The following is a 103,450-nucleotide window of genomic DNA, read 5'->3' as shown; positions in this document are numbered from 1 at the left end:
TGCCTTGCAGACATTAACTAGTTTAAATGTTTCCCATCTATCTATATCCTTTTCTCTATCCAAAAGCCCAATTTACTCAAGCAGTTGATGAATTTTGGAGACAAACAAAATGCTGGAGGGGGAGGAGAATGTGGACATGGAACCAAGGTATGTTCTGAAGGCACACACTGAGCAACCCCTATGCTGAAGCTAAGCATGCCTGGGTCTGGTCAGTGCTTGGGTGGGTGGCCACCTAGAAATCACATGATGGGTTCCATTATGGAAGAAAAGCAACATATAAAGGTAAGAAAATAGTGCTCTCCCTGTGTATTTGGATGGAAAGTGGACAGCTAATTCACTGAGCCTGGGATTGAGGCAGCCCAGAGAGAGGATAAAAAGTTGATATGGATATGAAATAAAGAGAAACTTGCATGTGATCATGAGAGGAGAGGAGAAAGCTGCAAGTGGATTGAGAGATGGAAGAGGAGATGCACAGAGAAAACTAGAAGGAGGTAGAACAGAGGAAGCTATGCCCATGCCGTCGTCAACAGAAAAAAGGATTTAAACATAGCTTAAAGCAACACAAAGTAGTCCTACTTTTCAGTACTGAGAAATCCCTACTGGAAACAAGTACAGTACCTTTGAGATGTCTGTTGAGGCCAGCTTCCACACTTCCAGCTGACGTACATACTGGGGAGAAGAGAAGCTGTATGACTGTAACCCTACTTGGGAAGGGACTATAGCTCAGTGGCAGAACACAAGTTTTGTGTGGGGAAAGTCCCTGGTTCAATTCCTGGTGTCTTGCATTGAGAAGGTCAGGTAGGAAGTGATGTGGAAGAATCTGCCCTGCAGAGCCATTGCCAGAGTAGGCAATGCTAGGCTAGATGGACAAATTGTCTGACATGACAAAAAGCAACTTCCTATGTTCCCAGCATGCTTAAAAGGAAAACATCATGGAACTTTCAGTCCTACATGTGGAGTATTTGGTGTTTTCTGCCAGGTTTATATGTACATGGGTCTGGATCAGAAGCTACACTAAGGAAGAAGAAGCTACTTACTGTTCTTGATTAGCCTAAACAGAGTGTTCACTATTTATTTTATTTTATTTTTAGTCCTTTTTGTTGTTTTTACATAAGATAAATGGAACACTGAGGCTTTGTCTAAGCAGAATGCTTCCTGACATACCATTTGCATCGGGATAGGGCACATAATGTAAATTTTAGGACAGCTTAAAATGTTAGGGGAAACATCCATTGTGTCAGTTACGGTAAGTAACAGAAGAGAATAAACTTGAGATAAATATTGCATAAGAAGAAGCTTGGTCTTGAATAATAATTTTGGATTCTTATCAAGCACTACAAGTTTATCCAGTTGATCTGTCAATGCAAGGCATGCCCCACCCGTGTTACAAGAACCAGATAGAACTTCAGTACCCAATTCACACAATACTTTATTAAGAGATTTGCTGGGGTGATATAAACATAAAAACCATGATTCTTAAAAATACTTACCAGCTAAAGAATTAGCAGGGTTTGGCTAAGTATTTACAGAGACTTGCCTGTGAAATTGGCCCTGTGGCCTTAAGCATAAAAGTCAAACCTGATTGTCCCTAAGGAAAGAAGTGGGGATGGCAGGAACATCAAGGCCTTCAAATGCTTTTAAGGCATTTTCTATAATGTAATCCTATAGCTTCTGTGTGCCACCCATGCAAATCCTCTTTTGTGCAATATACATGCTATAGGAAAAGCAGTAGACCTGCTATGGGGAAGGAGAAATTAACTCATCAATATGTGTTTCTGCATTCGAGCAGGCCAGAGTGAGGCAGGTACCTCAAGCAGCTGATTTTGAGTGTCACAAAAGGACAATAAATTATTTAATTTATTGTTATTTGATATTATTCCTGAGGAGAAGTGCTTTGTGAGATTTTCTGCCTCAGGTGTCAAAATAACTCGGCCAGCCTTGGGTACTGGGGGAGGGAGGGACACCATCTCCGCTTTGCCTTGGGTGAGTTCTGCATTTAAGCACTAAAGAAAAGTACGGAAACCACTGAACTGTCAAGGAAGATGCCAGAGCTCAGACATGGATGAGATTTAAAAAAACGAAAACAACAAAATACTTCTGTCCCATCCACCCTATACTGTTCGTTTAAACAAATTCCCCTCACCCCTTCCCAATTATACAAGCTGGTGGTGTGTGGCATATGTTAATCAGCCTCCATTTCCCGTGGTTACCCCTCTCTCAACCCTCCCTTTAGGTTACTGGTACGTTAAATTCTGTGACTATGTATTCTTAAAAAAACTGAAGAAAGGATGCGGTTGGGGGGGGGGATAGAAGGAACAACACAAAACAAAGTGTTGGTGGGAAATCACTTTTAACATTACACACATTATCCACTATAGGTGATTTAACATTTCTGCAGCCACCTTCTAAATGTCAGTGCCAACAGCAATGATATCTGTGGGAGGAACCAACGTACTGAGGCCTAATCAACAAAGAGTCTTGTGGCATTTTGAACTAACAACCACCTATTGAACTAACAACCACCTATTGAGGCAGAAAGGCAGGACATGAATGCTGTTAACAGACAGACAGCTAAAGTCTTGAAGAAAGTCCTTCTCCAGTCTTGAGAGACACAGAATATCTTTCCATGTTAAGGGCTACCTGTCTACCAGTGTTGCCTGAGTGGTCTGTTTTGTGATGTGAGTGGTAATGAAAGGAGCATAGCACCTTAGCTGGGCCTGGGAACTTAAAGGAAAAAAACCCTGCTATTTTTGCTTCCAAGAAAAATGCCAGCTACTGCTGATATCGCACAGAAAGCCCCCGAAAGGGACAAGGAGTGGGTTCTGGTTATTAGAAATCAACTCTGCTGAAGTTCAGAAACCTTTTCCTCCAGCAAATAGCCTAAGAGAATACAACTTTTAAACGATTTGAAATTGTGAACTGCCTGAATGTTATTTCTTAATTACCCGTTTCCCCCTATAACTGCACATTTTAAATCTGACTGTCTATTAAAAGACCTGCTTTAATGAGGGAAGATTCAAGCCATTACTTCAAGATCACCGTTCCAGCAGTTCTAGAATGGCTCCTGATGCTCCTGTCAGAATGACTCATCAAAACAAACAAACCCACTCCAGTGACATTAACAGTTATAAGATATGTAGGCTTTAATACAAGACCTATCAAATAAGCCACAGAGGAACTCAATATTTGAACAAACTAAGCACAGGGAACTACCGGTAGGTTGCAAGCATTTTCAGAATTTGCTGTTAATTGTTTTGCGCCAAAGTAAGTTGTTGAGGTTGGTTGTTGTTTTTTTAATGCAAATTGCATATCATGTACTGTCATGAATCGATGTCCTTAATGCCTTTCTTCGTCTAGGTCCCTAGGTACAACCCTATATATTATATATTATAGACTCAAAAGAATGTCCTAATAATGTGGTGTGGCACCTCAAGTGTTGGACCAGGTAGAACATGGGAGACCAGTGTTTGAATTCTCATTCAGTCATGAAGCTTACTGGCTGACCTTGGGCCAGTCACAGTCTTTCAGCCTAACCTACTTAACAGGATTGCTGTGAGGATAAAATGGAGTGTGTGTACCACCTTGAGCTCCTTGGAGAAAATGTGGGATATAAATATAAATAAATATGTTCAATTGTGTTTTCTCTGGATTGCAACTTTAGAGTATTGTATTTTGAGTTTTTCTTTGACTTACTAAACAACGTTTGTGCACTCCAGCATTGGTGAGGAACATACAGTCTAGAGGGAATATTATTATGATTATAATTTATTAGGAAATGTCAGGACAATATTGCAAGGGAGGAAATAGTCTTGATGGGGTTTAACAAGGCTGCAGTTGGCACTCCTGCTGTTATGCTACAGAAGGAAAGCTCATTACAGTACAGTAAAGACCTTTAACTCCTGAAAAGGTTTTTTTAAAGAAACATGTTGTTTTTTTTTAAAAAAAAAACTTTAAAAGTAACACCAGGGGGTGGGGAAGAGGTGCTTGTCACCAGTGACATCACTGACATTAACCAAAAAGTGCTTCTGACATGCCAGAACCACATTCCACACCAAGCACGTTGCTGCAATTGACATGCTGTCTGGAAGAAGAAACACTTTCCTTTCTTTTTTCTTTACCAGCAATAACAAGAAAAGCTATTTATTGCTGGGAAAATGTTATTTCCCCGCAAAACAAGTGATAATTTGGCCGACGTTTCAGAATGATTCCCAAATCCTAGGCACACTAACTGAAAAAGAGCAGCACATTCCTAGCACTGAAAGTAATAAAACCTAACAGAATGTTAAAAAGGCCCTACAACGTTCTTTGACCAGGCGAGTGGCAGAAGATGGTTTCAAAATTGATACTATAGCCCAGCCTTTACCATCCTAGTGCCCTCCAGATGCTTTGAACCACGTTGTCCATCAGATGCAAGCTAAATGATACCGTATATTCTGTCCTCACTGTTCTTTCCCCTTTCTCTAGAACCTTTAGCAATTTCACTGCAACTCAACCCTCATATTAGCGGTGATTGAGGAAAGGATGAAGAGCATTTATGCTGATGACATGATTTGCATGTTAACTAATCCACTGGACACCTCACCAATGCTAAAATCAGAATTACCGGTAGGTCAGTTTGAAAAAATGGCAAGCCTTAAAACCAATCTCAATAAATCATGGATCATGTACTACAATATAGGCCCAATGGAGCAAATTAAACTTCAGCAAACACCTATTCCACATTGTAGGACTAGTTTTTATGGGTAAAAATCCCATATAAATTAAATAAATTATACATTTTAAATTATACTCTTACAAAAAGTTAGGAGAGACTTGGGTTGATGGGATAAACTACATCTCTCAACTTTGTGTGTCTCAACTGTGTGTATTCAAATGATGATACTGTAATACCTAAAATTTTATATCCTTCCCAATTGCTTCTAATTTCACTTCCACCCAATTGACTCAAGAAATGGTAAAACTTACTTTAAAAATTTGTGTTTGTGTAAAAAGAAAACATGGTCCAGGCTGACTATGATTATTCTTTTTTACAGGAAATCAAGGGAGTGAATAAGGGCTACCACACTTAGCCTTATCTCACGATGCATTCCAACAATGTCAATGTAATTTTATCATCAGTAAAACAAGTAAGAAATGGATTGACATCAAAGACTAAATGATATAGGTTCCGGTTTCCGCCTGCAGGAATGGCGGACCTGTTTTCCATCCCTCTGACCTTCGTAAGGAATTTGGCGGTTGCTAGGGGAGTAAATGGCAACCCCCTGCCCTCTCCGGGGGTTACGGAGAGGGGCCGCTGGTCCGCGATGCCCCCAGACCCACTCCGACTGTTTATGGAGTGGGGGGAGCTTGGGCTCAAGCCCTTACGACGGCCAGGACTCCCGGACGCTAATCTGCATGGCGGGGATTTCCATGATTAAAGAAGATAATTAGGCTTAAATCTATGGACATACTTCAGAAGGAGGGGCAGAAGCGCTGTTTACTGCCGAGAAATCTATGCTGCTGAAGGTGAGGAGTTAAAGGCTGTATTTCATCTGGAAGAAGGATTGATGGGGACAGAGCGATAAGGGAAGCGAGTCTTTTTTTTATTTTTTTTTCATATGAGTTACTTCGTACCTTCCCAGACGCGATGTCCTGGCTTGTTTGGAGTGAAAGAGAAGCAAAAGACTGTGTGAGTTGAACTTTATAAACTGTTGTTATTGAGCATATTCTTTGAAGATGAGGAGTTGCTGATGAGAAAAGCCCCCCTCTAGTTGGACGGAAGGAGTGCCTGGACGCGTTCGGAGGATTTATGAGTTGTGACGCACTTTGAATTGGAGCAGCTATAGGGCAAGGAGAACCATTAATTTACCAAGAGTCAATGTATGGTGTGAGATCTGGTTCTTCGGCCTGGAAAAGCTGTAAATTTTATAATGATCGTTTAATCTACATGGTTATGAGAGAAAACGAAAGTGATTTGAGTTTTTTTAAGATGGCGCTGCTTCGTGTTGAGAGCCGACGCAATAGGGACGCTCCGGACCAAGAAGATTTATGGGGGGGCTGGACTGATTAACTCACACAGGAGAAAGAACATTTGTGAAACTTTGTTTGACATTTATCTCAGCAGCTGGGAAATAATCGGTTGAAAGAGGAAAACATCTATGTGACTGTAAAGGGAAAGATCTGGATTATTATGGATTTGGAGAGACGATTTGAACTTTAGAAAAAAGACGACAGTGGACGGTTGCGAGGAATCCCCAATTTCTTGAAGCATGGGAACCCTAAAAAAATTTTTTAGATGATTTGGCATAACATTCGGTTTGATTGATATATATGTGTATAATTTGAAATAATGAATGTGATATAATTGGTTTTAATTGGAAAAATTAATAAAATATATTTATTAAAAAAAAACAAAGACTAAATGATATAAAATAAAATATGGGTACTCCTAAATTTCCAAAACAATTTTAGATAAAATACCGCAACCCATGTACACAGAACACAATATGGAAAAGGTGGCAGCGATGTCTATCTCCTCTGTGTTCACCTTTAATATTACTTGGCTTTCACACCCAAGTCCAAGATCCAGCTCCGTGAAATCTCATCCTATTATGGAAGAAAAAACATTTATTTAGACTTTGCGGTTTTTATGCTAATGATAAACTGATATCCAAAGAACAACTAACAATAAATACAGGTGACTTGGGACTCTCCTGGTTACAATAAATACAGTTCTCCCACTTTTTTAGCAGATAATGCTTTAATTGTACAAGCCACCAGACCATTAACTAAATTTGAATTTATACTCTTAAACCAAGAGCATGTAGGAAGAGGCTTGATCGCTAACTTGTATAGTATAATGAATTATTACACAACTACAGGCCAATTAGATGACCTGAAAACTGCAGAGGAGAGAGACCTTAATTTCAACATTGAAGACTATGTGGAATGGTATTTGCTCAAGTAAACCCTTAAGTCAATATCTGCTTATATCCAAGAATACTCTTTGAAAGTACATTATCACATAGATGGCATCAAACTCCTGTTCAGATCTCACACATAAACTCTCAGTGTTCCCAGTTCTGTTGGAGGAGAGTGAAAGGGAAGTTTTTTCCCCTTTATGGTGGGAATGTCCATGAAACAGATATTTGCAGAAATGTCAAACATATTTAAGTTTCAGATTCAAGCAACCCCACACATTTATTTATTTATTTATTTATTAAATATGTGGGATAATAATATAAAGCAGTTTCCTTCAGAAGAGCTATTTCTTGGATGCTGCCAGCTGCCAGAATTTCTGCAGCACAAAAATGGAAGACATTAAAGTTGACTCTTGCATTATGGTACAAAGATTTGCAGACTGGTGATCGCTGAAAAAATAACCCACAAACTTTGTGTAATTAAAGGCAGGCAAAGATTCTGCAGAGCATTTCTACACAATATGCTGGGACTTTACCAATAATCTACAAGATTCTTTACCTGCACATAAAAAGAAACCTGGACTTCATGATTAGAATATATTGTAAAATGAATGTATTGGATTATACTTACCCATCTTACATATGTATGCATCTCTCCTGTGACTTTCCAGGTTTCCATGCTGAAGTCGGTTCTGTTGTTACCTGGAAAAGAAAAGGTATAATAAGAATAATAAAAAAAAACTTCCATCAAATGGGGTGGAAGTTGTCATCTAACACCTCTGGAAGCCACCAAGTTGGCAAAGGCTGCTATAGTTGTACCTCAACCAATCTCCTCTGAAACTATTCTAGAAAAATATTAGAATTTCTATTCTGGCAAGGAGAACAATTGATCCCCACAAGCAGAACATTTTCCCTGTGCTACAGTATTTTAAGGAACAAATATGCTTTTGATGCTGTGTAGGCCAAGTGGCACCTGTCATGGTTTTAACTCTTCACTCCTTCCCTGTACCTTAAGTAGATTCCATTCTCCTACCCCACTTTTTGAAATAAAATATGTTTACTGTTTTCAAAAGCTAAGTAGGAGGAGGTGTTACATTTGCAATTGGTATTGTTCACCCTAATCTCCGAACGGCAAGAGACTTACCCAATGCTTACCCAGGTTTCCGGTTTCAGGAAAGAAGCTCAATGGAGATTGTGATGTCTTTATTTACACACATATATACAACCTGAGCATAGGATGGGCATAGAAGGGCTCACAGCATAAACACACCAACAGATCTTGCCTCCTCATTAGGTTCCCAGGTGGATCCCCAAGCCACAGCTTTTGAGTCCAGCACAGACCAAGCCTCTGTGTCTCCATCTTCCAGCGTTAGCCAAAACTATCTCTCTCACAGCCCCTCTAGGCCTATTGTTTTCAAGCCTAGGGTGATGTGGCATCCAGTCAGGTGAGGTGGGAAAAGACCCACCCATTTGTCTCTATGACAACAGGACTCACTTTTTAAGATGCTGATGATGAACATTTAGCTGGGCTAACAAAGGAACTGGTTTAACTGGTTCAACAGGTTTCATCTTACATACCGTATTGTAACCCAGGGGTAGGCAACCTAGGGCCCGGATGCGGCCCAATCGCCTTCTCAATCCAGCCTACGGATGGTCCGGGATTCAGCGTGTTTTTACATGAGTAGAATGTGTCCTTTTATTTAAAATGCATCTCTGGGTTATTTGTGGGGCAAAGGAATTTGTTCATTTTCCCCAAAAAATATAGTCCGGCCCACCACATGGTCTGAAGGATGGTGAACTGGCCCACAGCTGAAAAAGATCTCAGGCCTGGAAGGGACCCATGGATATCATCCAGACTGCCCGCCCTTCATACAGTTTACTCAGATATACAATGTAAGTACAGAAAAAGAAAAATTGTGCAGGAACATTTTCTTTATATTAACTTAGAACATCTGTCCAGTGCTTGCTGTATGTATCTGAAGCCTATGTCCAACTATTTCATTTCCAGAAGTAAGAAAACAGTAAAGTAATTTGACCCATGTGTTTTCCCTTTAGCAACTTTTACTTGGTTGGTTAGGTTTTTATTTTATTTTTTGCCAAGGGAGTGTTGCACACTTTGCTCTACCCATGGTCCAATCATGTTATTTCTCCGTGTTAATTCTTGGGTTATACTTGCATGGCTGCCATTATCACAAACAACAGAATTCTTTGTACAGTATAGCAAGTTTTTGTTTTGACCATCCAATAATGAGATCAGCTCCAGCTTTAGTGTACAATATATCTGTTGACCTTTTATAGTAAAACTTTAAACCAAAAACTATTAACCGTTCCACAGGTCCACCTCATGTGGAAGAAGTATCCCAATTAGGGCCGTTTTCACCAGCATTGTGGACTGGTTGTACGGCTTAGTTTTGGCAGTGGAAGGCAGTGGGTGATTTTAAATGTGTCTGCTCCAATTGCTAAGATAGATTTAAATAACATAGCTACACTTGAGGCTTATTTGAGATGTGACTTTTATTTCTTCAGAAGGTCAAGCTAGCTGATTGCAAGCAATTTGCTTCATTTTATTTATAGTCCATCTTATCTCATGGGGTCAGGGCAGGAAACAATCATTTTATCAAAAAATGACAGGCATATCCCCATCCTTGAAGGCATAGGAAATTGATACAAATGGCTTAGGGCTGTTGGGGGATGGTGGCGGAGAATAATACTAATAATAATTATTTGAACACTAGTATGCTTCAAGGTGTTGATAAAAGCTAATCCCATCTCACCCGCTCACACCCACCCATAGCAGGGAGTCAGCAGCAGAGATAGATAGATAGATAGATAGATGATAGATAGATAGATAGATAGATAGATAGATAGATAGATAGATAGATAGATAGATAGAGATATAGCACAAATTATAATATAATATAATATAATATAATATAATATAATATAATATAATATAATATAATATAATATATGCCTTAAGCCTATAACTACATGCACTGCTGTTGCCTTGGTCCCTGACATGTCCCTGACAGCCTGCAACAGAGAAGATCATCCAAGATTTAGCACAGACCACACATTCTGCAGGCAACCTTCTTCTTTAAATAGCTCTTGCATTCACTTTTGGGTTTCACTGTAATCAGGCTCAGGCTGCAGTCTTTACCATCTGTATATGTGTTATTTATCAAGAGGGTTTCTTCCCAGCTTCTCCATTTCTAGACCCCACAAGGCAGCTTATGGCAAACTGATTTAAAAATACATAGCAACAACAAACCAACGTTGATATTAAAATGGAGCAAAAATGGCAGCAGAGCCCCACAAAAAGCCTATAGTTCAAAAAGAACCTAAAAGTGTGGTGCTGATAAAAGCGAACATAAAAGACTCCCATAGTTCTAGTTACAGGTAGGTAGCCATGTTGGTCTAAGTCGAAGCAAAATAAAAATATTCCTTCAGTAGCACCTTAAAGACCAAAATAAAAACTTAGTTGGTCTTTAAGGTGCTACTGAAGGAATATTTTTATAAAAGACTCCGTTACACTACATTCCTAAATCCAGACAAAGGTCATCTGAGGTGTGGTATAAGTGCTGCTCTGCTACCAGAGAAGTACTTGTGAGACAGTATTCATGCCACCCAGGGTCCCCAGGTATGTCCATGGAAAGCTTATATAAAGAGAACTGTTGAATCAGACAAAAGGCCCCTTTTGTCCCACACTGAGTTCTCACAGTGGTCAGCCAGATGCTTATAAAAAGCCTGCAAGTAGGACTTGAGTGCCAAAAACACCTGTCCCCAGCAACTGGTATTCAGCTGCATACTGCCTCCGACAGTGAAGGTAGAACATAGGATGGTTAGTATCCATTGACAGCCTTATCCCCTGTGCATTTGTCTAATCCTCTTTTAAAGCCATTTAAGTTGGTGGCCACCCCTAAACCTTGTGGGAGCAAATGCCATAGTTTCACTATGCAGTGTGGGAAGAGGTACTTCCGTTCATCTGTCCTGAATTTCCCAACATTCATTGGATGCCCCCTTCCCTTTTGATTTCGATTGTTATGCTTTCTCATTTACAAAGTAATGTACCTACATTTTTAATAAACACTGCACATATTAAAAACAAGACAGTCCCTGCTTGCAGGCTTTCAATCTAAAAGGCAGGACCCAAAAAGGGGTGGGGGGAAGGGGTGGGGTGGAAAGAGCAAAACAAACAAACTCTGGCACCAGTTCTTGTTCTTATATTACCCAGTTGCAGCACATAAAGTGAGGGGGTGGTGTTGGCACTGCTGCTTGCTGGGGCCAGGATGGGTGGGGTAGCACAGGGGTGGTGATAAGTACAAAGGCACACACACACACTTGTGCTGACTGCCACCAACCTGGTGTTTCCCCTACCCCAGTGTTTCCCAACCAGGGGCCATATGGCCGCCCTGGGGCCCCCAGGATATTCCAAGGGGGCCACAGGTGAAAATCGTGTAAATGGGGGCCCCACAGCACGAGGCTTTCTAAGAAAACATTGGCTGGCCATCTGTCATGGATGCTTTAGCAGAGTTTCCTACCGTACATTGCAGGGGGTTGCACTAGAAAGATGATTATATGTTTTTCTGCTTCAGCAATATTTAATTATGTTCCTATCATTTTATGTAATTGTATTTTGTATAAATTATAAATGAAACATGTTCTATTTACAAACAAAACATTTAAATAGCTACCTTTCTACCAGTAGGATGGGAGGGGACATGGGTGTAGCCAGGGTTTTTGTTAGGGGAGACAGAACCTCAGATTTGTATTGATCTGTATTGATTTTTACTTATGGGGGGCAGCTGCCCCCTCGCTCCCCTTGGGGGTGGGGCACAGGAAGGAAACAAGGTCGGAAGGGGACCACGGTCGGAAAAAGGTTGGGAAACCCCACCTGATGCCCTATCCCAGCCCTGGTGAGCAGCAGGACTGCCATAAGGGTGTGCAGTGGCAGAGCCCCACCTCATGTGCTGCAGCTGCGATGACCAGCCAGGCCTGGATAGCTCCGTGGGTTAGAGCATGGTGCTGACAACGCCAAGATTGCAGATTTGTTTCCCTTATGGGACAGCTGCATATTCCTGCATTGCAGGGGGTTGGTCTCCCTTCCAACTCTATGATTCTATGAATGGAAATAGCTCAGAGAGGGGAAGATCCCCCAAAACTGTGGGAATTACTTCCAAGTAAACACACATCAGGTTGCATGGTAAATTGGCCTCATGGGCAAGAGTATGAGGACTAAATTAAGCTACCCAATGGATTGTGACTGAACAGCCCCCTTTCAATGAACGCAGCAAAAAGAAGTAGGAAAAGGGATACCTCGGCCCCTTTGGACATTTTTTCAGCTAAGCATAGAGCAAAGCATGCTTTATGCTGGTGCAGGGAAAACAAATCTCCTCCTCCCTAAAAACCCAGTTTGTCAAGGATCTTGGGTCCACACTAGTAGATTTAGCACGACACGCTGGCTGGGTCTAAAGCTGATGCTGGTTCTCTAAAGTGTTGTCCTGCTGAGACTGCCTTGAGCAGGGCAGTTTTAGCAATAGGTTTACTTGACACTCTAATGCTTATTAAGATCGCTGCACAGCAAGTGTAAGTAAGGGAGGAGTGGCTACACTTTAACGAAACGGAGCTGTCATACAGGATAATCCTAACGGATTTAAGCAAATGTGCTCAGGGGTAAGACCCTATGTAGCTAAGAGTAAATAATGCTTGGCCTATATATAGCTGGCCCAGGGCAGGAGGTGGGGGGAAGGGCCAGGTGCAGAGGCATCCCCCAGGCCCATTCTCTGGCCAGCAGTGGAAACCACTAATGAGCGTGCAGTTCCTCTCTGGAGCAAAGAATTATTATATAAGCCCAGAGAGATTGGGTTGGCAATTTATCAAGCGATCCCAGTTTAGATCCTGTGCCAACAGCAAGCGCCCCATTTGGCTCACTCCATTGGAATAGTTAATTAGAGGCAAGAGAGAGCAGCTGAGGGCAAGTGCAGCCAGCAGAGAAACGGAGCAAAGGGGCTTACGGTGTACAGCAGCGGCAGCAGGCAGGGAAGGGGACGGGATGTGAGAACTGGATGCAAGCTTGAGACCTGCCTGATGCCAGGGGAGCGGGGAAGGCGCAGGGAACACATTCTCTCCTGAGGCCTCCAAAGGGTAGGGTGCTTGGGTACGTGGGGTGGTGGTTCTGCTGAGCCATCTCAGTCCCTCCGCTGAGGTCCGGAGAAGAACATAAGAGTTGGAGGTAAGAACTGGGCTGTCTGCCCACAAACAGATTAGCAAGGTATACCCTCGGCAGCTATGTGGGAGTTAATCCATGATCCACTTGGCGTGGGGAGGGGGTTCGTGGGACATGTGAGCAACGCCAGTGGTGATTTCCAGAAAAGATCCAGGCTTCTCCTTGCAGCTCCTTGCAGCCGGCAAGGAAGAACTGTGGTTCAGCGGCAGAGCTGAAGGTCCCTCATCTAGCCCCCAGAATCTCCAGATATTGCTGAGGAAGGTCAATATTGGAGAACTGCTGCCAATTTAAGTGTAGACCAGCCTCGGTGCGCTCCAAATGCTTTGGACTGCAACTCCCATTAGCCCAAGCTAAAGCAGCCAAGCTGGGCAGGACTCATGGGAGCTGTAGTCCAAAACATCTGGAGGGTGTGGGGTGATGGTGGTGGAATTCTGCTCTAGATGATAGCAAGCTAGATGGACCAATGATCTGACTTGGTCTAAAGCAGCCTTTTATGTTTTGAACGAGGAAGTGTTAATCAAAGTAACTGAGTCTTCCAAATGTGCATATGAAAAGCAGTGTGCCATATCTGCTTACATTTGTGTTGAGTCCCCAGCAAAAAGCAGAGTGGCCACAGGCACCAGCCTAGCCTAAGGAGAGAGGGGAGTTGTATGTGCGCTTGAATAGCTGGGGAAAGGGGGCGTGCTTATTACATTGGGTGGTGCCTTGCCTCTATTCAATGGAATCAGAAAAAGGAAGACTTTCCAGTGTGGCTTAACTGCTCTCCAACAAGACCACTGTACCCTATAACCCAGAATCTCCCAGGCCCCTAGCACATGCTCCTGGGCAGCAGTGCCCTCAGGCCAGGATCTGGGGGCAGAAGTCAAGGGTCCCATGCAGCAAAATGATGAAGGACTTCCAATGCATGACTTTATAAGTGAGCAAAGTCATACAAATTATTACTATCTAAGGATGACGGGGCGGGGGATAGAAGACAGTTAAATCCAGAGTGACTGCTACTGAGCACCTGGAAGTAGGGACTGAGGGAGCTTGATGAGGCAAGAGCAGAACTTGGCAGAACACCACTGGCCGTTCTGTCCAGAAAAAAGCAGCCGCGATTCAGCTACTGGGGTCAGGGATCAGCACTGCCAAGCCGGTGTTGAGACACCAGCACTGCACTGGCATGGACTACAGACCAGTTCCTGCTGTGGCACAACATCCTTGAGAAGTTTGGGTGGGCAAGGACTGCTCTGTACCTCCCCTAGCAATGGATGTAAGGAGCAACTGCCAGGGCTTCCAGCCACTCACCTGCCCTGGGCAGCTCTGCCTGAGGGTGATGCGGCAGTAAGGACTGCCCAGCTTGAGAGTGCAAGCAAACGTCATGCCCAATACTGTGCCACCACGAGGGAGGATGCAGGTGGCCCACGTTTTGCATGAGCTCACCTGCACCCTCCCTGCTGCTGCCCAGAGAGAGAGAGAGAGAGCGCAACCCGGCAGATGCAGGACCTTACTCTGGCTCTCCTTGGGCCCAATCCTCTCCACCATGTTGTCCAGAGAGCGAAAGTGCCCGCAGCCTCAAATCCCCCCACTCGCAGCGAGGACTAGGAGGCTACAGCCGGGGGCCCGAAGGCAGAGAAGTGCCCCATAATCGTCGCCAGGGATATAGGCGCGCCAGCTGCCCGAGGGCCCCGGGGGCCTTCGCGCCGGTCCCAGGGGCGGCGCCTGCGTAGGCTGCTCCGCTCGGCGGCCGGGGTGGGGTGCGGTGAGGTCCCACCCGTGGCTCTTTCTCTTGTCTCTCGGGCCGAGCCCCGCCCTGGGGATCAGGTGACAGCAGAGGCTGGAATTTGACACCAGACTCTGCCAGCCACGGAGATGGAGCCGGTGCTTTTCTCCCTGCCAGAGGCCGCCTGTCCCGGAGCCCGCCCGGCCGCAGGTCCGCTTCCCGAGGGCCGAGAGCCCCGCCGGCTCCCTGCCTCGCCGTGTGCGGTGAGTCCGGCCCGGCGTGGAGGGGGATCCCGGGATCGGGGCTGCCCTGCCGACTCCGGCCCGGACGCCAGCCGCTCTAACCCGATCTTTCCCCGCAGGGGGGCGCTGAGCCCACCGGGCACCTGCCGGCCATGCAGGCGACGTGAACGTCGGGCGCCCGAGGGAGCGATCCCGGCGGGGCCGGACTATGGCCCCCGGGGCCGGGTGAGCGCAGGAGCTGCCGAGGAGCCGCTGCCGCCGCCGGGAGGTAAGGAGCGGGGTTGGAGAGCTCGTGGTCCCTCGCGGGGAAAGGGCTGTGGGTGTGTGCAGTTCTGTCCCAGAGCGGGGAGAGGCGAAATCTCTGGTCGTCGGGAAGAGGGAAGGGGCGCGGGGGCCCCTCCTCCCTCCCTCCCCGGCCGATCCCGGTGTAGGTATTCCCCGTGGCTCTGACCAGGCCGCCGGTGACCGTGTATCTCCCGTGCAGGGAGCGGATTCGATGCCCTGGAAGGGCCGGTACCCGAGGGCAGAGGGAGGCGCTTCCCGGCCCGGATCCTCGGAGTATGGTCCCCGGAGAGCCGCGCGCAGCAGGAGGCGCCCCATCTGCCGAGACGGAGCGCGCGGTGAGTGCGGCGGGCGGGAAAGCGCGAGCGCAGCGCCCCCTAGACTGGGGCGGGGAGGAGAGAGCGGGGCAAATGCGCGGCGGGGGTGGCGGGTGGAGAAGCGATACTCTTGAGCGGAGCAAGTAGATAGGCTGTTCGGAAGGGGAGCTGGCGCTTGTCGCGGCAGGGCTGCTTCTCCCCCGCCGACCCGGGTAACTCTGGGCGGACTTCGAGTGCCTTCGTTCTCCAGAGGGCCGCTTGCTCGGAGTCGGACCGCACGCTCGCTCGCTCTCGGTTCCCCGCGCCCCACAGCTCAGGTCTGCCTCGTGGCTCCAGTCTTAAGTTTTCCAGGCAGCTCCTCTGGAGAGAATCGATGGTTGGGTGTGTGTGTTGTATGTGTTTGAGAAAGAGACAGATAAAGACAAGAGAGCCTCTTTGCCTTTTCCGAGGTGGTCCACGGTCCTCTTCTAGAATTTCTCTGGTATTTCTCTGCGTTTCCTCTAGTCCAAGAGTGGCTAACCTTTGGCCCTCCAGATATTGCTGGACTACAACTACCATCATTCCTGAACATTGTTAATGTTGGATGGGAATGAGGAGTCATAGAATTACAGAATCTTAGGGTTGCAAGGGACCTCAAGGGTAATCTAGTCCAACCCCTTGCAATGCAGGAATCCCGATTATGGTACCTGGGTGGGCTTGACCCACCAAAACAACCAGATGCACTGACCCTACAGAGCCTAACAACTTCTAGCGAGCTCTTTGGGGCTGTTAGCCCAGGCCTATCAGGAAGGATCTCTCTGGCTTCCTCAGGCACTTCCAGAACATATTTCCACCAGCATTCAAAGGAGAGAGAGAGAGAAGAATTCGACACAGTTTCTACATCATCAAAACTTGAGAAACTCAGCTCTTCCACCTCAGTCACTGAGGCTACAGTGCTATGCAGACTTACCTGAGAGCAGCAGGGCTTACATCTGAGTAAACTTGCCGAGGATTGGACTGCAGGTCTGTTTTCCACTCCCCATCACCACTGATGTCAGGCGGCCCACTCTTCTTTTCTGCTGTGGTTCCGATCCTGGCACAACTTCTCTGTTGCTTCCTAGCAGATATAATTCCTGCTGGTTTTGGTTACTGTTCAAGGGAATGTGGCGTCAGACTGCGAGTCCTGCATTAGCTTGCTTGCTCACTTAGTCTTTTGACTGTGTTCGTTGCAGACACCAGGGACATGTTGGGCTGCTCTGGTGGCTGAGTGTCCAGAGATGAGGCTCCAAAACTGACACTTTGGCATGCTGTTCCAGCCACAAGGGGTCCAGGATAGCATATGCATGGATGCTTTACAAAGTGAGCAGGATGTTCAGAGTTGTGGCGGGTGGTGGTGGAGGAGCAGGAGAAGGAGGGGGGTGTATATTGGCTGCTCATCAGCTTCAAGGAAGACTTTGCTGCCAACATCTCTTTGTTTTGGAAAGTAAACATAAATCTTCAAACCAGCTTCCTTCAAAAACTCATGCAGCTCTGCAACGGATTGCCTTCGAGTCACCACTTCAGCTTGTTATGACAGTTCAAGGCACCAGAGAGATAATATTCTGTTCTCCCCGCCCCATATACTAACCCATTCCTTTCTTACTAGCCATTGTTTTGTATATTTCCCTAATTGCCCACAAACAGACTCTGTGGTCCTATGTGCTCTGACTGCCTATTTGGCTCTCCCAGAACCTGTTCCAAACACTCCTCCCTGATTTGCGAAATGCAGCACAAGCAGTCCTTCATTTCTTAAACGAATCAGCTGCATGGCAGGGGAAGATGCTGTTTTGATAATGTCCTTGCCCCTGTGTGTTGCCAGGTGGCACATACCAGGCAGGAGTCTTCAGGAATACATTTCAAAGGATTTGTGTCATCCTTCTGACGCAGCTTCTGAATTCATTTTGCAGACAAAATTCAATGGATTAGCCTCCCCTCCCCTCCATACTTCTCAGTCCTCTTGGGTTTCCCTGGGAATTGAAGTTGGTTTCCCACCCTCATAATTCTGATCCAGGTCTGTGTAAGGCTTGCTTTAATGCACATGAGTCAAATTCAGGCCTCTGCATCAGAGGAGGCATGGCTTTTCCACCCAAAGGTCTTGGGAAAGCGGAAAGATGTCTTTGAAGCTTCCAGAGTTGTTGCTGGAAGCTGATGACTCCCAGAAGCTCTGCAAACAGTGTGGTTATTACTCTGTGCTGGGTCTGGCAAGATATGGAGGCAGGTTTCCACTGGGCCTCAATGTCTGCATGGCTGGGGACTCTGCATACTAGGTATGGTTGCCTGGATGCCAGAGAATAAACAGAAGTCTGAATGCTGAAGATCAGTAGTATCTATTAGGATGTGCTTGGACATTGGACCCAGAGGATATAATTTCCACATATTGCAGGTTGATCTTCAGAAGTTATTCTTTTCTGTACAAAATCACTGGTAGGACCTCCCCATCTTCCAGGACATACATGGATATCCTGTGCAGGGCTTAAAGATAGAGATGTATCTGTTTCAGTGGAAGGCTCATAGACTATAGAATTGTAGTTTTGGGAGGGGCCACAAGGATCACCCTCCTGTTCAGCCTCCTGTGATGCAGGAATTCTTTGCTCAATGTGCGGTTCGAACCCATGGCCCCAAGATTAAGAGTCTCCTTCTCTACTGTCTGAGCTATCTCAGGAAGCCTGTCTTTCTCACAGCTACCCACACTGCTGCGTCTTTAAATCATTTTGGAACTCTCTGTTTCCCAGTCTGGAGAATCAGGGCTAGGTTCTCCCTCTTAGCCACTGAGATGAGATAAAGGGTTCCTCTCTGTGTGTGGTATGGGCAGTGTAAAAACGCAGCAAAACTCTGGTTCTCTGTTGCCACCTTGTGGGAATCTGATGAAGTGCACTTCTCTGCAAACTCGCAGATTTCCCAGATGTTCCCTCATGGAGATGAATCCTGTCTGGTCTGGTCAGATTGATGCCAGTTGAAGGTAGTCTAATATCAAAGCAAGCTAATTAAGGTGGTGGCAACTTCAGATGGAAGGATAATCAAGAACCAAAAGGGTTTACCTTTGCATCCAGCCTCTACACAAGCTATTTTAAAAGGGCTCAGCTGTGTTTAATACTCTCTGTAGTTCCAGGGCGCAAAAAGTAGTGTGAGGGCAGACTGTGCCTCTGATAAAATCTGGTGCTTCACTCAGTGGGTTAGCTCCAACAAGGAGCTAACAATCTAAAATTTTACATTGGAGTAAAATTGTCTGCAGTTGTGGGACAGGTGTGCTGATATCTCACAAATCATAGCAGTGGCATAACAAAGTACCCATGTTGGAAGCACTTACTGTCATAATAGACTCTTCCATGAGAGCCTTTCCTGGTTGCATGCCTGGTGGCAGCCCTTACAAACCCCAAGCCATTTGTGTGCATGTCACCATAAACACGAACTAGCACAAAACCTCCAGAAATTATCAAGCTAGGTTTCATCAGAGTTGGAACTGGCCAGGAACCTATTTTGTCCCAGTCCTGGGTAGGTGCCTGAGCTCTCCACGGTACTCCTCTAGAGATGATGGTGAAATGATTCAATACAAGGAGCTGCAACACTCATGCCTGTTTTATTTCAGCACCAGCATCCACAAGATAGTTGCTTGCTGTGGATATTGGTGGTCTTAGCTGATGCTAAGGAAATGGCTTGTTTTAATTTTTCATTGGCCGCCAAGATACATTATTGGGACAGAGCCATGGGAATGTCTCATAGCCCAACCCCATTCCTGTTACAGACTCATACCAGATCCTAAACTGCAAACTTTCAGGTCAACTATCTCTTGCAAGGGTCATCTGAACTGCTTTTATTTAGCTGAACTGACTCACTTATCCAGAGAGGCTTGCAGTACAGGAAGGAGAAGTGTAGGTCTCGGCAAGGGTGATGTCTGGGCCACAGTAAGGCCAAAGGTGTAGAAATTAGGCTATCCAATTAGGAAAGAAAGGTCCGGTTCCTGAACTGTGTCTTTGTGTTGCAGGTAGGATGGAGTGGAGAGTGGAGGGGCCAAGGCACAGATCGGACAGATCTCCCTCTGCCTACAGGAGTTTGCCTGTCCGACAAGAGCGATACAGGGTGAGTTAGCCTCGCCAGAGGGTGTTTTCAATACAGGAGCAGGAGCTACAGAAATAATGGGTAGGTAGAAAGGCCCTTGTCTTGCAGGAGCATCCCAGCTCTCCCAATGTATGAGAGATGGAATGGCTCCTTGGTACATCACTTGCCTTGGGTTTCCAATGCATGAATCTGGTTCTTTGCTGCTCTCTCTTAGCCTAGCCCAGTGTTTCTCAAACTTGGGTCTCTAGCTGTTGCTGGACTACAACCTCCATCATCCCAAGTTAGCAGAACCAGTGGTCAGGGATGATGGGAGTTGTAGTCCGACAACAGCTACAGGCTCAAGTTTGAGAAACACTGGCCTCTCCCCTTGTGGGAACCTTGTCTTGGAGGGCCGCATTGTACATAGCAGTTTTCTTACATAGGTTTCATTTGTAGGCCAAAGTTTGTCTATTGCTCATGTGAACTTGCATTTGTCTTCTTTGCTGCATGCATCTATAACTGTAGCTTCTGACTTGGCATGCATGTGATGAAATGAATTCCTGGGCAACTTTATCTTTTCACATAATGGTGCAATTATGGCACCTATACGTGGCCAGCATGTGCTTTCCAGCACAGAAGTGACACCCACATTAGAAGGTGAAGTAGCCACGAGATTCCAGCGCAACACATTGCCTCCTCATCGCACCCTCCTTTGTAGGACAGCCCTGCTGCATTCTCTATGCCCTTGTTTCCATGAGGTGTGTGTACTGAGGTGTGCCATTATCTCTTTCGTAGGAGCGGGGTTTGTGGGGTACAATCACCCTGCTATCATTGTTTGCTGGTGCAGTCATGGCAACCCCACAGACCTGGCACAACAACCAGACATTGGGAGCTGCCCCTGATGGAAGCATGGGCACTGCCAGCTCTGCCCCTCTGGAGGAAAACAGCAGGGAAGCATCATCACTGGGCACATGGAGCCATTGGCACGGTAGGAACCTGGCATGTCTCTGGGGAAAGTGGGTGAGGGTCTGGGGTAGTAGTGAGGATCTGAAATTTTCCCAGTTGGATCCTCAGCCACACAGTGGTCCCCAGCTTCCTTTGTCCCAGGCACTGCTGTGATGCTTTGCTTCTCTTTAAATCATTTGCCCCACCCCCTGTCCATTGAAACAGGCAGTCCATTTGCAGAGCAAATGGAAATAGGTGTGTTTGGGCAGATTGAACCCCATGCCCTTTTCCTTAATTCACAGAGCCTAACATTCTCCCCATGTCCTCCTTTCCGCTTGCCCCTCTTCTTTTTATCCTTCAGGGGGAAACGTGACCATAGACAGGCTGAGCTCCTCGGAACTGCTCAGGGCTGAGCGCTCCCCAGCCGGTTCCAGCAAGGCCAAGAAAGGATCCAAGAAAGCTGGTCGCAGCAAAAACAGCCGCTACTGCCGCCTGCACAGCCGCCTGGTGAAGGTGCGGGACCTTGGGCTGGGCTTCGAGTCGGAGGAGATTGTGCCGTTCAAGTACTGCAGTGGGTCGTGCCAGCGCGCCCGCACCAACTATGACCTGGCCTTGAGTAGCCTGCTACAGCAACGCACCATCGTGCCTGGGCCTCATGACCACCCTTCCTCCCACCCCTGCTGCCGCCCCACCCGGTATGAGGACTTCTCCTTTATGAATGTGCGCAATGCCTGGCAGACTGTGGACCGTATCTCAGCAGCAGAGTGTGGCTGCGTGGGCTGAGGGGTCTGTCTACTCCAAGCTCACTGTGTGTTACTGAGGCTGCAGCTATGCCTAGGGCCTTGCTCCATTGGTGGGGCATGAGACGCGGAGAGACACAGTCTGTGGTGGGGCTTTCCAGGTCAGGCAGAAGCAGCACATGGACAATAAGCAGGAAGAGAGCATGAGAGCCATGGCTTGAAGGTGCCTGGGCCTTCATCTCCACATCTGTGGAACATCTTCATAGGGTACTTTCCTCACAGGAGCAAGATGGTGAGATGGAGGTCAGCCAAGCCTTTGAGGGCTGCAAACCCACACTGGGAGGAATTCGCTCCTTTAGGATTTTGTCCGTCAACCGTGTTGTGCATTTGCTCACTCATCAAGTTGCACCCTCCAGTGGAGAAGCAGCACTGGGATTTCCCATACCTTTACTCAAGGGATGAAGGATAGGGTTGAAGCCTGAAAGACCACTGGTGCAAATGGGTAGGTTCTTGAGCATCACTTCTTACCACTTTGTCAGGCAGTGGAAAGAATTGGCTGCTCGCTCAGGTCACCTGGCCCTGTCAATTGCAAGGCTCATGTTCTCTCCCACTTTAAGCCCCCAAACCTTTCCCCGAGCAACTTGGTTTGCTCCATCAGGGAGCAGATATAGTTGAACACGAAGGACAGAGTCACAATGCTTAGCAGCAGCTTCAGGGTCAACCTACAACTGGCGAGCTTGTGCTCTGACGGTCCATTGACGGTCCACTGCTGTCAGTCTTGTGCTGGGATGGTCGGCACAGTTGTTGAGGACTGAATGGAGCACCTTCCTGGTTTTGTACTAAGATGGTGGTAATTCTTATAGTCTTTGACCTGGTTTGGGGAGCTTCTCCTGGTGAGAACAAGCCCTTGGCAGATGGGAGGCTGGTGGCTGGACCTTGGGGAGGGGATCGAGAAGCACAGCTGATGGAAGTCTTATGTTTCCACAGCGTAGTTAAGGCACCTATGGAGCTACAGAAAATGGTCTTATCCTATAAAACCAATGATGGTGTTAACATCCTGGTTTGCAACATTCCCTAACACACCACCAGCAGCTTGGAGTTTGGCCACTACAGTTGCCAGGCCAACACTGGAAGAAGCAATAGCCCCTGCCAATCCCTGAGTCAGCCATCACTTGGTGCCAGCAGGGTGGGGAACTCTCTGTCCTAGAAGTGACACTTTCTGAACAAAGTTATTTATTCTCTAACTTATTTATTTATTTGTTTGAACCCCACTCCCCACCCAGTGGCACCTATTTATGATGCTGAGAGTCGGGCCTGGTGTATCATTGAAAACGGGTGCTGATGTTATGTCCCAGCCTGTGACCAGCAGTTCCTACTCCCTTTTCCCTTCTTGGCCTGATCAAAGGCATTTCCTCTTTTCCCTTTCCTGATTTTTATATTCTCTACCCTTTATTTGCATTTGAATAAACTCTATTTTTGTACAGCAGCAACTTCCTGTAGCAATAAAGCCTGTTAAGGCAGTGAGAAATTGGCTTTGTGTGTATCTGTGTAGGAGGGGGGGAAACAACAAATATGCAAACCAGCTCAATTCATAAATATAGTTTCTGAAGCAAGTGTGGGCCCAGACAAGCATTTGACTATGTGCATTCACATCTCAAAGTTTACCACCCATGTGCCAAACCTCTTGTTTGTATATACTTGGTTGAAAGCGAGTTAAAAGGCCAGCAGATTGAACTCTGGCCAGCAGTGCCTAGGATAATTTACTTAAGAGCTGCTTCCTTTCTAGGCAAAAACCTGCAAATCCTGGGAGTCCTCTCACCTCAGTTTCAGGGTAAAAAGAGGGCTTTGGGCAACAAATGTTAAGTAAATTTGTGAAAGGGATTACCAACTAGTCCATCTTAACATGGCAGTTGAAGCTCCTTTATTCAAAAGTGGATCCACTGACATCCAGTGTTGGTAAATGGTTACCAGATATTATAAAAAAAAATAAGCTCCAGAAACCTCTGAAATGCTTAGAATATGTTATTTTATTCATTTCTAACAACAGCACAGGTGGTAAAGAATAGATTGTGCTGCTGAGCTTCTCCAATTTGAGCCAAGGTTAAGCTGGCATCTATCAACACATTCCTGAAAGGAAAAAGGGAGTTCTGTTGGAGTGACTTTTCCACACTGAAAACAAAAACTATGAAAAGTAAGACCCTATTAAAACTAGAGACAACATGGCTACTCCTCCATTTGGTAAAAAATACAATGTCCTTTATGATACCCCTAGTGCATGATGCATGCATATTTATTATTGGATAAACATTGTAGAAGCCACATCTCCAAGACTGGTCAGAACAATCTGAGATGTTTTCAAACTACTTCTTCTTGTTGTTTAGTCATGTCTGACTCTTCGTGACCCCATGGACCAGAGCACGCCAGGCACTCCTCTCTTCCACTGTCTCCCACAGTTTGGTCACTCATATTGGTAGCTTCGAGAACACTGTCCAACCATTTCGTCCTCTGGCGTCCCCTTCTCCTTGTGCCCTCAATCTTTCCCAACATCAGGGTCTTTTCCAGGGAGTCTTCTCTTCTCATGAAGTGGCCAAAGTATTGGAGCCTCAGCTTCAGGATCTGTCCTTCCAGTGAGCACTCAGGGCTGATTTTCTTCAGAATGGATAGGTTTGATCTTCTTGCAGTCCATGGGACTCTCAAGAGTCTCCTCCAGCACCATAATTCAAAAGCATCAATTCTTCGGCGATCAGCCTTCTTTATGGTCCAGCTCTCACTTCCATACATCATTACTGGGATAACCATAGCTTTAACTATATGGACCTTTGTTGGCAAGGTGGTGTCTCTGCTTTTTAAGATGCTGTCTAGGTTTGTCATTGCTTTTCTCCCAAGAGGCAGGCATCTTTTAATTTCATAACTTCTGTCACCATCTGCAGTGATCATGGAACCCAAGAAAGTAAAATCTCTCACTGCCTCCATTTCTTCCCCTTCAAACTTAGCAGGTAGTAAATATCAGTGGTAAGCTATTTTATTTATTGAAATATTTACAACCTGCCATCTATACCAATCATTAAAAAGAACAAATCCAACTACCGATCAGGATTGGATAAACAAATAATAAACAATCTTTAAACACAAGTGATGGTAATAACAAATTAGGCACGCATAACTGCATATACTCCAGCAGTTAGTTATGCAAACATGTTTCACACATTACTAAATCCTGGACTAGTGCCTACCACACAAGGAGCTTAAGCAGTGTTTATACTGGCGCCTGTTGTGCAGTGTTTACTTAGAAGTTAGTCCTGGTGACTTACTCTGTCGAAGAGTGATGTAGGAATGCATCTGTAAAGTAGCTGCCCCCCCCCCCTCTGCCCAGGTTCATAAAGACACCTAGTTTTGTTTTTTATGTTGCTGGGACTTGTGTGGTTTTAGGGTTTGTTTGTTTTTTAAATGTTTAAAGCAGGGCCGAGGAGCCTCAGGGCAGGGGGCTGATTGTAGCTCTCCAAATTCTCTTTCTGGCCCTGAGACTTCCCAGGCCACATCCTTCACTGACTGGCCTATGGGCCTATGCCTTCCAGGGGCCCCTCGACAATGGATCAAAATAATATTGACTTGGTCTTTAAAGAAAATTACAAAAAATGTAATAGGAGAGAATTTGTGAGCCCCCCCTCGCAATATTTTGACTGCCTAGGGGCCTCCACAGGTGGCGCTGTGGTTAAACCACTGAGCCTAGAGCTTGCTGATCAGAAGGTCGGCGGTTTGAATCCCTGTGACGGGGTGAGCTCCTGTTGCTTGGTCCCAGCTCCTGCCAACCTAGCAGTTCGAAAGCATGTCAAAATGCAAGTAGATAAATAGGAACCGCTACAGCGGGAAGGTAAACGGCGTTTCCATGTGCTGCTCTGGTTTGCCAGAAGCGGCTTTGTCATGCTGGCCACATGACCTGGAAGCTATACGCCGGCTCCCTCGGCCAATAATGCGAGATGAGCGCGCAACCCCAGAGTCGGTCACGACTGGACCTAATGGTCAGGGGTCCCTTTACCTTAGGGGCCTCCACAGGGTTTAATCCGACATTGTCACTGACCCCTTCAGCTTTTTTATCTGACCACAACATGTCATTGAACTGTAAAAAGTAGCCCACTACACAAAGGTGAGTCACATCTGATGCTTTGCCTTCTTTTACACCTGACCCCACCCACCAATGCCACTTGAAAGGCTGTCTACCAGGATTGGGAATGTTTGTGTAACTTGCTTTATGGGTTACCTAAGTGTTTCCATAACATTCTATTTCTATACCACCTGCAAATTTGCTGCTGCTAGGAGGTACCTGGACCAGACTCCCTTACCGGGGTGCCACTTCCAACTTCGTCCGCCCCAATCTCGCAGAATCCCATTGCTTAGCTGAGATTCACTGGTTTTTTCCCCGCCACCAGGGGGTGCAGTAGGCAGACACTCGCCACACTGCAAGAACTACAACTCCCATGAGAACCCCTCGGCCAATGTATCTCGCGCTTCCGGAGCTGGGAACTACTACTCCCATGATCCTTCCGCCACAAGCTTGGTCCTCAGCGGGAAGCGACTGTTCTTGGCGCCTGACTGGAAGCGAGCGAGCGAGCTGGCAAGAGGGCTTTTGGCGTGGACAACCCGGCAGCGCGTGAGGCCCTCCCTCCCTCCGCTCTCACTGGGTACCCGGCCCAACTGCCAGTCAATTAGTCCGACTGAGCGGCCAGGGAGGCGTCTCCGCGGTGGTGGCGGCGGCAGCGGCAGCGGTTACCGCCTCAGGCAGATAGTGCAACTCTCCTCGGGGGGCGTTAAGCGGGAGGGGCCGGGCGACTACGAGACCGGCAGACGCCCTTCTGTCTGTCTGTCTGTCTGTCTGTCTGTCTGTCTGTCTGTCTGTCTGTGGCGGGCGATAGGCAGGCACCTCCTCCGCCATTAAGGGCAGAAGGACAGATTCCCCGCTTCCCCAGGAAATTTGCGTCAGTTTATCAAGCCTGTTCTGTGCTCCCTCCCCCTCTCTCCCTCCCTCCCAATAATCCCGCTCAAGGCGGGGCGCAGATAGTCCGTGCGCTTCGCCGGGGCGGAGGCAGGTAGCTTCCATTCACTCTGAATCTTGTTGGGAACCGGCGGGATATTCTTCCCTTATTTCTCTGCTGAGAGCCCCCCCCCCCCCCCCGCAATCACCCTTCGATCCCCTGTGGAGGGGAAGCTAGGCTTGTATCCCTTTTGCAGAGAAGCTAATAAGACATCGCGCCTTTAAAAAAGAAGAATATTGGGAAAGAATTCGGCAGCCCCCACCCCCTTTAAACAAAAACAAAAACCCTTCCCATTGACAGGTTGGGCACACGTAGCACTCCCCTTTCCTTCGGGCGAGACACAGGCAGAGAGAACTGCCCTTTCTCGGTTGGGGGGCTGCTCTTCTTTCTTTCGCCCGTCCTTCCACCCCAAGATGCTGTTGCCGCTGTCGCCACCGCCGCCCACCGCCCTGTAGCTGAGCCCCAGTGCAGGGCGAGGCTCAGACCGTCGGCGTGCCGGCGCCATGGAGCGCCGAGGGGAGGCTGCCGCTGCTGCCCTCCCGCAGACCCTGGACTTCACCGTGGAGAACGTGGAGAAGGTGAGAGGTGGGGAGGTACCTGTGTTGGGGTTGCGGTTTAGGGTACCTGTGTTGGGGTTGCGGGATGGGTTGGGTGGAAGTGCCTTATCCTACACCCCAGTTAATTTCCGTACACAGGATTAGGAGCTTTCAATGTGCTCAGGCTTTCAGTGTACATTTGTTTCAGGCAAACCTGTCTTGAGTTCCAGTAGTTTTGTACTTCACCTATTCGGTGGGCATAGCTGCTCCCATCTTGATCTTCTTCAAGGGATTGAGAGTGCCCTTGGCATGTTATTGGTTTCTGACATTGGCTTCACGGTTTTATTTGCACTACTGCAGCCTCAGAATCCCATTGAGTCGCACACACACACACACACACACACACACTCTTTGGAGTGGCAGTAATATTGGTCCTTACATTATGACCTGGGAACCTTTCCTCTGCTTACCTCCTTCTGAGAGAGTATCATGATGAGCCTGGCAGGGGGGTGACACTACTGCTGCTGGCTTGAGGTGGCATTTGCAGAAGTGATGCTCTGCCCTGACAGCATACCCAGGGGGTATCCTGTTACTCACTTGAATCCTTAGCATGTCATAGCCAGAACTCATGGCACTTTGGGCTTTCTCCTTTAGTTTCACTCCTCAGGAGATACCCTCTAGTCTAGTTGTAGAAAGCAAAGTGGCCTTTGGAAACACACCTGGAAGATGAACTGTTGTCTGGTGACTGCTTTATTCTTTTGGCAGTTGTGTAATCACCTGCCTCTGTCCTCTTTTAGATGTAGGTATAAATGTTCCCTAATTCTCAGGAGTTATTTAAATAGTATTGTAATACTGGCTATGACTCCTGGCATCTCCATGTAAAAGGTTCTGATGGCAGGTGATGGGAAAGACCTCTGTCTCAGACCCTGGAGAGCTCCTTCCACTTAGAGTAGTCTGTCCTATATTTACATGAATTTTGTAATGATAGTAACCTTTTATTTTTGAGGGCCTCATTCCCTTGGCAGTAATCTGTCGGGGACTGCATGCTGATCATGGGTGGGGCTGCTACCAGCTTTCCTTTCTCTTTTCTGCCACTTGTTACTTTTCTTTTTCTCTCCTCCTCCTCCTCCTTCTCCCTGGCCAGCAGGCTGGGGGCAGGGGGAGATCACTCTTGCCAGAGATGGCTTGTTGAGGGTTTTTAAAAATTGGTTAGCAGGTTGCCCACCTCTGCTATAGGCATACCACAACTTCACTGGCAAATATGCTAGACTAGAGGGAGTGCCACCACTTGGTTCAAGGCTAAAGAGGATCTTACCTATGTAATTGTTCCACATTCCTCCACTGTGATGCTTTTGCAACTGTTTCTCAAAATTCTTTGTGGTGGCCTTGTGCTTCAGATTTATGCAATGCATTTTTGAGAGAAACAAACATAAACTGTAGACAAGTATTTTTATCCCCATGTTGCAGATTGAATGTTGAAGCTGATGAAAAGTAGCTTGTTCAATCTAGTGAGTTTATGACTGGATTGAAGAGGGACTCCCCAGTCAAAGCTCACACTCATAGTCACTACATTGCACTAAACCAGCTCTTTATCTGTATGCAGGTAAACTATCCCTATAATCATCTCTGGACTGTGATGTACTGTATAATGGACATTAACAAGGAGAAGGAGGAAGAATGGCTGCTGTGGTACTAGTTACTGAAAGGGCACCATATTTCTTGAGGCTCCAACTTAAGTTGTGGGGCAGTCTGTGTTATGATAATAGCGAAGATTTCACTTTGCCAAGTGATTGTTGTCTTAACTATTGCTGTGTGTTTGTAAGAATAAAATTCTACACTTACAAGATAGAAAAGCATGAGCTTGGAGCAGATTTTGAGAGGTTGTTCAGGAATGATACTTACAAATATCTATATCTGTACTGTATCTGTATCTACATAGCAGGCCTATGTGTGTTTGGAGATTTCACTCAAGTGTAAGTAGAACTCCAATCTGCTCCTGTTTCCCACATTGGGCATATGTAAAATTCATTATACCTGTAATTCATTGTGATTAATATGATTTATCTTTAAATGAAAAGGAACATTTCTAGCCTCCAGGTTTTTGAAGAGGGGCTTGAAAATATCTGTGTGAACAATATCTGATGAAATATTGAAATCCAGGGATACATTGTAAGTTTCCTAGGGGCCATGGAACTGGAGCTCTGTGCTCTGCATAGCTCCATGTCTAGGAAAAGCAGAATAAGTGCGCTCACTTTGAATAAGTTATACATACTGCAGAAATTTTCTTTTCCTCGTTGGAACTGGGATACTTTGGCCTGAAAGAAATTAAAAAGCAGTTTAGGGTTAGTCCTGAACAGTTTATTTTTCTCCCCTTCTGTTGAATAAAGTTCTGCAGGATGGAAATTGTTATTTCTATTAAACAACACACATCTTCCATTGTGGCTTTGTAGAGTGCTCTGTTGTGGACCTGTCACTATTCAGGCAGCTTTAACCTGTCTGTGCTGCCCATTGTTTTTTCAGAAGCACTGGAGCAGCCACTCCCTATTGCACCCTGAATTCTGTCATTCTGCTTGTATTAAACTGTCACACAGGTTCCAGGCAGCTCACTAGTAGGGATTATGACATTTAGCCCTCTTCCTAGCAAAGTCCAGATAGTGACAACTCACAAAGGTATATCCTTAGCTGGATATGGAACCTGACTTGCTTCCCTTTCTTTGTTTATTAGATCCATAGCCAGGAATGGCAGACTCCTAGTCCAAGGCTTTAGGTCAGGGGTCCCCAGACTACGGCCCGGGGGCCGGATGCGGCCCAATTGGCCTGCCAATCCGGCCCGCGACGACCCCCGCCGCCCGCTCTTACGGCGCGCAGCGCGGCAGCACTCTTCCGGGTCGGGAAAAAAGCACCAAAAATCCTTTATGCGCATGCGTATGGGCCTCTCCCGACCCGGAAGAGGTCATTTCTGGTGCACTTCCGGGTCGGGGGAGGCCCATACGCATGTGCACAACGGATTTTCGGCGCTTTTTCCACCCTGGAAGCGCACCGCTGCGCCAGTAAGTGCCCGTGCACATGCGCACGGGCGCGCACTCCCCCGCCCGCCGGCCCGCACAGGCGCGCGCTCCCCCGTCCTCCGGCCCGCCGCGCGATCGGCGTGGTGGGAACCGGCCCAAACGCCGGTAAGTCTGGGGACCCCTGCTTTAGGTCATGATGTTAAAAACCTCCCACTTTCACAGTGCAAATGGAATAAGGGTTTGTGCCTTTCTGCAAAGTTATGTAGCAGCGCTAGCTTTTGTGGCCTAATCTGTTACTGGGTAATGCTGCTTTATAATTCCCTCTGGAAGGAACGCACAGGCAGCTTCTTTGTGCGAGCTGACAATAGAGCAAATGTTGACATCAAGAAAGGTCAGTACACCCCAGGTGGTGATTAGCTCAGCAAGTGCTGGGGTAGAAGTTGGAGCCATCAGGGGTGTGTCAGAATGGCTTCCGCACTGGCTGGGAAGGGCTGCAGTAGGCTCTCAAGGATGCTTCAGTCCCCCCCCCCCGGTCTGTCTCAAACCTTCTTTGCTTCACTGCCTAGCACTGCTTGCATCAAGCTTTCCCATAAGATGCAACAGTTATGCTATAACAGTGGAGACTGGTTGGCTAACTGAGGAGGAAGGGTGTAAACGGGATTGTGCCATAGTAGTCTGTATTTAGTGCCAGTTTATGCTGCAGGAAGCATTGACTATTGGGGTCAAGATACAGGCTTTTGAGTAGGGCCAAATCTGCCATGCATTTGTCTCATCAGCCCAAGGCTTTTTTTGCTGCAAGTGGCAGAAAGTGGTACTCTGCCAGGGTGGATTCAGACTGCTTTCTTACACAAGTGGTCAACTTGTGAGGGTGAGTTAGATTGGGGGCCATATATTCCTGTAAAATATGTCACCCAATCCTTTCCTTGGACTGATGCTTCTAGCGAGTAGCCCAGCCCATTTGTACCTTGGGCGACCAGATGCCAAAATTTATGTGAATCCTTTTGAAGTGCTGCATCTCCAAATGCTTTCCACTGTTGCTCATAATATATTTGTTTCTTGCTTGTAAGTAGTAATTTATAATTATAATGTAATTGGGCTACCTCAGCTTGTATAACAAGATTGTGCTTATCATGTTTTAACTTCAATTTTCTAAATTCCCTAGATAAGCTTTTTTTACCATTCTGACACTCCTTATCAAACCAGGTATGTCTTTAAAACTTTTTATTTTTTATCATACTAGTTGTGGTCATCAATGGGCGCATTCTGTTAATTATGTTCTCATACAGACCAATTACGTTTCCTGTTTCTAACAACAATTCCCCCTTTAATGAAACAAATTCATGGGAATCCAGGATTTGAATCATTTTTTCTTGGACCTGTACATTCCATTTTAACCTCCTATTTCCAAGTATCAGATATTCCATTTCATCCAATAATTTAGGAAAAGCAGGAGAAACGAATGATGTCAGAGATAACTCAAGTGGAAAGTGGTCACTTTCAGCTCTGGGAATTATCCTAAAGGTGTCTTGGTTAATTGGCACATTATTAGATGTTAGAATATAATCTATGGTGCTGGTAAATCCTCTGGGGGAGATAAAAGTAAAATAACCCTCTTGATCCCCTTGACCGTGCCCATTGCATAACAAAAGGTTATGCTTAATAATAAGTTCACAGAGATATTTCCCAGCGGGGTTAGAGATGGTATCCATTGCTGCCCGCTGGTAGATTTCGGGTTCATCCTCCAAGTTTAGTCCAGATAATATTGTATTTTGTGGGGAAACAAGGCCGATCTGGGCATTGAAGTCGCCTCCCAAAACAAGCTGAGGGTTGGGAGACAGAGAGTCTATACTTTCAAGTAGTTGGTCAAGTTTTTCCCAATATGATCTCAGTTCCCCACAAGACGTTACTGGAGGTATGTACACACAGATACAATAAATATTTCTCTGGAGACTATCAGAAAGGGACAACACTAAAAAATTGGGGGTGGTCAGTGAGGGACACTTTTGAATTGATACATTAAGAGATGTTGACACCAGCACCACCAGCCCCCCGCTAGGCCTTCCATACTTTACATTTTTAAGAGCTGGTTGAGTGTAACTTGTAAAACCCTGTAATTCGACCGTGGTGCCCTCTTTTGCCCAAGTTTCTTGAAGAAAAATAATATCATGTGTTTGTAGATAGGAACGGAAGTCACTATCTTGGATCTTGTTCGGCCACCCTGTTACATTCCATGAGAGAAGTTTAATTGTTTTACAATGATTTACTCTTAGTCAATTGCAGGCCAATGTACTCTCGGAGGTTGCCTGTTTTTGAGGCAGCAGGGTATCGCTAATGCTAGCAGAATGATCCAGATGTTCGATTATTTCAGTCGTGCATAAAGTATTCACGTTTGCTTACACAAGTGATGTATTTTTGTGATAACAATCCTCTCTGGCCTTGAGGCTGCCTCTTCATGGCAGGTGCCACAGATCCAGGGAGTCAGCATCTAGCCAAACCAATATGCTCATGCCCAGCCCTGAGGTGACTGAGTAGGCTAACCAGCTTTTGCAGGAGTTCCTAGATTTGGTTTGTAGTTATCCTTGTACCAGACATTTAGACCAAAGTAGTTAATGATATCTGGCTGTCACAGGCAGGGGTTGAACTAATACTAGGCACTTCTTTCATATTCAGTGCAGAGCTACGCAACCTCACACATTAGTCTATGAATGAAGAAGCTTAATTGGTTCTGAATGTTTGAATTATCCAGTTCCAAACTTCAGAATGGGTTTAAACAAAGTGAACAGGGGAAGCTTGGGAAAAGCGACACAAAGGAAAAGGAAGTTAAAACAGTTATACCAATTAAAGTGCAGCTTAGATTTGAACCTTAAGGAACAAGGCATTCTGTATTTATGTTACAGTGTTCAAAACATTTTTTTGGGGTGGGGGGAAAGGTCTTTCTTACTCTTAGCCAGAGAGCAAACCAGGTGGCTTTTCTGTTTTTTAGCCTAGGCAAGCTAGCTTTTCACACAGGAATACAGACATGATGCAAAAAACTCCAATGAAACCAGGGTTGTTGTTTAGTCGTTTAGTCGTGTCCGACTCTTCGTGACCCCATGGACCATAGCACGCCAGGCACTCCTGTCTTGCACTGCCTCCCGCAGTTTGGTCAAACTCATGTTCGTAGCTTCGAGAACACTGTCCAACCATCTCGTCCTCTGTCATCCCCTTCTCCTAGTGCCCTCCATCTTTCCCAACATCAGGGTCTTTTCCAAGGATTCTTCTCTTCTCATGAGGTAGCCAAAGTATTGGAGCCTCAGCTTCACGATCTGTCCTTCCAGTGAGCACTCAGGGCTGATTTCCTTAAGAATGGATAGATTTGATCTTCTTGCAGTCCATGGGACTCTCAAGAGTCTCCTCCAGCACCATAATTCAAAAGCATCAATTCTTCGGCGATCAGCCTTCTTTATGGTCCAGCTCTCACTTCCATACATCACTACTGGGAAAATCATAGCTTTAACTATATGGACCTTTGTAGGCAAGGTGATGTCTCTGCTTTTTAAGATGCTGTCTAGGTTTGTCATTGCTTTTCTCCCAAGAAGCAGGCGTCTTTTAATTTCGTGACTGCTGTCACCATCTGCAGTGATCAAGGAGCCCAAGAAAGTAAAATCTCTCACTGCCTGCCATTTTGCACTTTTTATAGGGTGACCCTAAGGAGGTGACTTATCTCCCAGCAGAAGCCAAGGGATGTGAAAATGTATAGAGGAATTATCTTATGCTGTGTGTACTGCAACAATTGTTTGGGGTACGGGGGGGGGGAAATGGTTGCACTTTCAATAAGAGGTGTGTAAAAATGCATATTTCTCTGGCTTAAACAAGTTGCTAAAAGAATAGAAAAAAGGAACCTGAAGATGGAAACACCTTGGAAACACCTCATTTCCACCACTGGAAGACATTGGGTTGAATCTGTATACACATGCACTCCACTCTTCCTATAGCTATCTTGATGGTACTTTAGGCAGCAGTTCCTGTTAACTTTATGGCTTCAACATCAGACATAACCTTTCTGCATTTGTGTGATTGTGTTTGTTCTTAATCCAGTGTTGTTTAATGGTTAAAATGTTGGACTATGACTTGGGAGACCAGAATTCGAATATCTCATCAGCCATAAAGCTCACTGGGGGACCTTGGACTTCTCAGCCAAACTACCCCACAGGGTTGATGTGTGGATAAACTGGGTAGGGGAGAGCCATGTAGACCACGCTGAGCTCCTCGAAGGAAAATGTGATATATAAATGAAATTAATAAACCAAATCCTTCCACTTTCCCGTGCCCTGCTATTCCCCTTTTCTTGTGGGCATGTGTGTGTATTTGAGGTGAGGGCTGTATCATCTAGGCTCTCTCCCTGGATAAAAAGGTTTTGGTTCCCATCACTTCTAATTTGAGGTGGTGAGCTGCAGGCCTGTGTGATGTGACAGCTGAGACAGCTGCCTTCAGACCAAGATATTGGGGGATAGAAATACAAGTGAATCTGCCTCTTTGACTCTTTAAAAATGCTGTTGCTGATTTACTGTTGTCAAAGTAGTCTGAAGAGCCCCTTCATTGTATGCAACTGGGAGTAGCTTTCCTGACCTGCTCCTTTTCCAGTAAATTTCCATAGTACTGAGGATTTCATTGGACTTTCAGGGTATAGTAGCATTTCATTTCAAATGGAAGTCTGCAGAATGATAATGGTTGCGAGTGCAAGTTTCACCGGCTGGCGTTGTTTAGTTAGAATCATAGAATTGTAGAGTTGGATGGGACCCTTAGGGTCATCGCCAATCTAACACCCTGTAATGCAGAAATCTCAACTAAAGCATTAATGACAGATGGCTATCCAACTTCTGCATGAAAACTCCCAGTGAAGGAGAGAGAATCCACCACCTTCTGATGGAGTCTGTTCCAGTTGCAAGCTGCTCTTACTGTCAAAAAGTTCTTCCTAATGTTTAATCGGAATCTCATTTCTTGTAACTTGAATCCATTGGTTTGGGTCCTAGCCTCCAAAGCAGGAGAAAACAACCTTGCTGCATCTTCCATGTGACAGCCCTTTAGATATTTAAAGATGGTTGTCTTTCTCATCTTTAAACCATTCCTCATAAGGCTGGGCTTCTAGATCTTTGATCATTTGGTTGCCTTCCTATGCACATGCTCCAGCTTGCCAATATCTTTCTTAAATTGTGGTGCCCAGAACTGGACACAATACTTTAGGTGTGGTCTTATCAAGGCAGAATAGAGTGGTAATATTGCTTCCCTTGATCTGGACACTATACTTCTGTTGATAACTGGGCCATTTTGTCTTATGCCTGATCTTATGAATCATAGTACCAGCATATTGCCTCTCCACTTGCACGGAGCTAGCCCTGGAAGTGCTGCTGTTGAGAGCAGCAAAGCAACAGGTCCAGGAACACACCATCCTAAGGGCATCTTTAGCTCTAACAGTTTTAGGTTGCCTGGCACAACCCTGTGCTGGCATCAGTTAAAAGTGACTTCCCCAAGGACATGCCTCTGCTTGATTTCCAGGGATAGGATGCTGGAGTATTTGGAACAGAGCAAACCACTACCTGTGCATATTGTGGCTTTTTAGGCTTTACACTGCTCATTATGAATTGTGTTGCAGAAAGAATTGGTGCTGTGCATGTTAGAAAGAAGTTTTTTGTTCCTGTGTTACAAGATGTCATTGCTCATAGACAATGGGCTTCTGTTTTTTAAGGGTATGTTTGAATTTGCTTACAAAGGAGATTGTGTAGCCTGCAGTATTGTGTCGCCTGGTTTCATGGTTGCAACTGTGATCAGTGCTGGTCTCTTGTGCCAAGCAAAAAGTTAACCATATATTCTGATGTTCTTGTATACCTCCTAGTTAACAGCAAGTAATAAGTGTTTCCTTCATGACAACAGATGGCCAGTCATGCTAGCCCTTGTCTAAAGCCCATTTTAGAAAGTAAGTGGAAGGGGCAGTTTGTGATGTTTCAGTTTGAGAGTTTATTTTTTTAAAGCAATTTGCTAGCAAGAAGCAATCTCTGACATGGACTGCATATTTCTGTGACTTTTGTAGTCTCGATTCTATTGTAGGGTTAACATTAACTGGCCATATGATCCCATTCTTCTTGTAAATTGTGTGTGTGTACACCCACACCCACACCAAGTGTCTGCAGTACTTTTCTTTTGTAAGGAAGCAGGCTCTAGTGTACTAGAGGTGAAGAATGTGAATCCTTATGTGTTCCTTTGTCTTGAACTTCAGCTGCTGCTCTAACTGTAGGCTTTCTTTCTCCCAGAATCTGCATTCTTTGAACACTCTTCTGTTCCAAAGATCAGTCCTGGGTCATCATTCTACTTCTGTCACTCCTAAATGTCAAGCTTCAACCACGTTGCAGTTTGAGCCCTAGAACTCTAGAGAAGAACCCTTCTCTAGTTCTAGTCAGTAGTAGTCAACTGTAGCAAGCGCTATTGCTGGAAGCTGCTCTTTTGTTACTGAATTAGCTTTTTTAATAAACTTGTTTTCTGTCTTGTTTTAATTGATTGTACTGTATGTAAGCTGTTCTGCAAGCCTTTTCTGTGAAGACTGGGTACAAACATTCTAAATAACACCATCACAACCATCTAGTCTTCTTAAGCTGTTGGTCTGTTGGTGTTGAAGTCTGGTCCATCTTCCTCTGTTATGTACTTTACTGTCTTTGGGGTGACAGTATGTTGCGTACTGTGGGGGTTGAAGGCAGTGGGTAATGCCAGCAATGTTTTTGACGTGTTGAAGGATGTCATTGGCTGCTGGCAAACATGTCTGGCGGCTTGGTTGGCACAGAACTCTATAATAAGGGCCCATCAATATTTGGCTCAAGTAGGTGGGAGGGAAATGCCTGTTATGTTCATGCCTGTATTGTGACAGAACAGAGACTCTGGTTGCAGCTGACTGCAGTCATTACTGCAGAACCAGGGCAATGCGCAGCAACCTTTCTCCCTCCTATGTAGATTGCCTGTGCCCTCTACGCCATAGTGGAGAGGGCTAGGACTTTGCGTGAATGAACAGATGATGCTCTGGTTGCTATGGTTCCTGTTGCTTGGTGGCAATTGGCTGTGCTGTTCAGGAGATCAAGATATTGGGTGCTTTGGACAGGGCTGAAAGGAAAGCAATCCAGAATGCCTTCCAGGAGGTGAGGAGTGTTAGTCACTGCAGAGTCAGCAGCCATACAGTCCCTCTTTGGCCCATTGGGTAGGTCATTGGATTATGAGGCCGTATCCTGAGTGTGCACAGTGTCATCATTTTGGTCTCCATTTACTTCAGTTTGATGGAGCAAGAAGTGTGACTCAAACAACTGCATCTCATTTTGATGCAATTCCAGGGAGAGATATTGTATAGGCACACAGGATGGGTTTTGTTGTTTCACTAACCTGGAGTGGCCTCATGTACTCATGCTATCTTTAATTGTTGATATCTGCTGGAACTCCTCTTCTCCCTTAGTCTCTGGGACTTTGAGAATTCAACTTGCTGTTATTTACATAGTGCTGTCAAGGAGACAAACTGCTATTTTCTTACCCTTCAAAAGCTCAGAGGAGGCCTGGAAGGAGGAAGCACTGCACCAGGGACACTGAGCTTGTGGCAATGTGGCAGTTGCTGCTGCTACTTAAGCATCAAAACCCGATATGTTACATTTTCATTCATGCTCCTTTAATAAAGCAAACTGGGGATACTGTACACCCAGTGCAATCTGCTTGAGAGGTCAGAGAAAAGAAATAAATCCTGTTTTGGATCTCTGGTTAAGGGTGTCAATAGCGTTGTCTCATCAGTTGAACTACATTAGTATACCATGTGCTGTGGTGTTCATTAGGCGAGTTCTTTCCCAGCAGTGTTCATTTGCTGGCGAGACCTCACTGTGTTGCACTGAAAGTGCCGTGCATGCTGGACTGCTTACAAGATATAACGTTACAAACTTTGCCATTTCTATTGGCCCAAGAATAGCACAGTATTTCAGGCTTTCTTATGACACTCCATTCTGCATCCATTTCTTTAGTCACAAGATTGAATGCTGTATGCCAACTCCTTATGGTGTTGAACCCATAAAACTGGTCTGAGGCTTGAGAAACCATTATTGCCACTTTTAAAGTGCTTGTTTGAAAGATCCCTATAATGCCCTTGCTTCCGTTGTCTAGAGGCAGCGGCATATGCATGCTGTTACTTTAAGATGCATTATCTGGAGGTTTTGAAGTCTCAGCAGGTCAAGTCATGAGACACTTGTGTAGGGAGACTGTAATATGGTTTAGTTTATGCAGCAATTGAGCTCATGTGTGTTTCTGTGATTGTGTTAGTTATGTGCTGACTACATACAGTAAGTGTGTGAGCAAATTTAAAGCCCGAGTGGTGTAATGTTTATTCATGTACTTAGTAATGTTGGATATCAGCTGCCATTTTGTTGCCAATTCATCCAGCTAGGGACAGCATCCTGGAGCTCTTCAGTCTTGCTGAGATTTCACTATTCTGAATAATTTGGCATCATCTGCAGATTTGGTTGTCTCTCAGTTTACATCTTACTCCAGACCACAATGGACAAATTATATAGCACCAATCCAAATACAAATGGGCATGGTTTACTGTCCTCCTTCATGAAAGCTGTCAAACTCTGCTTTCTGTTTTGGTGTTGGAGGCTCGTAAGAATCTTACAGTTGCCTAACGGCACTCCTTGATCAAAAATATAAATAATTTTATTTTTTAAATGTGTTTATTGATTTTTATAACAGACAACAAATACAACAAAACAACAACAACAAAAAACATTCAAAATACAAAAACACAAAAACACCTAAATACAATTTTTTTTCTTATTTCATAATCTCACTTCTTATCTCATCTAATGACTTATTATATAAACCCCCTTCCCACCTCTCGTCCTAAATTATAATTCCAGCTATACCACGTCTCTTTCCTTAACCCTTTCCAGGTCAGACCTTGTTAATCCGTCCTTTAATTTTAATTATATATTCCTTTCATCCCACCCCCGCCCTGGCCTCCAGCAACCCAGACCACCCTCCCAATCTTGCATTCTGTAATTGCTTCCCTTTAACTTTAGTTTCTACCTCACACCCAATTTTTTCCTCCACCTTCCCCCCCAATATGTCTTGTCTTCTATTTAGGCCATGCCCCCCTTCTCTCACCAGAGAAGCTTCATCTTCAACCCAAACTTGAATGTTCCTATTCGGTACCCGATCACCCACAAAAATATAAATAATTTTAACCCTTATATTTCAATAGACTCTTGCTGCATGGGAACCTACTATAAGTTCAGTAGTTAATAGGAATTTTATGTGTGTTTGTAGTCTGCTACAGATTTTACAAGGACCGAGTACAGTCCATGCCACATCTTGAGAAACATCACTGATTACTCTGCAATTTGTTAAGAACTTGACACAAAATCAGGCCATGGCTGCACTCGTTGATCAGCAGCCTGATGCTTTTCTTTGTAGGCACTGTTTAAAACATCTGGAGCTACGGTATATGACTTCATGTTGTATTTTTTCTTTTGCTGCACCTACCCATTAAAATATTTGCATTTATGTTTAGAGACTTCTTGTTTTTACATATGATAAACTAATCAGTTTTGTGGTCTATGTTTTCAACATTTTGCTTTGCTCAAAGCAATGATTTCCCAACCTTTTTAGTATGACGATCCACTATTTATTTGGCATGGTGATCCACTGAATTAGTGTCACATGAGTTTTGTACCTTAGGTCTTCAACAGCTGTCGATTTCATGCATTTTAACTGCACGTTTGCCTATTTTATAACCATTATTTGAGGCATCCAAGCAAAAATTTACTTAATACCCCTATTAATATGGAACTTGTTGAAAAATTTATAATACTTACAGAGATACTCAGTTTTTTATGGGAATGTAACCACCAATCACCTGATTACAGAATATTGCTTCATGAGCTATTAAAAAGTCAAGGGGGAGAGGGGAATTTATAAAACAATTGTTTGGTTAAGTTGAATAATGGATGATATATGTATGAAAATCAATAAAAACTGATTTAATTTTTTTTAAAAAAACATGCTATTACACAAGCAGTGTTAGATATTTTGAACTATGAATATTTTAAATAGCTGTATCCTATATAATAATGTCCAAGATGTCCCTGCGTCCAAGCTGTCCCGTGTGTCCCTGGGTCACTGCGCATGTGCCCCAGGGATACAGGGATTGGACAGCAGAGACTGCGCGCGCGCGCGCACTCTCCCCCCACTCTGCCTCCTCCAACCGCCGCTCCCGCCGGACACCGCCTCACTGCAGGGCACGTCAGGAAAGCGAGGGTGGAGGCCTGCGAAGGCCTCCTCACAACCCTCCCTGGCCGTGAGGAGCGGCGGTTGGAGGAGGCGGGGGGGGAGAGTGCGCGCGTCCTTCCTGTCGGCGGCTGCGGGAGAGAAACGGAGGAGGAGAAAGCAGCGCTTTCTCCTCCTCCGTTCCTGTCCCCCTGCCGCCGACAGCAAGGACAGGTCCCAGGGTTCGGAGAAGCGCTGCGCAAGCGCTTCTCCGAACCCTGGGATGTCTGCTTCCTGTCGGCGGCTGCGGGAGAGGAACGGAGGAGGAGAAAGCAGCGCTTTCTCCTCCTCCGTTCCTGTCCCCCTGCCACCGACAGCAAGGACAGGTCCCAGGGTTCGGAGAAGCGCTGCGCAAGCGCTTCTCCGAACCCTGGGATGTCTGCTTCCTGTCGGCGGCTGCGGGAGAGAAACGGAGGAGGAGAAAGCAGCGCTTTCTCCTCCTCCGTTCCTGTCCCCTGCCGCCGACAGCAAGGACAGGTCCCAGGGTTCGGAGAAGCGCTGCGCAAGCGCTTCTCCGAACCCTGGGATGTCTGCTTCCTGTCGGCGGCTGCGGGAGAGGAACGGAGCAGGAGAAAGCAGCGCTTTCTCCTCCTCCGTTCCTGTCCCCCTGCCATCGACAGCAAGGACAGGTCCCAGGGTTCGGAGAAGCGCTGCGCAAGCGCTTCTCTGAACCCTGGGATGTCTGCTTCCTGTCGGCGGCTGCGGGAGAGGAACGGAGGAGGAGAAAGCAGCGCTTTCTCCTCCTCCGTTCCTGTCCCCCTGCCACCGACAGCAAGGACAGGTCCCAGGGTTCGGAGACGCGCTGCGCAAGCGCTTCTCCGAACCCCAGGATTCTAGCGCCCGTTATTGAACGGGCTGAAAACCACTAGTTCCCAATAAAGTCAATTTGGCAAGTATAAGTGGGATGGCTGAGCTTGCACTTGCTAATGAGTAGATCAATGTGGGGATTGATGGTTGTCAAACATAGTCTCATATCATTATTGAATTCATAGCTGTCAAGTTTTCCCTTTTCTCACGAGGAAGCCTATTCAGCATATGGGAATTTCCCTTAAAAAATGGGAGAACTTGACAGCTGTGTTATTGATACATAGCCAGCTACTGTATTTATACTGTCTTCATAGTAGTAATTGCTGAAAAACCTGTGTTGCAAATATATGGACTATCATATGGCAGCAGCACAGATTTTTCTTCATTGGCAAGCTCAGGATACTCAATAGTAGCTGAGTAATTTTGGTAACCTGAACCCAAAATTCAGATAACCTCACTTCCAAAAATGTATCTTTGAGGGCCCAATGAGTTATTCCTTTTGCACAAAGACAGGTTTGTGACATGAGTTGCAAATGGGTTTTGCACCCATTCAAACTTCTCTGTTTATTCAGCAGAAAACTATTGGACAAATCAAACCACCCTTGGCTTAACTGTTAACTCACTGGCAGTCTGCTACAAGGTACAGGGAGTTGTTTTGAGTGACTGCTACAGCTCGCCTCTGATGGGCAGGTGCACAGTTTTTCTGAGTGAGAGACAGAAAAGAATTTACTAGCTATGTAAGGAAGAATTTACTGGCTATGTAAAGAAAGTGAACTCCAAGGCTCATTCACACTTCCATTTGCCCCTCTGCTTCCTCTGGGGAAACCCCCTCGTTGCCACTACATTGGAGCAGATGTCACTCGAGTTTTCTGCAGATTGACATTTGCTCTGATTCAGCAGTGAAGAGTGGGTTTCCCCAGAGAAAGTGGTAGGGCAAATGGAAAACCACCTGGACACATGCCTAGAAAGCATGGGACAAGTAGAAAACCTTTCAGACCTGTGCTTTCTAGGCACTGGACAAGTGCGGAGTAGCCCTTAGCTATAACTCAATGTATCCAGGAAACATCCACTACCAAGGTGGACCAGACTGTTCTTCCCGTATGTAAAATACAGAAATAAAAGGGTTTGCTTGGTGGGGAATATTGCATTGTGTGTTCAGCAAAGTGTCACTGAAAACTGGAATAAAAAAATTCCTTCAGTAGCACCTTAAAGACCAACTAAGTTTTTATTTTGGTATGAGCTTTCGTGTGCATGCACACTTCTTCAGATACAGTGAAATGGAAGTTTCCAGGCACTTATGTAGAGAAGGGGTGGGGAGGGGTGGGGATGGGGAGGGGGGATCACTCAGAAGGGTGGTGGAAATGGGTGATTGTATGACTGATAGCTGTTGATGACCGCAAACGACTGCAAATGGTTTTGCATGAAAAAGCAAGGGTTGAGATGGCTGAAGATCGCTTATCATGTATAATGAGATAAGAACCCGATATCTCTGTTCAAACCAGGTCCCTCCATGGTTTTGAGCTTGGTGATAAGTTGCAATTCAGCAACTTCTCTTTCCAGTCTATTTCTGAAATTCTTTTGTAGTAAGACAGCTACTTTGAGATCTTGTATAGAATGTCCTGGGAGATTGAAGTGTTCTCCTACTGGTTTTTCTGTCTTCTGGTTCCTGATGTCAGATTTATGTCCATTTATCCTTTGGCGTAGGGTTTGGCCTGTTTGTCCAATATAGAGAGCTGAAGGGCACTGTTGGCATTTGATGGCATACACAATGTTAGAGGATGAGCAATTAAATAGTCCTGAGATGGTATGTTGGATGTTGTTGGGGCCAGTAATGGTGTTGTCTGGGTGTATGTGGCAGCAAAGTTGGCATCTGGGTTTATTGCAGGCTCTGGTACCAGTGTCCATGTTAAGTCTGGTGGTTGTATTATTGTGGGTGAGGAGTTGTTTAAGATTGGGTGGCTGTCTGTAGGCAATGAAAGGTCTTCCTCCCAGAGCTTGAGAAAGGGAGCGGTCATTGTCCAGGAGAGGCTGTAGATCTCTGATGATGCGTTGTACTGTTTTAGCTTGGGAGCTGTATGTGATGACTAGTGGTGTTCTGTTATTTTCTTTTTTGGGTCTGTCTTGCAGCAGGTTCTCTCTAGGTATCTGTCTGGCTCTGTTGATCTGTTGTTTAAACAACAGATCAACAGAGCCAGACAGATACCTAGAGAGAACCTGCTGCAAGACAGACCCAAAAAAGAAAATAACAGAACACCACTAGTCATCACATACAGCTCCCAAGCTAAAACAGTACAACGCATCATCAGAGATCTACAGCCTCTCCTGGACAATGACCGCTCCCTTTCTCAAGCTCTGGGAGGAAGACCTTTCATTGCCTACAGACAGCCACCCAATCTTAAACAACTCCTCACCCACAATAATACAACCACCAGACTTAACATGGACACTGGTACCAGAGCCTGCAATAAACCCAGATGCCAACTTTGCTGCCACATACACCCAGACAACACCATTACTGGCCCCAACAACATCCAACATACCATCTCAGGACTATTTAATTGCTCATCCTCTAACATTGTGTATGCCATCAAATGCCAACAGTGCCCTTCAGCTCTCTATATTGGACAAACAGGCCAAACCCTACGCCAAAGGATAAATGGACATAAATCTGACATCAGGAACCAGAAGACAGAAAAACCAGTAGGAGAACACTTCAATCTCCCAGGACATTCTATACAAGATCTCAAAGTAGCTGTCTTACTACAAAAGAATTTCAGAAATAGACTGGAAAGAGAAGTTGCTGAATTGCAACTTATCACCAAGCTCAAAACCATGGAGGGACCTGGTTTGAACAGAGATATCGGGTTCTTATCTCATTATACATGATAAGCGATCTTCAGCCATCTCAACCCTTGCTTTTTCATGCAAAACCATTTGCAGTCGTTTGCGGTCATCAACAGCTATCAGTCAGTCAATCACCCATTTCCACCACCCTTCTGAGTGATCCCCCCTCCCCATCCCCACCCCTCCCCACCCCTTCTCTACATAAGTGCCTGGAAACTTCCATTTCACTGTATCTGAAGAAGTGTGCATGCACACGAAAGCTCATACCAAAATAAAAACTTAGTTGGTCTTTAAGGTGCTACTGAAGGAATTTTTTTATTTTTTTTATTTTACTTCGATCCAGACCAACACGGCTACCTACCTGTAACTGAAAACTGGGTTCACCTAGATGTAACAGCACCATGATGAACAGGTATTAAGCAAAGGATGGGGTGGAGGTGATTCTAATGTATAGAAGCAGATAATAGAAAAGGGGTTCTGAATCTTCTGTCTCAGAATTGCCACCCAAATACTTTTCTCTCTTCATGTTTTGGAACCCAACTTAGAAATAAGCAGCTAGGGCAGAGGAAGTGTTCAGCAACTTCTTCCATTTCCCCCTTTTCCTCATCAAATTGCTGCTCCCTTATATTTGTTCTCTACCATTCCTAGTTCTAAAGCAAGAGGCTGCTGCTTTCACATCTAGTTACCTCTTCATTGTGGAAGGATATTATTATAGCACTAAAGGTCTGAAATAGTAATTAACACTTTCTGTTCACTGACTTAGAATCCCCTTATCCTGAATTTCTTCTGTTGAGGGCAGTTGAGACTTTTACCAGTCCCCAACTGCTGTATTGTGCTTGATTGTATGGCTATTTGTAGTATTGTCCCCACTCAACCATATTTGCCCTCTTCTGATCTAAAGAATGGGAGAGCAGGGTTGTTACTCTTTTTGTAATATGGAGAGAGCTAACATTTCATGAACCAGGTACCTAACAGTAAGGGATCTAGATTTGGCTTTTTACTGTCTTACAAGCATATATAAAATAGTGGCTAAGTTGCTATTTTCTGCCTTCTAGGCCCTCCACCAGTTGTATTATGACCCCAACATTGAAAACAAGAATCTGGCTCAGAAATGGTTGATGCAAGCCCAAGTCTCACCACAAGCCTGGCACTTTAGTTGGCTACTTCTCGATATGGACAAGGTGCCTGAGATCCAGTACTTTGGGGCCAGTGCCCTCCACATCAAGATTTCACGCTACTGGAATGACATCCCAGCTGACCAGTATGAAAGCCTCAAGTCACAGCTCTTCAGCCAAATAACCCGTTTTGCTAGTGGTTCCAAGATTGTGCTCACCCGGCTTTGTGTGGCACTGGCTTCATTGGCACTAAACATGATGCCAGAGGCCTGGCCATGTGCTGTTGCTGATATGGTGCGTATGTTTCAGGCAGAGGACTCTAATGTTGATGGGCGAGCACGCTGCCTAGCACTCTTAGAGCTGCTGACTGTTCTGCCTGAGGAATTCCAAACCAGCCGCCTGCCTCAGTACCGTAAGGGGCAGGTGCGTAGCGTCTTGGCACAGGAGTGCAGTTCTGTCTTCCCCCTGCTAGAGCAATTACTACAGCAACAAGACTCTCCCAGCTTCATTAAACAGAAGGTGCTGAAGTGCTTCTCGAGCTGGGTGCAGCTAGAGATTCCCTTGATGGAATGTGAGAACTTGATCCAGGCAGCCTTCACCTCCCTGCGCGATCCAGAACTCTTTGATACAGCTGTGGAGGCCATTGTCAATGCCATTTCCCAGCCTGATGCTCAGAGGTAAGTGTTGGTTCCAAATTGTGGGTCAGTTGTGGTTACAGAAGGTTTGCAGCCTCCCCTGTAAGCTGGCTGTTTCCACATGCAGAAATCAAGGGGAGAACCTGTATTGACAGAACTTTCGATCAGCTTTCTCAACCACACTCTGATTCTAACAAAGAGGTTATAGAATGTGCTTGTGTAGAGTTTCATATCCATGGACACTACATAAATTTTGCAGGTCTTCTTGAAGATGGGCGAGGGAGGAGATTGAGGAACTCTTGAATTGGCGCAACCATTGGCAAGCAAGGATCAACCTTTTGTGGACTTCTGTTTTTAGTTACTACATATCAACCAATAAAAACAGAATTACATAGTGCTGAAATTAAGCTAAAACTAATCTTATTAACTTTCAAATAACCACAAATGGTTGATTCTTGTGAGACAGAGTTCTACCAAGCTTCAAAACAGACATTCTGTAGCCACAGCCAATCTACAAGAGCATCTGTTGGTTCTTTTCTAATATCAACTAGGAAAGGATGTCATACATCCTCTCATAAGCTTCAAGAGAGTTCATGGAGTGGCCAGACAGCTCAGCTTTGGGCCCCTACCAATTAGAATCTTGCATTGGGCCTTCATCCAGGTCTTAAATCACCTCTCTGTTAATTCATTTGCTGTGACTGTTGGTTGTAGTTCTTTGTCTTGTGTGATATGAAAGGTGAAGAATGGAGGAATTCACCTTTTTTTCTGTAGAAGTTCACTGATGTGCATTAATTCAGTAACCCCTCTGGGCACAGTATGGAATCTAAGTGAGTAGGGGAATTGTCCAGGACTATTGGTCTGTTTCAAAATCTGTTAATGACTAGCAGAGCTAGAATCTGTTGTGACTACATTGGTGTGGTTCTGGATGCAAACATAATTGGGAAGCTTCTGTTAGCAGACAGAGCCTGTGATATAGTTTGCTTCCTATCTACTTTCCTCACCTCTCTTTCCTTCCCTACTCCCAACACCCCTCTTTCCCTGATTGTATTTGTTCATAGTACAGATTACATCCTTGATGTCTGGGAGCTGGAGGCCTTGCCCACAGTCTCATCAACAAATGTTGGTTTTTTTGTTTTGTTTTTAAGGAAATGAGTGCTGTGGTTCTTCAGGTGGCAGAACTTTTCATGACAACAGATATTATAGGCTTGGAAATGTATAACATGCTCAATTTAGATAAATGAAAATTATAGGGAACATGATACCAGTGTTCAAATATCTAAAAGGATGGCAGAGTAAACCACTATTTACCAGGGCTGCTGGAAAAAAGAGAAACATTGGCCTTAAGTGGTAATAGAATAGACTTGAGTTAGATTTCAAAAATACATTTTTCATAAGAATAAAGGTGCAATAGAACAAATTCCCTAGGGTTGAAGTAGAGCAGGATTCGGGACCTTAAACCCAGAGGCCAAATGAGATCCTCCAGGTTTCTCTATCTGGCCTTCAAGATGCTGCCCAGGCCAAGCCCCTTCCCCAGGCCACACCTCTCATCAGCTGTACTCCACTCCCTCCTCAAGTGCTTATTTTTGGGGCTGAAATGTGTCCTTGAACTGTGATTGATAATGTGTCTTGCCTGGATGGGGAATGGAGAAATAGGTGTGGATGTGTAAAAATCTGACTTTTGCATAGCTGGAATGTGGTCTATTGTACAAAGTCACAGCTGTTGCTTTGTTCACTTTTGCCTCTGACCCTATTTACTACTGGCATGCAACCCCATGAGAGATATGGCCTTTGGGCTGAAGAAGTTTTCCCATCCCTGCTGTAATGCCTCATTCTATGCAGTTTTCTGAGAGAGCTGGATGAGCATTGGTTGCGTATGCATGAGTTTAAGATGTTAGAGTGGTGATCCAATTTAGCCATACTCTTAATAGACCCATTTAAATCAGTGGACAAGCCCATTGATTTCAGTGGGTCTACTCGAATGAGTATGGCTAACATTGGATAATCACCGTTATACTCTTTTGCATTTTCTTAGTGGTTGCCAAATTAGAATTATAAAGTCAGGTGTATAGTAAGGTAATTATTTCACTTGTATTCAAGTGTGTTCTGACACTGGGGGACATATTCAACTAAACTGTTGCTCTAGCAGGAGCCAGTGAAACGAGCACAATGGGACTTCTCCCCCCCCCAATATATACCCCTGTGCCATCCCCAGATCTACTTCAGAGGGTTAGAAGAACCCCCACAACAGTGGGGGGGGGGCGGAGATTGTTTGTCAGACAAGTATAAATGCTTGTGCTGATGGAACAATTCCCTTAGCACTAAGTTGATTGAAACCTATTCAAAATGGACCAGAAAATGAATTTATTAATCCTCTTTAGCAGTCATATTAAATTCTGAATTATGCTTACTGCTACCATCCACCATTTATTTAAACTCAATCTGCTGAATGACTTAAAAACCACTAGCAAGGACTAATTTAGATGTGGCAAGGAATCTATGTCCTAGTTACATGATTTGAGGCGGTTCAGCCACTACTAGCTACACCAAAGTGGTACATACAGAAAGACAAATACCCTCAACAACCTTATACTTACCATGAGGAATTATGGAGATCACACATACACAGATGTAGTTGCTGTGTAATGACAACAGGGAGCATTCTTTAGTACCAGGAAAAATATACAAGGTAGTCATACCACTCTCATTTCACTGAAATCACTTAGAAGGTATCTGCACATTTTGCTCATAGAGACTTTTAGAAAAAAACAAATGAAAGCCAAGTCTAGGGCACCTGCCCAGTGGCACCACTGGAAGCCTTCATGGGTGCCATGTTGCCTGTAGCAACCACTACATGAGAGAGAGGATCTTTTTGTGGTGGCTCTGCACTTCTGGAATATTTCCTTGTCAGGGTTCATAAATCATCGACCCTAGAAGCAATTAGGAGAGCACAAAAATGCAATCTGTTCTCACTGGCCTTTGCTTGAGACTGTGTTTTGCTTCATGCTATAGGTAAAGGGACCCCTGACCATTAGGTCCAGTCATGACCGACTCTGGGGTTGCGGCGCTCATCTCACTCTATTGGCCGAGTGAGCCGGCGTACAGCTTCCAGGTCATGTGGCCAGCATGACAAAGCCGCTTCTGGCGAACCAGAGCAGCACACGGAAATGGTGTTTACCTTCCTGCTGTTATCTACTTGCACTTTGACGTGCTTTCGAACTGCTATGTTGGCAGGAGCTTCATGCTATAGCTGGTGATTTTAGACTGTATTTTAGTTACTCCATAGAATCATACAAGTGTAGAGTTAGAAGGCACCAAGAAGATCATCTAGTCCAACCCCCTGCAATCCAGGAATCTCAACTGAAGCATCCATGACATATGACCATCCAGCTTCTGCTTACAAACCTTCAGTGAAGGAAGATCTGCCACCTTCCGAGGGAGTCTGTTTAGCTTTGGGTTGGCTGAATGTTCATTATTTTTTTAAAATATGAAGCATTTATGAAGAATGCTTTATGAAGCATTCTTATCATTTTTGCATTGTGCCTTGAGAGGGTTTTTGTCCTTAAAAGTGGCCTAAAAATATTCTAATTCCCCCTGTTTGTCTGTCCCCAAAATAAGAGCTTAACCAAGGTCAAAAGAAACTTAAAACACATCACTAGCAAATATTCCAATCCATTGCTCTTTCAGTGTTTGCATCATAACTATGCGTTTCAGGGATCAGAATACAGGCCACAGAATAGCACTGGCACTCACTCTCAGTCATTCAGTCTTTAATGTTTTAACCCTAGGTTACAACAGAAGCCCTCACTACCTTAGGGAATAAGTAAGCTTTTGTGTAGAAGCCCAAAATGATACCGTGTTTCTCATATTATAAGACACGTTTTATATTCATTTTTTCCTCAAAAAAACACACTATGGCTTATTTTCAAGGGATGTCTTATTTTTTTCCTCCTCCTCCTGCCGCGGCCGGCATTGCTGCTGTGCCTATCTCTATGTCTTATTTTCAGGGTATGGCTTATATTCCTTGAATGCTTTAAAATCCTGCTATGGCTTATTTTATGGCTATGTCTTAAAATATGAGAAACAGGGTAGACACTGGGTGCCATTAGGTGGACACAAGGAAAAATGTGACATAGAGAAAGTGGTTAGCAGCAGGGCAAGATAGTGATTGTATAAGCTTCCTAGGGAGGGAGCAACAAGGGGTGGGTGGGTGCATGCAGTGGCATTGTTTTCAGTAGAGAGCCGTGAGGAATGAGAGGAAGTTGAATAGCAATATGATTCTTGCTGGATCAACAGGATTAAGCTCTGTTTCTCCTTTCAGTCTCTGAAATCTTCCTTGACCTCTCTCTTTTTTATGGCAGTTGCTTGGAGTATGCTGCTGCCCCCCCCCCCCCATTGCATTGTCTGTGGATGCTTGCTGGCAGCCTTGATGCACATGCTTTTCTGTTGTCGGCAACCACTGGAGCTGGCGCACTTCCCCTCCTCCATCCACTTCAGTTTTTGCACATAGCAATGCAGAACTGGATTCATTTGAGTTGCCCCTCGGGGCACAAATGCTGCCTTCTTCCTCACCTCCTTCCTACATTTGCAGCTTATTGAGCAGCCTGACCTCTCTACCCCAGGCTTCTAAACACCAGTGACTTGACCACATACTTTTCCCTTTGTAGGATATTGCAGTATATTCCTAGTGAGTGTGGATAGATGGGCATCTGTCTACTCGCTTAGGCTGCTTTCAAACCAAGTCCTGGCATTCCATGATATGTCCCAAGTAAATTGATATGAGGGTGGTCCTAATTGTCCTGAGAGCTTAAAAAAATGATGGAGGAATTGGGTCTCCAGTGCAGAACTCAGCCTTGAAGGTGATGTTAGTATATGGATGTCCTTTGAACTGTTTAGTGCTGCATGCATGCACATTGGTGTGTTCTTCCACCTGTATCTATGGGCTGCATGTGCGGTGGGGGCAGGCATGCGAGTGCAGAATAGCTGTGTCTCCAGATAATATGCCTCAGTAGCCAGGTAACTGACAGCTGGCCGATTAGCCGCCAGCACAGCCTCTCTCTGGGGGCCATCCTTTGCTCTTCCCCTCCATTTCCTCTGTGCTTGTTGTCATGGTTACAATCACTTATTGGCAGCAGCAGGGAGATTGACAGGCATGAAATTGCTTATATGGTGCTGGAACGCTGCTGTGCACAGGGAGGCAGTAGCTGCCTGGATGCCCCCAGGAGACCACTGTGTGAGCATTGTACTTTTGATTTTAGGAAATGGATATTCAAGGGTCTTGACTCTTTCAGCCCCCCCCCTTTACCAACAGATTCTTCAGATGGAATAATTTCTGTGAATGGCATACAGCTTTAAATTTGTATTCCATTTCAGAATATGTTTCATCCTGAATGCATGAAAATGTTGACTTTGAAATGTTATGGAGTAATGGAACTATACAGAAGGAAGGACAAGCACTGAGCACTGTGAGTAGACCAGGGAAGCCAGAACAGCGAAACCATATCCAGAAGTTTGAGCAGAACCCACTCACCCTTAAAATCTGAGTTCAGATTTTAAATTCACCTGTAGCTGGTGATGTTGAGTTTTTGCAGCAAAAACAAAAGTCCTTTACATTTATGTATTGGTTGAATTTTAAGGGTCATATCTCAGTGGCAGAGCATCTGCCTTGCATAAGAAGGAAATAAAGTACTACAGAACTTTAAAAAGACATCTGAAGGCAGCCCTGTATTGGGAAGTCTTTAATGTTTAATGTTTTGCTATGTTTTATGTGTGCTGGAAGCTGCCCAGAGTGGCTGGGGTATAAATCATAAAATTATTGTTGTTATCAAGAAGGTCCCAGGTTCAATCCCTGACATTTCCAGCTAGAGCCAGAAATGTCTCTTTGCTCAAATCTTCAAGAGCTGCTACCAGTCAGTGTAGACAGTACTGAGCTAGATGGGCCGGTGGTCTGACTCAGTATAAGGCAGTTTTCTATGTTCCTGCCTGTGGATTGGGCCTATGCATGTATGGGCACCCACCTCATATATTAAGTGGTGTGTGTGGTGAGAGGGAAATGCACAGCTGCATCTCCACCAGAGTTATATGTTTTAATCCTGGTATCTAGTGTGTGCTCATTATTTTAAGTGTTTAGATAACCCTCACAAAGCAGTTTGTATAAATCATTTAAAATAACATGCTTCAATTAAAGTACAATGACAGTGAACATAAACAGCAGGGGAAAAACAAAAGCCAGATAAAACCATCATTTGAGACTAAAAGACACTAAAGTGTATGGTTGAATGAAAAGATCCTCATTTGGTATGGAAAGTAAGTAGAATTAGCACCAGGCAGACCTCCTGGGGAGAGCATTACAGAGACAGGGCATCACAGTAGAAAAGGCCCCATTGTGCATCACCATCCATCTTGCTTCAGATGGGGGAGGGCACAAAAAGCCTCAGAGGATCTTAAAACTCTGGCTGGTTCATGTGGGAGGAAGTACCGGTAGTTACTGAGGTATCTTCATCCCAAGCTGTTTAGATCTTTAAATAGCACAGTGAATTTGCTCTGGAAATCAATGCAAGAGCCAGTGCAGTTGTTTTAAGGCTGGCAAGATGTGTTCCATATATCTCATTCCAAGTAGTGCAAAATATGGCAACTAGGTTACTTCCAAACTCTTCAAGGTCAGCCCTATATGCAATACATACCGGTATTGCATATGCATAATCTGAATGGGATTTTCCTAGAACATGAATAATTGTGGTTAGCTTGGTTGTACCAAGTAGTAGAGTAGTAAAAGGTATTTTGTACCACTGAGGTTACTTGGACATCCAGAAATAAGGCTAGATCTCATAGCACCTCCAGACTGTGTATCTAATGTACTAAGGCAGGCAAACCACCTACCAATAGAATTTCTAACTTGTCGTGATTGAGCTTCAGTACATTGGTCCTCATGCAGCCAATTACTGGTTCCAGGTACCAATTCAGCACTTTTACAAGCCACAGCTCACCAGCTGAATTAGAAGGAAAAAAATGATAGAGGTGGATGTCAAGTGCGCCCTAAATTCTCAAATCTCAGTAGTTTCATGTAGATCAGGGATAGAGAACACATGGCCCTCCTGATGTTGGTGGACTCCCAACTCCCATCGGTCCCAGCCAGTGTGTGTAATGGTCAGGGATGATGGCAGCTGTCCTTCAACATCTGGCGAACCACTGGTTCCCCATTCCCAAATAGATGTTGGTATAACATGGGAAGGGCAGGCTAGAGTACTTTGGAACAACATGGCATGACTGTCATGGGTCACAGCAACAGTCCAGCACCATTACCTTCTAGAACTGATGCTTCAGGTTGGTATGGAATTGCCAAAGTGTGGTTCCCCTGATCTCCCCCAGTGTAGCCAATCTAGAAGGATAGCAATGTCAATAGTATTGAAAGTCATGAGGTGTATAGTTGAATTAGCAGGGTCTCATTCCCTTGGCATAGATTACCCATAAGGGAGACTAAGACAGTTTCAGTTCCAAAACCAAGCTGGAAACTAATTTGAAATGGCCTCAGAATAATAATGTTGCTCTGGGGAGCTACAGCCCTTTTCAGCACCCTATTTTCTAGGTTTTAGCATGTGTCCTAAACAATCAGTTATTCTTCTAGCATGCAGTATAACAACAACAACGACATCACCAGCATCATGTTAGAACTTAACAAAGTAGACTGATATTGTGAAGCCTACCTCTCACAACATTGTTATCAAGGCCTCTTTCACTTGTTCAACCTCCATGAGATATGTTCTGTCATCTGCCTACAAATCTGTATCTGTTATGTAGAAAATAAGTGGCTTCAAATAAAAAAAATAAAATGGGAACCTTCAGAACTAGTGAGTAAATGTTTCAATGGTCTGGGACAATTGTCCTACTAACAGGATTCAAAAGATGGCTAGGACATGATGTTTGTTAGTGAATTTTACACTTTACATTATCTTTCAGTATGAAAAGGGATTGTTGTTGGCTACCTCACTGCATCCCACGAAGTGTTACAATCATGGTTTCATCTTGCGCAGACAGGACACAACTTAGTGTGAGCTGGTTCCTTTGGCATTCATCTGGGGAAAATAATACATCTAACTGGGTTATGTGTTCATCTGCGCTCAGCAGATATTACTGTGCTTAGGCTTTATTGGGACCAGGATACATTATATTTTGTTGTCTTGGCCTTACTGTACAATACTTTCTCTTCCATGGTATATTCAAACCTACTTCCTACCGGGCCGCTTTCAAGCTATTTCATGTAGGCTCATGTCATGAGTTATTAGTCTTTAAGGTGCTACAGGACTCTTCATCATGAAAGTTCTAGGTATGTTCTCTCAGCAGTGTTTGTTAACTTACAAGACCTGTAGATCAGGAATTTTGAAAGGTTTGTTGTGGAAGAGAAGGCCATTTAATGTAAGTTATCAATTTCCGTGCCAGGAAGAATCATTTAAGAGGTGCAGCAAATCTCTTATCTGAAAAATTGCACCTCCAAGAGGCAAAATGGGGATTGATGTGTTGGTTAATGTGACAGTAGTTTGCATGTGACAAGCCTAGAGATAACAAAATATAGTTTTGTTGGCTTGGGTTTCCTGACTGATGTAGGCACTTTCAGAGTTGTGGGGGAGGGTGCTGTGTAAGATGCCCTTGGTGTTTGGGGCTTTTATATTTAGATTAAAAGATAAGAAGAGGATGATAGAGCTTCAAAAAAAAATCATGAGTTATGTGGTGGAGAAATTTTTTCTTCCTCCCAACACTCAGGGTCACTCACTATTGATTGGCAAATTGAGGATAGACATAAATAAAATAGTTCTTCACACAGTGCACAACTAACTTGTGGAATTCACTGGTGCAAGAGATAAGCCTCCTTCATGGGGAGAAATGGTCTATGAAAGGTCAGTAGTAATAGTATTTAACAGGAACTCCAGGTTCACAGATAATTACTCTGAGTACAGTTGCTGCAAAGCAAATTGCAGGACAGGACTGTTACCTTCATCTCTTGCTTACGAGCTTCCTGAAGCATCTGGTTGGGCAGCATGGGAAATGGAAGGCTGGGCAAAACTGATATCTGGCTTGATTCAGCAGGAGTCCTCTTACATTTGTGATTGAAGGTTCATTATTTTCGGAGGCTATATAGGCATAAAGCCTCCCATCTCCTCTCTCCCTTGGCAGGTATGTGAATACTCTTCTGAAGCTCATCCCACCTGTTCTGGGACTCCAGGAACAACTACGTCAAGCAGTTCAAAGCAGGGATATGGAGACATCTCATGGGATCTGCCGCATTGCTGTTGCCCTGGGGGAGAATCATTCCCGGTGAGGAGCATGGTGATGGAATCTGATAGCAATGATCAGTAGAAAGTGGAGCTATTTTGGGGAGTGTTCCCTCTGCCCTACTAGGTTTCTTTGTAGCTAAGCAGCCTATAAGTCTCCCAAACCTCATTCTAAAGCAGTTCAAAGATCCAAAGGGTCATATGGACGCTAATGTATCTGTGCATGATAGTAGAGATACTATACCAGGCGTGGCCAAATGATGGAATTGTAGTCCCAAAACAGCTGGAGGGCCAGGTTTGGCCATGCCTGGACTATACGGAACCCTTTTCCACCTGGAAGCCATTGGAGATCGTAAACCCACTGTATCTAGTCCACTTGCTGGGGTATTTGTTCCATGAGTTGGCCGAATCCCTTTCAGTTTGCTTCCTAGCCCTTTTGCTGTAGAGCAGGCATCCCCAAACTCGGTCCTCCTGCCATTTTGGGACTACAATTCCCATAATCCCTGACTACTGGTCTTGTTAGCTAGGGTTGATGGGAGTTGTAGTCCCAAAACAGCTGGAGGGCTGAGTTTGGGTATGCCTGCTGTAGAGAGTATAGTGCACTGATGTATTGTATTATCCCAAATGTGGGGTGTCTGCTGTTTCTATGCACCTGCAATGGCAGAGCCAATTCCTGATGCAGTGTGCCTACTATCTCCCACAGAGCTCTCTTGGACCAAGTGGACCACTGGCAGAGCTTCCTAGCACTGGTTAACATGATCATGTTCTGCACTGGGATCCCAGGACACTATCCTGTCAATGAGACCACGAGTTCACTTACACTCACTTTCTGGTATACACTTCAGGTAAGTGTTAGCCACCTTCATGAAGTGGACTTCTTTAGTGCCATCTTTATAGGTTTGTTCTCTGGCTAGAACTTTGGTTGGTGCCAGGCATGTGCTTGTAACAACAACAACAACAACAACAACAACAACAACAACAACAGCAACAACAACAAATGATAATAATAATAATAATAATAATAATAATATATTATTATTATTATTATTATTATTATTATTATTATTATTATTATTATTATTTCTACCCCACCCATCTGGCTGGGTTTCCCCAGCCACTTTGGGCGGCTTCCAACAAAATATTAAAATACAGTAATCCATCAAACATTAAAAGCTTCCCTAAACAGGGCTGCCTTCAGATGTCTTCTAAAATTCTGGTAGTTGTTATTCTCTCTGACATCTGGTGGGAGGGCGTTCCACAGGGCAGGTGCCACTACCGAGAAGGCCCTCTGCCTGGTTCCCTGTAACTTGGCTTCTCGCAGTGAGGGAACCGCCAGAAGGCCCTCGGTGCTGCACCTCAGTGTCCGGGTAGAATGATGGGGGTGGAGATGCTCCTTCAGATATACTGGACCGAGGCCATTTAGGGTTTTAAAGGTCAACACCAACACTTTGAATTGTGCTTGGAAACGTACTGGGAGCCAATGTAGGTCTTTCAAGACCGGTGTTATGTGGTCTCGGCGGCCGCTCCCAGTCACCAGTCTAGCTGCCACATTCTGGATTAGTTGTAGTTCCCGGGTCACCTTCAAAGGTAGCCCCACATAGAGTGCATTGCAGTAGTCCAAGTGAGAGAAAACCAGAGCATGCACCACTCTGGCGAGACAGTCTGCAGGCAGGTAGGGTCTCAGCCTGCGTACCAGATAGAGCTGGTAGATAGCTGCCCTGGATACAGAACTGACCTGTGCCTCCATGGACAGCTGCGAGTCCAAAATGACTCCCAGGCCAAAATGACACCTGGTCTTTCAGGGGCACACGTATCGAATTATTCACTGTGCGGCAGATTTATCATCTTCCTCTCTTTCTGCTAGAGAACAACTTGACTGTGAGTACCCTGTTTTGACAGGAAGAGAGCTCCATTTAGTTTGCTGTCTAGTGGTGGCAAGGTGTTTCTTTACTAGAGTAACCCATAGTGCATCAGTGGCCTTATTGGAAGAGCCTTACAGATAACAGCTCTTTTCAGCTATGGAAGAAGACCAAGTTTGTTCTCTGTCTTGACAGGCAAAGTGCTGCTATTCCCAGTTCCAAGCACAATTAATGCAGATGCAGATTTGTCTGTTGTGTATGCTTGCTGCTACTCTGAGACACAGTCCTTGAAGCAGTGCAGCCTGGTCTGGCTTGCCCTCCCCACCCCCACACTTCCTTGGAGCCCAGAAGCTTCATTAGCATGGCAAATTAGCCTGACATACTCCTGCACTGCCCAAGAGCAAGGCTAGCTGTTGAGCTGCTGCTTATCTGGGTGCCAGCTTGAAATGAGATGAGGTCATGCATTGTCTCAGTGTGTGACTGGTGCAGTACTTGAGTCCACAGGCACATCGTTCCTAATGAAGGGAACAAAACTGAAGCAGCATCTTTTATAGGCTGCTCAAGAGCAGAGAGACAGCAGAAGACTTTTTTTCTGCATGGTCTAACCCACACCAGTATACACCTTTGCAGTTTTCAGTGGGTTCCCAGAACCTTTGGTAATTTTATGCCAGGCAACCCAGGATCACCCTTTTCTATTTCCTTCATAAGCTCTGCCTAGTGGAAGAATCTTGAATCAGAGGTTTAGTGAAGCTCCAGGATTGTATTCAGTGACCCAGAATCCCTTCTTTCTTTTCTTTTCTATACATCTGTTTTTGCATCAGCCTAGCTTATAACGTAACCTTGTCCATGCCAGCCTTGAGCAGCATAGGAATACCTAGCTTTCTTCTTGGAGCAGACATTGCTATACTGTAGGGGACAGGTTTATTCCTTACCTGGCTAAACCTGTCTCTAAAGGAAAGAACACGGTGTTGGCCACTAAAAGTAGAAGAAAGCAGACATGGCGGCTGCTTTACCAGCCTGTGATGGCTTCTGTACTTGTCTAGTTGGTGTCAATGTGTTGAGATGGAATGATACTACAGAGAGTGACCTGACAAAGTATTATGTAGAACTGCTCCTAGAAGCTAGGAAGGATCTTAAATGCATTAAAGAGAATATTTGAGTGGAGTATCTTGACTCTAAAATGTCATTTCTGGGTTTCCCATGTATAGATTTAACAACAATGAGAGGTGATCACCCCCCTTCCCCGATCACATCAAAATGCTTGGGGGACTGATTGTATTAACATCAACATGATTGCTGGAGTTCAGGGCTGATTTTTCCAACCTCCACTTGATGATCTTTTTCTTTGTAGGATGACATCCTCTCTTTTGATCCAGAAAAGCAGGCCATGTATCAGCAGGTATATCGGCCTGTCTATTTCCAGCTAGTGGATGTGCTCCTGCACAAGGCACAGTTTCCCTCTGATGAAGAGTATAGCTGCTGGTCCTCTGATGAAAAGGAGCAATTTCGGATATACCGGTATGACCTTTTGCCTAATCATATCCCTTAACATTCAGTTGTTATGCAATGCTTATAATCTGCAGAAGAGGAAGTTGATCATGCTTCATTAATGGGAGTAAACATTGAACTTGCCCTGATTTGGCTATGGGCTATAACTGTTTCAGCAATTTCTATCTAGCTGCTGTTTGGTAATGTGGGAGTGTTCTGTAACTCTTTTTTACTATTGCTCATTTGCTCATTTCTTCAGAGTGGACATCTCTGACACCCTGATGTATGTGTATGAAATGCTCGGAGCAGAGCTGTTGAGCAGCTTATATGACAAGCTAGGTCGTCTCTTGACCAACACAGAACAGCCATCCTCATGGCAGGTGAGTAGAGAGCTCCACCCTCAAATGGAACACAAGCTAGAAGAATGCAGCAAGCACAGAGGCTGAAGATGTTGCAGATTTTTAAGAAAGGATGGTACTAGTACTGGTTAGACCTGGGTAGAGAGTGTTGTGGAAGACAGGTGTAAGGTAAGGGAAAGTGAAGGTGCAGAGTGTCTTGGTTAGAAGAGCCATTTGTTAAATCTCAGAGCAGTATGTGTGGAAGGGCATCCAAAGTCACAAAACTCCAAAAAGTTGTTAGAAGTGTTGAATGGGTCTGAAATGTGTCAACCTCTTCCTTGTACTGTACATCTGAGTTGGTGACTTATAAAATTGGGACTGAAGGATTGCTTTGATGCCCCAACTTCCAGCTTGCTGATTTCTCTCCTAGTGTTAGACACTGCTGCTGTTTTTTGCAAGCATTCTGGCACACCTCCCATCACTGTGTGGCAGCAACCAAATTATATAAGATATCTGACAGCATGATTGCAGAATCCACAAATGCATGCTCAATTACATCTTTTTTCCTTACCATAGGGTTTGTGTTATCACATGTTTTTATATAGTCTACAAGTTAGATTTCTGTACTGGGAAAATTGAAGAGTGTAGTTGTCCCACTACCTCCAGTGTTACAAAGAAAATCTGCCTTTACAGTTTGCTGAAAGATGCTGAAAGATCAGGCCCGGCTCTAGGTGCACTCCCGGTGGCGCGGGGCCGGCAGGGGGGGCGCTGTGCGACGAAGCCAGGGCGCCCGACCTGCTCGAGACGGCCCTATAAAAGATTCTTAGATATGTCTCCTGTGCCATGATGGGTGGTAATGCCAGGCTAGAGGTCTCTGTGTGGCAGCTAATCAGAGTGTATCTGTTCACCTTGGCATGTTGACAGTGTGTTACTGGCACAGTAAACAGTGATGGGTGTCAAGGACCAGTGACCGCAGGGACTCCTCGTTCATCAATGTGACAGCCAAGCAAAAACTCAGCCTAGCCATGATTTACAGTCCACGCACCTGGAAGCCTTAAGACAGTAGCAAGCATGCCAGCACTCCAGCATATTAAGTATCCTGCAGCCTCAGCAGTCCATATCTTGCTACAATAGCCCTTGGTGAGAGGGAGCATGGATGCAGGTGTATCCTGCCTCTTGTGGGTGCAAGAAGGGGAGAGACTACACAATGAGCTCATCCACACTTGCACTTGCCCCGCCTCATTTCCCCCAGGAAATCCACTGTTTACTGCTGAATCAGAGCAAACACCAATCGATTTTTCTGCAGATTGGTGTCTGTTCCCATGGAAAGTGGTGAGACAAATGGGACAAGTGGAAAACCTCTTGGGCCCATGCTTTCAAGGCATGGGACAAGTGGAAGTGTGGATGAGCCCTGTGTGTTATATAGCTTTCAGGATGTCTAGTTGGGGTTGCACTGAAGGATAGCAGGTGCTTTATGCTGCTGGGGAAAGGGGTTCCTTGACCTGAATAATTTGACTCACTAGATACGATGCCCCTGCAAAAAGCTTTCTGGTGAAACAATTATTATTGTGCTACTAAGTGTAAAGGATCAACAACTCATTACTGTATAACTTTATCATTATAACTTTTTGTATATTAATGGTATTTTATATATATACTAGTCTCATTCAGCCCGTTAAGAAAACGGGCGCTAGAGGTGCGACGGGGCCGCGGCCTTCCCTCCCTTTCTGCGCTCGGCCGCGGGGCGCGCCGGGAACGCAATTAAACAAAGCCACGGGCCAGGTAGGGTTGTCAGGAGGAGGCGGAGGCGGACCAAGATGGCGGTATCGGGCTCCGGGGCCGCAGCCCGCGGCGGCGGGGGAGCCGGATCAGGCTCCCGCCGCGGCCCCGGAGCCCGATGCCACCATCTTGGTCCGCCACCGCAGGGGAACGGGAGGCAGAGGGTTGAGGGGGGAGAGAGAGCGCGCGTGTGTACGTCCCGCCTCTTCGTCCAGTCCCTGTGTCCGTGGGGCACATGCACATTAGCGCGGACCCAGGGACTGGACGCAGAGACACAGGGACTTTATTATATAGGATATATATATTCTTTTTTTCTTTTTTCTTTTTCTTTTTCCTTCGTGGAATTTATTGTTCATTTCAAGAAATGAGAGTTATTCTGTTTATCATCTCTTACGCTGTGGAATATAATTGACATCATATATAAGGAAATAACTGGAAACATCAACAAATGAATTGATTTGTACCAGTGTTTATTTGATAAATTTAATAAAGATGATGTTATAAAAAATAATAATAACTTTTTGTAAAAATGAAATCTAGATTGGGGACTTATTCAACATACTGTGTCGTGTTCTGTCTCTGCCTTTGTTGCACAATGAAGTTTGATTAAATAAATTTAAAATATTTATATATCGCTGTTCATTTGGGTAGTGGTGTTTGAACCACCCTTTGTAAAAATTCAGCACCAACACTGAGTCCACGTTGCAAATCGGATGACGGGTGGTATATACATTTAATAAATAAATAAATAAATAATATCCATGTGCGGCATTAGAGTTCGGCCTGGACTCAAGAATGAAATCTTTTTCTCTGGCAGCACACAGAAGCTTTGCTTTATGGGTTCCAGTCTATCGCAGAAACAATAGATGTAAACTACTCGGATGTAGTGCCTGGCCTCATTGGGCTTATTCCTCACATCAGCATCAGCAATGTGCAGCTTGCAGATACGGTTATGTTCACTATTGGTAAGAAGACTGGGTATGGGGAGGGAATGGGTGCTGAAAAGAAGGTTAACCCAAAGAACCTCAGGCTGTTGAGGTCTTACAACACTATGGAACCAGCAGTCCATAGGCTGGATGTGGCCTGTGGGGCCTCTTCATCCAGTCCACAGAACCCTCTCCTTGCCCAAGCCTGTGCTACAATTAGGCTGCAAATAAAGCCTTGTTTTGTCTCTGCTCTGTGTGCCAGCTTTGAGTGTGGCAAAAACAGAATGGGGCCATTATTATTTTTTTACTCCCCCACCCCAGCATGTACCGTAGCTCCTGGAAGGTTGGCAATGAGGAAATGTGGCCCTTGGACTGAAAATATTCCTAATGCCTGAAATTGGTGTGCCTTACAGTAGTCCATGTGGGGCTTCCTTGAGTTGGTTTGGAAGCTATATCTGGTGGAGAATGTTACAGCCAGTTTTTTTAATGGAGCACCTTGACGTGCACATAGTGCACCTGTGCTGAGGGAACTGCATTAGCTGTTTTTATGATCCTGTTTATTGTTTTTATGATCCTGTTTATTGCTGTATTTTTGTACATTGCTTAGACCTTTAATGAAGGGGTTTAGTAATGCTTTTAAATAACTAAATAGTGATGGGGTACTTCTTTGCTTTTTGCGGGCTGTACTGATAGCATTTGGCACATTAAACAGAGCAGCTCCTGACTCTGCATTTTCTATCTTTCTAGGAGCACTTTCAGAGTGGCTGGCTGACCACCCTGTCATGATCAACAATGTCTTACCCCTGGTGCTACAGGCTCTGGGAAATCCTGAGTTGTCCATCTCTAGTGTTTCAACCCTTAAGAAAATCTGCCGTGAATGCAAGTATGACTTGCCTCCCTATGCTGCCAACATAGTTGCTGTCTCTCAGGTAACTGAAATAATGGTCTAAGGATGCATGGTTCTATGAGAACTGTTGACCCTTGTTGCTGACATTATGGAGCTTGGGAGACAAGCTATATGAAACCACTGCCTATAATGAATCACTGATGAGTACTTATCCATTATGAAGCATCCTTGAGAAGGGTTGGCTTTCACTGTAGGAGGGAGAGGGTGCTTACTGATTATTTATTCAGATATTTATAAGCAGCATTTTAAGGTCAAGCCCTCACCAGTATGTAAAAAGATTGATGCAAGATAACAATAGGTACATCAGACAGGTGTACAACTACTGTGAGAAAGCTGCTCTGAATCATACAAGTCTTTCACACCCTTCAGGAAAATCATTAGAGAGCTTTTCAAGGCCCTTTTAAAAGCATGTATGGAAGGAGCCAAGCATAAGTTAATCAGAAGGGAGCCTTCTCTTGTTTATCCACTTTTCCTTGAAATGTCACAGCATCCATGCTCCAGATCAGTGTTTGCCTCCCAGAGTTGTCAGTTGATATTGTGGTTGGAGCATTGCTAAATGTTTCTGCTGTGGGGCGAGTATTCACTTTTTCACATCTTTCCTTCTGTAGGATGTGCTAATGAAGCAGATTCACAAGGTAAGATACTTATACTCCTCCCTGCTGCAGAGGGTCAAAGAGTGTACAGAATATATGGTTACCTATCAAGTTATTATTTCTGAAGTATTGAGCATTCCAGTCAATGAGAGGAGGATTAGAGGGATTGGTGAAATTGGGTGCATGTCTCCCAAACAGAGTTTTGATCAGGAGTGGGGAGCCTGTGACCCTCCAAAAGTTGCTAGCCATTGGCCTTGCAGGCAAGGACTGTTGGGAGTCGGAATTCAAAAGCAGCTGTAGAGTCACACGTTTCTCTTTCCTAGTTTAGATAGACATCCGTTATGATTCCAAGCATTCCAAAGCTGCATGAAAGAGTCTTATTTGTGTTTATCGGTGACTCAGGGCTCTGACAATGGCTATTTTGGTGCTAAGTTCTGGCACTAAACACAGGTTTCTGTGTTGAGACTTCCAGAAGGCATAGCTAAGACTTAAGCCATGGAGTTGACAAAGAATAGAGGGAGAATAAACTCCAACTGAGATGTAGTGTAGCATGACGTTCTGAAGATAATAGGAGAAACTAAGAATGTTGTCCATCTTGTTCTGTCCCCAGACAAGTCAGTGCATGTGGCTGATGCAAGCTCTGGGCTTCTTGCTGTCTGCCCTCCAAGTGGAGGAGATCTTGAAGAATCTGCACTCACTGATTACTCCTTACATCCAGCAGCTGGAGAAGCTGGCTGATGAAACGGTGAGCTGCTTCACTTGCCTGGTGGTGGCTGTTCACCAACCTTCTTCTAAGAAAGAATAGAGCCTGTTGTGTATAAAACTCTACTCTTCTTTGTTGCAAGTTGTGCCTTGTTTTAACCGTACCTACTTGGTCTTGCAAGCCTCTCATTGCTTCTCTCTGTCCTCTGGTTTTTAAATTCCTCCCCCCTGCCCTGTTTTCCATTATGCTTTTTTTGGGGGGGGGAATCAATCACTAGACTGTGCTTCACAGTTGTGCTGTCCATTCTTGCTGCCAACCTGGGACATCTGATGTGAGTGGCCCATATCCTGGGTCTACTGTAACCACTATAGTGATGCCTTGCCTTGCAGCCAAACCCCTCCAACAAGCTGGCCATCATCCACATCCTGGGCTTGCTCTCCAACCTCTTCACCACATTGGACATCAGTCATCATGATGACGATCATGAGAGCTCAGAGGTCAAGAAGCTGCCGGTGCCTCAGGGCCCCAATCCGGTGGGTGTCACATGTATCTGAGCAGTTCTTTTTATACATTAGGGCATACAACTCCACATTTAGATGACTGTGCCTCTTCCCTGCCATGTAACTGAAGGCAGCTTTAACTCTTGTTGGGCAGTAGCATAGAATGGTTGAAGGGTTGTGAAAATCAGTAGTGCACTGTGAGTGTGTTCCCTTAACTATTGGAATGAGCCTGCGTAGATTAGCCACTTCATCACCACAGATTGTGAGCTGTTCGACGTGACTACTGAGTGATCAGAAGAGAGCTCAAAATGTCCCTTCAATTGTGTATATTTTCTTTGTGTTCACTTTTAAAAAGAAGTGAGGGCAGCTGCACATCTGGTATTGTGAGACTTTTGAAAACTACTCTGGCATAATATGACTTGTGGCGCAGTCTCTAGAGAGGCCTCTAATACCATCTTTTCATCCCTGGATCTGAATGGTCGTGAGCTCTCTCCTGCTCCTCAAACTGTGGTAGACCAAGCCAGTTTCGTAATTATCTTCTATCTACTTCCTCTAGGTAGTGATGGTGCTGCAGCAAGTCTTCCAGCTTATCCAGAAAGTGCTTAGCAAGTGGCTGAATGATGCCCAGGTTGTGGAGGTAATGCATCTTCTAGGTTAAAAAACAAACCACACATACTTTGCCCACATAGCTATAGTTAGATAGGAGATTCCCAGGTTGGCACTGGTGGTTGTTGGCAGAACTTGAAGAAGGTATGTTTGTGATGTTGGATAAGCCTCTCTTTTCAGTTGATTCCCACATTCTGTTCAATTTGGTATTCTACTTTTAGGCTTAGGAGTTTGGCCGACCATGCCAAACTTGCCTCACAGAACTGAATTGGAGGTGGGTGGAGGAAACTATATATGGCACCTCAGGCTTCTTTGAGGAAAGGTGAAGTACAGAATCAATAGATATTTAGCTGAGGAACAAGTTATTTAACCAGTCCTCCCTTGACGCAGCCCTTCCTCTTCCCACAGGCTGTGTGCTCCATTTTTGAAAAGTCTGTGAAGACCCTCCTGGATGACTTTGCACCCATGGTGCCTCAACTGTGTGAGATGCTGGGCCAGATGTATAGCACCATTCCTCAGGCATCTGCCATTGATCTCACTCGACAGGTAAGTCTAAGTACTAGAATTTCTGGGAGCTACTGAGTTTACAATGGAGGCTGATAATCTGTTGGGTAATTCCTACCCACTTAGTATCTTTAGCTTGTCTCCTTTGTTTTGTTCAAGCACAGGTATTGCTCAAAATGTGTTTTCCCACATACACATGAATTGTGTACTTGCATGTGTATGCACATATCTGAGAAGCTACTGTAGTGGGAATATGCCAGCTGGTCTCTGTCTCCTTTGCTGTGTTAGCAGCAAGGGTTTTGTTGATGTTTTCAGGCAGAGAACAGGCAGCTAGACTTACACGGGGGATAGCTAGGGGCTACAAATATGGGATGGAATGGGTCATACCAGACTACTCTGGCTTCAGTCTTCTTTGTATTTTATATCCCCAGCTGGTTCACATCTTTGCCCATGAGCCTGCCCATTTCCCACCCATCAAGGCGCTCTTTCTGCTCGTCACATCAGTTACGCTAACACTGTTTCAGCAAGGTACGTGTGCCTGGGCACCTTCACTCTTGTGAGGCTGCCACGTTGAAAACTGCTGTTCCTGGTTTCAGCTGTTCAGACTCGACTATAAGGTGTGTGCAGGTGGGGAGGGGGACACCTTCCTCAGGTCATGACTGTGCTTGTTCAGTTCCAAAAGCTTTTAGCTGGTACAGTTTAAGATGAAAAGCTCTTACTAAGGTGGACTCTCTGGCATGCTTCTCCTCAGGTATCAGTGCCTGAGTGGACAGTAGTGCTGCCATTTCCTCCCCTTCTCCTGTCCTTCATGACTGGAAATGTGCCCTCCCCATCAGATTCCTGGGATAGGGCCCCCAGAGGAAGATGAAGTGAGCAGTCGGCTCTGAGTAGAAAGCAAGAATCACTCAGGAGTGTGTTGTAATGTCTTTTAGTTAACCCCATCACTACTCCTTATGGAGTCGACCATATTCATCAGGGTTTGGTTTTTTCCTGTGGCCTAAATAAAACATTTGTCATGTGGACTCTGTATCCTATCTCCCTGGTTCTCCGGCTCAAAGGATTCCTTTTATAGCTCTGTGAAATTCCCAGCAAGTGTTTGGACTTGCCTTTGCATGGAACTGCCATATTGACTCCATGTTGACCCCAGCTGAGATGAAAAGCTTGGAATACATGTACAGATCCAGTCAGCATGGTTGGTGGGGTATCTGCTTCCTTTTCCAGGTCCTTGTTTGAACTCAGAATTGATGGGGAGCAACTAGTACTTGGAGTGATGCCCTGTTACTGCCTGACTGGGTCAGGCATAGCCAACATGGAGGAAGAGAATTCTTACAGATCCAGGAAAGCTTATGTGATGATAAATTTGCTAAATTTATAATGCCACAAGGCTTTCTGTTTTGTGGAATGGAAGTATGCTTACCAGCAACCACACTGGCCTTTCCCTGCAGAAAATGCCAGAAAGTTGGGTTCTTCCCAACTAGGCAGGCATGTGGACATGGGTGTTAGGAAAATACTGTGTTGGGACTGTCCATCCAGCACTCTAGTGGATTTCCAAGACTTTGTGCCTCCTCCATGTCAATACTGGATTTGTTGTTTGACTCTGGAGTTGTCTTTCAGGACCAAGTAAATCATGATAACATGTATCCAGTTCAAATGTGTTCGTTCTCCACATAAAACTGGTGTCCAGTTAGCTCCTGCTTCTCTCTTCCCCTGCTAGGGTGCAATGAGCTCTCCCCTTCCTATCCTTGGTGCTTGGCAGGGGACTCTGGGCACAGGCCTATTCCTTTGCACTTTCTTTCTGTTCTTGGGTTTCCAAGCTCCATGATTTTTGTATGTTTTGTTTCTTTAACTTGCTTCAAGCTGCTCATGTGCCTGCCCTCCTCAACCCACCCCCTTGCACCCTCCCCTTCCTTCCCTTACTCCTGTTTTCACTTGTAAATTCTTTCTGTATCACATAACTATATGATGTTGAGTTGCTGTTTGTATGATTTTTCTCTTCAGTTACATCTTTATTATATTTTTAGGGCCCAGGGATCATCCTGATATTGTTGATTCATTTATGCAACTCCTGGCACAGGTGTGTTTTAGTTTCTTATTCATTCACTTTCTGTTCTCTCTCTTTCTCTTTTTTAATTCAATTTAAACCTATTTTTAGCTTTCTGTTGACAACGTTTTTTCCTTTTAGTTGAATATCGAGTTTCTCCATCTGTTTCCGTGGAAGTTGAAAACAAAACATTCTCCTTTTTCATAGGTGTGAGTTTGCCCTTTCCATTCCCCAAGGGGCAATACCTAGTGATGCAACAAGGCTTGTAGGTTGGGTTTGTTTTTAGGTCATGTGGTGTGGCCTTGCCCAGGAGGGGGCTGCTGAAAAATGGTAAATGTAGTTCAAGTGCTCTGGCAGCAGCATTCCAGTCCTGGTACAGATCTGTGTGCTTGTCTGAAGTGACTCTGACTTCTTTAAAAATGCTGGCAAGTCCATAGTTTCTGTTTATTAGGTAGGAGTGATGTATTCAGTAACTTGGTGGATCTGGGAGGGGCAGCTGATCTAATGGGCAAGGATAACAGATGAGCCTTGTCTCCCATGTTTGATCCCAAAACCCTTCTGCACTCCAGCATTTCTGCCAAGGCTTCCTGTGTCTGGTGTTTTGTCCCCCCCCCCCCCCGATTGTGAATCTTTCATAGAGCTCAGTCTCTAATGCTGTAATGACATCATGCACAGGGCAGGGCAGAGCAGTGGTGGTGGAATACAAACAGCAGGGGCTGGCGGGTATCATTCTGTGGAGTAAGTGAAGGATGAAGCATCCCTAACAAGTGGATTTGAATGAACAATCCCTAGACTGAAAATAAGCTGCAACACTAAGAACTGATGGAGCAGAATGGGGTGAGATCTTAGGTATTGATCTCCTGACTGTAGTAAGATGTTCTCTCGTTGGCTCTGGTTTATTGTTGCCTAATGGGGTTTCTGTATACAGTACTGTGATGGGGGAAGTGTCTGAGTGCTTAGCTCCCCCTTGTGGCAGTTAATACAGATGCAAATATGGGAGGCAATGTTGTTAATATGTTACTGTAAATCTCACACTTCTCTTCAGTAACACAGTAACTAACTTCCAGAAAAATTTGAAATTTGACAACAGCAAACCGCAGAATTAAAATGCCACCCTTTAAAGTTCTTTTTCTTGTTTTGTCATCATGTTAAGGGGATGTCAGCTATCAATGTACAGTTAAATATCAAATACTGAAATCAGTTATAATTATATAGGTGGAGCCCTATGGTGGATCCATGTTCTCAGGAGAGGGTTGGAACAATTTCATCCTGGGACGGGGGTAGGGGGCAGCTTTAACCAGATGAAGGAAAATGCAGTTGGAATGGGAGATGTGAAGAGAGGGACTAGGAGAAGCCCCTGGAGCATCCACAGACACAGTTGAAAGCCCTACAGTAGCTCATACTTCCAGCAGTTAGACATGGAACAACTTGGGACCCCAGATCTTCTGATTGACTGCATCCAGATGAGACCTAATCACCAGCCAATATTCATCCTGAAGAGTTAAAAAATGCAGCTCTTGTGTCTGGGACAGTGGGTGTCATAGTTTGGCCCACGCTGGAAATTAAAGCAGTAGTGTTTCAGTGGACTCAAAGCAATGCTATTAATACCTTTTTATATTGTATGTCTTCCTCTTGCATACACACACACACACACACACACACACTTTCCCCCCTTGGTTGAATAAATATTGTTTGTTTGCCTCCATATAATTTGAGAGGAGCTCAAATTAGAAGTTGCCTGGGTTTGGGCTGATTTAGCTACTAGTGCCCAGTATGTTTTTCACCACTTCTTTTCGAGATGTGAAAGCTGGTGGTTTGGAGACACTGCACCCTGCATCTTGGGGTCACTTGCATTCTCATTCTCTCTTATTCTACCTCATCTGTGAGCCTAAATCCCATTGCACTTTTGCTATCTCTCAGCATTCACATTAAAACTTAACACACACCCAAAAGAGGAGAGAGAGGCAGCTGATATATTGGTTACTCCCCATATAGTCATTAGCACTTTCATTCATTCTTTGAGTAAAAAATAAGATACTACCTCCTGGTCTGCCAGACCCACAAAACAGCTTACAATAAGATACAATAAAATTCTGAAGCAATATTTGAAACACTTGTAACTAAAAGATTAATTACAGTAGTCCAGCATTTGAAACTCTTCAGCTTCCAACTGCCTTGCTAAAAAGATGTTTGGGCCATGCACCAAAATGCATCTTAGCAGACTCTCTAGAGAGATACTTCCAAGGGCAGAATGCCATTACCCAAAGAGTTATGCTCTTTGTGGCTACCAGCCTACATACACCTGTAGTACTTGGAGCAAGAACTCAACTTAAACAAAAGAGGCAGAGTGGATTCATATGGGAGAAGATGCCCCTTGAGGTAACATGGTTCCGGATTCTGTATGAGGCAAAGAGGACTGGGTTGCATTTGAAAGTGCAACTTCTGCAGTCTGCTAGTTTCCTATCATTTGCTGGCGGTGTCTCGTTGGCAGAATGTCACCTATACCCTTTTCTCTTGGAGTACAGTAAGCCTAAATTGGCAATGCCCTATAAGAGTTATGTTAACATTTGCTGTTTGTTTAACTTGCCCAACTGGTGGCCCATGTCCAGGCTTGTTCTGTCCCAAAAAACAAGTTTAAAGACACTGGATATAGAGTATGTGAGAAGTCTGAAATCCTAGGGGAATGTTCTCCCCTCATGCTTAGTGTGGAGACAAATCAGTAGGAAAATTCTTCACAGCATCAGCATCAGGCATGCACTTCCTTTGAAGCCATCCAGCGAGACTAGAAAATACAGGCCTAGCAGAAGGGTCAGTTTGCTAAAATGAGATGACCATTGAGTATGTAACAACACTGCTTGTCCATTCAAGTGATTGGTACATTGCGAAACATAATGTGTCTGTAGGCAGAATTATACAATAATATATACCATTTTCCTTTGTTCAAAAATCAAATCATCTTGATTTGCAAGTATTGCCCCACTAATGCCTATATTATCCCTAAATCAGAAGACTGGCAGCCTAGGCTTAAATATACATTTGAATTTCCCTGAAATTGTGTGTGTGTACTGCCGTGTAGAGGGGGGGGGGAGAAGTGAAGAGGAAAGGGAGAAGCAAAAGAATGATCTTTTGATGGAACAATTTTAATTGCTTAAAATGTCAGAACACTAGAGTCATTCCTCTAGCATAGGTGTTTAGATGAAAATTTTAAATATGTTCTTAGAGGTCCTAGTTTTAGCGCACCACCATAAGGTTGCTTTGATACAAAGGTAGTTGTTGAGAGAGACAAAGTCATGAGCATATTGCGAGCTAGCACTGAGTTTCCTTTAACTGGCTGTCATTATGTGGTATATCGGCTAAATTGTTTATTGAAACCCCTATAGGTATTAATATAATTTATTCTGCATGGTTTAATTTGCATCACTTTGTATATGAGCAAATGTTTCAGTAACGGAATACAAAGATGTGTGGGCTCAGACATTTGATTTAATTGGCCTTTTTATCTATTTCTATACTGATGGCTCACAATGCACTGTATACTACCGGTAAGCAAATCTGTTTCCACTAAGTTGGCTGTAACACATTGTGGGAGGAATTCAACATAGCACTATGGCAATCATTCTGTTAAAGCAAGCATTTCATCTTGCCATATGGAACGATGCCCCTCTCTTCCTACTGCAGGCTGTTTTGGGGGGTCTCCTGGCCCCTCTCCAGCCAATTTGGGTGCAGGGAGAGGAAAGAGGGGAGGCCCCATTGCGCTAGTTCCACTAGTGGGGCTCATTAGTTGAATCTGGCCCTCAATATGTAAAAATGTACCTGGAGGGATGCAAACAAACGAAACATTCTTTACTAGGGTGATGGAATAAAAATCATTTTTAAAACTTTAGAGTATTAGCAATATTCCGTAGCAGTTTTAACCAGTGGCGTAGTAACGGTGGTGGGGGGCAGCAAGGAGGAGAAGCCCCGATGCAAGTGAGACTGCTTCACTCCGTGGCTTGCTCGTGGGGTTTGCTGTGTCACATGCCTCCTGTGCGCAGCGGGGTGCCTTCGGGTTTGCCGCCCCAGGCAGCCAGGCAGCTAGCTACGCCGCTGGTTTTAACAGTAGCCTTTGCAATACAAAGCCATTGAAAACCCTGCAGATTAGCACCAGGCAGATATTTACCATTGTGTGACAGAAAGGGACATAATGTTGGATTATAGGAAGATGCCTTACACCAAGTCAAACCATTGGTCCATCTAGCTCAGTATTGTCTACACTGACTGGTAGCGGCTCTCCCAGGTTTCAGGCAGGGGACACCCCCAGCCCTACCTGCAGATGTCAGAAATTGTACCCGAGAGCTTCAGTGTGCAAGGCAGATGCTCTGCCACTGAATTACAGCCCTTTCCTTAACTCTCTTTGTTCCTTCCACCTGGGTGATGAACAAGTGGACAATCAAGGCATGTAGAGTGGAATCTGAGAATGCAAAGCTTTGGAAGCAAGTCATTGCAGCGATCAGTATCAAGTTGCAGGTACAGCAAGCAATACTTCTGCAGCCCCGGAAGATCGTGCTTCATTGACAAAGCACATGCTTCACATAGCTGTGTGGGAGTATAAGTTGTTTAGGGCCCTGTTTGTTAATAGGTCTCACCTTGTTTTGTGAATGCCATGGTAGAGCAAATGTTTAGGTCCTTCAGGAATGGAAGTAACAGTGGGGAACTGCTGTCCATGGTGCTGAAATAGATAGGCTTGCAAAATTCTTTCTGTGCTTGCTGTCTATGGTGCTGAAATAAGCTGCCAGGCAGCAATATTTATATTAAGTCACAAGTAAAATCAGCCTTTTTGTAGTTTAACAGGAATACTGAAACTAGATGAGCCCCCTTTCCTGGTGGTGTAGAAAGGAATTCCCACATCTCTGGATTTCTTCATTTGTAGCAAAGTAGGAATCCTAGTAGGTTGTTTCTAGGTAATCTTTCAATTACATGTGTCTTCAGAGGTTCTTAATTACCTTGATGCCCTTGACTTCAGAAGTGTCCTACTTATGTTCTTTCCTTTCCTGCCATATCTGACTTACTGTGCACCATGGCTGATGGCCAGGTAAGTGCACATGGGGGTCTTGGCCAGGGAGCTATTCTGTGGCACTTTTTTGCCCCTGGCTTGCCAGAGCTGTGTTTATTGTCTGTGTATGTGTGTGTACCTTGCAGGCACTCAAACGGAAACCTGACCTGTTCCTGTGTAGCAGCCTGGATGTCAAAGCAGTATTCCATTGTGGTGAGTAAGACTAAACTATCAAAAAATCGAGCTCCCTTGATGCAATTGGGAAAGCTGATTTAGCCAAATGAGGCAGTGTTCCTTAAAGGTTCAGATGTATGACAACAGCCTGCATGTTTGATGTAGAAACACCCCTCAAATCAGACCAGCTGAAGCTCCATGTAAGGTCCTTGTGCTTGGAGAAGGGAAGGCTCCTTTCCTTCCCTGCTCCTGTGGAAAGCTTTGAATTGTGTTAGCTGAGTCCTGAAGTGTTGCTTTCCCTCTAGGTGTGATCTCCTTGAAGTTCCCTGAAGCACCAACTGTCAAAGCTGCCTGTGGCTTTTTTGTGAGTGTTTTGCTTTTGCTAGATCTGCCATTGGCCAGTGGTACAGGCAGAGTTGTGTTTGGGCCAAGTGGCTTGGAAGCACTTCTGCTGGGACAGGATGGAGAAGCACCCAGAACTGGTGAGAGGGAGCCTCCTCCAAATTCCAGAAAGGAGCTTCTCCTTTCATAAGTTGCCATTTGGGCCTTTTTATTTTCTTTTGCAGTTGGGTTTTTGTATGGAGGCATTTTCTCCTAACTCTATATACCTCCACTCTGTTTGGACATGTATACAGGAATGTGCTAGTCTCCCACATGGGACCGGAGACAGATGGGTATATATCTGAGTTATAGCAATACAGTTTGCATCAACTCCTTCTCACTGTTTCTTACAGACTGAGTTATTGCCACGTTGTGGGGAGATTCCACCGGTGGGACAAGTGGTACATGAGAATGGCAAAATGCTGCTGCAGGCTGTGCTTGAGGTAAGGAGTGGGGCTTTTCAAGCTAAGTCAGGGACAATTAGAAGGAATAACTGGAAGGAGCCATGCTCACAGATAAGCTGCACTTATTCCAGTATGTTTTATTAATTCAGCTCCCTTCTAACCAGAATATCCCTGAATGATTTTCAGCCTGATCTAGTATTTCGTGTCTTACTTGGAAGTGTGTTCCACTAAGTTCAGTGGTGCTTACTCCCAAGCAAGTGTGTCACCTTGGCCACTTCCTTTTTAAAAATGCTGAAGCCCTTGATGCAATCTGCTGGAGCCTTCTTAGGTCTATAATGTAATGCTCCCTCCTGCAGTGCAGTCTCCTGGGAGGATTATTGTCTGGTGTTAACTGGATTTGCTCCATCTGCAGGGTGTAGGTGGCCAAGCCGCACGCAACTTGATGGATCACTTTGCTGAGATCCTCTTTGCTCTCAACAAGCACTGCTTCAGTTACTTGAGTGTCTGGATCAAGGAAGTGATGCAGCAGGATGGTTTTCCATCAGCCCGTGTCAGCCCTGAACAAAAGGAAATCTTTAGCCAGCAAATTCTCAGGTGAATTTTCTCTTGAAGACTTTTCTGGAAGACTGAGTTGGGGAAAATGTGTAAGGGAGTTTCTTGGCTCTTCAGCTTTCTGTCTATGCCTCCAAATTGTCATGAGTGATCATGATAGATACTGAGCATTTCCCCAGGTTCAACAGTCCTCCACAGAATCTTCTACATTAAAGAGCTTGCTTATTTTTTATATTTTAGTAAATTAAAATGTTCAGAAAGGTTCAAGGTATTTATATAAAGTAGAGGTAAATAGAAAAGGGTAGCACGGAAACTAAACACGAACTTGAGTTTTTATCCTTGTAGAGACATGCTACCTATCTTGGTGTTGCTTTGGTTTCTCCTTTAAGCCCCTGCTACTCCATGTAAACACCCATGAATTCACCAGCATTTAATAATTATTATAACAGGAACATAAACAGAGCCTGCTGCATTGGGCCATTGGCTTGTTCCGGCAGACTCTTCTTGCATTCTTACGGCTCGAAGAGCAGGATTCACTAGATTAATCCAGCCACCAATGAACTGAGATGCATTGGTGAACGATAATTTGCAGAACAGGAACATGAGTTGTTTAAAAGAGGATGTCTTAATGGAGGGCAGCAATGATTATAGTAGCTGTGTGGAGCATGTCTGGAGTGCCCAGCTCTCAGTGCTGGGGATTCCATGGGTTTGGCACTGGGTGGTGCCCTTGTATATGTGAACATCTGACTCAGCTCTAGCTGTTTTTTTAAGTGACTCATTCACCATTCTTATATATCAGCCTTACATCATTCTTTTTCTGTGTTACCAGAGAGCGTGTGAACAAACGCCGTGTGAAGGAGATGGTAAAGGAGTTCACGCTGCTGTGCAGAGGACTGCATGGTACCGAATACACAGCAGACTACTGAGGGGCCATGTAGCAAAACAGGAGCATGAACAGATCTGCTGGCTACCTGCCACTGCCTAATGCTGCTATTGAACCAGCTCATAGGACGATGACTGCAACTAACCTGCTGAGGCTGCTCCTCTCAAGAATGAGCTGTTTGTCCATCCCTCCTGCATGTTCAGAGGCAGCAGGCTACAAGGACTTGGAGCACAGGCTGGAGCTGAGGAGATTTCCTCCCCCTGCTAGACTGGTGCAATGATTGCCCCTTGTTTTCCCGGCACACTCCTGTAGACATATCTGTGGTATTGTCTGTTCCTAAAGAGTCTGCCTTTGCCCTGCATGAGGCAGCTTGTGTCTGACTGAAGTGGAAGGCCCTGCAGCCTTGAATTATATTAAGGCTATTTCTAAGCTGTGGTGTTTGGTGAATTGGGGGAGGAGACGTAACTTTTGGACAATATTAGGCAGGGGAGGGTAAAAAGCTGTAGCAGCTGCAGTTGCACTTCTAGCTGCCCTAGCCTAACGGGTAATAAAGAAGAGTATGGTGTCGTTTTGGACAAAGAAGAAATCCAAATTTTGCAACAAAGTATTGGGAAGAATCAAAGTTAGCTTCTCAGAAGGAAGCATACCTGCCAGCCTTTGCATTTCTTGGTGTGCTGACAAAGTTGCATAACCAGTTCAAATTTTCTTGTTGCAGGCAACAATCTATAGGAGCATCCTGTGGAAGGCATACCATCATACTAGCCTGTAATATGAATGATAGTTTCTAGGTTCATTTAAAAGGGTTGCAGCCACCTTTACACGCTCTAATGAAAAATGTCCCTGGTTGCTTCTGCAGCTGAAGATCAAGATTTGACAATGAATCTCACAGTGTGCTACTGTTTATGGTGGAAGGATGGAAGAGGAGCAAATAATTTTCATATGGGGGACTGTTGATATTGCAGGTTTGGAGACTAACCTGGTTGAGCAAATGTGCAATTCAGAATGACTCCAGGGCCAGTTTCAGTCTTACCTCCCCATACAACACGAGTAGGTTCCTAACTTGGGACTTGCTATAATGTTTCCTAACCCTAGGTAGTGGAGCTCAGTTTACATAAGAGTAGGTTGGGATGGCTTGAACCTTCGTCAATCCTTTCTATTTAACAAGAGCTTACCAAAGTAACCACTGAACCATCTAAATAACAATAGCAGATACCAGTGTGGTAAGTACTGGAGCAGAAGTTATCAAACACATTTGCAGGCTCCATTAAGGTGGTTTGTGGAGTGGTCAAAAGTATCTGTACTTGGGCCTGCACTTTATATTTTCTGATGATGGAGATGGACTTCACAGAACTTTGCTCACAAAAAACAGGCATATCCATCTTATTAGAAATAAAAGACTACAATTATTTAGAGTATGAGTTATAAAACAAAAAAGTAACTGGCTCAGCCTACACCCTCCACAGCATTTTCCAAGTGGCCCATGAAAAAAAAATTGAGAACTGCTGTACTAGAGGTTTATGTAGACATCAGCTGGAGCTTCTGCATTTCCAAGGCAAAACATGTTCTTGGGGAAGAATATGCTTATGGGACAACAGAAGCTGAAACAAAATCAGGCATCTTAAGTAAATGCAAAAAGTAGCATACTGACAATGCACTGTTCTAGGTTAAGTCTTGAAAAGTGAATAGGGCATACCGTATTTTTTTCCAAGTAAGGGTTGTTCCAGTTCAGGCAGATGAAGTACTTTGAATCTGGAAACAAGCATTTTGTGTAATCCTGGCTTGTTAAGTAACTGCTTTCACTGGTTAAAAAAGTCAAATTACATCAGAAATCTTCACATCAAATCTGGACTTAATGTTTAACTAATCAATGCAACCAAGTAGTTTATGTGTTTTGATCAGAAATTGAAGTAGTGATCTGTAATTAAGTAATCTATAAAATGGCTTGGTGGCTTATCTTGAATAGCTGTGAAACCTTCACAGTGCACATGGAAAGAACAAAGTACAGTTGGCTATATTAGGGGGAAAGCAGTACTCTGGTATTTGTATAGCAGTGGCCATGATTACAACCCGGTAAAGAGAAGTATCTACATTAATGCACAAAATAAGCAGTACTTGGCAGAGAATGTGCCTTCTAGGTTTGGGCATGTGGTGCATTGCTGCAGCTTCTCTCTTTCCACTGATTTCAGTGTTTCTGTTTGGTGTTCTTTGCACTGAAACATTTCTCAAAAGTAGCATTTTGAGGCTGTGTGCTATACCTTTCAATTATTTATTTGAAGCTCTTACTTCCATGCTGCTTATCTAAGCACTCCACACTTTGCCTTATTAGGAAAGGTACCGGTATTGATCACTGGTAAGTGTGGTCATGGGCTGCTACAGGGCTTAGCATATGATGTTGCTGCTTTCTAGAACCTGATACCTATGCAACTGCTGCCCAGGACCTTGACTGATGAGCTTGCCTTGCACACAGCACTTGACCCACATCTTCATAGGTGGTATAAGTAGAATAGAAGGTACAAGCAAGAGACTGCAAGAGGCCATGGAACTGGATCTTACTTTGCAGCATGGAGCAAAAAGCAACATAATCATTACTAGCTTGTGCCTGTTATACCTTGTGCTTTTTTTTTTTTTGGTCTGGTATGGCATGGCAGTTGGAGAATGGAACGTGGCGGTGATGTTCTGAAAATAGTGTTCAGAGGAAACAAACTTATGGATATTAGGAGCAGTGCTCATGTCTAAACATGGCTTCTCCACAGTTATGCTGCATTTTGTAGTATGGCTTATGGAGTTGCATGCTTCCTTGGTTATTCAGTATTCTTGTTTGCCCCTTGCCCCACTCCTGTCTATCTTAGCCTTTCTGTCTATAACTCTTAAGCTATTGCTATGCGGTGGTCTCTTTCTTCACTTTTTGGACCTCTTACACACCTCTGTTCCCCCAACAGAACCCCAAGTCTACTGTGCTGCCACTCTTGGCCCAGGGCTGCTTTATGTGCACAGATAAACCCCAGCACAATTGAGAGCACAGTGAGAAGAACAGGTTTACTTAGCTTCTAACATAAAAAACACCATTTGGGGAAACTACTGTATTGTAGATGTCAGCCAGTTAAAATGTTGATCTGTCCATCCACCAAGAGAAATGTCCAGGTCAGGGAAAGTGATATTCCTTGCCTTATACGTGTATCTAGTTGTGGGTAGGAGGAGGAATGTTATAATAAAAGCCATGTTTGGTTATCTTATCTAGATGCAGAAAGGGAAGGCAGCTTTTTCTCAGCTTGGCCCGGCTGGTACTGTCATCCAGAAGGCTCATCTTCATATGCAATGGCAATCCCCCGCCGTCCAGCCACAGCTTTTGTGACTGCTGACTGCCCCAGCTGCTGCTCCAGCCCCCGCCAGCTTCGTGACTCCAAAAATGAGGCTAAGACAAACAAAAACAAACAAACAGAAGAGTAATGATCATGGCATATATGATTTCCCAAACTTAATTCCAGACACCACTCTGGAAGGGAAAAGAGCTTACAGTATATTCGAGATTATGGATGAGAGCCCATGGGGCCCACTTCATGCCACTGCCCCACTCATTACTGCAACTGTAAATGGAGGAAGGCAACTAGGTTGCTAATTGCTATTCTGACACTAGCATAAACCTTTTAAACATTCATCACATAACAGACTTCAAAACAGCCATTTTCATCTCCCAAGAACAACCATTAGTCACAAGGTCCTATCAGATGAGATTTGCCACCATTTGTGTGGACCGTTAACATAATCAGTTCCCGACCCCTCGGGCACATACCTGCTGGGCTACTCTCAGCTATATGCATATAGCTGCGGCAGGTCACAGAAGTGCCACAGCTTGGCTCTGGGTCCGGTGCTGTATAAAGACAAGTTGAGCGTAGCTCGCCGGTGATGAGTGAAATGCTGGGTTCACTGTCAGCCTCTGAAACCTTGTTTGGGAAAGGGGTGTGTTCACATGCTCCTGCAGGAAACAGCAAGGGAAAGAGTAACAGCTAAGCTTGGCCCATCCAGAATCATGCCCTGCTTTTACCCACCTAAGGATGATCAAGAGGTGCAGAATTAGCACATGGAAAAACAGCAGTGGGAGGGGTTGGCATTGCTCAACTGGCTTCCCAACATGCTGCTTGTTACTGAGAGGTTGGGGAACTTGATAAGGGCATAGCTACTCTGATGCTTCCTCTCCTGCCCCTATACCATGCTGAGCTCCCCATTGCCTTGCCCTTTCCCCTTTTGGTCACTGGCAGCAATGCATGGCATGGGGAAGCCAGGTGAGCAACATCAGCCCCACTGGCCATTGCAAGGTACAACCCTTCATTGACCACCATTTCATATGGCAAATGTGGAGAGGATTATGGGAGGTACGCAGAGCCCAATTCTATCTGCTTGCACAATGGAACTTCCCCCTTTCCCAAATCGGCTCTGAAGGGTTAGGGGAACCCCTAGATAGATTCAGGGCAAGAGGAGAGGGAGTTTCATTGTGCAAGTGAAAGTCTTTGCACTGACAGGACGTGTTACTATTTTGGATACAACCCTATGTATTTGAATTATCCCCAATGTAGAAATTATTCCCTGCCGCTGGTCTGTCTTTGTGTGGGTGTAGGGAACTTTATGTTCATTGCTGCTGCAGCAGACTATGCCTTCAGGGCAGGCCCAAGAGCATTGGTAGAGCTGTGCAACTTTTATGAGTCTGAAATTGCAATTCATCATGAGACTCAAGTTATCATTATAATAAAGCAACTTTCAAACCCTTACGCCTGCAGAGAGAATTTTGGAAGTCTGTGACCAAACATAATTTCCAGTGCTCAGAGGGGAGCAGCTTCAAGAGTCTGGTGTGAAAGGAGTTCACTGGTTGTTGCCTCTACTCCAGTTACGAAACCTAGTATTACCTGGTAGGAGGTGACGGAAATCTGTGACATAGCTGCCTGTCCAGGTCCGTGCTGGATTGCATGCCATCTCCAGCTCGTAGGGTGTGACCACAGGCCGGTAGAAGTCAGCTGAATCAAGCAGAGAGTTCTGTGGGCAGGCTACCAACACAAAAATGTCCACCTCTAGAAAGTTTGCCAGCTTTGCAGGGTTGGGTTTACCCACAGCCAAGGTATAGGCCCGTTTGCCTGCCTGCTGAATGATTCCTCGCAGATGCTCCAGAACAGACAAGTAGTCTGCCACACCAAGAGTGCCCACCACAATGCCCACTACTTGGGCATCCCGTGCCCGCTCCACTAGATAGAGCCGTCGCCTCAGAGCCCGGTTCACATCCAATGTTTCCCGTCGGCCTTGTCCTGTCTGAGGATTAAAGGAGCTGAAGGGGCACCGGTTCCAGCTCAGCATGAAGTTTGTGAGTTCTGGGCCTTCACAACCCACGTAGAACATGGTGTAGTTGTCAAGACCATGCTGACTGTCCACTACAAAGTGCCGCCCAAATTTCTGCACCAGCCCGGGAACTGGCTGGAGTTCCTTGTTATCCAGTTGAGAGAAAACTACATTGGGATAAATGGGGTGCAGCTGAGAGGCCAGGTTATCTGAGAGGAAGAGAAATGAAAAGCCATTCATTTAAGAGACAATAACTGTCACACACTTCTTACTGTTCCAAATACTCAGCAGGCCTCTTCCATGGACAGGGAAGGGCCGTTATGCTAGACACTAGGTTTAAAGCTGTGATGGGGAACTCCTATCAGCCTCATGCAGCATAGCCAGTGGTCAGGGATGATAAGAGTTCTAGTCCAGCAACATCTGGAGAGCAATAGGTTCCCCATTCCCGATTTAAATGATGTAAACAGAGGGGAGTTAACTGAAAGCTAATATTACAAGGAAAGATTACTTCTGTGGTCCTTTAAAAAAGAACAACCCCTCCAGCCCCCAAATCAGAAATATAAATTGGAACATTCACAGGAGTATTGTTTTGCCTTTTCTCACTTTCATAGATTCATAGAACTTATAAAAGCCTCTTCGGCAGGTATCTGTAATTCCTCCATGGGTATTTATGCATTAACTGACCACATTCCTAGTCCATTCGAACTACAAAGGAGTAAACTGCACTGATTAATTTATGTGGTTTTGCCTTTGAACATTAGCATGCAGGTCTATTAGCTTTGCTGTGAAGAATGTTATCGTTGAGGAAACTGCAAACTAGTATCCTAGTGGCAAATGAGGTGGGGATCACGGAGAGAATTAGGCATTTCCTGGTTAATCCAGCCCTGAGGATAGTAGAGGATGTTTAAAAGCTGGGACTGAGTAACATTGGAAAGGCAGATAAGACATAAAGGGCAGGATTGGCAAGGAGAGCACTGTTTGAGGTTAGAGGATGCCCACTGTAGCTTTTTCCCATCCTGGCCAGATGTATCTCTTGAATACCACCCACCACCCGCATTGTGATCCCCATGGTCTCACCAAGAGAATGAAAATAGGCCACTTCATTCAGCACAACCACATGAGCTAGTGGGTCTGGATACAACTCCCGGAAGACTTCTGTGCAGCGTGCCACGTCTAGCTGTTTGCGTCCAAACACATGGAGCACGGGCAGCTTGCGGCAGGGACTCAAACAGGCAGGGCCGTAGTGCACCACAGCCTCAGCGTCCACGTGCTCTGCTGCCACTTCATCCACGCAACAGCTAAAGAAAACCAACAGCATTAGCTATGGAGGGCAGCTTTCCTGAAAACACCTACCACCTCTAACACGCAGAAAAATGCTTCCTTTGTAGTAAATGGGTTGCCATTGTAGAGACTGGATTTCCCGTCACCAGCTCACTCAGCATGCAAGGAGCCCCAGGCCTGACAGCAGATGGGAAAAATACTCTGTTACCAACACCCAAGATGCAGGAACTGGGGAGCAACTAATGATCCCAAAGTCCTTCTCTCTTGTCATAAATAGTCCCCTCACCCCAGCAGAGGCAGTCAAGAGACTGCTGAACATCCAGAGGCTGACATATTACTACAGAACCCCTTGAAAAGGCAAGCCTGCAGTACAGTCCTGTGTGTGTTCTGTTCCATGTTTTCAATGAGGCTTACTCCCAAGTGTCTATAGGACTACGGCCCGTGCTTCTATCATGTGTTTATGTGGAAAGAGGTTCCTGCTGTGACCTCACCTGCCGTATGATGTGTCCCCCAGAATGTACATTTTGGCGCCAGTTGCTGCTTCCATCTTGCTAGCAAGGCTTGCTGAATCTGGCAAGAGTTCATCGGGGAACTGAAGAGCAACCTACAAAAGAAACCCAAGATAATTATTCAGGACACATCCACTGTACACAGCTAGCAGTGCTGTGGTTTTCCTGGGGAATTAGGCTTCCAAGAAAAAGGTATCATCCACACGGACAGGATTTTTTCTTGTACGTCTAATTGCCATGGGGGGAGGGGTTTGAAGGGTGAGGGTGGCAGCACTGGGGAAAGGGTTAATTTACCCCTCCATCTGCATTGTGGCTCCCTCAAAAACCTGGAAAAAAATCCTTCAAAAATTAGGATAGTGTGAACAGGGCAGTATGTGATGCCCTAGAACACTGGCCTTCAACAGGTGGACTTGGACCCATTGGTGGGTCACCGCCTGATTCAAGATGGGTCACAACAGGAGCATTACCACCATGCAAATATATGATAAAAGATTAAGAAATAGTTCTCCATATGTATGTTTGGGTTAAAAGTGGGTCCTGGGTCCGAAAAGGTTGAAGAATACCTTCCCTAGAGAATGGTATTTTTATTTTACTTGTATTTAGCAAACAAGAGCTAAAAACCTGAAACTGCCCAGTTTGCCTAATGCTGTATTTGCAACTGGCATCCATTCATTGTTGATCATGACCTTATGAAAACTTTGTGGAAAAATAAAGCACCAAAAAGTCCACCTCACATCACTGGTGAAAATGAAAAAGTGGGAGGGAGAAGAGATGTGCCTTGGGCAGCCTCAGCTCTCCCATCGCTGGCATGTTCCCCCTGGGAGATGTGGCCCTTGGGGGAGGATTCCACATCTCTGCCTTAAATATTGTAGTGTGTGAGCTGCTTCTACATATTTATTTGTTTTACATGCTAGGTAAACAAAAAAAAAATTAAAGTCCCCCATATTTAGTGCCCCAATACTTGATTATTGCAGGAGTGGGGGGATGTCCACTATAGGGGAAGAACTGACATTCATGCCTGTAGCTTTCTGGCAGAGGGCAAACTACCATCTCACCTTAGTGAAGCCATTATCAGATACAAATGCAGCTGCTCTCTCCAATTCATAGAACTCTTCCAGCCTGGTGGTTGGGGGACGTCCACTTGCTTCTGCAGGAATCACAGCCCTCTGCATAACCTCAGCACCATCACTGCTGAATGCTGTTGCCATGGTGGCCTATATCCAAACTACAAAAATACAAGGTAATGGTCATCCGCATAGCAATATCCCACTACTAGCAAGATGTTGGATGAGAATGGTCCTGAGCTTCAGTTTTCCAAGGTCACATTTACAGGATCATAGTCTGTATGACTCAGTAGGGAACCGACATAGCTAAAACCCTTTGTATCCGTGCTTCTAATAACTAACACTGATTAGAATGCCTCCTTTGTTCAGAAACATGCACTGAAATGGGTTTAGAGAGAGACAAGAAAATGGCACTGAAGCGGCCTGGGAAACAGCAGAACTCAGGAAGGCTCCTTACACAAAGACAGACCTCTGGTCTCTCTAGTTCAGGCATAGGCAAACTCAGCCCTCCAGATGTTTTGAGACTACAATTCCCATCATCCCTGACCACTGGTCCTGTTAGCTAGGGATGGTGGGAGTTGTAGTCTCAAAACATCTGGAGGGCCGAGTTTGCCTATGCCTGCTCTAGCTCCATGTTGTCAAGAAGACTGACTAGCATTTCGGGCAGAAGCATTTCTCAACCTTACCTGGAAATGCCAGGAATTGAATCTGGAACCCCTTTGCACACAAAGCAATTGTATCCCCCCGCCCGCCCTAAGAAACATTAACTACTGTGTCCCATTACTGTCACTCTACTCACCCAGAGGAACACCCAACATCCACCACATGGCCACCAATACACTTCCTGGGTGGGGTTAAAGGCACCCAATGAGAACGCCACGCTCTTTTCCCTATCGGAACGCGTCTTTTTTCTATCGCTACGCTTCACTTTCTCTCTCCTACGTCATTAGCGGGATGCTTTGCAGCCAATAAAAGATCCCGACACAGCAAGGCCCTCGGAAAAGTAGAATAAACGGGAAGCCTATCAGCGCGGTGCATTGTGGGGACTGGAGTTTCGCCCTCTTCCGATCCGACCAATCATCGCAGCCGGCGAGAGGCGTCAGAGAAACTTGGTCTGGTCACGTGGAGCGTGGTTCCAGTTATTCTGTGGGTCAGGTGATTCCCGGTCGCGTTCGGTCCGTGCTGAGGACTCCCCGCCGCCGCCGCCGCCATGTCCGGGCTCGCGCTGCTGTATTCGGGGCTGGGGCTGACTGCGGCCGCCACCATCACCGGCATCGGTTAGTGCTTTGAACGGGGAGCTGGGAGCGCCGCTGCGAGGGCCAACGCCGCTTTGCCGAACTCCTCCTCTCCCCTCCCTTCGCCGGGGCTGTGTGCGGTTATACGCAAAGGAAATGGCTGAGGGAAATGGCTTGTCGTGGGCATGTGGGAAGCGGGGGGCGCGAGGGAACACATCTGGGGCGCTGGGGTGGGATGCCGCCCTCCAGGCTCAGCGAATGTTTTTGGGTGCTTCCGGATCCGCGGTGCTGCCTTGGCCTACCCTAGTTGGCCCTACAGAGGGGAGACGCGCATCCTCCTGCTTGCGCGAGGAGAGCCGTTTTGTCTTCAGGGGGTGGTCCGGAAGATACTGTACTTGGTTCTCCTTGTCCTTGACCTTCTCATAGGGAAGGTTTCCGGAGGGGCCCGCGCATATGTGGGTTTCCCACGGCAGGCCCACCTCTTGTCGTTCTCCACATCCTTGGTCTCAAAAATAAAAATAGTTTAAGAGACGACTCCAGACTTCCACCATATTGGGCTCGGTGGTGCTCAGTTTGCTTCCTCATCTGTGAAAGCAGCGAAAAGACGAGGGGTGGGGAAAGGCTTTCTTAATGGCTGCTCAGTGCTAGCTGTGAATTTTGATGCTGTGCACACCAATGGCATTTTGATGTCTGAAAGTAGATCAAAAGAAGTGCATTTGGAGGAACTTTCTAAAAGTGCAGTGTTGTTTCCTTTTTTTGCGTGGTGAAGCCTCTTACAAGAGGTTGTAGCCTTGGAATCAGGGGACCTGTGGTAGAGTCTGAAGCTGCTGTCCCTTGGTTACCTTTGGTATCAAAGCAATTGCACTGTAATGGACCCCTTACTAGCTGTGTAAGTGTTTATACATTGACAGGATTACTGGGTCTTAATGTTGATATAAATATTTTCCCTCACCACCAAACATTGGTTTCATTGTTTATCATGGTTTCGTTGTTAACCATCCTAGCATTGGTAAGAAGTTCTGCATGTGCAGATCTATGAATCCACCAATAACCTGGATTCATTCTTGCTGGAGAGATCTTTGCATTTTCTGGTAGTCTCTACATTTGTTCAGGTGATACATTTGTTCTTGGTGAGCCCATGCAGGTATGCCGCATTCTTATTCTAAACAAGGAGCAGTTCGGAAAATCCTCCATCATATGAATTGAATGACATATTTGTTCTTGTGTTGTGTGGTTACAATTTATTGGGAACCAAAAAAGCATTAACACTGTTGGGGAAAACTTGATGAACTATGCAAAGGGTGCTCAGTGGACTCTCTCTCTTTCTTTCTTTCTCCCTCCCCCCCCCCCCCGGTTTGTTTTGTCAACAAGCTTTGGAGCAGTTGTCCTACAACAGTCCTGTCCCAGCTCTCTGGGAGCTGTTGGTGGCTTCAACTGGATTCGCCCAGCTGATTTGGTTAAGACTTCACCAGTCAGGGTTGAGGAATGACAAACAGCAAACTAAGCTCTGACCTTCTGATTCAAACTCAGTTCCTTTAAGGTCATTTTGCCAGTTGGACACAGACCGTGCTTAGAAGCAAAGAGTTTCTTACTGGTTCCTGTTGGGACTAAGCAGTCTGCTCAGGTGTACCACTCTATTCAAACAGTACTCCATTTCCTTTTTTCCTTCTTCCTTATATCTTATTTGCAGCCAGGGTTCTTCTGTCCCCCACCCTTTTTTTTGCTACTTTTCCAGTGGTAAGTGTGACTCTTGGTTCCTCTTTCAGATCAGCATAGATGGGAAGAACAGAACTTCTCCTTTTCTACCCATGATTACTACAGCTGCACCAGGGAGGAAGTTAACATTTTCCTTTCTTTTCAGTAGGATGTGAGCCTCATGGTGGATCTCTGAGTATCGGCCTGTCTTGGCCTCTGTGGACCCTGAACCAAGCATGATTCTGTTATTACTTTGGGACATTCATGCATCTGAGCTAGGGTTTGTCAGACTGGTGGCTGGGGACTGTGGGCAGGAAGGAATGTGCTCCAAGTCATAAGACATCTGTCCCATAATGTGAGAAGCTATTTGACCTATAGATGGGCCACAGAGGTAGAAATACCTTACCCCATCCCAATATATATCTGGAAGGGACAGTGAAGATCTCTTTCCTATAACAGTACTTCAGTGTTCTGCCTCATGACTAAACTTATTGGAGAGGAAGCAGAGCAGAGCACCACTCGAATGAATAAATGATGTATGAAACCGTACTGGGGGGTATCCTGTCATTTGACCTTGGTACTACAGGAAAGAAGCACTGTGATGAATGGAGGTTTATTCTCTGTGCTGTCTCTTCTTTTTTATGGTAGCTTTGGGTAACTGTTATTGCAAAACATTGACTTAACTTCTCAGATGTGATTGAATGATTAATAACTTTGAAGAGTCTTAAAGGTTTTGGATCTTAACCTTTAGGATCACAATCTTAAATGTGAAGGATTTACTGAAAAATTATTCTCTATAGATTTTATGCTCGAAACACCGTTACATTTTTCTTTTTTAATCATTGTTAAACGATTAATAAGATCAGTTGTACAGGCCAATTCTCAAAGCATCAGCTGAATCATGGCTTCACTGGTCAGTTTGCTGTTGTGCCAACTCTACTTTGTGTAATAAACTACACTTAACTTGGTTTTCCATAGTGTCCGCTAACAATTTTGGGACTTTGTATGGGTTGTCTGTGTGTGTGGGAGTTAATTTTCCCCAAGAATTCTTGTAGCTTTAAAACCTTTTACATGCACTGCGTACAAGGGTGTCACTCATGTCTTCTGGCAGGATGATGAACCATTTGGTCTTGAACTTACAGAGGTAGGCTAGACAATGAATATTTCCAAAGTTTGTGTTGCTTTTTATACTACCTGATCCAAATTTTAAGAGGGCTCCTGTACCTCTAGGAGTTTTACAGAAAGTAGTGTATTTTCATCAATTGCTGCAGCACTGCATTGGGTAAAACAACTCTGAAAAAATGCTACCAGTATCCCGAAATAATGCATTCCAAAATAGGATTTGGCCTGAAAGAGGTAGTTTGCTTTGTTTGCAATTGCATATTCCATCCTTGCTATGTGTTATATACTTGTAATAGAAAGCAAGGAGGGGAAAAGTGAATGACTACTACCGCAAGGGTAAAAAACATTAATTGTGACACTTCAAGCAAGAGAAAAATCTGGAGCTGGTCCTATTGGAAGTAACATATCAAGATCAGCATTGTAGATCTGAAAAGTAGAGACCAGATCTCTGGGTGGGAATCTTTAGCCCACTTCCTGTTAGGCCTCACAGGAATTTTCTCCCCTTCTGAAAGTATAGAAAGAGACTCTCCAGTCTACTAAGTGTATTCTCTACTGCTTACAGTACAAATTGATTTGGAATATAGAGAGGTATTGTCCTAGCCAGTATCCACGGAGAAAGCAGTGAACAAATTCACATAAGGACAGGAAGCTTCTTTTGCCAGCTTACTTCACACTTTTCTTTGAAGAAAAGTAGAGGTGTCCTTAGGGTTCATTTTTGGCCCTTGGGTTCTCCTGCAGTATGTAAAGAAGATCCTTGAAGCAGTGTCAGTAAACTACTGTTCAGCTGTGCTTTGTCTTATTGTGCCTTTCGATTCCTGTATTCCTCCATTGTTGGGATACAGCCTTCAGATACCGGATTGCTGACTTCAAAGTTCACATTGTCCACTGTTTCTGAATGATGCTGTTGTAGTACATAAGGGTAGATAGAATTACTGATAGGTTTTCCTACCATGTTTTAAAGACTTGGAATGGATTACAAGAACCCCTCTTTTTTAGTAGGGTTCTTGCACTCAGTGGGATATGCAGAGCCTCCCCTTTCCCTGCACGCCCGCCAGCTGCGACCGGGCAACTATATGGCTGGCGGGCATGCAGCTTCCCTTCCAAGCCTCTGCATCTGCTAAAGACAGCCCTGCTCCCAGTCCGTTGTCCTCCTGCTTCCTGGCAAAAGGCGGCGTGCAGCCTTGTCGGGCTGCCTTCTCGGGCGCCCCGACACCAGAGAGCATGTCCACCAGCAGGTTTTCCTGCTTGATTGCCGCCACCATGCCAGGGATCGGGGTGGTGGGGGAGGGAGGCAGGGGACACTTTCCACTGCTCGCTCCTGGTTTTGGTGTGGGTTTGTGGGTTTCCCCCTTTCCTCTCTTTCTCCCCCCTCTCCCCAAGTGCACATACACAAACACACACACCCGACCCCGACTCCTGCTCCTCCTCCGGCTGGTTTGTGCCAGCCCCCTCTCTCCCCTCCTGCAATGTTTCCCTGGAGCGGCTGGGATGGGGAAGATGCAGGAAAAAAGGAAAGGATTTCACATTTTGAGGAAAGAGAGGAGAAGGAACAGGGAGAATGCAGGAGAAGCAGCACGCGAGGCTGCAATCTTACACCTGCTTACTTGGGAGTAGGTCCAGTTGTTCCACCCCTAAAAAAAAAAGGTCAACAACTCTGGGAAATGGGGGGGGGGGATCTTTGCACCACAGCGCCAGATATGCTTAAGACAGGGATATACCAAGGTTGCCCACCATCCCTAGGATGTTTTAATTAATGCTGCTTAGCATGAAGCCATTGATAAGGAGAATTTTGAGGTAATATTTGCCAGATTTAAAATTTACTTGTAAATCAGTATGCATTAAAATATAGCTTTGATATAATATAATAAAAAGATAACTATATTTTATGCAATAAATTATTATAACCAGAGAAAAAGCTTTAATTTATGCTAGTTTGTCTAATTTTCTACATTACCAAAAGGGGACCATAAGTTCTCAAATTGTCCCATTTCTTTGTCTACTTTTGCTTAATTGTACTATTTCTCTTTAATTTTGTTACTGTAGCAAAATACCAAATTCTATCAAACCATTCTCATTCTGTTGAAATGATTGGAATATACCATTTCACTTCCAAAATATATATTTTGGCAGCAGCTAATAAAACCCAAATAAATTTCCATGTTCTGATCTCACATATTCCTTAGGATATTCCAGAAAAATTATTAGCAGATTTATAAGTATGTGATATGCAATTATAATTATATAAAAGCATCTAGTGGTCTTTCCCACCAAAGTCCTAATTTTGTTGCGTGTCCATCAGACATTAATATAACCCACAACTGTTTCCCCACATATCCAACATATTCCACTAACACCTTGTTATGTCTTTGGTTATATGTTTGGTGAATGTTTGAATATAATTTGATGTTTGTGGTATCTTTTATTTAAAAAAATATTAAACTGAATATAATCTGGAGCTTTGGGCAGGGATGTTTTTGACATAACACCAAGCTGTTTTTGTTGTTGTCTAAATGAACAGGTGCTACTATTTTGGTTTTAGTTACTATTGACACATTTTGGTGGAGTGGATGGTTAAACAAACTAGATTTGAATTTAGGCAAGTTGAAGATCGTTCTGGTAGATAGTTCTGGACTGGTAGCAGCCCTACCAGTATTAGATAGGAGTGACAGTCACTGCATCAAACTAGTTAGGTGTCTAGAAGTACCCTTAAACCCCGTCTTATTTTTTGACAGGCAGGTTTGGGGGTTTCCAGGAGCACCTTTAATCAACTACATCTATTGTGTAGCTGTGTAGCTTTCTAGAGAGGAAGGCTCTAGCTATGCTTTTTGATATTTTGTGACCAGTACTTTAGTGTGGATCTTCCGGAAATGTTTGAATTAGATACCTTTCTGGGAAACTTTCTTATGCTATTAGGCTAATTCACACAGTAGATAATTCAGTTTGTGTTGGAAACTTTTATTACACTCCCAATTTAGCATGTTCATTTTTCTAATATTTTGTAAACAAAGCAAAAAAACTTGGGCATTGGCAAGCTTGCCTGTGTTTGCAGTTGGCATCCAACTTACAAAATGGAATGGGGGAGGAATTCGTCAGAAAAATAAATCACTGATAAATTTTCCATTCCATATATCTTGATTTGTAAGTGCTGGGTTTGACTACCTTTTGTAAGCAAGACTGCAAAGTACAGTTAATACAAAATGCCACCTCTTTCAAAATGGCATCACGTTATATCTTATGCTAACTCTCTCAGTGTTGGTGGCATGGCTTGGCTATGAAGGATGCTATACCACACTCCCCTCTTCTCCAACCTTCACTTGGGTTGCCCCAAAAGAAGACTTTGCCTTCATAGAGCCCCGTTCCCCCCCCCCTTGTGCATAGTCTATTAACCTGAACAACATACAGATTTGAATATTTTCTGCTCCTAGTTCTTACCTAAATGTCAGGAAGAGTGTATCTCTCCCAGGGTGTGGGGTTTATATGTTGCTTTCAAAGCCTGCATGTGCAGGGAAAGGCAGCAGGCTGTCGGCTCCTGGTGCCGATTTTCTCTAAGTTCAGAGTCTTCTACTGAGTGAAGGGTCTGGAGCTGGCAGTGCCTGGGGCTTAAAGCTGTTGCTTGGAGCAGGCTGCACACCTATGAGCAGATAGGCTTCTGCTCACGGGGATGTGAATATGACCCTGAAGAGCTCTGAGCCATTGAATAGAGTCTCCAGTTTCCTGACCCACTTTCTTCTGCTTCCCCATACATGGTTAATTCTACCAGACTTGTTTTTGGGTGGTGTATTATATCTACAATGTCTACTGATAGGGACTTCACACCCTCCGTTGAACTGCCTTGTTGTCTAACACTTCTTAATGTCAACACTATTTTTTAAAATTAGATTGAAGGGTCACCTACTTGCATTATCTCTTTAATTATTCTCCATGGGAGCCTGCCTATCCTTTCTTCCCCAGTTCTGTGGCTCACTTGTTCTCTGTCCTGCCCCATGATGCTCTGTTTCTGTAGCCTTGCTCTTTCTTTCTCAGCTCCTTCCCAAATCTGTGTCTGTCTTTGTCTTTTTTCAAATTGTCAGGCTCATAGTAGGGTAGTTCTGCCTGGACCTCACAAGTGGAACATTTGCATCCTGTGACTGTCCCATCATATTCTATTCATATATCCTGAAATACAGTTCCCATCATCATGTCATTGACTCATATTCTTCCACACTGCTTCTCAGTCTGAGGTTGTGCATGTGATTTCCCCTTCTTGTCTGTAGTATCTGATGCTGCTAACTTTTTCACAGCTGGTTTTCTTCCCCATGCATGTTCTTCATCTGGCCCAGCGGTAAGCAAACTTTTTAAGCAGGGGGCCGGTCCACTCTCCCTCAGACCTTGTGGGGGGGATGGACTATATTTTGGAGGAAAAAAATGAATGAATTCCTATGCCTCACAAGTAACCCAGAGATGCATTTTAAATAAAAGCACACATTCTACTCATGTAAAAACACCAGGCAGGCCCCACAAATAATCCAGAGATGCATTTTAAATAAAAGGACACATTCTACTCATGCTGATTCCCGGACTGTCCGTGGGCCAGATTTAGAAAGTGATTGGGCCGGATCCGGCCCCCGGGCCTTAGTTTGCCTACCCATGACCTGGCCCTTTAAAAGGAGGAAATGGTTTTTGGATGAAAAAAGGCCCCTAGAGCCAGGATTGCCTTGGATGTGAAGATACAGCATTCTTGCTTATCTAAGAATGAAAGCTGCTGGGGAGCCTTTTGGTATTGTTAATAATAACAACAACATTTCATTTATCAGTCACTTTATGCAATAAAAAGTCTCAAAGCAGCTTGACAAAGTAAATTACAACACATAAAAACCATTTAAAGCCAGAAAAGTTTAAAACTGTGAGAATATATAGTACATAAAATGCACATTCATCAACAAATGAATAAGGACCAAATCCTACCCACCCCACTAAAAGATGGGCACCACCATAGGAGGCAACATGAATTAACCAAAGGTCTTGGCTTGCTGCACCTAAAAACTGACAAAGATGGTGAAAGGCGCATCTCCCTAAAAAGAGCATCCCACAGGTGAGGCGGTTGGGAACATCACAGAAAAGAGTGACCAATTATACAAAGACTTCATGAATAACTTTGCTTATTTGGGTTGGTCACGAGTAGTGTCACAGATGGATGTGCTTCAGACTGCAGTAATTACCGTAGATAACGTTTTTCATAGCAATGCCTATTAGGGCTACCACAAAGGGGCCATGCCCTTCCAGTTAGCTGTGTGAACATAGGCATGTTATTTTTTATACATAAACATAATATTTTAATGAATATTAAACTTCATTTATACCTACAGAAAAATTAGGGTGGGGGCAGAAAAGCGTTTCCATTACTGCACACAGTAAAATCAGCAAATCTATAGATTTATAGATTCATTAAGCATTATATTAAATCGCGCTGCTCTGTACCGGTATTTATTTTAGAAATTACATTGTTTCTCCTGAAAGCCAACATTTTGGCTAGATAAGATGGTTCCCAGACTGTCACTGATCCTTCCCTGATGATATAGCTTGTTTGGCATAAATCAACTTTGCAGCAACCAATAAATTTGAAATCGGCTCATGCAATCTTTCACAAATTCTTCTGTTACATAATTCATAAGAGGGAGGATCAAATGGCAGCTACATTTCATTTTATCAGTTAGCATTTCCCAAATTCTCTAGTTCTTATACAATTCCACTACCTGCAGAGAAAATGTTTTTTCTTGATGCTAAAAAGTCCCCAGTATTTGCTTTACACATTTCTGTGCCACTGAGTTGCCATGTTATAGCAGTTTCCCCTTAAATTCAAGCACAATGAAAACATTCACCTTTTCGTAAATAAAAATGGCTGCATTTCCACAGAATTTTTGTAAGTTTCTTTTTCAGTTTGTCATAAAATAATTTGACTATATGCACTAATGGAAGATGATACAAGGGTGGTTGGTTTTTTTTAACCTGAGTTCACAGCCATTTTTTTTACATCATTATCTCTCTGAACATTGCATTTTCTTTTTGTAGAGTCAAATTATGAATATAGGGATAAAAGGCCATATTATTTGCCTCCAAGATACCTGTGACGTCTTTCTAGGCAATCATAAGAGATCTACCTTATACTTTTCCAGTAAACTGAAATTTCCTAAATATTGATCAAGATAAAGATCTAAATCACTTGTTACCCAAGCTGCTTTTTGGATTCTGGGCTTAAACATAGACAAAAATACATTAATGATAGGTGGAATGACTGCATCACTCTTTCGGGTTTTTCTACAACTGCCAATTGTGCCATTAGGAAGCTTCCATCATAGCTACATAGAACATCCTGCCCATACATTGATGGCTGTTTGACTGAGCCTGGCTTCTGCACGGCGCTGGCAGAAGTCCAAAGTGATTGTTTGAGATCCAAAGTGTTGTATTCCTATGTGGGTCAGTGCTGCAGCACTCAGAAGATAAAGAATGAGGTGGTCATTATGGTACCCCAAACGTTATTTTTGCATTACTGACTGGAGATTATGAGAACTGGAGTTGTGTAGCATCTAGAGGATGCTCACATTGGCTACCCTGGAACAGAGAGGGGCAAGACTTCCTGTTAGTGCTTAAAGGGTTTTAAAAGTTTGCTGGTAGGAATAGCGGGTCCTTTTCTAGCACTGTTCCTTATTTCTAGTATGTAGTGAACTTTTGGGTCTTGTTAAACAAAGGACAACAGAAAGGAATGAGTGATAGTTTCCCCATGAAAGAGGTGATTTGGAAAGGGGCACTTTGTGGTCTAAGCTGTATGAAGACTATATAAAACCCACCGCCTTTCTGCTCTCCCTGTGTGGGGTTCCGTACCTGTGGCAAGGTGTGAACATCACAGATTGGGCTTTGAGGAGACCAAGACAAAAGACAGAATCATTCTGTGTTTCTCTTGTTTTTCAGGGATCTGCTACACAATATTTGATCTTGGCTTCCGTTTCGATATAGCATGGTAAGATGACACTTTTTCCTAGAGGCTGAGGTTAGAGTAGCATGGGGAACCGTGGCTTATTGGTGTTTTCAGCAATATATTGGGGGAAGAGAGCATGAGGAAAAGCAGTAATTTGCCTTCGGCTTTTCTTTTCCATGTGCGTGAATTACTAAAAGCCCAACAGTGCTCTGCTCTGAGGAGTGGTAGGCAGGCAGAGCTTTGCATGGTTGCTTCCACAGGCAGGCCGTCTCTCCTCCCCCCCCCCACTTCCCCCTTTGGTTGACAACAGTATTGATGGCAGTGTCCCATTTCACTAGTCGATGCTGCTAATTGCCTCATTTTGCCTGCAGGTCAACTGGCTGCCTCTCCTCTTCCCCTGCAAGCCACTTGTCCCTGCGCTTAGCTAGGTTACAGGCCCTGTGCTGCTTAGATTCTGTTGGCACATCCGCCCACGCATCTTGAAACATTTTTTGGAGCATTTTTTTCTGTGTTCCTGGACTATTGCTTGGGCCTGAAAATGGATGCTTCTCCATGCACCCACCAGTCTTAATGGCATAGGATTAGTAATCTTGAGGACTTGCCGTGACCCATATCCTACTTTGCTAGTTCTAGAGCTGACTGAAGAGTGCTGTATTGAACAGCATCTTAAGCAAGTCTCTAGCTCACCCTGCTTTCATGGACCTCCTTTCCTACTGTTGTTTGGGCTCAGCACAGCGTTTCTACAGTGTTATTTTATAGCCCAAACTATAACAAATAACGTTGGGATGCGAGGATCAGAAGGTTGGTGAGCTCCCGTTGTTCGGTCCCTGCTCCTGCCAACCTAGCAGTTCGAAAGCACGTCAAAGTGCAAGTAGATAAATAGGTATCGCTCCAAGCGGGAAGGTAAACGGCGTTTCCGTGTGCTTCTCTGGTTGGCCAGAAGCGGCTTTGTCATGCTGGCCACATGACCTGGAAGCTGTACGCCAGCTCCATCGGCCAATAACGCGAGATGAGCACCACAACCCTAGAGTCGGTCACCACTGGACCTAATGGTCAGGGGTCCCTTTACCTTTACCTATAACAAATAACACCTTTCCTAATGGGTTGTGAAGTCTCCTAGTTACTGTTGAAGAGGCAAGGCCCTCTGGCTGCCACCCTGGGCAGCAGATGTTAGTTCTCTTTTACCACTTACCAATTGTGCAGGATGGGTAGACTGACCTGACCAAGTTCTGTCCAGAAATGGGATGGATTGGTTTGACTAGGGCTGTTTCTTCCCTGCGGGAGCTATGACTTGATGCTATGATGGAGAAAGGAATAGAGTATTCATAAGGTAATTCCTCTATGTACAGGTTCCTGACAGAGACTTCGCCGTACTTGTGGTCCAACCTGGGCATTGGGCTGGCCATCTCATTGTCAGTGGTGGGTGCTGCCTGGTGAGTACTTCATCTCTCCCAGCCCCATGCAATCTGTTAATGGACATCATTCCTTAGCCAATACTGCTGAGCCCTACTTTGGGCTTCCATTTTTCAGGGTTAGTCCCAAGGCAGTCTGAGGGCACATCATGCAACCACCTCACCGAAGGTCTGTGTCTGGTCGGTGCCTGGAGGGAGATCCCCAAACTCTGCCTGGACCCTGGGATTGTCACCTGAGACCATTTTCTGCCTGATGCATCAAAGGCAGGCTCAGAGAGTGGCGATGAGAGAACAGGCCTTTTCTGTAGCTCCCCAACTATGGAGTGTGGCAGCAATTCTGTCATAGTTCAAGTACCGGACAGATACAATTTTGTTTCCCTGGGCATTTGGGAAGCACCAATGATTGGATATTCCCCTTACTCTGTCTGCATTTTTAATATGCTTATGTGTTTTCATTACTGTATTCTATTAATTATGTAAATCACCCTGGGACTTTTGGGATTCAATAAACCTCACCTAGCTTCACGTACACCACCCTGACTTCTATGATGGAAGAAAATCAGGATATAAGTGTACTTAAATAAATGTAGTGCTGGGCATTAATGAATAAATAAAATGATTTTGGCAGGGTGCAATCTAAGCAAGCTGTTCCTCCCCTTTGCTGCCTATCGAGTACCACTCCTCTAACTGCTTCTGTAACTTTTTTTTTCAGGGGCATTTACATTACTGGATCCAGTATCCTTGGCGGTGGTGTCAAAGCACCTAGAATCAAAACAAAAAATCTGGTCAGGTGAGAGGACCCCCTTGTTCAGCATATATTCCACAGGTCTATAGGTACTGCAAAAGTCCAAAAGCTCACTTGACCATCCTTGATATGCCTTGTTTCCTGCTGCACATATTTTTTAAAATTGTACATCCCTGAATTGGCTTCTATGTACCCTAAAATCCTTGTGAGAGCTAGGCATTGAGTTTGATCCAGAACAGGTGTGGGGACCCTCAATGCTTGCAGGGCAAAAGATGGAACTGGGCACAGCAAAATACAAAGAAAAAAGCAAATAAATAAAATTCCCTCTAGTGCAGTACATTACCTGTTCCTCACCCCTGGCTTAATGGGTGGAATGTGAGAATAGGGGTGTGAGCACCTTGTGGAAGGATCTGCATTGGGCCAGGCTTTGCCTGTGCTCAGAAACACTCTGCCTTAAGTGTCAAGCAAAGACTTTAAACAAATAAATTGGCTTTCCTTTTGGGGGAACAAGGTGTGCTCTGAAACTTGCTGCTTCCTTGGTTGCCTGGTCCTTCTCAGGCTGCTGCCTCATCTGCAAGGTTACCACCTCATTCCTAGCTATCCAGGGGAAGGAAGGAGGTGGTTGGGAAGCCAATGAGGTTGCCCAGTGGTAGATGTGTCATTGGAGGCCAGCCCATTCCTCCCTCTCTCGTTCCCTGGTCCCATGCCCTCATTGTCACCCTTGAGAAGTTGCAGCTGCTAATCTGTGTTTTCTCCTGGCAGCATCATCTTTTGTGAAGCTGTGGCCATCTATGGAATCATCATGGCCATCGTCATCACCAACATGGCTGAGGTAATGTATGGGAGGGACACGGTTGTGTGCCAAGTCTAGATCTTGGCCATGCTCCAGGGTGTCTTGATTTGAAGGGAGCTGAGCTGTTGCCAAATGGAGGAGGGCAAAGAAGGTAATCAGCGAGGTATTGATGGAGTCCAGGCAACTGTGGAGCCAAGTGCTATGCTGGGTAGAAGCCCAGTTGCAGGAGGCAATCCTGGCTCATGCCTTTGAGCAAAAGTTTTCTATCCTTGTAGGGGAGAACAAGACCTGACTAATTGCTCTTGAAGCAGGGGCTAGTATTGACGCAGAGCAATAGGGAGAAAGAGGAGTTACTTTCACCTGGGATAAATCCCACTACGGTACTGAGCCATAGATTGCCCAAGATCTTGGAGCAAGGTTAACCTGCCTCTGGCAAATGTTTAGGGTTATGAGGAATGAGGCACCTCGGTGGGCCGCAGTCCTCTCAGCTCCCTCTTCCCCTGCTGTAATTCTGAAAAGGGTATGAGTTTCTTTCAACTCAAGTCTGGATAGTTCCTATCTACAGTGACGTGCCTTAATGCCACATCTAATGTCTTTGTCAGCAAATGTCTTTTGCTTATTAAAATCCTTCCTTTCCTTATAGCAATTTTCGGGCAGAACCCCTCAGGAGATTGGCTCCCGGAACTACCATGCAGGTAGGCTGGGTTTGTGGGGACTGGGGATAGGCAGGCAGAATGGTTCTTGCCCTTGCGATATCATCAGATGCCCCTTGTTACGTAGGAGACTTAGGAAGCTGCCTTATAGCAAGTCAGCCCATTGGTCCATCAAGGCCAGTGTTCACGACACTGACTGGCAGCAGCTCCTCAGGGGCTGCCAGCCCTACTTAGATGCACCAGAGATTGAACCTGGAACCTGCTCTACCTCTGAGCTGCAGCCTCAGAGGTTTAACCCACAGCGCCACCCGCATCCCTCTGCTTAGGTAGTGTTACTGTAACCACTCTTTGCTTTGCTACATTTCCCCTGAGTGAGTCAGGAGCACCTTTAAACTTTGTAAATCTGAACACAGTAGTCTGGTTCATGATTAAGGTGTGGCGAGGGAGGGTGACAGGGAAAGCTTTCTCCAATAAATAAGGAGCCCTTGCACCAGAGTTGCACTAAATTCCTAAGGACTGGTTTAATTTATTTGTGGATTAACAGGTTTGCATATAGAAAACAAGGGTTAATATACATAACATGCCCCTTCTCTTCATAAGCAAGGACAGAAGGAAAAATCAGTTTGTGTGTGAGTTGGGGGGGGGATTGTTACAATTTCTAGTTACCTCATTTCCATCTGCAGATAATTTCAGGCCTAGCACAGCTATATGCATAACAAGGGCAGGCTTAGAAGAAAACATAAGGGCCTTCATCCTAACAGTCAGTCTCAGAGGCCAGTCTGTCAGGCCTGCAATGATCACCAACTGAAAATATAACTGGTTGCCGCCCATTCCTAATCCTCTTTCCTCCCATAGGTTACTCCATGTTTGGGGCAGGCTTGACTGTGGGCCTGTCCAATCTCTTCTGTGGTATATGTGTGGGCATTGTGGGCAGTGGTGCAGCATTGGCAGATGCCCAGAATGCCAGCCTCTTTGTCAAGATTCTCATCGTGGAAATCTTCGGCAGTGCCATCGGACTCTTTGGAGTCATTGTGGCTATCCTGCAGGTGAGTCCCTCCAGCCTTGCTATCCCCAGACAGTCTTGCCCATTCCCACCTCCTAAGCAGAGGTAGAAGGAAAAAATTAGAGAGGATGGAGGTTTGGAAATGCCAGTAGTCATGCCTAGACTGCTCTCTTCAGATTAGAGAAACAAAAAAGAATTTCAAAACTAATTTGCTCCTTCAAAATGGGCTCTCATCTACTCTTAAGTTGTGTTACACCCAGTATTTATTGGTTCGGTTGGTTCGGTAGTTATCTCGCGGTGCTGGTGTTGCTTTAAGGAACCCCCAAGCCAACCCTGCTTCAGGGCAAGGAAGAGGCAAGGTCTTTAATGGGTGTGTGTGGCTCAACCTTGAGCCTTCTTCAATGATAAGAAGCTTCCAGGGCACATAAGATCCACTATGGCTCTGCCTCTTCAGCTTCCCCCTCCACAACTATTGCCCCTAACTTTTGTCTGCTGCTCTGTGCACCTGCCCTATTTCAGCCATATTTCCTCATGATCATGTACAGGTGGATGCATTTGCAGTGTTAAAAGGCTACTACATGTGGCGAATATGATAGCATGCCCAGCTTGGATTTCACAGTCCATAATCGGTAGTTAATGGTTTACTGTGAAGGCACAGAAGGCTCCCAATTTGCTCCTCCCTTCTAGTCAGCAGGAGCAACAAATCACCATTCCTGGCCTGGGGGTTGCTGTTTGTTTCACTCCTAACACTCTTGAGCCAAGAAAAAAATCCAGCACTATTCCTGGCGATATTGGGGGTACGTAGGGGAGCTTAATTCATGGCGCATGTGTTTTCTTACCTTCTCTCCTTTTTGTCTTTTGCAGGTGTCTAAAGTGAAAATGGGCGACTAAGCCCTTTGCCACCAGCCTGTCTGCCAGCTGCAGACTCTGTACATATTTATTTAATGTCTTCTGTTGGCTTGGGATGGAGCTTGGTGTATAAATTCATTCCCGTGATCTTCCCCTGCGAGGCCGTGGAAGAACCTGACCAATTGATGTGTGTGTGAGAAAGAATCTGTCCTCCTTTCCTTCCATCTTTTCCTGCTCCACTTCCCCTGAAGAAAGGGGCTGGATGGACCTAGGAGAAGGAGCCTAGAGTCCTCCAGCCCTTGCACTCTTTGTGGCAATCACTGCCAACAGCAATGCCATGTTCTGTGAAATAAACTCATCCGTGTCCCAAGTAGTTTCCCTTCCTTGTGCGCCCTGTGCTGCTGTACCCTTCCTGCTACCCCAGCTCCTGCTGCCTCTGACAGTCCACATTTTCTGGAACAGCCAGTGGTACTGGCTGAAGCTTTGGCTCTGCAGGCTATGGGAGGTGCCCTCCTAGGCACATCTGTTCCATACTGAAGGGGTGCATAGGAGCTAAAAGTTGTGATTTTTTTGAGTTCCCTGAAACTTCACAAATGATTGGTTAATTAAAATAAATTATGGGAAATGTCTTGTACTGTGATTAATAGTTGCTGTTTCTCTGTAGTGTGCCCACTGTTCATCAAACTGCTCACTTTAGGGGTGGGCAAACTTCAGGCTTATCTGATTGTCTTTGTTTTTTTAACTGGAATCCAAAATCTACTAACCAGGAGCAAAATATAGATTTTTTTTTTAAAAGAAGGGGTTCCTCTGAGCCCATTTTGAATCCTAGGAACTGGTTTTTAGTAGTAGAACGGAGCTCATAGTCCATTTGCCCAATTCTTCTCCTGCATAACTTTCATCATTTCAGCGGCCAAATTTAGATGGGAAAGGTCATTTTGTCATTTCTTTTAGACAACTGATAGTTGAAAAGCCTTGCTGATTGACTGCAAATCACTCAGAGGTTTGATAGAGCCTGTGAGGTAGGTGCAAATGCTGTAACTGGCCCAAGGTCACCCAGTGAGCTTCATGACTTGAGTGGGGATTTGAACCCTGATGTTTTGAAGTGTTGTAAACTTTTTTTCTTTATAAAAATATATTTATGGTATAGAAATGAAATTAATCATCATCAACATCATCCCTGAGAAAGAAAATGAAACCTGGACTTTCCATTGTGGCAACCGCAACCTAGATTTAAATTACTATTTAGCGATTAGCTTATATATCTGAGTTTCTAACACTGGTCCTCCATGTGTTGGAGGTTCCCTCTCCCAAGGTAAAGAGTATTTTTGCTACCTCTTCCTAGGGCATAGCTGCCAAGTTATCCCTTTTTTTAAGGGATTTTCCCTTATGCTGAATAGGCTTCCTCACGAGAAAAGGGAAAACTTGGCAGCTATGTCCTAGGGGTGGGTAGTTTTGCAGTCCTAGGATCATGAAGCTTATTTACAAAACTGTATTTGTATCCTATCTTGGGAGTTGCCAGAGGCAGTTTTCAGTTACAGCAAAACTTAACTGAAAATTAGAAGCCAGAGAGTCACATTGCAGAAGGGGAAACACTTCTTATGGTAGGATGAATCTAAAGATCTTACAGCTTAAGTCCTGAGCAGGATTTGCCATCTGTAATCCAATGCCATGCCTGCCTTACCTGGTACAAGGGTGGGATGAAAGAGCTGGAGTCCAGGCAGCAAAATTTGTTATTTTCCCTGCAAAGTTTAGATAGTCAAATGGGGGGGGGGGGTATTGTGATATATTCTTATTTTAAGGAATATATAAAAAAGAAAACTGATTCTGTTTGTTCGTTATTTCATTATTTACAGCAAGTCTTCACTGTTCTGATTGGCTCAGTGCTTTTGGAGAGCAACAGGGCTGTGCTTATTTTTCTACAGGACCTTAAAAAATATGTGGCAGGGTGTTTAGTGTCACCTTTTGGGTGTCTTGCTGGGACAGAGCCCCACCCCGGGAGATTTCCTGAAACACTTTTGACAACTGTATATTTAGCCTCTTTTCCACGTTCCCAAATACTCTGAGTAAAAACACTTGAATTTACATGTGTGAGCCACTCTGATGTTTGTTCTGATAGCAAAGATATTCTTGTGGGACACTCTCGGCACTTCTCAATGACATAACTGGTGTTCATCTAAATAAAGCTTTTAAGAACATTGCTAGTGGGGCAAGATCTGACCCATATAAGCTAGAGCATGGCTACCTGTGATGGGGTTGCGTGTTCCCTTGCTCTCCATAATTTGATTGTCAAACTCTAGCTTTATCAGCATGTGGTTATAAAAGGCATCAAAAGATAGAGAACATCATCTTTAGATGCTCTCTCATAGGCTGACTGAAATTGATTCATTTAGTGTTTAAAAAATGATGTAGGTCAGGTGGTGGAAGAAGCCCTCCAGTAAATGGCTCTGTCAAGGACGTTTCCTTCAGTTCAGATCTGTACATGTTTTGATAGCTAGATGTGATGGCTTGTGTAAATTTAGAGGACATAGAGCCTCAAATTTCAGTTCCGCTTGATAACTGACAAGCCTAACATCTTGCTGTGGGGCAAAGCGGATTTCAAAAGACAAACATTGTTTTGTGATTTGTCCAGTGCCGCATACATTCTTTCCTGGTGATGTATTTACAAAATCTTTCCTATTTAAAACATAGGACTATAACAATATGTCCAGAATAGCCTTAACGCATACTGGAGTTGCTATAGGTGGGGATGATGGATTTATTGTCCTTACCTTTAAGCTGCGCCACAAGACTTACCTGCTTTCGAATGCAGCCCGGTCCCTGCACAACATTTCTTAAGCACTGAGATATGTACTGTATAACAAGTCTCTTCAAGGTATGCATCTCAGTTACTTGTGATGGCTTCGTTTGCCTGCAGTTCATACTCTTAATGTTCTTCTCGTTGTAATTGCACCTTGCTTTACATAGATATACAGTGGTACCTCAGTTTAAGTACACAATTGGTTCCGGATGTCTGTACTTAACCTGAAGCGTACTTAACCTGAAGCGAACTTTCCCATTGAAAGTAATGGAAAGTGGATTAATCCATTCCAGACAGGTCCGCGGAGTACTCAACCTGAAGCTTACTTAACCCGAAGTATGAGTGTAATTGGTTCTGGAAGTCCGTACTTGACCTGAAGCGAACTTTCCCATTGAAAGTAATGGAAAGTGGATTAATCCGTTCCAGACGGGTCCGCGGAGTACTTAAACCAAAGCGTACTTAAACCGAGGTATGACTGTAATTCAAAATTTGACCTGTACACGTAACCTCTGGTCCTTGATTTTGCATACCTCACTTCTGTGTATTTAAATGCAGTCATTGGGTGAGCAGTAAGTATCACAAGAAGAATCATGATCCAAACAAAACACCTACATTCCGATTGCCAAATGTGAAATCATAGTAACTGTCAGTGTTCCCAGAAATGGGCTAGTTTGACTTTATTCTCACTGGAAATATGCCGGGGAAGTTGTGAGGGTTCCTTCAGATTCAGATCAGGACAGGTTGCTGTTCTCTGGCATGGGTAGGGCCTGCTACACTGTAGCTCCACATTTCCCCCTTCAAAACGTTGCGGTTACTGCCTTGGGGTGGCTTATCTTGCAGAGGCATAACCCTGGCAAGCCCATTGCTTTTTAGGAACCTTACACTGGCCTTGCATGTTTCTGTGCTGCAGATAATTCTATTTAACAAATGTGTGTCCTGCACTGTCTGCTATGTGCCAGGCCGATGGTAAAAGCAGCTTAAAAGAACAGATTCCAACTAGTGAACAACGGAAGTGGCAGAACAATCAAATGCTTGAAAATAAAAACAGCAAATTACAAAACACTTCAACTGATATTTGAAAGGCTAGGAAAATAAGTCTAGGAAATCAAAAGGCTATGTGCGTCACATCAAAAAGGCATTGTCGTTGGCATTAGGTGTGCTTTCTTGGGAAAGCATTCCAGTGATGTGCTAAAATGGTGAAGGCCCTTTCTGTAGTCTCCACCTGCCACCTGCTGTGTTTTTTCCTACACTGAAATGGTGTTGCCTCCTAGCACTATGTTAGGACCTGTTGTCCTCAGGAATCTTGCCGATTTTCTGAGGGTGTTTCTTTCTTTAGTGCCATGAGGTCCTGTGTTTCATGTGGATGACCTCTGAGGTGGTGCAGACT

The 103,450-nt window shown here is 44.9% G+C and overlaps 4 protein-coding genes and 1 long non-coding RNA gene across 9 annotated transcripts; 3 read left to right on the top strand and 2 right to left on the bottom strand.

The window, feature by feature from the left end:
- Positions 1 to 6,365: 6,365 nt before the first annotated feature.
- LOC132592440 (uncharacterized) lies at positions 6,366 to 16,933 on the bottom strand. Its single transcript, XR_009557913.1, has 3 exons — positions 16,618 to 16,933; positions 7,531 to 7,601; positions 6,366 to 6,585 (listed from the first exon to the last, which is right to left on the bottom strand). It is a non-coding gene; the product is annotated as an uncharacterized LOC132592440 (long non-coding RNA).
- On the top strand, positions 14,604 to 22,941 carry ARTN (artemin). Its single transcript, XM_035124379.2, has 5 exons — positions 14,604 to 15,337; positions 15,554 to 15,689; positions 19,673 to 19,763; positions 20,517 to 20,709; positions 21,028 to 22,941. Exons 1-5 carry the CDS (start codon positions 14,977 to 14,979, stop codon positions 21,447 to 21,449), a joined length of 1,203 nt encoding a protein of 400 aa, XP_034980270.2. The 5' UTR covers positions 14,604 to 14,976; the 3' UTR covers positions 21,450 to 22,941.
- Positions 22,942 to 25,959: 3,018 nt separating this feature from the next.
- On the top strand, positions 25,960 to 75,943 carry IPO13 (importin 13). 2 transcript variants are annotated; one of them, XM_035124373.2, is made up of 20 exons: positions 25,964 to 27,014; positions 45,004 to 45,740; positions 54,864 to 55,004; positions 55,665 to 55,806; positions 58,172 to 58,338; positions 58,568 to 58,688; positions 61,243 to 61,390; positions 62,099 to 62,280; positions 62,867 to 62,893; positions 63,462 to 63,596; positions 63,944 to 64,087; positions 64,611 to 64,691; positions 65,069 to 65,206; positions 65,596 to 65,692; positions 67,186 to 67,238; positions 72,384 to 72,450; positions 72,717 to 72,775; positions 73,146 to 73,235; positions 73,609 to 73,790; positions 74,578 to 75,943. In XM_035124373.2, the coding sequence occupies exons 1-20, from the start codon at positions 26,940 to 26,942 to the stop codon at positions 74,672 to 74,674; spliced, it is 2,883 nt and encodes a 960-aa protein (XP_034980264.2). In that variant the 5' UTR covers positions 25,964 to 26,939; the 3' UTR covers positions 74,675 to 75,943. The 2 variants fall into 2 exon arrangements, with proteins under 2 accessions (XP_060132946.1, XP_034980264.2); XM_060276963.1 differs by lacking the exons at positions 72,384 to 72,450; positions 72,717 to 72,775; positions 73,146 to 73,235; positions 73,609 to 73,790; positions 74,578 to 75,943 and adding an exon at positions 71,628 to 72,277 and having other exon boundaries at positions 25,960 to 27,014.
- Positions 73,146 to 83,808, bottom strand: DPH2 (diphthamide biosynthesis 2). 4 transcript variants are annotated; one of them, XM_035124377.2, is made up of 7 exons: positions 83,607 to 83,805; positions 82,799 to 82,968; positions 81,726 to 81,838; positions 81,031 to 81,251; positions 79,530 to 80,162; positions 78,422 to 78,604; positions 73,146 to 78,043 (listed from the first exon to the last, which is right to left on the bottom strand). In XM_035124377.2, exons 2-7 carry the CDS (start codon positions 82,949 to 82,951, stop codon positions 77,919 to 77,921), a joined length of 1,428 nt encoding a protein of 475 aa, XP_034980268.2. In that variant the 5' UTR covers positions 82,952 to 82,968; positions 83,607 to 83,805; the 3' UTR covers positions 73,146 to 77,918. The 4 variants fall into 4 exon arrangements, with proteins under 4 accessions (XP_034980268.2, XP_034980269.2, XP_060132947.1 ...); XM_035124378.2 differs by lacking the exon at positions 83,607 to 83,805 and adding an exon at positions 83,494 to 83,567; XM_060276964.1 differs by lacking the exon at positions 83,607 to 83,805 and having other exon boundaries at positions 82,799 to 83,346.
- A 119-nt stretch (positions 83,809 to 83,927) lies between these two features.
- Positions 83,928 to 100,054, top strand: ATP6V0B (ATPase H+ transporting V0 subunit b). Its single transcript, XM_035124380.2, has 8 exons — positions 83,928 to 84,084; positions 93,805 to 93,853; positions 95,161 to 95,244; positions 95,936 to 96,013; positions 96,731 to 96,800; positions 97,405 to 97,456; positions 98,270 to 98,460; positions 99,282 to 100,054. Exons 1-8 carry the CDS (start codon positions 84,018 to 84,020, stop codon positions 99,306 to 99,308), a joined length of 618 nt encoding a protein of 205 aa, XP_034980271.1. The 5' UTR covers positions 83,928 to 84,017; the 3' UTR covers positions 99,309 to 100,054.
- Positions 100,055 to 103,450: the final 3,396 nt, after the last annotated feature.

Source organism: Zootoca vivipara, chromosome 7 (assembly GCF_963506605.1).
Source record: "Zootoca vivipara chromosome 7, rZooViv1.1, whole genome shotgun sequence".
Lineage (NCBI taxonomy): Eukaryota > Metazoa > Chordata > Lepidosauria > Squamata > Lacertidae > Zootoca > Zootoca vivipara.
The sequence above is the reverse complement of the archived record's forward strand: the minus strand, read 5'-3'. Positions and strand labels throughout refer to the sequence as shown.

What these genes read in the sequence shown, in the direction of transcription:
- ATP6V0B (XM_035124380.2), top strand. Translation starts at nt 84,018, where the DNA reads ATGTCCGGGCTCGCGCTGCTGTATTCGGGGCTGGGGCTGACTGCGGCC. An exon ending in TCAGTGGTGGGTGCTGCCTG is followed by an intron (nt 95,245 to 95,935) that starts GTGAGTACTTCA and finishes TTTTTTTTTCAG; the next exon opens with GGGCATTTACATTACTGGAT. An exon ending in TCATCACCAACATGGCTGAG is followed by an intron (nt 96,801 to 97,404) that starts GTAATGTATGGG and finishes CTTTCCTTATAG; the next exon opens with CAATTTTCGGGCAGAACCCC.
- IPO13 (XM_035124373.2), top strand. Translation starts at nt 26,940, where the DNA reads ATGGAGCGCCGAGGGGAGGCTGCCGCTGCTGCCCTCCCGCAGACCCTG. An exon ending in CCGTGGAGAACGTGGAGAAG is followed by an intron (nt 27,015 to 45,003) that starts GTGAGAGGTGGG and finishes TCTGCCTTCTAG; the next exon opens with GCCCTCCACCAGTTGTATTA. An exon ending in GCTAACACTGTTTCAGCAAG is followed by an intron (nt 65,693 to 67,185) that starts GTACGTGTGCCT and finishes TTATATTTTTAG; the next exon opens with GGCCCAGGGATCATCCTGAT.
- ARTN (XM_035124379.2), top strand. Translation starts at nt 14,977, where the DNA reads ATGGAGCCGGTGCTTTTCTCCCTGCCAGAGGCCGCCTGTCCCGGAGCC. An exon ending in CTGCCGAGACGGAGCGCGCG is followed by an intron (nt 15,690 to 19,672) that starts GTGAGTGCGGCG and finishes TGTTGCAGGTAG; the next exon opens with GATGGAGTGGAGAGTGGAGG. An exon ending in CACATGGAGCCATTGGCACG is followed by an intron (nt 20,710 to 21,027) that starts GTAGGAACCTGG and finishes TTTATCCTTCAG; the next exon opens with GGGGAAACGTGACCATAGAC.
- DPH2 (XM_035124377.2), bottom strand. Translation starts at nt 82,951, where the DNA reads ATGGCAACAGCATTCAGCAGTGATGGTGCTGAGGTTATGCAGAGGGCT. An exon ending in CTGATAATGGCTTCACTAAG is followed by an intron (nt 81,839 to 82,798) that starts GTGAGATGGTAG and finishes TTTCTTTTGTAG; the next exon opens with GTTGCTCTTCAGTTCCCCGA. An exon ending in GGGGACACATCATACGGCAG is followed by an intron (nt 81,252 to 81,725) that starts GTGAGGTCACAG and finishes GGTTTTCTTTAG; the next exon opens with CTGTTGCGTGGATGAAGTGG.